This window comes from Heterodontus francisci, chromosome 15 (genome assembly GCF_036365525.1).
Source record: "Heterodontus francisci isolate sHetFra1 chromosome 15, sHetFra1.hap1, whole genome shotgun sequence".
Taxonomy (NCBI): domain Eukaryota; kingdom Metazoa; phylum Chordata; class Chondrichthyes; order Heterodontiformes; family Heterodontidae; genus Heterodontus; species Heterodontus francisci.
Genome location: NC_090385.1, coordinates 61,731,336 through 61,875,514, shown reverse-complemented (window position 1 = coordinate 61,875,514; position 144,179 = coordinate 61,731,336). Strand labels below are relative to the sequence as shown.

General features: G+C 44.0%; 2 protein-coding genes across 6 annotated transcripts; one reads left to right on the top strand and one right to left on the bottom strand.

The window, feature by feature from the left end:
* Positions 1–38,437: 38,437 nt before the first annotated feature.
* On the top strand, positions 38,438–43,325 carry LOC137377425 (short coiled-coil protein B). The gene is made up of 3 exons (XM_068047004.1): positions 38,438–38,528; positions 42,780–42,863; positions 43,183–43,325. The coding sequence occupies exons 1-3, from the start codon at positions 38,438–38,440 to the stop codon at positions 43,323–43,325; spliced, it is 318 nt and encodes a 105-aa protein (XP_067903105.1).
* A 9,879-nt stretch (positions 43,326–53,204) lies between these two features.
* Positions 53,205–98,962, bottom strand: si:ch211-274f20.2 (calnexin). 5 transcript variants are annotated; one of them, XM_068047624.1, is made up of 15 exons: positions 98,816–98,961; positions 95,644–95,762; positions 94,621–94,694; positions 84,888–84,940; positions 78,897–79,038; positions 76,498–76,579; positions 72,719–72,911; positions 71,981–72,170; positions 66,645–66,758; positions 65,897–66,050; positions 60,225–60,440; positions 58,098–58,217; positions 57,295–57,394; positions 55,629–55,717; positions 53,205–53,805 (listed from the first exon to the last, which is right to left on the bottom strand). In XM_068047624.1, exons 2-15 carry the CDS (start codon positions 95,755–95,757, stop codon positions 53,728–53,730), a joined length of 1,719 nt encoding a protein of 572 aa, XP_067903725.1. In that variant the 5' UTR covers positions 95,758–95,762; positions 98,816–98,961; the 3' UTR covers positions 53,205–53,727. The 5 variants fall into 5 exon arrangements, with proteins under 5 accessions (XP_067903725.1, XP_067903728.1, XP_067903727.1 ...); XM_068047627.1 differs by lacking the exon at positions 95,644–95,762 and adding an exon at positions 93,144–93,406; XM_068047626.1 differs by lacking the exon at positions 71,981–72,170 and having other exon boundaries at positions 72,730–72,911; positions 98,816–98,962.
* Positions 98,963–144,179: the final 45,217 nt, after the last annotated feature.

Sequence of the window (144,179 nt, the reverse complement as noted above, 5' to 3'; positions counted from 1 at the left end):
ATTAAATGTGATAAACAGGGAGAGAGGAAGTATTAATGGGATTAGCATCCTTGAAAGTTGATAAATCACCAGGGCCAGATGAAATGTATCCTAGGCTGTTGAAAGAAGCAAGAGGAAATAGCAGAGGGTTTGGCCATTATTTACCAGTCCTCACTGGATACAGGTATGGTGCCGGAGGATTGGAGAATTGCTAATGTACCTCTGTTTAAAAAGGGAGCGAAGGATAGACTGAATAATTACAGGCCAATCAGTCTAACCTCAGGAGTGGGCAAATTATTGGAATCTATTCTGAGACAGGATAAACTGTCTCTTAGAAAGGCACAGGTTAATCAAGGATAGCATGGATTTGTTAAGGGAAGATCTTGTTTGACCAACTTGATCGAATTTCTTGAAGTAACAAGGAAGATAGATGAGGGTAGTGCAGTTGATGTGGTCTACATGCATTTCAGCAAGGCTTTTGACAAGGTCCCACATGTCTTTTTACTGGTCTTATTATAAAAAAATAAATAATAAATCTCATGGGATCTGGGAAAATGCAGCAAGGTGGATACAAAAATGGCTCAGTGGCAGGAAACAAAGGGTAATTATTGATGGCTGTTTTAGTGACTGGAGGGCTGTTTCCAGTGGTGTTTGGCAGGGCTCAGTACTGGGACCCCTGCTTTTTGTGGTGTATATTAACGATTTGGATGTAGATGTGGGGGGCATGATCAAGAAGTTTGCGGACGACAAAGATTGGCCGTGTGGTTGATAGCGAGGAGGATAACTAGGCTGCAGGAAGATATTGACGGTCTGATCAGAAGGGCAGAAAAGTGGCAAATGGAATTCAACCCCGAGAAATGTGAGGTGATGCATTTGGGGAGGTCAAACAAGGCAAAGGAATACATGATTAATAGGAAAATACTGAAGTGTAGAGGAAGTAAGGGACCTTGGAGTGAATGCCCACAGATCCCTGAAGGTAGTAGGACAGGTTGATAAGGTGGTTATGAAGGCATATGGAATCCTTTCCTTTATTAGCCGAGGTATAGAATACAAGAGCAGGGAGGTTATGCTGGAACTGTATAACTCGTTGGTTAGGCCACGACTTAAGTACTGTATGCAGTTCTGGTCACCTCATTACAGAAAGGATGTAATTGCACGAGAGAGGGTACAGAGGAGATTTACAAGGATGTTGCCAGGATTGGAAAATTGCAGCTATGAGGAAAGATTGGATAGGCTGGGGTTGTTCTCCTTGGAACAGAGAAGTCTGAGAGGAGATCTGATTGAAATGTACAAAATTTTGAGGGGCCTGGATAGAGTGGAGTCTATTCACCTTAGCAGAGAGGTCAGTGATGAGGGGGCATCGATTTAAAGCGATTGGCAGAAAAATTAGAGGCATATGAGGCAAAACTTTTTCACCCAGAGGGTAGTGATGGTCTGGAACTCACTGCCTGAATGGGTAGTTGAGGCAGAGACCCTCAACTCATTCAAAAGGTGTCTGGATATGCACCTCAAGTGCCGTAAGCTGCAGGGCTTCGGACCAAATGCTGGAAGGTGGGATTAGAATAGGTGGATTGTTTTTCAGCCAACACGGACACAATGGGCCAAGTGGCCTCTTTCTGTGCTTTAAACTTTCTATGATTCTATGAGGGAACCTAGGCAGTTTGTCAAGTCATTGTGCGCTGTAAGCTTCACTCTTGTGGTTGGACCACAAACTTTCATACCTCGTGGTACATGCCCTTGAGAATGTGGAAAAGTAGAGTGTTGACATCTGCACCTGTGTTAATCTCTTATTTGGTGCCATCCTGCCTTATTAGGGCAGACGATCTGGAGTGTTGTGAAAGCTTCTATTTTGTTCACAGAATGGACCTGTTGCGCAAAGATGATCATGTGAAAAACCTGTAGTGTCTTCACCTTGATCCACCTCATCCATTTTGGTCAGGTATTCCCCCATTTCGTAGATGGGTCTATGCTTTTGGCAATGCCTGGAAGTGTTTCACCTCCCTTTGCCTCTGGGTAGCATACTTCTGCAGTTTGAACGCTGCCCACACTGGCTTCTGCCCGCATTCCTGCTGCTGCACCTTCTGCAAAATTTGTCCCAATGCCCTCTAAGCCTGCATGTCTTGTACGTCTCTGCATAGGCCAGGCATCTATGTGGTTGATGGGAGAGCTTGCGGGTACCGCACACCTTGTTCTGCCTGGGTGCCTTGGATATTGTACCAACAGGCATTTTGGACCCTAAGGTTTGCAAACGCTTTCCCTGTGATAATTGCCTCGTATCTGCGTCCGTCCTGTAGCATTTGCTTCATGCTGTGTTCCTTCAGCTTTTCCAGGAGGTCTTTCAGGAACGCCTCAAAAGGAGTAGAGGCAAAGACCAGCTCCATAATTCGTTTGAAGAATTCAGCACCAGAGAAGTCTCATTCTTTTGCTTTCTCCCTGCGTCGGTTAACAAAGTCGTCCAAGCTCTCGTTGGCTTTCTGTCTATATTGCCTGAGTTCCAGGCAGTGTGCTCAAATTAAATGTAGTCCTAAGCTGATTTTCTAATGTTGCCCATAGCTTTGATGGATCCTTCTGGGCAGCATTAGGTAAACCAGAGGTATAGATCCTGTGCAGATCTGCGTTTCCTATGACGATCCTAATTTTTATAGCCTGTTTTTCTGCATCCACAACTTCATGGTCTAGGAAACATAGTTCAATCCTCTGTTTAAACAGTTTGAACTTGCCTGGGACACCAGATGCTTTCCAGTTTTTCTGGAAATCTGGCTGTCATTGCATAAGCCTTCTACTCTTTCCCCCCCCCCCCCCCCCCCTGCCCTAAGGAGTAACCCTTGCTTTAAAAGTTGCAGCAAGCTGCAATGTCTGCAGAGCTGAGCAGGAGCCACGCCCTGAGCTGTGTTACTGTAGTGTGGGCAGGAGGGAGCCTGGCATCAGGGTTGGCTAATGGCATGCAAGTGTGGTCACAGCGGGAAGGGATTCGTGCCAAGACAGGATGCTGCACTGATATCTGGCTGAAACTAACAATAATTTTCTTGCTGGCTTGACACAAAACCAGGAGTGCACCCAGATGAACTTCAATCTCTACTCATACAGTTGCTGTCCCAACGTGAGAGCTGTGATATAGTCATTGCTTCAGGTAGGGCTTCTGATTTGAATTTTCATTTTCAGCTGCTGATCAATACTGTTGACTCACTATCGCTTCTACCATATTGTATTATCTCTTTCTAGATTCAAGACAAATGAAGCTGTAGGGCAGGCATAAAGGTTTGAATGCAACACTTTAATGTAGAATTCTTGTCGCTTCAGTTTACATGTGCTAACACTGCAGAAGTGAATTGTGATATTGCATCACTTCCTGTGATGACATACATATTAGCATAAACATATGTTTAAATGATTTATATTTAACATACTAACAAATACACTATCACAACAGCAGGCCTGATTTAAAGGGCACCTGGCAGCCATAATTGTGGATGCTGGGATCCTAGCCAATGGCAGAAGTCAAAACAGTGACTCAGAAGGATTAATACGGCTCATGGTATGCTGGCCTTTATCGCAAGATGATTTGAGTACAGGAGCAGCGAAGTCTTACTTCAACTGTATAGAACCTTGGTTAGACTGCACCTGGAGAACTGTGTGCAATTTTGGTCCCCTTACCTTAGGAAGGATGTTATTGCCAGAGAGGGAGTGCAACAAAGGTTCACCAGACTTTTTCCTGGGATGATGGGATGGTCCTATGAAGAGAGACTGGGGAAACTGGACCTACAAAATACTTAATGGTATAGACAGGGTAGATGCAGGTAAGATGTTCCCCCTGGTTGGGGAGTTTAGAACCAGGGGCCACTATTTCAAAATAAGGGGGAAGCCACTTAGGACAGAGATGAGAGATTTCTTTACTCAGAGGGTCGTGAATCTTTGGAATTCTGTACCCCAGAGGGCTGTGGAAGCTCAGTCATTGAGTCTGTTTAAAGCAGAGATTGACAGATTTCTAAATACCAATGTCATAAAGGGATGTGGGGAAAAGACATTGAAGTGGACGATCAGCCATGATCGTATTGAATGGCGGGGCAGGCTCAATAGTCTACTCCTGCTCCAATGTTTCTATCAGCAGTATGGCATGCACCTGTAGAAGGGTGGCTCCATGATTTTCCAACGCCTCCCTGGAGATGCTGTTAGAGCTGGCGCCAGCCCGGAGGATGGTCCTGTTTGTGGGAAGCAGTGGTTCTGGCACAATGGTATACAGTTGGGAGGGAGTTGCCTTGGGATTCCTCAACAATGACTCCGGACCCCATGATGTCCCATGGCAGCATGTCAAACATGGGTAAAGCAACTTCCTCCTAATTGCCACCTCCTGCCCTCCCTCAGCTGATGGGGCAGTACTCTTCCATGTTGAACATCACCTGCAAGAAGCACTCTGGGTGGGGAACATCAATGTCCATCACCATGACTGGTTTGGTAGCACTACTACTGACCAATGTGGTTGTATCCTGAAGGACTGAGCTGCCAGACTGGGCCCGCAGCAGGTGCTGAGGGGACCACGAGGGAAATCTCTACTTAACATCTCCCTCTCAAATCCGCCTGTTGCACATGCATCTGTCCATGACCGTATTAGTAGGAGTGACCACTGCACGGTCCTTGTAGAGACAAAGCCCCATTGTCACACTGAGGATACCCTCCATCATTTTGTGTGGCACTACCACCATGCTAAATGGGACAGTCAGAACAGATCTGGCATCTTAAAACTGGGCATCCATTTGGTGTTGTGGGCCATCAGCAGCAGAAGAATTGCATTCAACCACAATCTGTAACCTGCTGGCCCAGCATACCCCTCATTCCACCATGACTGTCAAGCCAGGGGATCAACCCTGGTTCAATGAGGAGTGCAAGAGAGCATGCCAGAAGCTGCACCAGGCATATGTATAAATGATGGGGGGGGGGGGGGCAACCTAGTGAAGCTACAACACAGGATTAAATGCATGCTAAACAGTAGAAGCAACATGCGATAGCGATCCCACAACCAACAAATCATATTAAAAATCTGCAATCCTGCTACATTCAGTTTTGAATGGTGGTGGACTATTAAACAGTTAATTGGAGGAGGAGGCTCCACAAACATCCCCATTCTCAATGATGGGGGAGCCCAACACATCAGTGCAAAAGACAAGGCTGAAGCATTGGCCAGAAATGCCGAGTGGATGATCCATCTCGACGTCCTCCTGAGTTCACCACCATCATAGATGCCAGTCTTCAGACAATTTGATTCATTCCGTGATATCAAGAAACGGCTGAAGGCACTGGATACATCAAAGGCTATGGGCCTTGACAGCATCCCGGCTGTAGGACCGAAGACGTGTGCTCCAGAACTAGCTGCTCCCTTAGCTAAGCTGTAATATACTGGTGTCTGCCTGAGAATGTGGAAAATTGCCTAAGTCTATTCTGTCCACATAAAGCAGAACAAATCCACTCAGGCCAATTATCATCCTATCAGTTTACTCCTCAATCTTCAGCAAACTGATGGAAGGTGTCATTGACAGTGCTATCAATCTGCATTTACTCAGCAATAACCTGCTCACTGCCATCCAGTTTGGGTTCTGTCAAGGGCACTGGGTCAAAGACCTCATTACAGCCTTGGTCCAAATGTGGACAAAGGAGCTGAATTCCAGGGGTGAGGTGAAAGTGTCTGCTCTTGTCATCACGGCAGCATTTGACTGAGTGTGAATCAAGCAGCCCTCCATTTAATGAGTGGCCAACCTCGTAAAACGCCATATGCAGCATCATGCTGAATGGATGCAGGGATATCATGCTGACATGGACAGAATGTATGCCACATTCTGTAGCATTGATCGGTCAGCTGCACTGATGGCGCAAAGATGACTAGACAGGCAACCAAGTGCACCCAGCTGCTGGTTCTGTCAGACGTGCATAAGTACCATGAAAGGGCTGGGGTAGGCAGGGATGGTGGGGGGGGGGGGGTCATCCCTCACATGGCACCATCATCATCAGTTGCCTCCTTGGTGCCTCTGACTGAGGCATTATCTATACAGCAAGCCTCCATGGCTGAGGCTGCCCCTGCATCAGCGCAGGTGGAGCAGCCTGTAACAGTGCCCTCATTGGCACCACGATGGAGAGTATGAATCCCATGGGCATCTCAGACACAAGTGAGCAGCCTGCTTCTACTTCTGCCTCAGCTCCAGGGGGAGCTCCCCATAGGAGCGGCCACATGTGGACAGTGCTGTATCTCAAGTTTCAATTTCAGCTTCACTTGGGTGACTTTTTTTTTTACTGCTTCTGTTCACAGATTGACCCTCAATGTACTGAAATTGTTCTTGTCAGCACCCTTATTTGTGTGATCCCATTGTTTTGAAGACATAAAGGCACCAGCATGATGAGGTGTATGTGCAACATAAAGGATTGTAGTTGGAGATGCTGTATGGCCGGTGGTTACATATCTTTCAGGCATTGTGGGGAAGCAACAGAAGTGTCTGCATCACAGGCATCTTAGATGCAGCCACTCCTTGTGGGACAGGTGTGGTAATAGGCCAAATGCAATCCAGGATAAGCCGTGCTCAGGAGAAATGTGCCTGGATCAGTGCGATCCAAACTTCTCTGCCATCCTGGTCAGTGGTTCGACACCTCAGCCGGACCTCTGGAAGGCCTTGCAATGGAGGATCACCATACTCCACCACATCATCCTCCTCCGAAAATGAGTACTGCTTCTCCACACCTTCCTGCTCAAGGTCCACACCTCTTGAGTGCCATGTTCTGCAGAGCACAGCATACCACCATCATGAGAAACTTTCTTGAAGCATACTGGAGGGCACCCCCAACTGGTCAAGGTGCTGGAACTGCAGGACTCCAATGGCTTGATCTATGGTAGCCCTTGTGCTGAAAGGGCAGTGACTGAAGCAACTCTGCCTCTGTTGTAGGGTTATGCACGGTGTTAGTATCTATTTCTTCAAGGGATAACACTCGTCCCCTAGCTGCCATCCATGTAGTCACACTGATGGCATGAACAGCTGCAGCAGATACAGTTGCCTCAGGTTGACGGCATCATGGCAACCATTAGGAAACCTTGCACACATCCACACCAGCTGTACGATAAGGGAGTGGAATCCCTTCCTATTGATGCCCTTCGCTGCTCGGTAGGGCCTTGATGGCCACATGGATGCAATCGATCACATCCTGCACCTGAGGGAATCCTGCCATGGAGGCAAAACCCCATGGCCGTCAGGGCCTGATGGTCCCATCCATCTGAAGTCAATGTACTCCAATGACCTCTCATACAGGGCATCCAATACCTGTCTGATGCAATGATGGGCAGCCGCTTGCAAAATGCCACATAGGTTTGCTGCCATCCCTTAAAATGACCCAGAGGCAAAGAGGTTCAAGGCCACTGTCACTTTCATGGCTACTGGCAGGGCATACCCAAGCAACTGGTGAGGCCTGAGGTCCTCCTCCACGAGGGCACACAAATCAGCAACCACCTGCCTCAATAGGCACAATCTCCAGTAGCACTGCTGCTCTAACATGTCCAGGAATCTGAATCTTTGGTGGTACACTCACCATAGGGTGTAGCACTTGCATACCCTCCCTGCTCCTCAAACATCCCCTCTGGATCCTTCTGCACCAAGGAGCTGCTCTTCATCACTTCTTGTTCCCACCTCAGAGTAGCTGAGTCCCATGTCCAGGGATGGCTTCACTGGCCACCAGCAGTACAGCTGCACGGGAGCAGCTGCCCAGACCCCTCTGATGTGGCCCATTGACTGCTACATGTGTACTCCCTCGCATGGGTTTCCTCTGGGTGCTCCGGTTTCCTCCCAAATGCCAAAGACTTGTGGGTTGATAGGTAAATTGGCCATTGTAAAAAAAATTACCCCTAGTGTAGGTAGGTGGTAGGAGAATTGAGGGAAGGTGGGGATGTGAGGGGAAAATGGGATCAATATAGGATTAGTATAAATGGATGGTTGATGGTCAGCACGGACTCTGGCCGAAGGGCCTGTTTCGGTGTTGTATCTCTCAATGACTCTAATTGCCCTTGTGCCTCCAGCTGAAACACTCTGCAAGCGCTGCTTGCACAATGGTCACTGTGTGCCAGTGCATGTGCTCCTCTCTACGCATTCCATCATTTATGCAGTTTTAGGAATGGCTCCTGCTTCTCTGGCTCCCTGTTGTGCAGCTGCCTCCTCTCCTTGGACACGCTGCTGAACCTGTGTTTCCCATGCATTGCCTCAAAAATTTTATTCAACCCTGCAACAAGCTCTCAAGTAGCTTGTTAACTGCCTCAATTGATGACCCACCATTTTTGGGTGTGTTGCCATGACCCCTGAGTAAACGCCTCCATCAAAATGCTGGGAGGCAGGAACACATAAGGGAGCAAGCATGCAGCTCAGCACTGCAATTTTCCCGGCACGCCTGCCTCCAAATCCATCTCTACCTTGCAATGAAAATTCAGCCCAAAGAGTCTGCGAAGAGATTTAGATAGGTTAAGTGAGTGGGGAAGAAGGTGACAGATGGAATATTCACTTTTTGGTAGGAAGAATAGATAAACAGATTTTTTTATGGTGAGAAACCATTAAGTGTTGGTGTACAAGAAACACAAAGTTAACTTGCAGGTACAGCAAGCAATTAGTAGGGCAAATGGTAATGTTGGCCTTTATTGCAGGGGGGTCGGAGCACAAGAGTAAGGAAGTCTTGCTGCAATTGTACAAGGCTTTGGTGAGACTGGAATTGGAGTACTGTATGCAGTTTTAGCCTCCTTGCTTTAAAGAGGTTACAACATCAACGTTACGAGATTGACTTCTGGTATGGGAAGGTTGGGCTATGAGGAGAGATTGAGTAGAATGGGCCTATACTCTCTGGAGTTTAGAAGAATAAAAGGTTATCTCATTGAAACAGATAAGATTCTGGGAGGGCTTGACAGGTGTCATGGACTTGTATTAAGAACAAAGAACAAAGAAAATTACAGCACAGGAACAGGCACTTCGGCCCTCCAAGCCTGCGCCGATCCAGATCCTCTATCTAAACATGACGCCTATTTTCTAAGGGTCTGTATCTCTTTCCTTCCTGCCCATTCATGTATCTGTCTAGATACATCTTAAAAGACGCTATCGTGCCCGCGTCTACCACCTCCGCTGGCAACGCGTTCCAGGCACCCACCACCCTCTGCGTAAAGAACTTTCCACGCATATCCCCCCTAAACTTTTCCCCTTTCACTTTGAACTCGTGACCCCTAGTAATTGAATCCCCCACTCTGGGGGGAAAAAGCTTCTTGCTATCCACCCTGTCTATACCTCTCATGATTTTGTACACCTCAATCAGGTCCCCCCTCAACCTCCGTCTTTCTAATGAAAATAATCCTAATCTACTCAACCTCTCTTCATAGCTAGCGCCATCCATACCAGGAAACATCCTGGTGAACCTCCTCTGCACCCTCTCCAAAGCATCCACATCCTTTTGGTAATGTGGCGACCAGAACTGCACGCAGTATTCCAAATGTGGCCGAACCAAAGTCTTATACAACTGTAACATGACCTGCCAACTCTTGTACTCAATACCCCGTCCGATGAAGGAAAGCATGCCGTATGCCTTCTTGACCACTCTATTGACCTGCGTTGCCACCTTCAGGGAACAATGGACCTGAACACCCAAATCTCTCTGTACATCAATTTTCCCCAGGACTTTTCCATTTACTGTATAGTTCACTCTTGAATTGGATCTTCCAAAATGCATCACCTCGCATTTGCCCTGATTGAACTCCATCTGCCATTTCTCTGCCCAACTCTCCACTCTATCTATATTCTGCTGTATTCTCTGACAGTCTCCTTCACTATCTGCTACTCCACCAATCTTAGTGTCGTCTGCAAACTTGCTAATCAGACCACCTATACTTTCCTCCAAATCATTTATGTATATCACAAACAACAGTGGTCCCAGCACGGATCCCTGTGGAACACCACTGGTCACATGTCTCCATTTTGAGAAACTCCCTTCCACTGCTACTCTGTCTCCTGTTGCCCAGCCAGTTCTTTATCCATCTAGCTAGTACACCTTGGACCCCATGCGCCTTCACTTTCTCCATCAGCCTACCATGGGGAACCTTATCAAATGCCTTACTGAAGTCCATGTATATGACATCTACAGCCCTTCCCTCATCAATCAACTTTGTCACTTCCTCAAAGAATTCTACTAAGTTGGTAAGACATGACCTTCCCTGCACAAAACCATGTTGCCTATCACTGATGAGCCCATTTTCTTCCAAATGAGAATAGATCCTATCCCTCAGTAACTTCTCCAGCAGCTTCCCTACCACAGACGTCAGGCTCACCGGTCTATAATTACCTGGATTATCCCTGCTACCCTTCTTAAACAAGGGGACAACATTAGCAATTCTCCAGTCCTCCGGGACCTCACCCGTGTTTAAGGATGCTGCAAAGATATCTGTTAAGGCCCCAACTATTTCCTCTCTCGCTTCCCTCAGTAACCTGGGATAGATCCCATCCGGACCTGGGGACTTGTCCACCTTAATGCCTTTTAGAATACCCAACACTTCCTCCCTCCTTATGCCGACTTGACCTAGAGTAATCAAACATCTGGTCCTAACCTCAACATCCTTCATGTCCCTCTCCTCGGTGAATACCGATGCAAAGTACTCGTTTAGAATCTCACCCAGTTTCTCTGACTCCACGCATAACTTTCCTCCTTTGTCCTTGAGTGGGCCAATCCTTTCTCTAGTTACCCTCTTGCTCCTTATATATGAATAAAAGGCTTTGGGATTTTCCTTAACCCTGTTTGCTAAAGATATTTCATGACCCCTTTTAGCCCTCTTAATTCCTCGTTTCAGATTGGTCCTACATTCCCGATATTCTTTCAAAGCTTCGTCTTTCTTCAGCCACCGAGACCTTATGTATGCTTCCTTTTTCCTCTTAGCTAGTCTCACAATTTCACCTGTCATCCATGGTTCCCTAATCTTGCCATTTCTATCCCTCATTTTCACAGGAACATGTCTCTCCTGCACGCTAATCAACCTCTCTTTAAAAGCCTCCCACATATCACATGTGGATTTACCTTCAAACAGCTGCTCCCAATCTACATTCCCCAGCTCCTGCCGAATTTTGGTATCGTTGGTCTTCCCCCAATTTAGCACTCTTCCTTTCGGACCACTCTCGTCTTTGTCCATGAGTATTTTAAAGCTTACGGAATTGTGATCACTATTCCCAAAGTAGTCTCCTACTGAAACTTCAACCACCTGGCCGGGCTCATTCCCCAACACCAGGTCCAGTATGGCCCCTTCCCGAGTTGGACTATTTACATACTGCTCTAGAAAATCCTCCTGGATGCTCCTGACAAATTCTGCTCCATCTAGACCTCTAACACTAAGTGAATCCCAGTCAATGTTGGGAAAATTAAAATCTCCTATCACCACCACCCTGTTGCTCCTACATCTTTCCATAATCTGTTTACATATTTGTACCTCTATCTCACGCTCGCTGTTGGGAGGCCTGTAGTACAGCCCCAACATTGTTACCGCACCCTTCCTATTTCTGAGTTCTGCCCATATTGCCTCACTGCTCGAGTCCTCCATAGTGTCCTCCTTCAGCACAGCTGTGATATCCTTGTCGGATTAAAAACTGTGTGCGCCTTTAAGACTGTTAAAAACAGTGCACCTTTCAGGGAGAGAATTTTTCTAGAAATCTGGAGACACGGTGTACCACAGCTGCATTTTTGGTTAACTTGAACAACAGCAGTAGAGAGAGAGGTCACCATGGTATGATGTGTCCTTTTGACTGAGTGGAGCTGGCAGGGACTGGTCCAAACCAGTTGGTTCTGAGAGACTTTTCCAGTGAGGCAATCTGAAAAAAGGAGCTGTTTTATTATCAAGAAAAATTCTACAAAGCTACAAGCCAAGTTAATTCCCTGAGTAGGGAAGAAAAGCTTTTCTTTTTCAACAAATTATTTGTATTGCTGTGCTCATCATTAAAAGAACTGTTTAATGCTACTACAGCCGAACTGTTTAAATGCCTATCAAGAAGAGTATTTTCATCAAATCCGGATGAAGTTTTTGAGTGAATTTGATTATCTTCACAACAGTAGATCTCATTCACCGGGAGCGTAAAACACAAAAAACTTACTATTTATTTTTATCTTAGACAGCTAATTTTTAAAAACTCTGCCTTTAAACCTGGACCACTGTTATTTTTGGATGTATGTGCGTGAATGGGAGTTAGATTAAATTAAGACGTTATAAGGTCTTTAGACATAGGTTTACCTGAATAGTGTTTAAGATTTCGTTTTTTTTAATGAATAGTTAATTTGTTGTCTAGAGATACCTGGTTTGGTCTGATGCATTCTGGGGATACTAGAATGTTTAATTTGGCTGTTTTTCCGATTTGGTGAAAGCTTAAAATGCTGCAACCTGTGGAGTGACAGGACTAAATTAACAGTGTGCTGCTCCCACCACGGTTCTAACACAGGATGGATGCTGGGAGGCTGGTTCGCTTGGCTGCAGAGTCTAGAAAACAGGGGCATAATTCAGGATAAGGCAGCAGCCATTTAGGACTGAAATGAAAAATTTCTTTGAGGGTTGTGAATTTTTGGAATTCTGTACCCCAGAGGGTTGTGGATGCTCAGTCGTTGAATGTATTCAAGCTTGAAATTGATAGATTTTTGGACTCTAAGGGAATCCAGAGATATGGGGATTGGGCAGGAAAGTGGAGTTGAGATCAAGAATCAGCCATGATCTAATTAATTGAAGGAGTGTACTTGAGGGGCCCTTTGGTTTACTCCTGTTCCTATTTCTTATATTCTTATGAAGCCATTGGCAGTGCCTTTTGTAAGAATATAGGTATGATTTTACATTTTTCATATGGAATGATGAAAGAACAGCTAATGCAGAAATTATAGTCAAACAACATGTGGAGATCATAATTGGTTTAACCTATGAGCTCGCAAGTCCTTTCTTTGACTTTACCTAAGAGTGAATATCATTCTGATCATAGTTCAGGAAGAGCAAGGGTGGGGAGCAAAGGTTGCTGAGATAACATAGGAAAAGAATGATAACTTTAGATAATAGAACAGGATAAGGTTCTGTGTGGTCAGCAATGTGATGACCTAAGGCACGAGATGCCCAAAAAAGTTAAACTCAGTGTCTTAAGGGTAATAAGCTAACACTGATGACTTACGTAAAGTCACAAATGTGACCGTATATAGGCAATGAAATAACTATTAAAAACAGGGCGGCACAGTGGCGCAGTGGTTAGCACCGCAGCCTCACAGCTCCAGCGACCCGGGTTCAATTCTGGGTACTGCCGGTGTGGAGTTTGCAAGTTCTCCCTGTGTCTGCGTGGGTTTTCTCCGGGTGCTCCGGTTTCCTCCCACAAGCCAAAAGACTTGCAGGTTGGTAGGTAAGTTGGCCATTATAAATTGCCACTAGTATAGGTAGGTGGTCGGGAAATATAGTGACAGGTGGGGATGTGGTAGGAATATGGGACTAGTGTAGGATTGGTATATATGGGTGGTTGATGGTCGGCACAGACTCGGTGGGCTGAAAGGCCTGTTTCAGTGCTGTATCTCTAAAAAAAAACTAAAAGGAGCAAATGTCTTGCTATTTGGGACTTTAGGAGAACAGAGACAGCATCCGAACCCAACTGAGTGTCCCAAGCATGAGTGTGCCGTTTGCAGCTTATATTAGAGAAAAGTGTATCAACTGTCTAATAATGTTGGCTCTAACTGGGTTTGCATGGACTTCTTGATGTAGTAGTCAAACTGACATCTCATGAGCTAATTAGAGCACATTGTATATAAGGAGTTGTGTTTCATTATATCACTGACTTTATTTAATAAAAAGTTTTAACCAGATGTTTTGAGTGTTTCTTAGTCCTCAAGATTATGACAATGTATAAATACCTCCACTTAACAGCAATGTGGATATAGGACAATATCCTATATAAATCCAACATGTATTGTGTCAACAGATATTAATGGTGAGACACGAACTCCATCAAGTGTATACTGCCCTCCCCCTCCCCTTGAATGGATCAGGATTTTGAGATATTTAATTTGTCTGAAAACATGCATTCTTTGACTCTTGCAATTGAAACTGGTTTCTGCCTGGGCATTTACTTCTCAACACCAAGACTATTCAAATGATCAGTAATTTGAATATCCCCTAAAATCAAGCTTCTGCATGACTAACTTGATATAACTCTGCTATAAATCATAAAACTTGCCTGTATCTTGCAGACAAATGTCTTCTGGCTTCTATTTTGAAGTTTGTTAATATGTGGCAGTTTCAATCTTTTGATTATTTCTAAATTACTTTTCCCTATTTGATGCAGGACAAAAACTTTGCTTTCATTGGAAAGCCCTTACAATAAAAGACAGAACGCTCCGTGAAAATTTAGTAGTGCCGATTGAACATGCCCCAACATAACTCAACACCTTTTGGAGAAGCTACTGTACTCTCATATTCGATTTTATTCTTTAACAATTTCTTGGTCATCCTTTGCTGAATTCTAAAATCCTCCCAATCCTCAGGCTTGGTACTTTTTTTGGCAACATTTTAATCTAACACAATGTTTAACTTCTCCTTAGCCACAGTTGGGCCACTTTTCCTATTGCAGTTTTTATTCCTGAAGGGAATGTATATTTTTAGCAAATTGAGTTAATTCTTTAAATATTTGCTGCTACTTATCTATTGCTATATCCTTTAATCTAGTTCTCCAACTTACTTTCGCAAACTCACTTCTTGTACCTACATAGTTTGCTTTATTCAGATTTAAGACCTCAGATTCAAACTTCACTCAAACTCAATGTAAAATTCCATCATATTATGATCACTCTTCCCTAGGGACTTTTTTTACTACAAGGTTATTAATTAACCCATTTTAATTGCAAAATACTAGATCTAATGTTACAGATTATTACACACTTGATGCATTATTACTGACTTCCAGGATGTGGTCATAAAATCTCAGGGGAATAGTTAGAGCTCAATAGCTTTAACGTTTTCTTCGCTGGACAGAGTGTAGCAAAATAATAGTTGTAACGAGAACAAGCAGGATAACTACAACCCATGCTGTAAGTCCATTGTAATGGCAGTGCAGTACAATTATGACATGATAATGTAATGGGTTATGATATTGCAATGCTTATGTAATAGTGCAGTCATGGAGCGTAGGCACATATAGCAATGTAGTTATATAGAAACAAAGTAAGTGCAATAATGTAATGGTGCACTGACATAGCAAACATCTGCTGTATTGTAGAAAAAGTGAGGAGGGTGTCCGTGCTGGCTCAGTTAGTGTTCCAGGCTGCAGTACGATGAAGGTGTAAGAGGGTGTAGTAATATAATGATTATATTGACTATATACTGAGGGTGTAGTGATGATGTAACGGTGCAATGACAGTAGCAGGTGGGGTGCATACGTAGTGTGAGTGCATATTAACTGAGCAGCAATAGTGTAAGGGTGCAATGGCAGAGGATGCAGCGTTAGTGTAAGGATGAAGTGATAGTGATAGAGTGCATCAGTTGAGTAAGGAGCACAGGAAGTGTGTGACTGCAACAGTAGTGTAAGGGTGTAAGAGCAGTAGTGTAAGGATGTAAGAACAGTAGTATGAGGGTGCAGTGATAGGGTGGGGCGGTTCTCTGCCCGGCACTGACTCTGCGCACTGCGGGCTGACGCATCTGTTCAGTGCTAATCACAGCAGACAGTAAGCAGTAGGTGTTTTTAGTGAAGGTAAGCAAACGGCTCGGCTTTGGCTTCCTATGGATAAAGCCCAACCATTTCCATCAGTTGCCAGGGCAAAAGAGCAAGGCTCAGGAACAAACATGCCCCGATGTAGCGGCAATGATTCACAACCAGTATCGTCCATCGGAGAAAGAAACACCTATTGGTGTCTACAGATAACACTGGGGAAGGAGACATACGATGGGATGTGGAATAGATTAGATCGGGATCTAACTGAGAGCGTGTGCTTACATTGATAACTAATGGTACAATTTGACGTTGTTAGATGGAGGTTGGATTGATGCGGTTATTTTGACTATTACCTAACCGATTGCGCTGTTCATGATGGAAATCAGCAGTTATTCCGCTCAATCGACATCAATATCAGAAAATATTGCATCGATATTTGGTCATTTGAGGCCGTGGGGTAAATAAACTTGAGTTTTCTGTCCTTTAGCTGCAATCAGCTGGTGTATTTGTTGGGCTTTGGTTGTACATTTGTCTCTGTGTCACTCGGGGCGAGATAATGCTGAATACAAAAGACGACTTTGTATGTGACCTGCTATTTATTTATTTATTTATTTTTGTTTATTTCAGATTATCGGTTCCAAGGAGTTCCTGGGCGACGCCATCGAATGAAAATTCCACAAGAGGCTGATGACAAAATGAATGCGGACGCAGAAGGTAGCTGACAACGTGAGCCTTTCGCAATTTTACAGATATTGTGTGGTTGTTTTCGGCTGAAACCAGTTGTAGGACAATAATGGGCGTAAATCTCACTGTGGTATGTGGGTGGGTGAGGGGAATAGAGAATTGTAATTCCCTTTTATAATAAATGTAGGATGATACTGTCAGTAAAAATCCAAGTTCTGGGGCAAAAGTGACGAATCCTCCATTTACCTAAAAGTCCTGTCCTAAGCAGCCCTGTGACAATAAATGATATTTTTTCAGCAATGTCTCAGCAACCAAAGCATTCCTAGGTGGGCGAGCGGATGATGGGTGATGTGGTTAGTGTGGGCACCCTCAGAGGCAAAGTGCCCTTGTGACAATAAAGGGTTGTCAGTTGTGACATTTGCGTATCATATGAACTATTTACCGTGATGTAAACTTCCATTTTATCTAAATGCTCCATATCACATTCCATCAGCCACTATGATGTCAAGTTCCACAGAATCTAGCTGCTGTGAGGTCAGGTTGCATATAATCTAGTGGTCCCATATAATCTAATTTTTCTCATAGCATCATAAATATTTGTGACAGAGAGGAGCCATTTGGCTATCAAGGCTGAGTCAGCTCTCTCAAACAGTGAATACCTGTTGAGCAATTTAATATTTTTTTGATAAAGTAAGTAAGAATGTAAATATAATAGCCTTGTATTCCCATGAGTTCAGCTTATATTTCTTTGCATATAGGAGCTTAGAGGGTGATCCAATTGAGGTGTTTAAGATGGTTAAAGGATTTGATAGGGTAGAGAGGGAGGAACACTTCCTCACATAAAAGATAGTGGAAATCTAAAACTCTGTTCACCAAAAAGCTGTTGAGGCTAGGTCAGTTGAAAATTCCAAGACTGAGATTTGTAGTTAGACAAGGTTATTAAAAGTTATGGAGCCAAGGTGGATGGATGGAGTTAAGATACAGGTCAGCCTGATCTAATTCAATAGTGGAACATGTTTGAGGGGCTGAATTGCCTACTCCAGTTCCTATGTTCCCATGAGGGACAAAGCAAATTTGATTTATTTGGAATTTAGTAACATTTTTGCTAGGAATTTCATGCGAAACTGAAAAAAAAAAATCAGCAGACGTGGTATTGGTGGCAGGATGTTGAGATAGATTGGGTGATATGAAACAAAGAATGCACATAAATGGCAAACATTCTGAGTGGAGGAGGGTGATGTATAGGGTTCCATAAACCATCTTGTGTAGGGTGCTGTAGCTTCATCTAGAAGTTTGCAGATGACACCAAAATAGCAGAAGTAGTTAACAATGTAGAAGTTGAGATAAGCGACAAGAGGATTAGTCCGTTTGGGGTGGTGGGCTAAGACTTGGCAAAAGCAGTTTAATGTAGGTAAGTGTAAAGTCATGCATTTAGGGATATTAAGTAAGCAGGGGGATTATAGGATTAATGGAACAATATTGACAAAGACCAGTTAGGAAAGGCATCCAGAAATCGTGATCGATAAATCCCTGAAGACATCAAGCCAATATCTGGCAACTGTCAAAAAAAAATGGAATGTTAAGTTGTTTGAAAAGAGGAATAGGGTGTAGATCAAAGGAGATTGTCCTGCTTCTGTATAGAGAATTGGTCAGGCTACAACTGGTTCATTGTGAGCCATTCTGGGACCATCACTACAAGAAGAGTGCAGTTGAGTTGGAAAAGTTGAAGAGAGGTTTGATTGGAATGATTGGAGATTTGAGAATAGAAAATATAGAAATAGACTGATAGAACTCATTGGAGAGGAAAAACTTGAGGGCAAGTATGATGAAGATATTGAAATATAGTGGATCAGTGAGGGATATTGATTTGGTATTAAATAACTGAACAAGGGAACAGGGGCAAGAGTGTAAATGAAAATAAACCATCAGCCCACTGAGAGGGTGGTTGGTTTTTGTAATAGTTCATCGTGGGAGGTTGTAGGGGCAAGTGGATCGCTTCGAGACCAAATTGGATAAGTACCTTGAAGGGAAATGCATTTTTGATTACAACTGCTAGCTGAAATAGCTCCCAAGTAGCTGACAACTCGAGAACCGCTTGAACTGGAAACCTATGATCTGAAGAAAAGTAGTGATGCTGGCTTTATAAATGAAGTTGAGGGTATGTCCAGCATTGCTTCACTTATATTGAAGAGAACAAAAAGTGTATGAATGGGGAAATACAGGAGGCAATTTTCATGTTGCGTATTAATTGGGTGGATAATGTGTGGGGTGCACATGGTGGCTGGAGAATTCAGTGGGACCCGATTGATTTTCATTCCTGGGGCTGATTATAATGTGGTGAGCTGCCAGCGTGAAGATGCTCTCCAATACCTTGTCAGTTGGGAGTTCATAAATTGTGTGTGACAGTCACTTGTGAAGGCCTGGAGCAGTAGCCTAAAAGTGAGGTGTGCCTATTCTCAGGAACATAAAAATGGCAGCAGGCAATTTAGGCAGAACCTACAGCAACAGATAAATAATTCAGATCATTTAAGGTGCAGAACCCACAAATGGCTGCCATTAAAAATGTCTCAAACTTCTTTTAGCTTTACCTGACAGCAGTTGAGGATCTCTTTCATTAATGTTGGAAATGGCCACTTTTTGACTTGTACCATGGCTGGTGAGCAGGAGGAGAAACTGGCAGTAGTCAGGCAGCCAGAGACAAAAATGTAAATGGGAGCTTACTTTTGTAATTTGATCCCAGTGTGCATATATATATGAGCCTACAACGTCATTTTAAGTACCCTGGAAAATTCTGCATTTTACATTAAAACTTTTGTATTATGGTTAGTTTTTGCACTTTTAGGTTTCACATTTGATGAATTTTAATATTTAAGAAAAAAAGAGTGATGTTTGCATTTTCTGAACCAATCTGCCATCAATTCCCAAAAATTACTTCAGTAGTCACTCTTCAAAAGTTCATCTCGACACTGCACCCATCCAGCTCCCTTCCTTTGACAGAGGCTCTCTACTGCTCCAACCCACCCAGTTAATAATAACATCTTTCTCTCGCTCCCCCTCAGTTGAATCTGGAACACTTTGCCATCCCAGTTTAAATTTGTAGTCTTTTTGCATCCCCATTCAAGATCCTCCACCATGACCATTATTCCCCTTTCATACCATCCATTACTTTCTTTCCCGCTCATTACCACCCATTCCTCCAATACTGTTCATTTTAAAACTATTCTTGTAGTTTTTATAAGAATACATCATTTGTGCTTATGGCTGTGATTCTCATTTTGTGGCAGTATATTGCTCTGTGTAATCTGCAATTTAGTTAGAGGTCAAGTAGTCTCCGTGATGTTAATAGGTCTCCTATGACATTGCTCATGATAAGTCACAGGATATCCTGTTTTTTAAAATGTGAGCTTGCTTAGCTCTAGTAGCAGCTGTTCTTTCTGCCATTAGCGAGCCAAAGATGACCCCCTCACCACCATAAGAATTTCTGCCCTACTCAACACACCACACTGACCTAAGTTTCTTTTTCCTTTCTTCAATAGGGTCTTTCCCTTCCCCCAACAGGTTTTCTCTCTGTATTTCCCATGTTATGATACTCCTTCCTCTTATCCTCAGTAGGATCTCCCCCTTCCTTTCTTTTTCCTCTTAATTAGTGTTGCTCTCTGTACCCTCTTGTGGTCCCAACAAGGTGGCTATCTCTTTCTGGTCACCACCAGTTTTCTCTTTCATCCTCACTAACATTTCCTTCTTCTTGACAGTGCCTAATCTTCAGGGCAGGATTGGCAGCTAAATGTTCGAGGATTTAGAAGCTTCAGGCGGGATAGAGGGGGAAGTAAAAGGGGTGGGGGAGTTGCATTACTGGTTAAGGAGAATATCACAGCTGTACTGCGGGAGGACACCTCAGAGGGGGTCATACAGCGAGGCAATATGGGTGGAGCTCAGGAATAGGAAGGGTGCAGTCACGATGTCGGGGATTTACTACAGGCCTCCCAACAGCCAGCGGGAGGTAGAGGAGCAGATATGTAGAGAGATCTTGGAAAGATGTAAAGGTAACAGGGTTGTGGTGGTGGGTGATTTTAACTTCCCCTATATTGACTGGGACTCACTTAGTGCTAGGGGCTTGAATGGGGCAGAATTTGTGAGGAGCATCCAGGAGGGCTTCTTGAAACAATACGTAGATAGTCCAACTGGTGATGGGGCCATTTTGGACCTGGTATTGGGGAATGAGCCCGGCAAGGTGGTCGAAGTTTCAGTGGGGAAGCATTTCGGGAGCAGTGACCATAATTCCATAAGTTTTAAGGTACTTGTGGATAAGGATAAGAGTAGTCCTCGGGTGAAGGTGCTAAATTGGGGGAAGGCTAATTATAACAATATTAGGCAGGAACTGAAGAATTTAGATTGGGGGCGGCTGTTTGAGGGGAAATCAACATCTGACATGTGGGAGTCTTTCAAACCTCAGCTGATTAGAATCCAGGACCAGCATGTTCCTGTGAGGAAGAAAGACAAGTTTGGCAAGTTTCGGGAAGCTTGGATAACACGGGATATTGTAAGCCTAGTCAAAAAGAAAAAGGAAGCATTTGTAAGGGCAGGAAGGCTAGGAACAGATGAAGCACTTGAGGAATATAAAGAGAGTAGGAAGGAACTTAAGCAAGGAGTTAGGAGGGCTAAAAGGGCTCATGAAAAGTCATTGGCAAACAGGATTAAGGAAAATCCCAAGGCTTTTTATACGTATATAAAGAGCAAGAGGGTAACCAGGGAAAGGGTTGGCCCACTCAAGGACAGAGATGGGAATCTATGTGTGGAGCCAGAGGAAATGGGCGAGGTGCTAAATGAGTACTTTGCATCAGTATTCACCAAAGAGAAGGACTTGGTGGATGATGAGCCTAGGGAAGGGAGTGCAGATAGTCTCAGTCATCTCATTATCAAAAAGGAAGAGGTGTTTGGTGTCTTGCAAAGCATTAAGGTAGATAAGTCCCCAGGGCCTGATGGGATCTACCCCAGAATACTGAGGGAGGCAAGGGAAGAAATTGCTGGGGCCTTGACAGAAATCTTTGCATCCTCATTGGCTACAGGTGAGGTCCCAGAGGACTGGAGAATAGCCAATGTTGTGCCTTTGTTTAAGAAGGATGGCAAGGATAATCCAGGAAATTATAGGCCGGTGAGCCTTACGTCAGTGGTAGGGAAATTATTAGAGAGGATTCTTCGGGACAGGATTTACTCCCATTTGGAAACAAACAAACTTATTAGCAAGAGACAGCATGGTCTTGTGAAGGGGAGGTCGTGTCTTACTAATTTGATTGAGTTTTTTGAGGACGTGATGAAGATGATTGATGAAGGAAGGGCAGTGGATGTTATCTATATGGCCTTTAGTAAAGCCTTTGACAAGGTCCCGAATGGCAGACTGGTACAAAAGGTGAAGTCACACGGGAACAAAGGTGAGCTGGCAAGATGGATACAGAACTGACTCAGTCATAGAAGACAGAGGGTATCAGCGGATGGGTGTTTTTCTGAATGGAGGGATGTGACTAGTGGTGTTCCACAGGGATCAGTGCTGGGACCTTTGCTGTTTGTAGTATATATAAATGATTTGGAGGAAAATGTAGCTGGTAGATTAGTAAGTTTGCGGACGACACAAAGGTTGGTGGAGTTGCGGATAATGATGAGGATTGTCAGAGGATACAGCAGGATATAGATCGGTTGGAGACTTGGGCGGAGAAATGGCAGATGGAGTTTAATCCGGATAAATGTGAGGTAATGCATTTTGGAAGGTCTAATGCAGGTGGGAGGTATACAGTAAATGGCAGAACCCTTGGGAGTATTGACAGGCAAAGAGATCTGGGCGTACAGGTCCACAGGTCACTGAAAGTGGCAACGCGGGTGGATAAGGTAGTCAAAAAGGCATACGGCATGCTTGCCTTCATCGGGCGGGGCATAGAGTATAAAAATTGGCAAGTCATGTTGCAGCTGTACTAAACTTTAGTTAGGCCACACTTAGAATATTGCATGCAATTCTGGTCGCTACACTACCAGAAGGACGTGGAGGCTTTGGAGAGGGTACAGAGGAGGTTTACCAGGATGTTGCCTGGTCTGGAGGGCATTAGCTATGAGGAGAGGTTGGAAAAACTCGGATTGTTTTCATTGGAACGACGGAGGTGGCGGGGCGACATGACAGAGGTTTACAAAGTTATGAGTGGCATGGACAGAGTGGATAGTCAGAAGCTTTTTCCCAGGGTGGAAGAGTCAGTTCTAATGGACATAGGTTTAAGGTGTGAGGGGCAAAGTTTAGAGGGGATGTGCGAGGCAAGTTTTTTACACAGAGGGTGTGAGTGCGTGGAACTTGCTGCCAGGGGAGGTGGTGGAAGCAGATACGATAGCGACGTTTAAGAGACATCTTGACAAATACATGAATAGGAAGGGAATAGAGGGATATGGGCCCCGGAAGTGCAGAAGGTTTTAGTTTAGACAGGCATCAAGATCGGCGCAGGCTTGGAGGGCCGAATGGCCTGTTCCTGTGCTGTACTGTTCTTTGTTCTTTGTTCATTTTCTCTCTAATCCCTGGGCCATAATCCTACTGAAATAAAGTTGAGAATTTGTTTATTGTAGCAGATGCACACCAGGCAGTTGTTCGTCATATTAGTGGTATTCAGAATTTTTCAGGTTAGACCATACTATTTCCAATTTTATTAGGCCAAGCTCTAACAAAAATATTTGTAACTTCTTATGCCTCCTAATTATGATTACTGACACTAGTGTATCTTCAAATGCATTTCTCTGTGTCTTTCTATTTCTACTTTTGTATATACTGAATCTTATAGCACAGAAGGAGGCCATTCAGCCCATCATGCCTGTGCTGGCTGTTTGAAAGAGTTATTCAATTTAGTCCCACACCACCAGTTTTCTCCCTCAAAACTATGTAAATTATTCTTCAATTACATGTCTGACTGCCATTTGGAGGCTCCTATGGAATCTCAGCTTTCTAGCTTCTCCAAACTTTCCACACAGCTGATATCCCTCACCCTTGGTGTCATCCTGGTAAACCTCCTCTGTGCTATCTCCAAGGCCTTGTCGTCTTTCATAACGTGTGGTGCTCAGAATTTTACACTGTACTCCAGCTGATGCCTAACCAGATATTTGTAAAGATTTAGCATGACATCCTTGTTTTTGTAATCAATGCCAATGCACCCCCTCAAAATGTTACTATTTAGATTATACTACATCTCCTAAAGTGCATCATATTGTACTTATCTGCATTAAATTGCCTCTGTCCTGTGTTTGCCCATTTTACCAGTCTGTCTATGTCTTCCTGAAGTCTATTATTCTGCTCATTATTTACTGTGCTGCTAAGCTTTGCATCTTCTGCAAACTATAAAATTGTTCCCCCTATATCCATGTTCAGCTAATTTATACATAACAAGAAAAGCAATGGTCCTAATACTGACCCTCGGGGATCCCATTGCATACTTCTCTCCAGTCAGAAAACATCCATTCTTCACTACTCTCTGCCTCCTATCCCTTAGCCAGTTACATACCCAAGTTACCACTGGGTTTTTAATACCATGTGCTTCTATTTTCCAAATAAGTCTGTTATTTGGTACTTTATCAAATATCTTTTGAAAGACCATATATACATCTACTGCATTACCTACATCAAATCTTCATCAAAGAACTCAATTAGGTTAGTCAGGCACAATTTACATTTAACAAATCCATGCTGACTGTCCCTTATTAGGCCATAATTCTCCAAGTGAGAATGAATTTTATCCTTGAAGATGCTCTCTGATAGTTTTCCTGCCACTGACTTGAAGCTGATTGGCCGGTAGTTTCCACTAATATGACTAACAACTGCCTGGTATGCATCTGCTACAATAAACAAATTCTCAACTTTATTTCAATAGGATTATGGCCCAGGAATGCGAGAGAAAATGAATATTAGGCACTGTCAATCTCTCTCTCTCACTTTTCTTGCTTCTCTGTTTAAGAATGTAATTTATCTATTTCTCTGTATTTTTATATCTCCCATTTATTTCTATTTTTCTTAGCTTTTTTTGTGTCTGTCACCTTTTTAATGCCTTTAATACTTCTCTTTTTTTCTTACTTTCTGACCTCGTTATTTATCTGTTGCCTTCATTGGTATTTAATTTTTTCACTTTATCAGTATCTCTCTCTCTCTCTCTGTTTTCCTCTCTTTGCCATTGTTGTTTTTATTTACCCTCTGAGGAGACAGGCGTCTCCTTCAACGACTGATGTCTTTCGCCTTAAGTGTCAGCTCGGACATGTTAACTGACTGAGACAGGAGTTGTAGTGAGAGGCTAGAATCATAGGACCATATAGCACAGGAGGAGGCCATTTGGCCCATCATGCCTAGGAACATAGGAACAGGAGTAGGCTATATTTAAGGTTGTTTACATTTTTGTAGTTTTGGAACTGAGGCCACGGCCTCAGTTGTGATGTATGCAGGTGATGGGAAAGGTGTACCCACAGCTCATGATGTTTAGAGACCTAGCACAAGTTTTGCTGTTAGCAGAGGAAAAGAAAAAGTTGTTGGAATCACATTTAAGAATGAGTTTATGATGTTTTTTTCTTCTGTGTTTGCCAGAATGGGGAAGGAACTGTAACGTGAAGATCTGTTCTTGATATTTGTTTTTTGATGTTTGTTTTCTGGTAAATTGTAATTGGGAAGAAAATTGAAATTGGGGGCTATGTTTGGTGTAATTTCTAATGACTAAAGAGAATGACTAAATGAATAAAAGACTAATGACATGAGAAAATATCATATTGGAAAAGAGCAAAATACAGAAACTTTAGTAACCAAAGGAAGAATGAAATCGGCACTGACCAACAGTAATGATGTAGAACTCCAAACTCTGTTCCCTAGCTACCAACTCCATCCCATTCCCTGGTACCAGTCTGAGATTAAGCCAGTCTGTTCGCGACCTTGGTGTCACATTTGGCTCTGAGCTGAGCTTGAGACCTCATATTCACGCCATCACTAAGACCACCTATTTCCATCTCCGTAACATCACCTGACTTTGCCTGTCTCAGCTCATCTGCTGCTGAAACCCACTTTCATGGGTTCGTTACCTCTAGCCATGACTCCTCCAATGCTCTCTTCGCTGGTCTTTCACATTATACCCTCCATAAACCTGAGGTCATTATATCTGTGCTCCTTTAATTCTGGCCTCTTGTGCTTCCCCGATTTTAATCTCTCCGCCATTGATGGCCGTGCCTATAGTTGCCTAGGCCCGACACTCCAGAATACCCTCCGCCTCTCTGCCTCGCTTTCCTCCTTTAAGACACTCCTTAAAACCTACCCCTTTGACCAAGTCTTTGGTCATCTTGCTTAATGACTGGAATTTTCATTGGACAGGAGGCCCTGTCCACCAAACGAAAAGTCGGTGGCGAGACCTCCTCCGCCGGGCCTGGGCAGCCAGACCGGGATTTTTCGCTCCCCAGGCCTTAAATTAGTCTTTGGGCGGGACTTCCACCTCCTTGTGGTAGGAAGTCCTGCCTAATGGAACTACCAGCCAGTCAGCGAGCCGGGAGCTCTTAGTCCCAGAAGCACCACCGGGAGTGGTAGGCACTGCTGGGACTACACCCAGCCATCGGAGGAAGAGGAAGGGTGACCCGGGAAAGGAGGTAAGTGTCCCCGGTGAGTCCCCAAAATGTTAGGGCCCCGGTGAGGCAAGAGGGGGGTCGGTTAAAAGAGCAGGGGGAGTGTTGTGCATTGGGGGCACTTGGAGCTTTGGGGGCGGCCCTCTGTGGAACATAGGGTGCCCGACCAGGAGTGCCCCCCACCAGGCAGGCTTATTGAGCCCTCAGCCACCCACCAGCCAAAGGTGAAGTACCCGCGGCGGCGGGCGGAGGCCCTTAAGTGCCAGTTAATTGGCCACTTAAGGGCCTTGATTGGCCTGGGGCGGGTGGGCTGTTTCTCACCTCCGCCCCCGCCCCCCACCTCCCACAGTTTTAAACCCCCCCACCACGACCACCAGCCCGCTCGTTTGAAGGTCGTAAAATTCCGGCCAATATCTCCTTATGTAGCTCAGTGTCGTATTTTGTTTTATAATGCTCCTGTCTTTGGGACGCTTTATTACATTAAAGTCACTATATAAATATAAGTTGCTGTTGTAGTAGACAGGTGAGACACACTCAGTATATATGAGGAAGACAGGAAATTTTATTCTAAAGGCTAGTTGATCTCCCTGCACACATGGAGTCAAGAGCAAGTGTAGTCTACAGGTGTTGTAGGGTTAGAGAGATAAATGGACAGTTGTATAATTCAGTCCTCATCTTAATGCTTTTCATTCTGTCCTTGCCTTCAGGTAATATTTTGATTTCTATAGTTCTTTTACAGTTAAATTAGCAAAACATAAATTTGGGAAGTAGAGAATTACAGTTTATTGCAGCATAGGAATTTCTATGCTGTATAGATTCATGAGCTGGGAAATACAAAACTGAGACACTACAAACCACTACTGGAGGGTGTAATTATAGTGTGACAAGTTGACATATGCATTATGAATGTAGACATAGGAATTTATAATAGAAAATGTTGCCCAAGGACGAAGGGATGAATTCAATGCATTGCCAGGCTGGCTGACAAATGAGTTGCAGAACTGTAGAAATGGCCAATGGTCCCTTTATAAATAATCCTGGTAATGCACTTTCCTGCGTTAGATAATATTTTTATTTGTGTTGATTTGATTGCAGTGCTTGACTGCTTTGGTAGAGTGATGGTCATGAGACTGAACTATCGAGTGATTTCTGTGATTATAGAGATCTGTATAAAGATCAAGATGCAGTTGCAGTCATAGTCCCATCCTGCAACCTGCACTCCTCTCATTCAGGAGACTAGAAATTGTTGAAATGAGAACAGAAAATGCCAGCAATACTCAGCAGGTCTGACAGCATCTGTGGAGAGAGAAACAAAGTTGTTGCTGATATTAGCAGAGAAACACTTAGTCTATTTGATATTCTTCTTGAAGCCTTTATTATAACAGCAGGCAGATGAATGGTATAAATGTGTTTTCAGTGTTCATAAACTTGAGTATTGCTGAAAACAGAGACATTTTGTCGAAGCTTTCCATCTTGCACTCATTGGGACAATTTGCAAGAATATCAATGTAAGGGATTATTTAGCAAATGTTGTCCAATTGCGGAATAAAATCTAAAATTGGACACTGTGTTTTGAGTTTTGCAAGCACGGGCTGGTTGGGTACAGTCTGTACCTTGCTCATTGCGAACAGCGGAAGGGACATGTTACAAAAACAAGAAACGCTGGAAATACTCAGCAGGTCTGGCAGCATCTGTGGAGAGAGATGCAGAGTTAATGTTTCAGGTCAGTGGCCCTTCATCAGAACTGGCAGAGGCTAGAAATGTAATAGATTTTAAGCAGGTAAAGAGGGGGGGGGGCAAGAGATAACAAAAGAGGAGGTGCTGATAGGACAAGGCCACAGAGAATAACAGACCGGAAGGTCATGGAGCAAAGGCTAACGATATGTTAATGGTGTGCTGAAAGACAAAGCGTTAGTACAGAAAGGGTATTAATTGACAGAAAGCAGAACAGCCAAGGCCCCAAGCACAAACATGAAAAAAACAGTGGGTAGGCACAGTAGAAACAAACTAAAATAAAATACATAAAAAAGGAAAAAGAAAATGTCTCTAAAAATAAAATGCTTTGAAAGTATTGAACTCTATGTTCAGTCCCGCACGCTGTAGTGTGCCTAATCGGTAAATGAGATGCTGTTCCTCGAGCTTGCTTTGACGTTCACTGGAACACTGCAGCAATCCCAGGACAGGGATGTGAGCATGAGCGCAGTGGGGGGTGTTGAAATGGCCAGCAACCGGAAGCTCAGGGTCATGCTTTCGGACTGAGCGGAGGTGTTCTGCAAAGCGGTCACCCAGTCTCTGTTTGGTCTCCCCATTGTAGAGGAGACCACATTGTGAGCAGCGAATACAGTATACTAAATTGAAATAAGTACAAGTAAATCGCTGCTTCACCTGAAAGGAGTGTTTGGGGCCTTGGATAGTGAGGAGAAGGTAAATGGGCAGGTATTACATCTCCTGCGATTGCAGAGGAAGGTGCCGTGGGAAGGGGACGAGGTGGTGGGGGTAATGGAGGAGTGGACCAGGGTGTTGTGGAGGGAATGATCCCTTCGGAATGCTGATAAGGGAGGGGAGGGGAAGATGTGTTTGGTAGTGGCATCACGCTGCAGGTGGCGGAAATGGGGGAGGATGATCCCTTGGATGTGGAGGCTGCTAGGGTGGAAAGTGAGGACAAGGGGAACCCTGTTGTGGTTCTGGGAGGGAGGGGCGAGGGTAGAGGTGCAGGAAATGGGCTGGACACAGTTGAGAGCCCTGTCAACCACAGTGGGGGGGGAATCCTTGGTTGAGGAAAAAGGAAGACATATCAGAAGCGCTGTCATGGGAGGTAGCATCATCAGAGGAGATGAGCGGAGACGGAGAAACTCGGAGAATAGACCTGTTGTTTGATACGATCCACCAGTCTTTGGGATGTATGGCTTATATACCTAGCCTGTCACTGGCATTGAAATTCATATATCACATTATTCATTTGTGTGAAAGGCAGGAAATCTTTTTGGCTTGACGACAGCATCCTGTTAGTGGCGAACACCACACATGTTGCGACTGCATAGTAGCAGCGTGAAACAGCTGGCGTCACCAATTATTCAAATTTTCGGGATACATTACCCTTCCAGGGTAATCTGAGGTAGACTGAGCACTTTTCAGGGTCAAAAATGACAGCCTCAGGCCCGTTCATACGTTTGCACGATGTACTGCAAGAAACCGCAATTAATGACACCAGTAAACACATAACAGATCTCTCTGCCATGTACTCTCAGAAAGTGAGGAGTTTGTTCTTGTGCATGGTGTCAATTTTGGTGTGCTGTAATTCCAAATCAAACAGAAAGAGGTATTTGCTGAGTTTGAACTCCTCTACTCCCAAATTTCCCACCACAAACCAGCGTTCACCGAAGACACTGAATTCTTGAAGGTGCGCCTCGCTGATCTAGCGCACGCTTATTGCTGGATTATGAATGATATGTCTGATTGCCACATGTAATGTGAATGCCTGATAGCCTTGCGAGGCCTTAAGACCAACCTGGACATACACATCAGTAAACCCGACAAAGGGACGGGAATAGTCATCCTTAACAAGCGTGACTATATCAACAAAATGCAAGCCATTCTTAATGACGGGTCCAAATTCGTAACCATTGGACCAGCCGCTCAACATGACCGGGCAGCCTTAAACGAAAGTAAGCTTAAAAAAAATGCTTTCTGGACTTGTGTAAAAACAATGAGCTGCCGGGTGATATGTACGACAGGGTTCGTCCTCACGGCTCGTTGCGTCCACATATGTATGGGCTGCCCAAGACACACAAAAGTGATGTTCATTTATGCCCTATCTTATCTCTGACCAGTTCTGCACGACATGAATTGGCCAAATGGTTGGGCGAATTGTTACAACATGTTTTGAGCAGGTTTTCCACATACACGGTGAAGGATTCCTTCACATTGGCGAAGACCATACAGGACTTGCATATCGATAGCAATGCCGTGTCCATGTGCTCAGTTGACATTGCTACCCTATTCACCAATGCACCACTTCAGGAAGCCATAGATATTTGCGCTGCAGCACTGTATCATGGCGATCTAGACCTACCACCACTGCGTTAATCAGTATTCATTGAACTTATGAACTCGGCAACTCGCGCAGTTGAGTTCAGTTTTCATGACACCATGTATGCCCAAATCGATGATGTTGCCATGGGATCCCCTCTAGTTCCAGTTCTCGCAAACATCTTTGTTGGGTTCCATGAGAAACGTGTCTTTGAGAGAATGACACCTAAACTCCTACCTCTTGCATGATTCCGATATGTAGATGATACATTTGCTATATATGAATCTGCAGTTGCATGTAATAATTTCCTTACACGTCTTAATGAGCTCCATCCTGTGCTCAAATTCACCTTTGAAATAGAGCAGTCAAATGAGCTCCCTTTCCTTGACATACTAGTTGAGAAATCTGCTAAGAGGTTCTCTACCACGGTCTACCACAAACCTACCTTCACTGGTCAATACATGCGTTAGGATTCTTAAAATTCCACACGCTATACGATTGGCCTTATTGGCAACTTCATAAATAGGGCCCGAGCCATTTGCTAACCATACAAGCATGATGCTGAATTAGGGCAAATCAAAGGCATCCTGTGTGACCATGACTACCCTGATCAGATCATTTCTCACTCTATATTGTGCAAAGTTATGAACAGACCTAAAGTTGTCATTTTTGGCCCGGAAAATTGCTCAGTCTACCTCAGATTACCCTAGAAGGGGTAATGTATCCCAAAAATTTGGGTAGCAGGTGAAGCTAGCTGTTTCATGCTACTACTATGCAGTAGCAACACATGTGGTGTTCACCACTAACATGATGCTGCCCTCAAGCCAAAAAGACGTTCTGCTTATCACACAAATGGGTAATGTGATGTATGAATTTCAGTGTGTGATGCTAGGTATATCGGCTGTAGGTCCTAAAGATTAGCGGATCGTATCAAACAACATGTCCATTCTGCTGTTCGTGACGGGCAAGATACAGGCTGTACCCAACCAGCCTGTGCTTGCAAAACTCTAAACAGTGTTGAACATTAGATGTGATTTCGCAATTGGACAACATTTGCTAAATAATCTTCAGTGTGCTAAAAATTACGCTGCCAGCCAATTTAAGATTGTCAGTCGGGCTCGCAGAGTGGCGCATTTGCACGTTCTGGAAGCTACATATGTTAATACACAGGGCCCTGTTCTCTGCAGATAGAAAGAACATGTACACACATTTCGCCTGTTTCAGCTAAGCAAAATAAGTGACGGCCATTCGCTGGTTCATTCCTCAAGGCAATGCCTTGACCAATCAGAGTCAAGCTGCCTGGTTTAAATTTCAAACAAAGCTTGGCAGTTAACTGTCAGTCAGCATAAACTGGTGCATTCTCCATGGCAATGTCTCTACCAATCAGAGTCCACTTACCAACCAATCAGCACTCTCTTCTCGTACAGTATAAATTTGTTGCTTTTCCTTACATTGGTATTCTTGCTAATTGTCCTGATGAGCCCAAGATGAAAAGCTTTGACAAAATATCTCTGTTTTCAGCAATACTCAAGTTCTGTACTACCAAACAACTATTTGTTCATAAACTAATATCAATAATAGCAACTTCTACTGTAGATTCTAATAGGAATTTTATGTTTTAGGACATCAGATAATTAATCACAAAACAATGATTTGGCCTAAATATTGAATAGAGCAGCCCAAGTTCTTCAGGTTCTAGATGAATGCTGAGGGGTTCAATATGGCTTGCAGCCTGCACATGCTCATTCTGTGCTGGATTTGAACCATGCACACAATATTGATCCGGGCATCCACTTGAAGCAAGTGTCTGGCCCCTTGCCTATGCAAATCAAAGCTTAATGCCTATATCAGAGCTGTCTCCAAAATTGGTTTCCGACTGACACAGCGTGCATGGCGGTTTTATCAGGCATATAGTAGCAAAACCAGCCCAGGATTACTGCTTGTTCCTCATTAGAGGCAGATCTATCAGCCAACTTGCCCCAACCTTCTGGAATTTTGATCCATTAAAGGGGGAGAAAGATAAATGGGTCTATATTCTCTGGAATTTATCAGAATTAGAGGTGATCTGATTAAAACGTATAAAATTCTTAGAGGGTTTGAAGGGGCAGATGTTGAGAGGCTATTTCTCCTGGTTGGAGAGTCTAGAACTAGGGGTCGTAGTCTCAGGATAAGAGATTTTGGACTGAGGTGAGGAGAAATTTCTTCACTCATAGGATTGAGAACCTTTGGAATCCAGACCCCAGAGGGTGACTAAAACAGTGGACAGTGGAATGCCTATGCTACTTATATTGTCGCAAGAGTTTTTTATCGAAAGCTAAGAATACTGTGTGTTTTTAAAAACTGAGAAAAAGGATTTTTCTCTGTGAACATTGAACGCGGAAACTTGGTGTTTGAACTGAGTGAGACAGGCTGCTAGACACCTGTTTCAAACAACAGCAAGGGAAATGACAGGTTACATGACTTGATTGTTAGAGTTTCAGCTTCTCTTTTGCATTGTGGAGACCAGTGAACTGGACACGCAGGAGGCAGAACAACCTGGCTGGGACCTGTTTTTTTTTGCAGACCAGATAACATACCTCCTCCTCAAACAGAAGGCTTGCATCTCTTGTAAAAAGAAATTCTACATTTGAGATGGTGGCTGTGGTCTGTCTAGAGAGAGAAAAAGACCCCTGGAGATGAGAAGACCCAGGTTAAGAGGAATTGCTGCTCTCTGTGGGGTAAGACTCCTTTGCTGAGAGGAAGCCCTGCATTTTTGATGGTGGCAGATTCATATTGCTTCCAGTCTCTGAGGATCCCTTCCTCAGGAGTGATTCCTGTTGCATCTTATGTTTTGGGAGATCCTGAAAGCTCAAGAAATCTTCTATTTTTAGACTGCTATTTTGAAACCCAAGAAGACCTGTTGCTACACCCTTTGCTGAAAGATATGTGTGATGCCTGCTGCAGATAGATGACTGCCCATCACAGACTGTTCATCAACCTCGCCTGGAGAGACTTCGAGTGGCATCCAACTATTCAACTCTGGGACATCTCACCATCCCGGAAATATCCTACCAGAATGTTACAACCCAGTTATTTTATTATTACTAAGAAACCGTTGTAAACCAAAGCATCCTTTTAAAACCAGTTAACTGTTTCTTTTTTTGAATGTATAAGTGTGTGCATGAGGGTTAGGAAGAATAAGCAGTTTGAAAAGAATCTTTTCACATATAGATTTATATCATTATTGTTTAAGACTTAATTTATTAATAAATAGTTAATTTTGTTGTTTAAAGAAATATGGTTTGGTGTGCTTTATTCTGGGGAACAAATAGTGTTTAATTTGGCTATTTTCTGGTAGGTGGGAAACTTTACTAATATGCTGTGGTCTGTGGAGTAGTGGGACTGAATTAACAGTGCATTACTCCTGCCTTGGTCATAACAATATGGACTTCCAGAAGGCATTTGATGAAGTCCCCCATAAGAGACTGTAAGCTAAAGTTTAAGCTAATGGAATTGCAAGCAAATTATTGACCTGGTTAGGAAATTGGCTGAGTGGAACATAAGAACTAGGAGCAGGAGTAGGCAGTTCAGCCCCTTGAGCCTGCTTTGCCATTCAATACGATTATGGCTGATCTCATCTCGGCCTCAACTCCACTTTCCTGCCCGTTCTCCATAACTCTTCAACCCATTACTAATTAAAAATCTGTCAATCTCCTCAAATTTACTCAATGTCCCGGCATCCACTGCACTCTGGGTTAGTGAATTCCACAGACTCACGACCCTTTGAGAGAAGTAATTTCTCTTCATCTCTGTTTTAAATCTGCTACCCCTTATCCTAAAACTATGACCTCTCGTTCTAGATTGCCCCACAAGAGGAAACATCCTCTCTATGTCTACTTTGTCAATCCCCTTAATCATCTTGTATACCTCAATTAGATCTCCTCTCATTCTTCTAAACTCTATAAAGGCCTAAACTGCTCAATCTCTCTTCATAAGACAAACCCCTCCTCTCTGGAATCAATCTAGTGAACCTCCTCTGAACTGCCTCCAATACAACTACATCCCTCCTCAAGTAAGGGGACCAAAACTGTACGCAATACTCCAGGTGCGGTCTCACTAATGCTTTGTACAGTTGCAGCAATGCTTCTCTATTTTTATACTCTATTCCTTTAGCAATAAATGCCAAAATTCCATTTGCCTTCCTAATTACCTGCTGCACCTGCATACTAGTTTTCTGCGATTCATCCATGAGGACACCCAAATCCCTCTGCACCAAAGCACTCTGAAGTTTCTCTCCATTTAGATAATTTACCTTTCCATTCTTCAGACCAAAATAGATAACCTCACACTTATCCATATTAAACTCCATCTGCCAAATTTTGGTCCATTTACCTAACCTATCCGTATCCATTTGTAAATTTCTTATTTCTTTATTGCGACTTACTATCTGACAAAACTGTGCCAAATGGATTTCAGTGTCAGCAAATGGGAGGTTATCTACTTTGCACCTAAAAACGATAGAACAGAGTACTTTATAAATGGTGAAAATCTTGAAACAGTAATGGTTGAAAGAGACTTGGGAGTCCATTTATGTAGATCACTAAAATGCCATGGACAGGTATGGAAAATAATTCAAATTGGGATGCTCAAGAGGCTAGAATTAGATGATCACAGGTCTCTCTCAGGGTTGTGGGGCTGGAAAAGATTACTGAGATAGGAAGGGGCAAGGCCATGGAGTGATTTGAAAGCATGGATGAGAATTTTTAAATCAAGGCGATGCTTGACCGAGAGTCAATGTCGGCCAGCAAGCACAGGGGAATGGGACTTGGTACAGGGAAGAACATGGGTAGCAGAGTTTTGGATGACCTCAAGAATTATGGAAGGAAGAATATGGAAGACCAGCCAGGAGTATGTTGGAATTGTCAAGCTTGGAGATGACAAAGGCATGGATGAGGGTTTCAGCTGAAGATGTGCTGAGGCAGGGGTGGAGTTAGGCAATGCCCGGAGTTGGAAATAGGCAATCATAGTGATGGCGATGGATATGTGGTCAGAAACTCAATTTAGGGTCAAACATGACCCCAAGGTTGCGAACAGCCTGGTTCAGCCTCAAACCGTTGTCAGGGAAAAGGATGGAGTCGGTAGCTGGGAAACAGAGTTTGTAGTGGGGACTGAAGACAATGGCTTCAGTTTTCCCAATATTTAATTGGAGGAAATTTCTGCTCATCATGCACTGGATGTCTGAGTAGCAGTCTGATAATTTAGCAACAGTGGAGGAGTCGAGAGAGATGATAAGGTAGAGCTGGATGAATTAGATGTTGAAATTTTAGAGTGGGTATAGGAACAGAGAGACTTGGGGAGGTTCACATTTGTAAATCTTTGAAGGCGGCAGGACAAGGCAATAAGGCTATTAATGAAGTATAGAGGAACCTTGGGTTTATTAATAGAGGCATAAAGTACAAAAGCATGGAAATTATGGCAAACCATTATAAATTACTGGTTAGACCTCAGCTAGAGTATTGTGTCCAATTTTAGGCACCACACTTTAGAAAGGGTGTCAAGACCTTAAAGAGGGTGCAGAAGAGATTTACTAGAATGGTACCAGGGATGAGAGACTGGAGAAGCTGGGGTTGTTTTCCGTAGAGCAGAGGAGATTAAGTGGGGATTTTATAGAGATGCTCAAAATCATGAATGGTTTTGATAGTTCTGGGTGGTGAAAGTAGATTCAATATTAGCATTCAAAAGAATATTGGATAAACACTTGGAAAGAAAAATATTACAGGGCTATTGGGAAAGAGGAGGGGGCTGTGACTAATTGAATAGCTCTACCAAAAAGCTGCCTCTGTCATGACCGATTGGGCTTATTTCTGTGATGCATCATCCGATAGAATAGATAGGAGGGGATTCCTGTGGCCCATTTGAAGATACCACACCCTGTAAGCAGCATGCTATAATGCACCATGCCCACTGCTCCGGTGGCATGGTTGGATTCACCTGAAGATCCTCGTTCTTCTGGCTATTTTTGCTACTATTGCAAGGTTTTTATTTTTGTATTAACTTAGAATGCTGTGTGTTTTAAAAAACTGAAACAGGTGGACATTGACACCTGCAAATAGCTGAAATGTTTGGATGTTTTGAAAGGAAGCTGAACTTGTACGAGGACAGGAAAGCAAGCAATTTCAAGGAAACAAGCAAGGGGTTTGACCTTCTCAGAGCAACTCTTTGAATGACAAGGGAGACTCTATGTCTGGACATGTGACCTGTTTAAGAAGGTTTTGCTTCACTTTGGATTTTGACCTGCCTGGAGATCATAGAGGAAGACCCAGAAAAAATGTTACCTTTCTCTGTAAAGGAATCCTGCATCTCTTGAGAAGAAACTCTGTATTTCAAAGGTGGCAGATTCCTATTGCCTCCTGTCTCAAGAATCCGTGCATCAAATGTGGTTCCTGTTGCCTTCTGTGTTTTACGAAATCCTGAAATCTGAAGAAATCTTCTACTGCTTGACTGCTGCTGTAAAACCTAAGAAGACCTGTTGCTACACCCCTGATGAAAGACGTATGTAAAGCCTGCTGCAGTTGAATTGCCTTGAACGCCTACTCATCATAGACTGTTCATCAACCTCGCCTGGAGAGACTTTGAGTGACATCTGACTATTCAACTCTGGGATACCTTACCAAACTGAAGAACTTCTTACCAAAACATGACAACCTAAGTTATTATTCCTCTCATTCCTATGAAACGGCTGTGAACGAAAAATGCTTTTGCCCCGGTTAACCATTTAAAAAAATATATATGTGTGTTCATGAGGACTAGGGAAATAAAGAGCTTTTTTTACATAGTTATCTCATTATTGGTTAAATCTTGTTTCTATAATAAATAGTTAATGTCAATTAAAGAAACCTGCTTTATTCTGGGGGTGGGGGGACAAATAGAGTATGTAATTGGCTGTTTTTCAGTAGGTGGCAAGATTTATTGATTTGCTGTGACCATGGAAAAGTGAGACCGAATTAACAGTGCACTCCTCCTGCCTCGGTCATAACACTACATTCAAATAACTTACTGTCTTTCATTCCTCCAGCTCTCCTTCAATATCTGCATCCTACACTCTTAAATCCTGAGGCACCTTCCTTACTGAAATCTACTCCCCACTATTTGATCTCAGCCTCTGCATTGGGACATGAATCGGTCTTGGTGACTTTAATTTTCATGTGAACTTTGTCACTCTCTTCACTGATTTCCTTGTCCAGCTTTCCTTTCACCTTACACTCTGTACCAATTCCGTCATCCACGCTCATAGCCATGGCCTCTATCTCTTGATTACAAGCATTCTTGCAAGCTTCAAGATTCTTATCATTGACGGGGCTTTCTCCAACAGGACTGTAGCGTGCCCTCATGTGCAATTCTCCAGTCTTGTGGTAAGCAGATTGTTAACATTTTAATGAGAACGCCAGATGCAAATAATTAAACTGCTTCATTTTACAATTGGCTGTGTTTGCTGACAATGCAACCTCTAGGTGGCGCAGTACTTGCACTTGCACAAATGCAGGCTCTTCAACTGGAACGTCAGTGTCTGCGACGTTCAGGCAGCTGCCAGGGTTAAAGATGGCACTGCTCAATTTATCACAGGAAATGCTTATGGCTAGATCGTTTTACCAAACTAACCTTACATTAAGTTGGATGGAAGCCCAGTAATATGCTATGTAATTATAGGATACTAACTGTAATCCTCTGATCCATTTAATATTCCAGTAATCCTTTTAAATACAAAAGGAATTTTATGATTGATTTTTCCATTGGAAGATAGTGAATTGGTGCACTGATCGATGGAAAAGAAAATTGGGCAAAGTATAAAAATGTGCTGCCAATTCGTTATTGTGATTCATTTATATGACTGATCAGGACTGATTTCACCCGGATGCAGCTACTAGCTCCCGCCCCACTGGCCGATCTTGCCCCACTGGCCGATCTTACCCCCTTGGCAATTCGCTCCCCCCCCCCCCCCCAACTTCCCTGGCCGATTGTTCCTCACTCTCCAATCGGCCGCTCGCTCCCTGCACCAGCCCCCCCAGCCACTAGTTACAGGCCGCGCCGCTGCCTTTCGCTCGGCCACTCGCTCCCACGTTTGATCAGTCACCATGCGCAGCCCGAAGAAGCAAGGCGGACTGCATTGGGCGATCTAGGAGCGAGTGGCCAAGAGGTGGGAAACGACGCGGCCTATAACTAGTGACCGGGGTGGGGAGGGGGGTGTGTTGACAGGGTGCAAGCAGCTGGAGAGTCAATGGTGCGAAGAGAGGAACAATCGGCCAGGGTAGTGGGCAGGAAGCAGCGAGGTGTGGAGCGAGTGGCTGAGGGGAGGAAGTGTGAGGCCTGGAGCGAGCTGCCGAAGTGGGAGAGCACTGCCTCAAAGTCTCCTATTCGGCCGCTTCCTCCAGCCGAGTGGGGGGGGGGGTGGAAATGGGCTAGATACCCGATGACGCTTTATTGCGCATGCGTGAAGATGGACCAGGCGCGGTTACACGATGACATAATCCCACGCATGCGCCACTTAGTCCTGGCAAGATGTAGCTTTTTAAAAAATTCTTTCATGGGATGTGGGCGTTGCAGGCCAGGCCAGCATTTATTGCCCATCCCTAATTGCCCTTGAACTGAGTGGCTTGCTAGGCCATTTCAAGGGCATGTAAGAGTCAAGGGCGATAGTCATAGGGGATTCGATTGTAAGGGGAGTAAATAGGCGGTTCTGTGGTCGAAAACGAGACTCCTGAATGGTATGTTGCCTCCCAGGTGCACGGGTCAGGGATGTCTCAGATCGGCTGCAGAACATTCTGAAGGGGGAGGGTGAACAGCCAGTTGTCGTTGTGCACATAGACACCAATGATATAGGTAAAAAACGGGATGAGGTCCTACAAGCAGAATTTAGGGAGTTAGGAGCCAAGTTAAAAAGTAGGACCTCAGAGGTAGTAATCTCAGGATTGCTACCAGTGCCACGTGATAGTCAGAGTAGAAATGAAAGAATAGTCAGGATGAATGCGTGGCTTGAGAGATGGTGCAGGAGGGAGGGGTTCAGATTTTTGGGACATTGGGACCGGTTCTGGGGGAGGTGGGATGATTACAAATTGGACGGTCTACACCTGGGCCGGACTGGAACCAATGTCCTTGGGGGTGCTTTTGCTAACGCTGTTGGGGAGGGATTAAACTAATCTGGCAGGGGGATGGGAACCAAATGAGGTCAGTGGAGAGTAAGGATGTAGTAACTAAAGCCTGTAAGGAACTAGATAATGAAGTCAGCGTGACTAAGGGAAAGAGTAGGCAGGGAGCAGATGATGAAAGCAAAGGGACTGGTGGTCTGAGGTGTATTTGTTTTAATGCAAGAAGTGTAGCAGGTAAGGCAGATGAACTTAGGGCTTGGATTAGTACCTGGGAGTATGATGTTATTGCTATTACTGAGACTTGGTTAAGGGAAGGGCATGATTGGCAACTAAATATCCCAGGATACCGATGCTTCAGGCGGGATAGAGAGGGAGGTAAAAGGGGTGGAGGAGTTGCATTACTGGTCAAAGAGGATATCACAGCTGTGCTGAAGGAAGGCACTATGGAGGACTCGAGCTGTGAGGCAATATGGGCAGAACTCAGAAATAGGAAGGGTGCGGTAACAATGTTGGGGCTGTACTACAGGCCTCCCAACAGCGAGCGTGAGATAGAGGTACAAATATGTAAACAGATTATGGAAAGCTGTAGGAGCAACAGGGTGGTGGTGATAGGAGATTTTAATTTTCCCAACATTGACTGGGATTCACTTAATGTTAGAGGTCTAGATGGAGCAGAATTTGTAAGGAGCATCCAGGAGGATTTTCTAGAGCAGTATGTAAATAGTCCAACTCGGGAAGGGGCCATACTGGACCTGGTGTTGGGAAATGAGCCGGGCCAGGTGGTTGACGTTTCAGTAGGGGACTACTTTGGGAATAGTGATCACAATTCCGTAAGTTTTAGAATACTCATGGACAAAGACGAGAGTGGTCCGAAAGGAAGAGTGCTAAATTGGGGGAAGGCCAACTATACCAAAATTCGGCAGGAGCTGGGGAATGTAGATTGGGAGCAGCTGTTTGAAGGTAAATCCACTTTTGATATGTGGGAGGCTTTTAAAGAGAGGTTGATTAGCGTGCAGGAGAGACATGTTCCTGTGAAAATGAGGGGTAGAAATGGCAAGATTAGGGAACCATGGATGACAGGTGAAATTGTGAGACTAGCTAAGAGGAAAAAGGAAGCACACATAAGTTCTAGGCGGCTGAAGAAAGACGAAGCTTTGAAAGAATATCGGGATTGTAGGCGCAATCTGAAACGAGGAATTAAGAGGGCTAAAAGGGGTCATGAAATATCTTTAGCAAACAGAGTTAAGGAAAATCCCAAAGCCTTTTATTCATATATAAGGAGCAAGAGGGTAACTAGAGAAAGGATTGGCCCACTCAAGGACAAAGGAGGAAAGTTATGCGTGGAGCCAGAGAAAATGGGTGAGATTCTAAACGAGTACTTTGCATCGGTATTCACCGAAGAGAGGGACATGAAGGATGTTGAGGTTAGGAACAGATGTTTGATTACTCTAGGTCAAGTCGGCATAAGGAGGGAGGAAGTGTTGGGTATTCTAAAAGGCATTAAGGTGGACAAGTCCCCAGGTCCGGATGGGATCTATCCCAGGTGACTGTGGGAAGTGAGAGAGGAAATAGTTGGGGCCTTAACAGATATCTTTGCAACATCCTTAAACACGGGTAAGGTCCCGGAGGACTGGAGAATTGCTAATGTTGTCCCCCTGCTTAAGAAGGGTAGCAGGGAAAATCCAGGTAATTATAGACCGGTGAGCCTGACGTCAGTAATAGGGAAGCTGCTGGAGAAGATACTGAGGGATAGGATCTATTCCCATCTGGAAGAAAATGGGCTTATCAGTGATAGGCAACATGGTTTTGTGCAGGGAAGGTCATGTCTTACCAACTTAATAGAATTCTTTGAGGAAGTGACAAAGTTGATTGATGAGGGAAGGGCTGTAGATGTCATATACATGGACTTCAATAAGGCGTTTGATAAGGTTCCCCATGGTAGGCTGATGGAGAAAGTGAAGGCGCATGGGGTCCAAGGTGTACTAGCTAGATGGATAAAGAACTGGCTGGGCAACAGGAGACAGAGAGTAGCAGTGGAAGGGAGTTTCTCAAAATGGAGACGTGTGACCAGTGGTGTTCCACAGGGATCCGTGCTGGGACCACTGTTGTTTGTGATATACATAAATGATTTGGAGGAAAGTATAGGTGGTCTGATTAGCAAGTTTGCAGATGACACTAAGATTGGTGGAGTAGCAGATACTGAAGGGGACTGTCAGAGAATACAGCAGAATATAGATAGACTGGAGAGTTGGGCAGAGAAATGGCAGATGGAGTTCAATCAGGGCAAATGCGAGGTGATGCATTTTGGAAGATCCAATTCAAGAGTGAACTATACAGTAAATGGAAAAGTCCTGGGGAAAATTGATGTACAGAGAGATTTGGGTGTTCAGGTCCATTGTTCCCTGAAGGTGGCAACGCAGGTCAATAGAGTGGTCAAGAAGGCATACGGCATGCTTTCCTTCATCGGACGGGGTATTGAGTACAAGAGTTGGCAGGTCATGTTACAGTTGTATAGGACTTTGGTTCGGCCACATTTGGAATACTGCGTGCAGTTCTGGTCGCCACATTACCAAAAGGACGTGGATGCTTTGGAGAGGGTGCAGAGGAGGTTCACCAGGATGTTGCCTGGTATGGAGGGCGCTAGCTATGAAGAGAGGTTGAGTAGATTAGGATTATTTTCATTAGAAAGACGGAGGTTGAGGGGGGACCTGATTGAGGTGTACAAAATCATGAGAGGTATAGATAGACAGGGTGGATAGCAAGAAGCTTTTTCCCAGAGTGGGGGATTCAATTACAAGGGGACACGAGTTCAAAGTGAAAGGGGAAAAGTTTAGGGGGGATATGCGTGGGAAGTTCTTTACGCAGAGGGTGGTGGGTGCATGGAATGCATTACCAGCGGAGGTGGTAGACGCAGGCACGATAGCGTCTTTTAAGATGTATCTAGACAGATACATGAATGGGCAGGAAGTAAAGAGATACAGACCATTAGAAAATAGGCGACAGGTTTAGATAGAGGATTTGGATCGGCGTAGGCTTGGAGGGCCGAAGGGCCTGTTCCTGTGCTGTAATTTTCTTTGTTCTTTGTTCTTTATTGCTGTGGATCTGGAGTCACATGTAGGCCAGACCAGGTAAGGACAGCAGATTTCCTTCCCTAAAGGACATTAGTGAACCAGATGGGTTTTTATTCATGGCCATCATTAGACTAGCTTTAAATTCTAGATTTATTAATTGAATTCAAATTCCACCTTCTGCTGTGGTGGGATTTGAACCCATGTCCCCAGAGCAATACCTGGGTCTCTGGGTTACTAGTCCAGTGACAATACCAGTACGCTACCGCATCCCCGATGACGTCAGCGGTCCGCTGCTTTGTCAGGAATCACTTTGTTAACAATTAGTGGAGTGGCAGATTTTTCTGCCGGACAGTCACATGGCAGAGCAGAGAATCCAGAGTTTCAGCCTTAATATCTTCGATATGGAAGAGTCTAGGTTTAATCCATGTTCTGTTGCGAGAGAATGTTAGCCTGCAAGGGACTCTTAGCATTTGCACTGTTTCGTGCCAGATTTATCTGATTGTTCTTTCTCTCCCAAAGGCACAGATTATGAAAATCAAGAGGAGCTGGAGGAGAAGACAAGGCTAATTATCTGATTGTTCTTTCTCTCCCAAAGGCACAGATTATGAAAATCAAGAGGAGCTGGAGGAGAAGACAAGGCTAATAAACCAGGTTCTGGAGCTGCAGCACACACTCGAAGGTGATTACTTGGCTGTTGTCTTGGCTTAAAAATAAATAATTTTTCCATCTTTTTTATGTTGCTCTCACTGTCTCTCTTTCTTTGCTGACCTCTCAGTTTCAATGTTGACTTCTTCCTCTTACTATGCTGACATGTCCCTCTCTGCTGGTATTTTACTCTCAGTGGCGTTCCTCTCTTGGATTACTAGTCCAGTAATAGAAACACTATGCCTCCATATCACACCCCATATCACTACTGCTTCATTTTTCCCTTTCTTTGCTCTCATTTAAATATTTACTTTCCTTGTCCCTCTGTCCTGATTGTTTCATTTGGTTTACAGATCTGTCAGCCAGAGTTGATGCTGTGAAAGAGGAGAACCTGAAACTCAAATCTGAGAACCAAGTACTTGGTCAGTACATTGAAAACCTCATGTCAGCCTCCAGCGTCTTTCAAACCACAGACTCGAAGAACAAGAGAAAGTAAGGAGCTCATGCCACTGATACCAGTCAGCTTTATATCTCGACAGGTGTAGTGGGTTAATCTGCATGTTGTGTTGATCTGTGTGTAACCTCAGTTTGACCCTTTCACCTCAAGATCCAGGGCTATGAGATGTTCTCAGGTCTCTCTGAAATTATTTGTAGATTGGGATGTAAAATTAGATTTGATTAATGGGATAGGGCCAATAACTGCTAATGATGGAATGATTTACAAAACTATTTCAAAAAGTCAGCAAACGGAAGTAAAATTTATAAACCCCACAAAATTCACAACATTTCAAAGAATATTCTAAATTGGAAATTATTTGCTTTCAGTTCAAGTATTGAACAAAAAATATTTGCATAGTCAACATAGGAACCATCTATTGAGACTGCACCCTATGATGAGCAAACCCACTTTACTGCATGGTATATTTTATGGTCCACATGCAGTATTTACCAGCCTCAGGGCACAACAGGAGGGAGGCAACTTACTCAATGGGCATCAGAGTTTGATGACACTGGCATAAAGGTGAGCAGGTAACTTACTCCACAGCGTCTATTGAACAAGCAATTATTATTCAGATACAAGAGCAGACAGGTCACCTCCTTCCTTTGCCATTCACTGCTCCCTGTGTTTGTTTTTTTTTAAATTATTGAGAAACCAAAGTGAAAGACAAAGGGTGAAAAGCAAAGGCCCATTGTGCAGAACAGCACCAATGTTGAATCTTCAAAGAGTGAAAGAGATAAATGAATGTGTGACCCTAAGCTTAGGTTTTAAAAGTCTGTCGACTGAAGGAGGAAAGAAAACATTCCAGGAAAGTGTGAGTTAGAGGAGAAGACTTAATAACCTTTTTTAATGTCAATATATTGAGGATGCAAGGAGAAGGAAGAGCATGTAGGACAGAATACTGGGAAGAATGAGGGAGGAATTTTCTGAGGAGCAATGATATAGAGATGAGAACGATGGCAACAGAGAGGCTGGAAAGTAGAGGTGAGAAAGGGATATACGTATCACAGCACACCCCATTCCCTGGGTGAGAAGGCAAGCAGGTGATGTATACTGTTCAGCATGCACTGCTCTCTGAGTGATACATGGGTGACCTCCCAGCTGCAGCAAAGAGCATTCCCTAGAGGCAGGTAGGTGACATACACAGCACAGCATGCACCATTTCCTAGGTAGCCAACTGATCTACAACACTCTCTTACCATTCACTGCATTTCCACCCTGGTATAAGTGATCAACCTAAATGGTTATTGCTTTTGTATCCAAAAAAAAGGTGAAAGGGTTAAATAACCAGATTATTACATTAATTCAGTTCATTTGCCACAAATGACAAATTAATTTCAATAAAAAATGTCCTTTTTATTTTCCAGACCAACCAAAAGCTCCAAGAAGACAGACAAATAATAATAACATTAATAATGGTAAAGGGGACGGGGAGTCGAGACTGTCCACTGTTAAGAGTGTAACCCTGTTAGAACCAGTAGCTTATTGTCTCAAGTCAGCTTGCATACCTTTTTTGTATTTAGTCTATTTAATTATGGAATAATAAACCCTAAGGCTCATATTGTTATGTTTACGTGTGCTCTTCTCGTTTTGCACACATGATTCTGTTTGGCTGATTTAATTTGTGAGTTATTAAGTTTCGAAATTAGCCCAATGCACTGAGACAATACTTTGCACCCAGGCTGTAGACCACAAGAAAATATATCAATCGAGAAAGATGAAGAAACATTAGTCATTGAGCCTCCTACTTGTTTCTAAACAACGATTAATGGCCTCCGATTTGCCCTGATTTATTTGATCTCATGATCACAAGATTGTTATATGAGAATGAGAATGACCTTTGGCCCATCCTAACTCATTCATACAGCAAGAACAAACACTGCTCCCCCACCCCCAACAGCCCCAAACCCCCATACACAGCATCTAACCATTTCTTGAATGATTCCAAGATTTTTGTTTTCATTTTCCTACTTGAAGTCCATTCTGTGTGTTACTAACTCTTTTTATGTGAAGAAGAACATTCCGACATTAGTCCTTTTAAACTCACATACCATTGTCCTACTACCCTGATTTTGTTTTAAGTAGTGTTCCAACTTTATCTTTTCTATGCCCTTTAGTACACCTATGTAAGATCACCTTATGGTTGCCTCCTTTCAAGAATGAAAAGCCCAAGTTTGTACAGTTTTTCCTCATAACTTAGTCCTCTGAAACTAAGGGTCAGTCTTGTGGTTCTTCTTTATAACTCCTCTCTTTTATCAGTGACCAAAACTAAACAAAGTAATCAAGGTGTGCAGTCTGACTAGAGCACTGTACAGTATAAGCATGGCATTCTCCAACTTGTACTATACAGATTTAACCATGTAGCTCTGCATTCGATTTGCTTTGTCAATTGCTGCTTTGCCATGGCTGTCTATTAAAATCTTGAAATCTCTGAGCATTTCCACATATGATAGCCCCAACACATTTAGAACGTTCCATAATGTGGATCAATGTCTTGGTGAATCGTGTAACTAGGGCTGTAAATAGGGCTTTAAACTAAAAGAGGAGGAGAGGATTCAAGTGAAGGAATATTTGGAAATCTAAAATGTCGAGACAATAGAATAGTGTAGCAATTTGGGTAAAGCAGACTGGGACAGGTAGGGACAGAGAGATGAACAGTAATAGCGCATCAGCAAATAAGGTCCATGCAAAGAATAGTAGTAAAAAAATAGAATTAAAGGCTCTTATTGTGAATGCTTCGGGCATTCAGATAAAGATAGATGAACTGGTAACACAAATAGAGATAAATGGTTTAGATCTAATCGCCATTACAGAGAAACGGTTACAAGATGACAAAGGTTGGGAAATAAATATTCCAGGGTACTTAAACATTTTGAAAAGACAGACAGACAATGGAAAAGGAGGAGGAGTAGCCCTGATGGGGAAGGATGACCTAAGGACAGTTGTGAGCAAGGATCTTGGCTCAGAAGATCAGGAAATAGAATCAGTCTGGGTGGAGATTAGGAATAATGATCAGAGAATGCTGGTGAGAGTAGTTCATAGGCCCCCTAATGGTAGTTATAGTGTTGGACAGAGCATTAAGCAAGAAATAATTGGAACTTGTAACAAAGGCAATGTAATAATTGTGGGGGGCTTTAATCTTCACATAGATTGGGCCAATCAAATTGGCAAAGGTGGTCTGGAAGATGAGTTTGTAGAATGCTTTTGTGACAGTTTCTTGGAACAATACGTTGTGGAACCAACTAGGGATAAAGCTATTTTAGAACTAGTATTGTGCAATGAGGCAGGGTTAATTAGTAATCTCATAGTAAAAGATCTGCTGGGGAAAAAGTGATATTCCACATTAAGTTTGAAAATGACATTCTCCAGTCCCAAATAAGAAACTTAAATGTAAACAAAGCCAATTACACAGGTATGAGGGGATAGCTGGCTGAGTTTGATTGGATAAATGGACTAAACAGTATGTTGATAAATAAACTGTGGGGAAACATTTAAAGAAAAAATTCAAAATGTTCAATTAAAATACATTCCATTAAAAAAACAATAACTCAGCAAGAAAGATCCATCCATGGCTTACTAGGGAAGTTAAGAGTAGTTATAGATTAAAAGAAGAGGCTTATAATGTTGCCTGAGGATTGGAAGTGTTTAGAAACCAGCAAAGGGTGATCAAAAAGTTGATAAAAAGGGAAAGAATAGAATGAGATTAAACTAGCCAGGAATATAAAAATAGATTTTAAGAGCTTTTACAGTATATAAAAAGGAGAGTAGCTAAGTTAAATGTTGGTCCATTAGAGGCAGGGACAGGAGAAATTATTATGGAGAATGAGGAAATGGCAGAGACATTGAAAAAATATTTTGTTTGTTTTCATAGTAGAAGACACAAATTACATACCAGAAATAAAGGGTAACCAAGGGGCTAATAAGAGTGAGGAACTTAAGGTAATTAACATCAGAAAAGAAAAAGTATTGGAGAAACTTAAAGGACTAAAATCTGACAAATCCCCAGGACCTGATGGCCAGCATTCCAGGATTCTAAAAGAAATAGCTGCAGAGATAGTGGATGCACTTGTTATGATTTTCCAAAATTCCCTAGATCTGTAATGTTCCCAGTAGATTGAAAGTTAGCAAATGTAACACCACTTTTCAAGAAAGGAGGGAGAGAAAAAAGGGAACTACAGACTAGTTGGCCTGACATCAGTCATTGGGAAAATGCTAGAATCTACAATTAAGGAGTTTTAACAGTGCACTTAGAAAATCATAGTATGATCAGTGTTATGACCGACCGCTCAAGTCAAAGCCCCCAATCAAAATATACGATTCTGATTGTGGTGGGAGAAACACACTGTTAATTCAATCCCGTCCCTCCACAGATCGCCTAACATATCATTTTTAAATTTTCCAAATTAAAGAAAGACCCAGCCAAATTGTACCATCTATTAACCCCTGAATGAGGCTAACCAAACCAGGTGTCTTTAGCTCAACAACTTAACTGTTTAATTAGAAAAACTAAATTCTTAAACACTACCAAGATATAAACAACATTTAAAATAGAAAAATGAGTGTCCTTGCACATTTAACGCTCCTGCCGAAGTGAAATCTTCCAATGTGGAACAGTCCAAGGTTGCTTGAAGTCCTCACAGCCGTCCAGTGGTGGAAAAAAAGGTTCTTCAACAGTAGAACAGTCCGTAGTCTAATTCAGCAGTTGGATTGATGCTCTTTTTTTCCAGTGATGAATTTCAGCAATTACAGTTCAGTACTTAAAGGAATTTGGTTATTTTCGTTTAAGAAATTAATCTGGCTTGACATCAGAATTCTGAGAGTATAATAAATAGGGTTTAAATAAACTGAGAGAGAGCTCTAAATTCCTTCAGTATATGCTGGTCCAGCGTCTGTCTCTGTATCTGTTAACTTGTGTCTCAAAAGCCAGTTTTTTAGCTAGTTTCAAATGTCAATCGACAACATTGTATCTTTGTCCTTGTTCTCCGAATGGCTGTATCCTACGGCAACAAGAATGCACATTTGAAGCTAGCTGTATCCTATGGCAATGAGAATGCATCCTTTGACTAGTCCCTGGAGCTTGCTGTCTTAAAGCAGTACTGATCCTGTTATAGCCTTAAAGGCACACTGCATACTTCCCTGAAAAAAAACTACAGAATCATAACAAAGTCAACATGGTTTTACAAAAGGGAAATTGATGTAACAAGTAGGGTAAAGGGGAACCAGTAGATGTTGTATACTTGGATCCCCAAAAGGCATTCAATATAGTGCCACACAAAAAGTTAATACGCAGGATAAGAGCTCATGGAGTTGGGGGTAATATATTAGCATGGATCTCTCTTGGCATTTCTTTGCCGACGAAGATTTTGGGAAAGTTGTACTCACTGGTTGCAGGCCCGCTGGTGGCTAGTCAGGCCTATCTGTGACCGGCAGATTCTCCCACAGCAGGCACGTGAAGACGTAGTCGATGCTGGGGGTGATTGGATTTATTCTCCTTTTCTCTTTCATGCTGGTTTGTCGCTCATTCTCAAAGGTGACTGTAGCCCTCCTGATGTAGCATCTCCAGGCATCACGATCTATGGCCTGCGCGTCCCACTTAACGATGGTTGATGTGGCACACAGGGACTTGTTCAGGGAGTCCTTGAAACGTTTGCATGGGGCCCCTCTGTGCCTTTTACCCATGGTCAGCTCTCAATACAACACGATCTTGGGCAGGTGACTTGTCGTTCATCCGGGCAATGTGACCCGCCTCATGCAGTTGGCTTTGCAGGAGGATGGCTTTGATGCTTGTGATGTTGGCTGTTTCCAGGACTTCAATGTTTGCGATATGGTCCTGCCAACAGATCTTGAGCGCAGGCAGGGCTGATGGAAGCGCTCTAGAAGGCGTACATGGCGGTATAGGATCCATGACTTGGTGCCATACAGAAGGGTGGTGAGGACTACAGCTTTGTACACTTTGAGTTTGGTCTGTACTCTGAGGCTGTGGTTGTTCCACACTCGTTTGTAGAGTCTGTCGAACGTACTGTTTGATTTTGAGAGCCTATTGTCCACTTTCCTGTCTATGGTGGCATCAAACGAGATGATGCTCCCCAAGTATGTAAATTGCTTGACTGCATTCAGCTTGGTTCCTTCGACGACCATGCTTGGTGGTCTATAATTCTTCTTGGGGTGCAGGCTGATGCAGGACTTCAGTTTTCTTTAAACTGATTTTTAGTCCGAAGAATTGTGCCTCTTCGGGCACAACTGTAGCATGGATAGAGGATTGGTTAACGGACAGGAAGCAAAGAGTAGGGATAAATGGGGCATTTCCAAGCTGTCAGGCTGTGATTAGTGGAGTGCTGTAAGGATCAGCTATTTATAAACTATATTACTGACTGAGATGAAGAGACCGAGAGTAATGTATCTAAATTTGCTGACTATAAACAGCTAGATGGGAATGTAAACTGTGAGAAGGAAACAAAGAGGCTGCAAAGAGATATAGACAGGTTAAGTGGGTTGGCACAAAGGTGCTAGATGAAGTATAATGTGGGGAAGTATGATGTTATTCACTTTCGTAGTAAGAATACAAAAGCAGAATTTTTTAAAAAATGCATGGAACTTGTAAAAGTTGTTCAGAGGGACTTGGGGGTGTACACAGAAAGTTAGCTTGCGGGTACAGCAAGAAATTAGGAAGGCAAATGGCTTGTTAGTCTTTATTGCAAGGGAATTGAAGTACAAGAATAAAGAAGTCTTGCTACGGTTGTACAGGGCTTCGGTGAGACCACACCTGGAGTACTGAGCATAGTTTTCGTCTCCATATCCAAGGCAGGATATATGCCTCGGAGGCAGTACAACGAAGGTTCAATAGATTGGTTCCTGGGATGAGAGGGTTGTCCTATGATGAGAGGCTGAGTAGTTTGGGCCTATGCTCTCTGGAGTTGAAAAGAAAGAGATGATCTCATTGAAACATACAAGATTCTGAAAGGGCTTGACAGGGTTATTTCTGCTGGCTGGGGAATCTGGAACACTGGCATAGTCTCAGGATATGGGGCTGATCATTTAGGACTGAGATGAGGAGAAATTTCTTCACCCAAAGGTTTGTGAATCTTTGGAATTCTCTACCCCATAGGGTTTTAGATGCTTCATCATTGAATATATTTAAGGCTGAGAAAGACAGATTTTTGGTCACTCCGTGAAATCAAAGAATAATGGGAGCAGGTGGGAAAATGGATTTGAGGCAGTAGATCAGCCATGATTGTATTGCATGGCGGGTCAGACTCGAGTGGCTGTATGGTCTACTCCTCCTATTATGTTCTTATAATGCATTTAGTCATCGTTGCAGTTACTTATGTGTATGATTAAAAAATGAAAAAGTGCCAAAAATGAACAATCTCATCAAAATTATCAACCAGTCCAGAAAGTGCAAGATAGATGACTTGGAATATTAATGAGTTTAAAAAAAAAATGCCTATTTGAACAAATTGTCATCCATTTGTTAAATCTGTAAGTTAAATGTTAAGGAATAGGTAGATTTCTGGAAAGAATAGGTAAAATATAACTGCAGATATTTGTCCAGGACCTGTTTAGAAGAGTTATTTATAAAAGCACAGACCATCTTCAGCTTGCTTGTTGTGCTTCAGCTTTTCTGCTGTGTGGTGTAAAAATAAATTGGCAGAATCATCTGGTAAGCATTGTGAGGCTGCAATCTAGTGCATGGCGGCTAATTTAAATATGCAGGGCTGCTGCCCCACCCCCCAATCATGTGACTGGGGTGGACTGAATGACGTGTGAACAGTGTCAGCTGCCCCTGCGCAGGTGCTGGCGCCATTTTAAAGGGCTGCCAGAGCTGCACAATTGAACCCCATAAGCCCCCCCGCCCCCCCCCCCAAACGACACGGTAAATGAGTTTCTGACCCTAACTGCTCCGCCCCCCCCGCAATACGCTGAAAATAAATGGTTGCCCTGTTTCTCCCCCACCCCCCCACACACAAAACACTTACATTGAACATTTGACTTCTCCCCCCCCACCAATGTACAAAGTACAGAGGTCACCCCTTCCCCACACTAGAAATGCAAGTTGACCCCAATTTTCCCCTCCCCACTAAAAATCCTAAATTCCCCCTTTCCCCACGTTGGTGGCACCAGCTTTCCCTGGATGGGAAAGTGAAGGTGCGTGAGTGCTGCCCATAATAAGGTAGATCCCAGACAGCCGGTAAGATCGCAGGGAATTGTGGGTAAATGAATTCATGAGGTTTATTTAGATATTTAAAGTTGGGTCCTGTCGCCAAGTGGCAGGGAGGGCCACCACAGAGCCTCCCCGCTGCCGGGAAGATCGGGCCCAGCAATCCCGTGGTCAGGCTCTGTGGTGGGCCGCTGCTGCTGTGGTCTTCTGGCCCCTCCCGGCTACGAAGCCTGATGTCGGGAACTCAACAAAATTCAGCCCCAAGTGTGTGATAATTGCCTGGATTTCCTTCTTGAGCACAATTTATGACTTTTTATATTTTAATTTTCCCCTTTTAAGTCAACCACTAAAATATTACAGCCTGGAAAATACTGTTGCTGATATTAGTAGACAATTAATTTGTAAAATATACCTCTGTCTGATATTGTAAAGGAGGCTTTAGCCGTTTTAAAATCAGACGTTGTCATCCTTGCTTGTGCTTGCAAAACCTGAAGGGATGCATATGTCATAGGAATAAAAATAAATGCACCCTAAACTGTGTCTCCCCCACAATTGAGATGGAAGAATTCTACCCCAGAGTGACAAATCTACCAGCCTTATCAATAAGTAATAGTCAATCATCAACAGTGCCCTCTCTGGCTGAGATATTGGATTACCAAGTTTCTAAGCTTTCATCACCAGAATTGTCATCTTGAAGTCATCCCAACACCAGAGACACCCTACTTACTTCCCCTTCTATCAGGATGTAATCAGATGTGACAAATGCAGGTCTGAGCCCTCGCTAGATGGTTTGGAGGTGCTAGGAGCTTCATACATGTAGGCCTAGTGAGCACAACTCAAGATGCGTTGGCACCATTCTCCTAACCACACCACAGATACACACCTCAGTGAACATGGTCCCACCAGTTGGAGCTATGGAATGTCATTTGATAGATGTTTGCCTTTACTGCATAATAATAGTGGTACCAAACCCAGAAGATATGAGCACATATTCTGTTATCTGTCCTCTAGGCAATGCTTTCCAGCAGCTGCTGTCCCAAGCCTGTGAATTTCCTTGTGGCCTTTCATTGTGATAGAAGAAGCTACATAAGGTAGTCTGTGACATGCCAGAACCTTGATGTTTCAACCTTCCAATTCCGGTCCTGCATACCATGCTTCATAAGAACCCCCGCCTGCTTAAATTAAGTCATTGTAAAGGCATTTGCCAGAAATATATGCCCACTGTGAATCTATCTCCCTCTCCAAAGGCTGAGCAATGTGTCAGTTATAAGCCAAGAGCCTTTCCTACCTGCAGTAAGTCTATGATTGTGACAAAGAATGGCATTAGAAGGTGGCTTATAAAACATTCAGTTGTCTTCTCAAGGAAGATTGCATACTTGTGGGGGACAATTTGAGTTAATGCAAATATGAGATGGTCATGGTACTGAACGAGTACGGAGTTAGAATCCTATCCGTGAACTCCATAAATCTAGTAATTTGTGGGTTAGTACCAGAAACGATGACTATGAAAGCTGGAAAGCCAAATGATTCACTAATGCTCTTCAGGGAAGGGAACCTGCTATCCCTGCATTTGACTCCGCACTATGTGGTTGACCATTAATGCCATCAGGGCAGCTAAGAATGGGCAATAAAATGCTGCCTTACCCACATCCTGACAAGTAATAAAATACAAAGGTAAGAAAATAAGACTTTTGAAAATGAAAATAAACAAGACGACATTTTACAAGGAGCTTTCTCAATTTAATTCAGATGGATCCACTGGCAGATGTAATTTGGGTTATTGCACAAGAGAAGAAACATCACTGAGGAATAACCATCTGCCAAGGACTGAGAACATTTAGTAACACTATGTGAGGGAGCAGCACATAACTTGTGCCATAACCTGACCTAAGAATTGCTGTTACTGGTTCTCATTACATCAAAAACAAAAAAAAAACACTGGATCTCTCATTTCAGTGAACACAAGAAAAATGTATTTTATTTTATCACAAACTGTAATAATGTGAAAGAAAAGATTCTCTGTCCACTATTTGTAGCAAACTTATAAATATGAATATAAAAAACACATTTATAATATTGTTACAAATAAAAAAAGAGCAACTTCCAATGTCTGCTGCACAGCCTGTATTACCAATAAACAGTTATATGTCCAAAGGTTTTCTGTAAAACTCAAGTCAGGCTGACAATGAAATGGTTTGTGTAAAAGTTCATCTTTTTGACGAGCACGAATCCTGGTGGTCATTACTCTGGCCTTGTCTTGCGGTATCGCAGAGCCTCTGCCGTAATCTGACCTAGATCTGGCTCACCTCCCCCTTGTGCCTGCAACCAGAATTAATTCCGTAAGCATCTTATGTTTCATTTCCTACTAGAACATAATTGCCCACCCGCTTCTGGCTTAGTGAATGATGGAGATTTCCCTCCCATTTGAAGAACGATTCAATGTAGAAACACACTGCATTGTCTGCACGCCACTTCTCAGAAGTAAGAAGATATTGTGAAAATCACAAACTGTGCAGCTGATTTTCAGGGATTTGATGGGGGTCACTGTCCATTGGCAAGTAGCAGTGCCCACAATCCATCTTGGTACTTGGGGCTTAATGCTTTTGGGAGAAGGAATGACTATAATTGCTACTTGCTCATGATTCTGTACATTTTTAAAAAGTTTGAACATAATTCCCGATTCTATTTTTAAAAACCTTGCAATTAGGTATTACATGTAGCTCAGTGGTAGCACTCTCACTTCTGCATCACTTCAGAGACTTCAGCATAAAATCTGGGCTGACACTCCAGTGTAGTACTGAGCAACATTCTCTCTATTATTTCCCCCCTGTGTCCTGACCAATATTTATCCCTTAACTAATATCACTAAAACATTAAAATAAAAGCAAAATACTGCAGATGCTGGAAATCTGAAACAAAAACAAGAAATGCTGGATTCACTCAGCAGGTCTGGCAGCATCTGTGGAAAGAGAAGCAGAGTTAACGTTTCGGGTCAGTGACCCTTCTTCGGAACTTCACTAAAACATTATCTGGTCATTACTGCATGTCTGTTTGTGGGACCTTGCTGTTCATATATTGGCTGCCACATTTCCTACGTTATAAAAAGTTTTTTTTCCATTCTTGGGATGTGGATGTCGCTGGCAATTATTGCCCACACTTAATTACCGTTGAGAAGGTGGTGGTGGGTTGCCTTCTTGAACTGATGAAGTCCGTCTGGTGCAGAAAATTCCCACAATGCTGTCAGGGAGGGAGTCCAGGATTTTGACCCAGCAACCATGAAGGAACGGTGATATATTTCCAAGTCTGGATGGTGTGGGACTTGGAAGGGAACCTGCAAGTGGTGGTGTTCCCATGCGCATGCTTCCCTTGTTCCCCTAGGCAGTAGAGTTTGCAGGTGTGGGAGGTGCAGTTGAAGTATAGATCGTGGGTTTGGGAGGTGCCGTCCCAGTAGAGGTCATGGGTTTGGGAGGTACTGTCAAGTGATTTGTAAAGTGCTTGGGATGTCCTGAGGTTGTGAGAGGTGCTATATAAATGTAAGTTGTTTCTTTCAGTTGCTAGAATCTAGTCCCCAAGAGGGCAAGATTCTAGAAGGCCAGCTGCACTCTGGACTATTCCAGTTCCCTGGCATCACCATGACAGATTAGGGCAGAAAATTGGGCAGGGAGCTGAGGAACTAATGTTGGGGATTCAATTTGCCTGTACAAATATGGACAGGCAGATTATAATGATGTGTATGTGATGTAAGTGGGTTATGTTATGTGGCAAAAATTCCTATCACTTGCACCATTTGATGCTAGGAATGCTGTGTGCACAGCATTGCTATGGTTTGTGGAGGGAGGAGATTAACATTACATTCCCTGAAGGAAATGTAATTGATTGTGGAGCAATTGATTACTCTCCCTCTAACCCAATATTTTTAAAGTTATATTAAAAAAAAACACATTGCCTTTGGCTGCCCTGGTGGTGGCTGGCCAGACTATGCTGGTGTCACTTCGGATTTAGAAAATTTCTTTAAGAACTAATTTGGCGCTGGAAAATATTATGGGTGAACACTCCAGTGATTCCATTAATTTAAAAAGTTTGGACAAAATAAAAACATCCAGCCCCTTTAAGATGCTAAACAAATGTCACAAATGTCCAACCTGTACAGGTGTTTCCAAATCTACTTTCATTTTTCTCAGGGCACTTCCTTCCTTCATCTCTTTGCTTTTATCTTCATTATCTTGTTGATCTGAAAGTATGGATCGTAATTATTAATTAACATATAGAGTCCAAACTAGAGTTGTCACTTTTCAGTTTTGGACTGAACAATCTGTTTGTTGAATGAACTGTCTGTAAACTGGGCACCAGCAATAGATTTAAAAAAAAAGCAATCCATTTTTTAGTGAACTTGCATGTCTTTTAATATGGAGGCATTAAAGTTTTCAATGAATATTCATTATCAGCAAACACCAGTCAGGATAAGAATTTTTTTTTGTGAGATATGACCTGCATACCCAGTGAGGCTGTGAACCAGAAAAGCCCCAGTCTGAATTGTTCAATCAAACTCATTGCTGACAGTTGCATATTGTGTACAACAGGGGTCGCCAAGCTTTTCTTTGGTGAGAGCTATTTCTGATAAAGGAAAAATGTCACGAGCCACACCGCCCACTCGCTCCCCCTCCCCTGCTTCCTCGTCCCCTCCTCGCCACTCGCTTGTCTCGTTGCGACACCAGTGCACGCGGTGGCATCAGGATGTGCATGCGTGGATTAATGCTGGCAGGATCACGTGATGATTAGACTGCGTTGTCAGGAGCTTTATGTGAGTTACTCAAAGGGCAACGATCGACGTGTTGGCAACCCATGGTGTAGAATGTACATTGAACAGTCTGTTTAAAAACAAAACCATTTGTTTGGCCAGACTGTCCCACAATGTGTTCTAGTATCAACTGCGTTGGCTGGCTGAGAGTGCAAGCAGACATCAGGTGCTTCCTCACAGTGGAAAGGAACTAGGGAACCATTGTCAATGTTCTGCTTTTGGGCACATTCCAGTGGTGGGGTTTAGAGCAGAATGGTTCTTGGAGCAGATTGTCTGTCAGCATCTTTTTTAAATACGAAGCTCACAGCGCGAGGAATGGTTCAACATTTCACTAGATAATCTCGTTAATGCTCTCCCCTTCAGATTGTTTAGGTGGAATCAACAATAATTTTATAGTTTCCCCAATTTTCTATACTTCCTTTTTGCTTCCTCTGTCCTGGACACTGTGACTCCCACTTGACTACAGTTCCAAGGGTCCTGGGAGCATTCCAAAACCTTGTCTAAGCAGCCACTGCACAGTCTGGTAACTGGATGGTAGAAATTCGGTACCTGTCTAATTTTTCCTTCCCTAGGCCAAGGGTGTGACGTGGAGGGAGGGAGTCCCAGGCTAGTAGTGGCTCAGATTGTTTTTGTGGGACCCAGAAGAGCACCCCTGCCCTTCGAGGCTCACAGAAATGATGTGTCATTTACCTTTGGTGGGCCTCTTTGGTTCCATTGCCCTTAAAACTTGACGCCTATTTTCAAGCTAAAATGACAATCGGGTTCATATGTACATCTTAGGCCTCAAATTTCCATATTAAAAGGGCCCTATCGTCTGACTCAAGGTGGTGTTTTGGACACTCAGCAAAAGACCCCTTTCAAAGTGGAACCACTGCATTACCAGTGTTCATGTGGTGGTAAGGTTACCGTCCTCATTTTGAGGCTGGTAGCCAAAATCGATCTGTGACTCGGAAACTCTTGAAAGTTGAGCGAGGTGAACTGTATTTCATTAGTTTTGTTATTTCGGTTACCTGACTGCTGAGGCTCTGCTTCTGTTATTAGTTTTTCTTCATCATTGAGCTGCACATCATCTGTCTTCTTGTAATAATAATCATCAGGGGGTCCAAACCGCTGGGAAAACAAATCACAGCACAGGAGAGTACATTACAGGGCAGAATAAAATGCAGCACAATATGGTATAGCATGGGGCAAGAAATACATCACAACACAGAGCAGGAAAGTACAGCACGGGGCAGGAGAGTTACAACACAGCAATGTAGGGGACAGAGTGTGCATCACAATACTAAAAAAATAAATAAAAATGAATAAAATAAAAAAATATAATAAATAAAATAAAATAAACAACAGCGTACAGCAGAGTTACAGAAAACAATGCCACACAGAACAGAAACAAATTGGGTGGCGCAGTGGTTAGCACCGCAGCCTCACAGCTCCAGGGACCCGGGTTCAATTCTGGGTACTGCTTGTGCGGAGTTTGCAAGTTCTCCCTGTGACCGCGTGGGTTTTCGCCGGGTGCTCCGTTTTCCTCCCACTGCCAAAAACTTGCAGGTGATAGGTAAATTGGCCATTGTAAATTGCCCCTAATGTAAGTAGGTGGTAGGGAATATGGGATTACTGCAGGGTTAGTATAAATGGGTGGTTCTTGGTTGGCACAGACTCGGTGTGCCGAAGGGCCTGTTTCAGTGCTGTATCTCTAAATATAAAATATAATATAAAAAATATATAATATAAAAAACAGTCCAATTTCGACAGTGGGATTATTTTTACTTCAATCCTTTACTAAGAAATACAAAGGACTGTTAAAGAGACATACCTTGTTTGGCCAATAGAAGCTAATGAATAAGATAACTGGCAAACCAATGGTGAACACGTAGACTCCCCAGAGCCATGGGCGCTTGTCTGCTGCCAAAAACAGCTGCAGGATCAAACCAGGCTGTGGACAACAGTGAACAGCAGCAATTACCTCAGTCACTGATGAAAGACACACTCACCATCTCAGTCTCACACATTCAGACTGCCGAAGTGACACCAGGCATTATCAGGCACACCAACGGACACTGTGAATGCTGAAGTGACACCAGGAATTATCAGACACACCAATGCAATCACTGAATGCTGAAGTGACACCAGGAATTATCAGACACACCAATGCAAACAATGAATGCTGAAGTGACACCAGGAATTATCAGGCACACCAATGCAAACACTGAATGTTGACGTGACGCCAGGAATTATCAGGCACACCAATGCAAACAATGAATGCTGAAGTGACACCAGGAATTATCAGGCACACCAATGCAAACAATGAATGCTGAAGTGACACCAGGAATTATCAGGCACACCAATGCAAACAATGAATGCTGAAGTGACACCAGGAATTATCAGGCACACCAATGCAAACAATGAATGCTGAAGTGACACCAGGAATTATCAGGCACACCAATGCAAACAATGAATGCTGAAGTGACACCAGGAATTATCAGGCACACCAATGCAAACAATGAATGCTGAAGTGACACCAGGAATTATCAGGCACACCAATGCAAACACTGAATGTTGACGTGACGCCAGGAATTATCAGGCACACCAATGCAAACAATGAATGCTGAAGTGACATCAGTAATTATCAGGCACACCAATGCAAACACTGAATGCTGAAGTGACACCAGGAATTATCAGGCACACCAATGCAAACACTGAATGTTGACGTGACGCCAGGAATTATCAGGCACACCAATGCAAACACTGAATGTTGACGTGACGCCAGGAATTATCAGGCACACCAATGCAAACAATGAATGCTGAAGTGACATCAGTAATTATCAGGCACACCAATGCAAACACTGAATGTTGACGTGACGCCAGGAATTATCAGGCACACCAATGCAAACACTGAATGTTGACGTGACGCCAGGAATTATCAGGCACACCAATGCAAACACTGAATGCTGAAGTGACACCAGGAATTATCAGGCACACCAATGCAAACACTGAATGCTGAAGTGACACCAGGAATTATCAGGCACACCAATGCAAACACTGAATGCTGAAGTGACACCAGGAATTATCAGGCACACCAATGCAAACACTGAATGCTGAAGTGACGCCAGGAATTATCAGGCACACCAATGCAAACACTGAATGCTGAAGTGACACCAGGAATTATCAGGCACACCAATGCAAACACTGAATGTTGACGTGACGCCAGGAATTATCAGGCACACCAATGCAAACACTGAATGTTGACGTGACGCCAGGAATTATCAGGCACACCAATGCAAACAATGAATGCTGAAGTGACACCAGGAATTATCAGGTTCACCGATGCAGACATACTGGGGTAAACTCTCCTCGTTGGAACAGAATTTTGGTGGGGGAGGACTCGCACCCACCCCGCCGAATCCATTTTCCTGGGGTTGGGGGATGGAAAGCGGGATGGAAAATCCAGGATGGAAAGCGGCTTCCTGGAGGAATTCCCGCCAATGCAACTGAGGAAACCCGAGGCATTGAAGCATCTCCGTGCGGCCCGGACGCTCAGGATTGCCGCTCCCACTGAAGGTAGCAGGTAAATTCCGGCTCTGCCGGGGGTGGGGGCGGTGATGGAAGGTCTGTCCGAATACCCGTCCCTTTTGTGGCACTCGGAGCCTTTACCTCTGCTTCCTGAAGCCTGTTATCACCTTCCGTGTGGCAGCCCCGGTAAAAGAGCGGAGGGGGCCGGGAGCCGCCCACTGCCGCTTGTTACAGGAGGCAGCTGGGGAGGAGCCGCCTGGTCAAGTTTACCTGGGGCACTGCGGCAACGGTAGGCTTCACTGCCTGGATGGCCTGTCATTCTCCGCTGCAATCTGACTGCATTTCGGGCAGGACTATGAAGAAAGATTGCTCCCTCTCAGACACAGACACACTTCGACACAGTGAAACACAAGCCATCAAATGTACTTACTCCGTCTGCATCGTAGAATGCTTTTGTTTGTGTCCATGTGTCTTTCACCCACTGCTTCACAACTCTCTCATCAGCAGATATAATAAAACTGTCAAACATTATGTCCGGAGTCAGCGACCACAGCTCAAGCCCGACCGCAGCGATTGGAGTCATAAGGAATGGTTTTGTATCCTCAAAGTAGTTTGGGTTCCGAATCTTCCGAGGTTTCCAAACTCCCTATTGGAACCAAGTTTGAAAAATTGTTCATTAGTTTTGCTAACTTAGATTTCTGGATTATGTTATGCAGAGAGAAGCAGTGTTCAAGAAAGTTAACAAGGAATTAATTATTTGCAGGGATCCTTGCAATAAAGAGGTGTGAGGAGCAGAATGTGATAGAGATGGGTTGTTATAGAGAGAAGTGGGGTGAGAATGACTGCCCTTGACATCAAGGCAGCATTTGACCGAGTATGGCATCAAGGAGCCCTGGCAACACTGAGGTCAATGGGAATCGGGGGGAAACTCTCCACTGGTTGGAGTCATACCTAGTGCAAAGGAAGATGGTTGTGGTTGTTGGAGATCAATCATCTCAGCTCTAGGACATCACTGCAAGAGTTCCTTAGAGTAGTATCCTACGCATCTTCAGCTGCTTCATCAATGACCTTCAATCATAAGGTCAGAAGTGGGGTGTTCACTGATAATTGCACAATGTTCAGCACCATTCGTGACTTCTCAGATACTGAAGCAGTCTGTATAGAAATGCAGCACCACCTGGACAATATCCAGCTTGGGCTGATAAATCTACAACAAGACCATCTACAACAAGAGAGAATCTAACCATCTCCCCTTGACATTCAATGGCATTATGATTGCTGAATCCCCCACTATCAACATTCTGAGGGTTACCATTGACCAGAAACTGAACTGGAGTAGCCATATAAATACCGTGGCTACAAGAGTAGGTCAGAGGCTAGGAATCCTGCGGCAAGTAACTTACCTCCTGACTCCCCAAAGCCTGTCTACCATCTACAAGGCACAAGTCAGGAGTGTGATGGAATACTTTCCAATTGCCTGGATGGGTGCAGCTCCAACAACACTCAAGAAGCTCGACACTATCCAGGACAAAGCAGCTCGCTTGATTGGCACACCATCCACAAACATTCACACTCTCCATCACCGACGCACGGTGGCAGCAGTGTGTACCATCTACAAGATGCACTGCAGCAATGCACCAACGCTGCTTAGACAGCACCTTCCAAACCTGCGACCTCTACCACCTAGAAGGGTAAGGGCACCATCTGCAAGTTCCCCTCCAAGTCACACACCATCCTGACTTGGAACTATATCGTCATTCCTTCACTGTCGCTGTGTCAAAATCCTGGAACTCCCTTCCTAACAGCACTGCAGGTATACCTACTCCACTTGGACTGCAGCAGTTCAAGAAGGCAGCTCACCACCACTTTCTCAAGGGCAATTAGGGATGGGCAATTAATGCTGGCCTAGCCAGCGATGCCCACATCCCATGAAAGAATAATAAAAGAAGTTTGTTAGAGAGAGGTACATGTTACATAGAGGAGTTAGTTACTCAGAATGGCATCTTTACAGAGATGGTAAACTTTTCTATCACTTGTAATCACAATCACCAAGTTACAGGCATACAGTAAACAGGCAGAGTTTCGGTGTTTGTCATAGGCAGATCAGTCAATTTAGACAGATGTAGGTGGTCTTGTGAATCAGGGTGGGTGTAAGAAATGTAGAAAGGTCTGGTCTGAGTTAATGTAAATAAACTGCTTATTGCAACCCATCTTTAACTGGGCATTATTTAAGATTTAACAAGGTTGACGTCTGCTATTTTACAGTATTTTGGGTCCAACTACACTCAAGATTCTTTTATGTTTAAAAACTGAAACCCCAATCCTCTTGCAATGGCTACAGTTAGAAAGGGAAACTGTCTGATTTATCTTACAACACTTATTTTTGGATCTTATGCACAACTGCCATATTTGCTGCTTAGGTCGTGCATGGCTCTGATAGAGAACAGTGCCAGGAGGTCAATTAACAGCGGAGAGCAACATAGTGCTGCTCTACCCAAACCTATGCAACAATTTAAAAACACCATGAGCTACAGTTTGCTGTCAAAATAACGGTGAGGCTAATGACTCGGGCTGTACCAAATTCATGGCTGTGAAAAATGCATCACGGACCGTGAAATCGTGGGTCCTCCATGAAATTAGCCCTTTTGTGAACTTCACGCATTTTGTTCATTGACACAGGGCTCACCTTGCTGATTACTGGGCATGTTACGAACATCGCTCATTTAGTGATTGACACAAGGGTCAGCTTGCTAATTGTAAGATGAGGGAGGGCTTCCGGTGCAGTTTTAAGAGAAGCAGTCTCAAGTATTAGCAGACAAGTGAGAATGCCAGAATCAGCAATTCAAAAACGGCCACAACCATTCCTGCAGCACATCGAGTGACAGAATTTGGAAGCTAAATTCTGCATGCCGATGGTGGAATAATGTTTTGAACACGCTGCAATGTTGCATTGAATCACACATGGCGAGCAACGGTTCCGCGCCACTTAGTGTCTGAAAGCCATCACAGCAGAAAGAGAGTATCTGACACTGCATGCTGGAAAATGATCATGTAAAAACACAAGCAACGATTTCATCTCTTTTTAAGAAGTCAAAAAGGAGCTCAGAAAATCATCAATTAGTTACAATGGAACTTGTGGATGCTTTTGCAAGTGCTAATGTACTATTGGAAAAACTAGATCACCCAAAGCTGCGGGTATTATTCAACGCAATGTCAAAATGGTGGTTGCTTGCCAAGTGCAAATAAACTACGGCAGGACTACCTACCGAAGGCTTTTGCTACACATTATGAGGAGATGAAGTCTCAGATTAACACGTGAGTCTTTTGCAATTATTTGTGATGAGTCCACCGATGAGCATGTGCTGCATGTTTTGTTTGATTTTATGTCTGGTAAGGCCACAGATGTACAGTTAGGAAAGTCAACAACAGTGCTTGCAGACTGCGTCCACTTAGAAGATGTTAATTACACCACAGTTTCCAAAGCGATAAAACCGTTTCAAAATACGGTGCAGATTTCAACAAAGTGCCTGCTTTCATTCGTGACAATGTAACTTACATGACAAAATCTTTCGGATCTGAGCTCCAAGGTGTAATGCCTAATGCTGCCCATATTACATGTAATGTACATATAATTTCTCTTGTCAGTGCGCTATGGAAAAGCAAGTTTGGTAAAGTCAACAAACTGGTCAGCTGCATTAAAAAATCTTCAAACACTGCCCTAGCCACAAGCTTCAATACAGGCAACACATTGCAAACGCAGCTGGAATGGCTGAAATTGGGGGACAAAACATCACCCTTCCTCCAGAGCCAGTAATTACACTTTGGAATTCTTAGTTTTGGGTAGTACAGTATCACTTGAAATACTATTCAGACTTCGTCTCAGAAGAGCTGACGCTGACACCGAAAACACAAGTTTTAACAGACATTGTAACCCTTCTAAACAATACTCAGCTTAATGAGGAGGTTCAGTTTGCTGCCAAGAATTCTACATGACTGACGGATTTAACCTCCTGGTTTGAATCTCAACAAAGCTTACAATAAACTAATAGATGTACTGTTCTGGGCTGAACCACAGTCAAACGAACAACACTGATCCTGAATTAAATGCCTGTGCTCAACAGCTGTTTTCTTGCCTGGCAAAGAAGCTCAAACAATATTACTGCTATGGGGAAGAGTCAAGCGGTGAAGAAAAAGCAGCTCAGAGATTTCAAAAACTTCTGAAAGCTGTATGTATTTTTGACCCTGCACAAATGCACCTGTTGATGGTGGATTTAAACTCTTTTGATGCAAATCCTGGCTTTAACAAGAACTGTAGGCTGGAGATTCCTGCTTATCAAAGCATTGCAAAAGAAGCAGATTGTACTTTGCCTGCGCTATGGTTGTGGAACTCTGTGGAATGCATAATCCTCCACCTTGCAATACTATCAAGGCACTGTCTGACAATTCCAACAAGCTCTGTGGATGCAGAGAGAGCTGGGTCTAAACACAGACAGATGTTTACAGCACAGAGATGGACTGAAGAAAGAGACAGTTGCAGGTTTCTCCATGCTCACACGCAGCCACTGACTTCAGTGAGTAAAGAATGTGACTGGCTTATAGTTAGATTTTTACAATAATGTTTGAGTATATAATAATTGCTATTTGCAACCAGGAACCTCCCTTGTCTTTTTTTGGTTTTAATTAGATAATTTTCATGGTTGTTGCGACACCATGAAATTTACTATTTAAATACATGAAATCGTCAAATTCACAATTTTAAAATGGTGTGGCCATGAAATTTGACAGTGAATTTGGTAGGGCCCTACTCATGACGCTTGTTGTTATATCTGACAACTTCAGCTGAGGAGCAGATGCACAGTCAAATGTGAATATCCAAAAGCTGCTGTCTGAGTTGCGCCACTCTGCTGATAGCTTCGCAAAATTGCATTTCGCTGTCTGCCTCCCCATTAAGTTGCTGTATTTGCCTGGCAGATGTGAACTGAAGTCACTGCAGACATTTAAAGCTCGTAATTAGTGGTGTAAGTACCCTTTTAACAACAAGTTAATTGTTAATCACTGCCAATTAACTTCTCTGACACTGAAAATTAAACGTTAAAAGTGTTGAGTCTCATTCCTTGAGGTTTTGAATTTTTGGGGAGATTTTAAAAATGTCAAATTTTAAATTTAACATTATCTTTCTTAATTTTTCTTTCCGTCTCTCTTTTTCGCTTTCTCTCTTAATCTAATATTTTTAGATTACTGTTTCAGTACTGTATCTCTCAATAAATAAATTGACAGGCAGAGAGATCTGGGCGTACAGGTCCACAGGTCACTGAAAGTGGCAACGCAGGTGGATAAGGTAGTCAAGAAGGCATACGGCATGCTTGCCTTGATCAGTTGGGGCATAGAGTAGAAAAATTGGCAAGTCATGCTGCAGCTGTACAGAACTTTAGTTAGGCCACACTTAGAATATTGCGTGCAATTCTGGTCGCCACACTTCCAGAAGGACGTGGAGGCTTTGGAGAGGGTACAGAAGAGGTTTACCAGGATGTTGCCTGGTCTGGAGGGCATTAGCTATGAGGAGAGGTTGGATAAACTCAGATTGTTTTCACTGGAACGACGGAGGTGGAGGGGCGACATGATGGAGGTTTACAAAGTTATGAGTGGCATGGACAGAGTGGATAGTCAGAAACTTTTTCCCAGGGTGAAAGAGTCAGTTTCTCGGGGACATAGGTTTAAGGTGAGCGGGGCAAAGTTTAGAGGGGATGTGCGAGGCAAGTTCTTTACACAGAGGGTGGTGAGTGCCTGGAACCTGCTGCTGGGGGAGGTGGTGGAAGCAGGTACGATAGCGACGTTTAAGAGGCATCTTGACAAATGCATGAATAGGATGGGAATAGAGGGATATGGTCCCTGGAAGTGCAGAAGGTTTTAGTTTAGACAGGCATCAAGATCGGCGCAGGCTTGGAGGGCCGAATGGCCTGTTCCTGTGCTGTACTGTTCTTTGTTCTCTTTGTTCTTTGAGTGTCCAAATCTTTTCGCTAATCTCAGTAATGTAAGAAAGATTGCAACATTTGTGAGATTTGTTTCACACAAAGACCTGGAGTGCAACATCAATGAATTTACCTTGTATTTTGGATTGTCAATCATTGGCACTTTCCATTTGCCCTTGTAGGCGGGGTTAGGTATCATGGGGGGTTTCCAGGTTCCACAGCCTGCAGTCTTACACAGAGGGTTTGGGATTTTAGGTTCTTCCCATTCACCATCCATATCTATATCCCTGTAAAAGACATTAAAGTCATACTGATATTAAAACAATTCCAGAATGTTTGAAGACAAATAGGGAAATAGCTATGTTCATGAATTTTGTGCACATCATGTTTATTTGAAGTAAATCTAATTTTAAACTTATACCTCTGGCAAATATTTTCTGTTCATCAAAGTGAGGGAAGTCTTTGCTGGGACTGTGTTATCATCAAGGACTCCCAGATCAGGCATGTATGAGTTAGCTCCAGACTAAAGCACTCTCGTATTATTGTATGAGACATTTGTAGGTCCAGTATAGGATTAGTAGTGTTATGTTGTGGGATGAAGACTATATCAGAGAATGCTACATGAGTTTTGTGGGGTAGATGAAAGAGGTAGATCAGAGAATGCTACAGTGTGGGGTGTGAAAGAATATGAAAGAATTTTACAGTGAGTAGTGAGGGCTGGAGTATAGGAAAGAATATTGCAGTGAGGTTGAGGCAAATATCAGGAGTACGGTGAATGCCAGGGATGTACACTGGTCTGCCTGCATGATGTTATATTCATTTATACTGATTTGTGAAGCTGTCTGGAATCTGCAGTCAGTATATAGTCATTCAGTACTCACCAGTCTGAAGGTTTCTTTGATTCAGGATCTGGAATATACTCTGGCTCCTCATCCAGCCAGTTATCCGGTTTCATAACTGTGGAATCTGGTATATTGCGGGGAGCATCCTCATCCCTGTCATACAAAACATGCTGACATCCCTTAGCAGCTGCACACATGAATATCTGACATATCTTCAGATTATAAATTATTCAACAAGCAAAGAAGTTTGTAAAGAAAATACCATAACAGATAATAACTGCTCCAGACTTTACACATACCTAAGGGATTTGATATTGGTTGGAAAGATATGACCTGAAACAGTGACGACAAACAACTGCTGGCTGTGCATTTTTCCCTCCCAGTCCAGCTTTCTTTCCACAATTGACACCCACCTTCAATATTGCCGAAGTTTATGATTGAAGGAGGATCAATGCTGAGCCCCACTTTGCCTCGACCCAATGTCGAGACATGAATCAAGGCATTCTGGATTCTGACCAGGAAGCTGTCTGAATTTACCAGTTTAGACCATCATGACCAATTAGAGTGCCTCCACTATCATTCTGGCTGAGATTAGAGAGCTCTTTGGCTGTGAGCCTCCACTAATCCCAGGAGAAACAGCCAACAGTTATTTATTTAGATTTGTATCAATGGAAGGATTATCCTGTATTCACCGGAGATCTAGTGTTGGTGGGGGGTGTTTCTGTATTCACCGGAGATCCAGTGTTGGTGGGGGGTGTTTCTGTATTCACCGGTGATCTAGTGTTGGTGGAGGATGTTTCTGTATTCACCGGTGATCTAGTGTTGGTGGAGGATGTTTCTGTATTCACCGGTGATCTAGTGTTGGTGGAGGATGTTTCTGTATTCACCGGTGATCTAGTGTTGGTGGAGGATGTTTCTGTATTCACCGGTGATCTAGTGTTGGTGGAGGATGTTTCTGTATTCACCGGTGATCTAGTGTTGGTGGAGGATGTTTCTGTATTCACCGGTGATCTAGTCTTGGTGGAGGATGTTTCTGTATTCATGGGAGATCTAGTGTTGGTGGAGGATGTTTCTGTATTCACCGGTGATCTAGTGTTGGTGGAGGATGTTTCTGTATTCACGGGAGATCTAGTGTTGGTGGAGGGTGTTTCTGTATTCACCGGTGATCTAGTGTTGGTGGAGGATGTTTCTGTATTCATGGGAGATCTAGTGTTGGTGGAGGATGTTTCTGTATTCACTGGTGATCTAGTGTTGGTGGAGGATGTTTCTGTATTCATGGGAGATCTAGTGTTGGTGGAGGATGTTTCTGTATTCACCGGTGATCTAGTGTTGGTGGAGGATGTTTCTGTATTCACTGGTGATCTAGTGTTGGTGGAGGGTGTTTCTCTATTCACTGGTGATCTTGTGTTGGTGGGGGTTGTTTCTGTATTCACTGGTGATCTAGTGTTGGTGGAGGATGTTTCTGTATTCACTGGTGATCTAGTGTTGGTGGAGGATGTTTCTCTATTCACTGGTGATCTTGTGTTGGTGGGGGATGTTTCTGTATTCACTGGTGATCTAGTGTTGGTGGAGGGTGTTTCTCTATTCACTGGTGATCGTGTGTTGGTGGGGGTTGTTTCTGTATTCACTGGTGATCTAGTGTTGGTGGAGGATGTTTCTGTATTCACTGGTGATCTAGTGTTGGTGGAGGGTGTTTCTCTATTCACTGGTGATCTTGTGTTGGTGGGGGTTGTTTCTGTATTCACTGGTGATCTAGTGTTGGTGGAGGATGTTTCTGTATTCACTGGTGATCTAGTGTTGGTGGAGGGTGTTTCTCTATTCACTGGTGATCTTGTGTTGGTGGGGGTTGTTTCTGTATTCACTGGTGATCTAGTGTTGATGGAGGATGTTTCTGTATTCACTGGTGGTCTAGTGTTGGTGGAGGTTGTTTCTGTATTCACTGGTGATCTCGTGTTGGTGGGGATGTTTCTGTATTCACTGGTGATCTAGTGTTGGTGGAGGTTGTTTCTGTATTCACTGGTGATCTAGTGTTGGTGGGGATGTTTCTGTATTCACTGGTGATCTAGTGTTGGTGGAGGATGTTTCTGTATTCACTGGTGATCTAGTGTTGGTGGGGATGTTTCTGTATTCACTGGTGATCTAGTGTTGATGGAGGATGTTTCTGTATTCACTGGTGATCTCGTGTTGGGGATGTTTCTGTATTCACTGGTGATCTAGTGTTGGTGGAGGATGTTTCTGTATTCACTGGTGATCTAGTGTTGGTGGAGGTTGTTTCTGTATTCACTGGTGATCTAGTGTTGGTGGGGATGTTTCTGTATTCACTGGTGATCTAGTGTTGGTGGAGGATGTTTCTCTATTCACTGGTGATCTAGTGTTGGTGGAGGATGTTTCTGTATTCACTGGTGATCTAGTGTTGGTGGAGGATGTTTCTCTATTCACTGGTGATCTCGTGTTGGTGGGGATGTTTCTGTATTCACTGGTGATCTAGTGTTGGTGGAGGTTGTTTCTGTATTCACTGGTGATCTAGTGTTGGTGGGGATGCTTGTGTATTCACTGGTGATCTAGTGTTGGTGGAGGATGTTTCTCTATTCACTGGTGATCTAGTGTTGGTGGAGGATGTTTCTGTATTCACTGGTGATCTAGTGTTGGTGGAGGATGTTTCTCTATTCACTGGTGATCTTGTGTTGGTGGGGGATGTTTCTGTATTCACTGGTGATCTAGTGTTGGTGGAGGGTGTTTCTCTATTCACTGGTGATCGTGTGTTGGTGGGGGATGTTTCTGTATTCACTGGTGATCTAGTGTTGGTGGAGGGTGTTTCTCTATTCACTGGTGATCGTGTGTTGGTGGGGGTTGTTTCTGTATTCACTGGTGATCTAGTGTTGGTGGAGGATGTTTCTGTATTCACTGGTGATCTAGTGTTGGTGGAGGGTGTTTCTCTATTCACTGGTGATCTTGTGTTGGTGGGGGTTGTTTCTGTATTCACTGGTGGTCTAGTGTTGGTGGAGGTTGTTTCTGTATTCACTGGTGATCTCGTGTTGGTGGGGATGTTTCTGTATTCACTGGTGATCTAGTGTTGGTGGAGGTTGTTTCTGTATTCACTGGTGATCTAGTGTTGGTGGAGGTTGTTTCTGTATTCACTGGTGATCTCGTGTTGGTGGGGATGTTTCTGTATTCACTGGTGATCTCGTGTTGGTGGAGGTTGTTTCTGTATTCACTGGTGGTCTAGTGTTGATGGAGGATGTTTCTGTATTCACTGCTGGTCTAGTGTTGATGGAGGATGTTTCTGTATTCACTGGTGGTCTAGTGTTGATGGAGGATGTTTCTGTATTCACTGCTGGTCTAGTGTTGATGGAGGATGTTTCTGTATTCACTGGTGGTCTAGTGTTGATGGAGGATGTTTCTGTATTCACTGCTGGTCTAGTGTTGATGGAGGATGTTTCTGTATTCACTGGTGGTCTAGTGTTGATGGAGGATGTTTCTGTATTCACTGGTGGTCTAGTGTTGATGGAGGATGTTTCTGTATTCACTGGTGGTCTAGTGTTGATGGAGGATGTTTCTGTATTCACTGGTGGTCCAGTGTTGATGGAGGATGTTTCTGTATTCACTGGTGGTCCAGTGTTGATGGAGGATGTTTCTGTATTCACTGGTGGTCTAGTGTTGATGGAGGATGTTTCTGTATTCACTGCTGGTCTAGTGTTGATGGAGGATGTTTCTGTATTCACTGGTGGTCTAGTGTTGATGGAGGATGTTTCTGTATTCACTGGTGGTCCAGTGTTGATGGAGGATGTTTCTGTATTCACTGGTGGTCCAGTGTTGATGGAGGATGTTTCTGTATTCACTGGTGGTCTAGTGTTGATGGAGGATGTTTCTGTATTCACTGGTGGTCTAGTGTTGATGGAGGATGTTTCTGTATTCACTGGTGGTCTAGTGTTGATGGAGGATGTTTCTGTATTCACTGGTGGTCTAGTGTTGATGGAGGATGTTTCTGTATTCACTGGTGGTCTAGTGTTGATGGAGGATGTTTCTGTATTCACTGGTGGTCTAGTGTTGATGGAAGATGTTTCTGTATTCACTGGTGGTCTAGTGTTGATGGAGGATGTTTCTGTATTCACTGGTGGTCTAGTGATGATGGAGGATGTTTCTGTATTCACTGGTGGTCTAGTGATGATGGGGATGTTTCTGTATTCACTGGTGGTCTAGTGCTGATGGAGGATGTTTCTGTATTCACTGGTGGTCTAGTGATGATGGGGATGTTTCTGTATTCACTGGTGGTCTAGTGTTGATGGAGGATGTTTCTGTATTCACTGGTGGTCTAGTGATGATGGGGATGTTTCTGTATTCACTGGTGGTCTGGTGTTGATGGAGGATGTTTCTGTATTCACTGGTGGTCTAGTGATGATGGAGGATGTTTCTGTATTCACTGGTGGTCTAGTGTTGATGGAGGATGTTTCTGTATTCACTGGTGGTCTAGTGATGATGGGGATGTTTCTGTATTCACTGGTGGTCTAGTGTTGATGGAGGACGTTTCTGTATTCACTGGTGGTTTAGTGTTGATGGAGGATGTTTCTGTATTCACTGGTGGTCTAGTGTTGATGGAGGATGTTTCTGTATTCACTGGTGGTCTAGTGTTGATGGAGGATGTTTCTGTATTCACTGCTGGTCTAGTGTTGATGGAGGATGTTTCTGTATTCACTGGTGGTCTGGTGTTGATGGAGGATGTTTCTGTATTCACTGGTGGTCTAGTGTTGATGGAGGACGTTTCTGTATTCACTGGTGGTTTAGTGTTGATGGAGGATGTTTCTGTATTCACTGGTGGTCTAGTGTTGATGGAGGATGTTTCTGTATTCACTGGTGGTCTAGTGTTGATGGAGGATGTTTCTGTATTCACTGCTGGTCTAGTGTTGATGGAGGATGTTTCTGTATTCACTGCTGGTCTAGTGTTGATGGAGGATGTTTCTGTATTCACTGGTGGTCTAGTGTTGATGGAGGATGTTTCTGTATTCACTGGTGGTCTAGTGTTGATGGAGGATGTTTCTGTATTCACTGGTGGTCTAGTGTTACAGGAGAATGTGACTCTATTCACAGTGGTCTGGAGTGTCAGGAATAGGGCTGTCAATTTACTCGTGTTCTCTAGTGTTGAACAAAGGGAGTCTTATTTCCTGATGATCTCTGTTGTCTGTGAGTGCGATGTTTCTATTCAAATGATCTTGTTGGGGAGATAGATGTTCATTTGTGTTTTCTAGTTTTGGGGGTGGTATATTGACTTTGGATTCATGGACATTTCTAGTGTTGATGATAGAAAGGGGTTTGGTGTACACGTAGATGACTATATATGCACAAACACTTTCAGTAACCTGGGATTGCTTAATCCTCACCAGTCTTGGGGCTTTACTGACTCTGGGTCAGGTATTTGACGCCTGTCATCCCAGTCTTCTGGGATTTGATGGTTGGGATCATCAATCTCTTTGGGAGGATTGACAGAAGGAGTCATGTCCTGAAGGAGGCTTCCTTTACTCACAGAGATTTCATCTATCAGTATCTCAAAACTGTTGTCAGGTCTCACAACTGAACCAGTCATTTTTGAATTGTTATTGGATGTAGGGAGAAACATAAAAGAGAACAAGTCAAAGTGAGAAGTAATTTTAAGTACAATTATACATTATAAGATGCTAATATAACATGCTAATAGATTACAATTTTCTGATGATACTAATGTGCAATAATGAACCTACTCTGCAAAAATCAAAGGAACTAGGCGTTGACACTTGTACTTTGATCTGAATTTGCTATAAGAAGGTTGGCTCTGCAGATTGCCTTTTGTATTGCTCTACTGTTTAATTATTATTTTCAACAATAGTTATCCAACAAAGAGTTGGTAGATGGTTTAGTTACAATTTTCAAACGTGTTTGGGTCAGTAGATTTGTCTGTTCTGTGTTGTTTGATAATGAACTACTTCATCATTAATAAGGACTCTGAATGATTGCCATCTCATATGGGAAGCCTGCAAGTTCCACTCTAATCTCAAACCATTGAGGGTACTTCCTTAATGACTGCCATTCCTCTCTTGCAACTGTTTCTTAATGTGTTAGAATGATCAAGAGAATTGTGTTACTCAATGTATACAGGTGAGGTCTTTTGTCACTGAAGTAACTCTGGAGGTCCACATCTGGATTCCTGGCGTGCTTCTCCTCTATTGCACCCGTTACTGGATCTCTATGTCTGAAGATGAAGTGCAATTTGTAGTCCTGGCCGCACTTGTCTGGTCCAAACATGATAGTGTAAGGGGTTTTGTCAAAGAAATTTCTCTGTAAAAACAGTGTTAGAACTCATAAAGAATACAAGAATGCAGTCATGAGAAAAGGTCATTCAAATTATCCAGATTGTGTGCGATTTGCCAGCATGCTCAGAACCCATTAGGACTGTTTTAACTATATGTCTGTCTCAATGTCAAGCTGGTACCCATCTGCTCGCTGAAAGTATTGACAGTGTGATAGCAATGATCGACACAGTCTAGTATCAACAGTTATCACCAAACAACTTAGTCAGAGGCCAATGGCAATAATTGATGTAGTCTGGGATCAATGGTAACCATCCATTGACATCGTCTGGGATTGACGATAATCATCTTTTTTTTTCATTTGTTCATGGGATGCTCATTTCTAATTGCCTTTGAGAAAGGTGGTGGTGAGCCACCTTCTTGAACCACTGTTGTCAGTGTGGTGTAGGTACACCCACAGTGCTGTTAGGTAGAGAGTTGCAGGATTTTGACTCAGCAATGGTGAAGGAATGGCAATATATTTCTAAGTCAGGATGGTGTGTGACTTGGAGGGGAACCTGCAGGTGGTGGTGTTCCCATGTGTTTGCTGCTCTTGTTCTTCTAGTTGGTAGAGGTCTTGGGTATGGCATGTGTTGTTGAAGGAATTTTGGTGAATTGCTGCAGTGTATCTTGTAGATGGTACAAAATGCAGCCACGGTGCACTGATGGTGGAGGGAGTAAATGTTTAAGGTGGTGAATAGGGTGCCAGTCAAGCAAGTTTCTTTGTCCTGGATGGTGTCAAACTTCTTGAGTGTTGTTGGACCTGGACCCATCCAGGCAAGTGGAGAGTATTCCATCACACTCCTGACTTGTACCTTGTAGATGGTGAAAAGGCTTTGAAGAGTCAGGAGGTGAGTTACTCGCTACAAAATTCCCAACCTCTGACCTGCTCTTGTAGCCACAGTATTTATGAGGCTAGTTCAATTAAGTTTCTGGTCAATGGTGATCTCCAGGATGTTGATGGTGGAGATTCAATGATAATAATGCCACTGAATGTCGAGAAAGGTGGTTAGATTCTCTCTTGTTAGAGATGGTCAATGCCTGGCATTTGTGTGGCACGAATGTTACTTGCCACTTATTAGCCCAAGCCTGAATGTTGTCCAGATGTTGCCACATGCAGGCATTGACTGCTTGTAGTGGGTTGGCTGCACACCCACCTTCCTGTCTCAGTTAAAGCCGGAAATGTGATGGAAGCAGGTTTGGTCTGGAAACAGATATTTGAGAATTTAACCCCCTGCAACTGACACATACATGGCTTTTATTTAGGTTCAAATTCATCCCTTCACACTTATCTGAGGAGTCGCAAATGGAACTGAATAACATCCCAACTTCTGACCTTATGTTGGAGGGACAGTCATTGATGAAGTAGCTGAAGATGGTTGGGCCTAGGACACTACCGTGAGGAACTCCTGCAGCAGTGTCCTGGGGCTGAGATGATTGGCCTCTAATAACCACAACCATCTTCCTTTGTGCTAGGTACGACTCCAACCAGTGAAGAGTTTATCCCAATTCCCATTGACTTCAATTTTCCTTTGGCTCCTTGATGCCACACTTGGTTAAATGCTGCTTTGATGTCAAGGGCAGGCACTCTCACCTCACCTCTGGAATTCTGCTCTTTTGCCCATGTTTGGACCAAAGCTAGAATGAGTTCTGGAGCTGAGTGTTTCTGGCAGGATCCAAACTGATCACCAGCGGGCAGGCTATTGGTGAGTAAGTACTGCTTGATAGCACTGTCAATGACACCTTCCATCACTTTGCTGATGATTGAGAGTAGACTAATGAGAGGGTAATTGGCTGGATTGGATTTATCCTGGTTTTTTGGACAGGACAGACCAGAGCAATTTTCTACTTTGTTGGGTAGATCCCAGTGTTATAGCTATACTTTAACAGCTGGCTAGAGGTGTGGCTAGTTCTGCACAAGTCTTCAACATTACAGCGGGGATGTTGTTATTGGAGTTTCGAAGAATTTGAGGTGATGTCATTACAAAATTCTTACAAGGTGTGACAGGGTGGACGTGGATAGGATGTTACCCCTGGCTGGTGAGTCTAGAACCAGGGGACATAGTCTTAGAATAAGGGGCAGGCCATTTAGACTGAGATGAGGAGGAATTTATTCACTCGAAGGGTGGTGAATCTGTGGAATTCTCTACCGCAGAGGGCTGTGGAAGCTCAATCATTGAACATGTTCAAGACAGAAATCGATAGATTTCTGGATACTAATGACATCAAGGAATTTGGGGATAGCACGGGAAAATGGTGTTGAGATAGATGTTCAGCCATGATCTAACTGAATGACGGAGCAGGCTCGACAGGCTGAATGGACTACTCCTGTTCCTATATTCCAATGGTCCCTTAGCCTTTGCTGTATCTAGTGTCCTCAGCCGTTTCTTGATATAACACGGAGTTAATCAAATTGGCTGAATACTGGCATCTGTGATGCTGGGTACCTCAGGAGGAGGCTGAGATGGATTATCCACTCAGCATTTCGGCTGAAGATTTCTGGCAACCGCTTCAGCCTTGTCCTTTGCAGTCATGTGCTGGGAATTCATTGAGGATGGAGATGTTTGTGGAGCCTCCTCCTCTCATTAGTTGTTTAATTGTCCACCATCTTTCATGACTTGAAGTGGCAGGACTGCAGAGCTCTGATCTGATCTGTTTGTTGTGGGATCACTTAGCTGTCTCTATGGCATGCTGCTTCTGCTGTTTAGCATGCATGTAGTCCTATGTTGTAGCTTCCACAGGTTGGCACCTCAGTTTTAGGCATGCCTGGTGCTGCCCCTGGCATGTTCTCCTACACTCCTCATTGAACCAGGGTTCATCCCCTGGCTTGATGGTAATGGTAGAGTATGGGATGTGCCGGGCTATGTGGTTACAGATTGTGGTGGAATACAATTCTGCTGCTGCTGATGGCCCACAAAGCCTCATGGATGCCCAGTTGTGAGCTGCTAGATCTGCTCTGAATCTATCCCATTTAGCACAGTGGTAGTGCCACACAACACGATAGACATAGTCTGGGTTTCACAGTACTTATCCATTGATATAGTCCTGGAATTATGGTATTTACTGACCAACACAATTTGGAATCGATGGTAATCATCAACTAACAGTCTGAGAATGACTGTAATTACCAACTGACAGGGTCCAGGATTGATAATAATCACTGACTGATAGAATCTGGAAAATAGTAATCGCTGAGTTTGGTAACCTCCTTTTATTTTGCCAGGTGAGTGGTCAGTGCACTGTGGGATTACATCAATACATGAAGCAGCAATAACATTCAGTCTTGGTGGCACTAATTCCTCAGTGTTTTTCACCATTGCTGGTTATGCTGAGGGTCTCTAGGAAATTAAGCTACTTCCACTTGTCCTAGTACTACTACTGGTACAACAACTTGCATTTATTTAGAAATGTATATTTATGTAGAAAACAAATCCTTCCAAACATTACAACGAGAGAGATACAGCAAACAAATAATAAAATGTGTTGTCCTGGATGCTGTATTCAGCAATGACACGTCTCACACTACAGCGCACACAAAAGGATCTTAATCTCTGCTTCTCAACACGGCAACTTACCAGGTCGAGCTGATCATCTTCAGAGAGAAGCTTCAGGTATGCACCCCCACACTGGATTCCATTCTGGAAGTATACCTCGTACCTGTAGGAGAGAGTGAGGATGGATACCCAGTACGTCTAACTGCAGTGACACCTCTGTCTGTTGTTTGTTTTGTATTTAATATTCTTCTTCCTTTTCTTGCTCTCCGGTCACCACTCATTAAACACCATTCACTGCCCAGGAGGGTAGGTAGGGTGCTTGCTCTGAAGGCTCTGCCAGTGCATCTCTGTAACTCCTTGCTAGAAGCTACAAGAGGGAGGCCACCAATGATTCTCACACTGGTTTTCTCTGTCTCCCTGTGGAGAAGTGTCAGTGACTCCCCTGATACTGCAGCCAACATTGGAAACTCGGTGTGAGGATTCATGGCCACAAAGCTGAACAGTACCAATAAATGCAATGGCATAGAATCACAGAATGATACAGTACAGAAGGTTATTTGGCCCACCATGCCTGGCTCTTTGAAAGAACTATCCAATAAGTCTCACCACACCCTCTGACCCCAACCTCCCCACCCACACTCTTTCCTCATAATCCGGCAAATTTTTCCATTTCAAATATTTATCCAATTCTCTTTTGGAAGTTATTATTAAATCTGCTTTGATCACCCTTTCAGGCAGTGAATTCCAGAGCATAACAACTTGTTGCATAAATGTTTTTCCTCATGCCACCTCTGGTTCTTTTACCAATGACCTTAAATCTGTGTCCTCTGGTTCCCGACCCTTCTTCAACTGGAAACAGTTTCTCCTTATGTACTCTGTCAAAGATTTTGAACACACGATCAAATCTCCTCTTAACCTTCCCTGCTCGAAGGAAAACCCCAATTTCTCTAGTCTTATCCCTAGTACCATTCTAGTAAATCAGCACCCTCTCTAAGGCCTTGACATCCTTCCTAAAGTGTGGTGTCTAGAATTTGACACAATACTCCAGCTGGGGCTTAACAAGTGTTGTATAAAAGTTTAGCATAACCTCCTTGCTTTTTACTCTATGCCTCTATTTCTAAAACCAAGGATCCCATGTGCCTTTTTAACAGCCATCTCAACTTATCCTGCCACCTTCAAAGACTTGTGCACGTACACCCTCAGGTTTCTCTGATTCTGCACCCCTTTAAAATTGTACCATTTACTTAATATTGCCTGTCCTCCTTCTCTGTATTAAACTTCATCTGCCATGTGTCAGTTCATTTCACCACTCTGTCTATGTCTGTTACCATCCTCCTCACTATTTACTCCATTTGTAAGTTTTGGGTCAGCTGCAAACTTTGAAATTTTGCTCTGTCTACCCAATATATGGGAGCACCAACAAATGCACCATCATATCACCCGACGCCTTGACAAAACTGTATGTCAGCTGATCTTGGTAGTGGCACTACAATTATCCTCAGTACCTGTAGGCTAGGGAGGGGGATATGCAGCATAGCTCCAACCTCTGATAACTATCATCATCCCTGCTGGAAAGTAGTTATGCATGGACGATTCTGAGGACAGGAACAGGCTCACTATGAGGTCTCCAGCCATGGTTGAACAGCCCGCTGGTGCACCATGTTTCACCTCACAAGTAAAGAATGACCCCGTTTTCGGTAGGTTCAACCATTTTATAAATGGCTTCTGAAACTAGAAGAAGGATCTGAAAATATCTGCTGAAATTGGTGGCATTTAAGGTTCTGGAATAACTACCCACTTCTGTTGAGTGCTGTTGCACCTTTGCAAAGTTCCACAAATGGACTGTGCTTACAGGACCAAGAAGGGATAATAATGTAGTCCTTGGTGTTGCTTCAGATGTGGGGGCCATTTGTAACCATGTCTAATCTGAGGCCTGCTCCATGTCTGATGCAAGGAGCATGCTAGGAGCTCATGCACTAACTGGGTGAAAAGCTGATTAAATCTGCAGACACTATGTAAATTAAGGTAAAGCTTTATCATGCAGCTGATGCACTGAAGCAGCACTTCAATCATTCAGTTGTCCATTTGCAATGCGTCCTTCACGGGATGCCTAACACGAGCATTTAAATCTTCCTCCTCGATGGCTTTCTTATTCTAATAGGACTGCACTTTGTTTATGCAGGTTCCTATGATGAACCTTCAAATGCCAACCTTTCCAAAGGCTGCTTACACCAAAAACCAAGTTTTAGGAAAGAGAAACTTTTGTGTTTCATGAAAATTCCAAGTGTAAGGTTTTACTATATCTAAACTTGTGTATTAAGAATGGACACTTGGGTAAGGGACTGGAGGAAAGTTGCTGTCCATGCAGTTATACTTCACAATTAGTTCTAAATACCCAAGAATAGTGGTCCTGCGCATTCATCAGATGCATTATGTGTCACAATGATGAACAGAAGCTTTGAATGAAACATGATACTCACTGCACAATGAGAGGTAGGTCTTTGAAATGGAAGGGTCTCTGCATGTAAGTAGCAATGGCATGATGTTTGGCACGGGATTTCAACACCAGTCCTTTGTTTCCTGGCATTTTCTGATTATAAGATTCTTCTACAGCCCATATTCCTGGAATTCAGAAACCAATTAGCCACAACCTGGAGTATTCAACAAACACTGAACCATACGGTATATCATGCTACTATGCATTACAATATTTCTGGTTACAGGGTTTTCAGATGAGATAGAGAGGGGATAAAAAAAGAGGGGAGGGGTGCAATATTGATTAAAGAAACAATTATAGCTGTGAGGAGAGATAATATAGTAGAAGGATAATTAAATGAGGCTATATAGGTTGAACTGAAGAACAAAAAAGGGACAATCACACTTCTGGGACTGTGCTGTAGACCCCCAAACAGTCAGAGGGAGATAGAAGAGCAAATATGTGGGCAACCTTCTGAGAAGTGCAAAAACACTACGACAGTAATAGTGGGGTATTTCAACCACCCTAATATTAATATTCTAGATGCAGAAATCAACAAGCGCATGGGAAAGGCTTCCACTGCTATGTCCAGACTGGCCAAGAGAGTGTGGGAAAATGGTGCACTGACACGGAACACAAAAGTCCGAGTGTATCAAGCCTGTGTCCTCAGTACCTTGCTCGATGGCAGCGAGGCCTGGACAACGTATGTCAGCCAAGAGCGACGTCTCAATTCATTCCATATTCGCTGCCTCCGGAGAATACTTGGCATCAGGTGGCAGGACCGTACCTCCAACACAGAAGTCCTCGAGGCGGCCAACATCCCCAGCTTATACACACTACAGAGTCAGCGACGCTTGAGATGGCTTGGCCATGTGAGCCGCATGGAAGATGGCAGGATCCCCAAAGACACATTGTACAGCGAGCTCGCCACTGGTATCAGACCTACCGGCCGTCCATATCTCCGCTTTAAAGACGTCTGCAAACGCGACATGAAATCCTGTGACATTGATCACAAGTCGTGGGAGTCAGTTTCCAGCGTTCGCCAGAGCTGGCGGACTGCCATAAAGGCGGGGCTAAAGTGTGGCGAGTCGAAGAGACTTAGCAGCTGGCAGGAAAAAAGACAGAGGCGCAAGGGAAGAGCCAACTGTGTAACAGCCCTGACAATCAAATTTTTCTGCAGCACCTGTGGAAGAGCCTGTCACTCTAGAATTGGCCTTTATAGCCACTCCAGGCGCTGCTCCACACACCACTGACCACCTCCAGGCGCTTACCCATTGTCTCTCGAGATAAGGAGGCCAAAGAAGAATATTAACTGGGATAGAATTAGTGTGAAAGACACAGAAGGAGAAAAATTCTTAAAATGTAATTAGGAAATCTTTTTTAGCTAGTACGAAGCAAGCCCAACAAAAGAGGGGCGGTTCAGGACTTAGTTTTAGGGACTGAAGCTGGGCAGGTGGAAGCGGTATCAGCTGAGGAGCACTTTGGTGGAAGTGATCATAATTCAGTTGGATCTAGGGTATTTATTTAGAGATACAGCACTGAAACAGGCCCAGTGAGTCTGTGCCGACCATCAACCACCCATTTATACTAATCCTACATTAATCCCATATTCCTACCACATCCCCACCTTCCCTCAATTCCCCTACCACCTATCTATACTAGGGGTAATTTATGATGGCCAATTTACCTATCAACCTGCAAGTCTTTGGCTGTGGTAGTTATGGAAAAGGATAAAAAGATAGACCAGGAATAGAAGTTTTCAGTTGTGGAAAAGCTAATTTTACAAAGTTGAAATGTGATTTAGCTGAAGTGGTCTGGAAACAGCTACTTGAAGGTAAATCAGTGTCAGGTCAGTGGGAGGCATTCAAGGAAGAGAAAGTGTAAGTTCACAGCATATTCCCTTAAAGAGAAAGGGTGGGACTAACAAATCCAGAGCCCCCCTGGATGTCAAGGGGCTTAAAGGAGAGGATAAAGAAAAAAGGGAAGCTATGACAGATATGAGCTCTCAATACTACAGAAAACCTAGAGCAGTATAAAAAGTGTAGGGGTGAAATTAAAAAGGAAATTAGAAAAGTAAAATGAGTGCATAAAAAAAAATTGACAAGTAAAATCAAGAAAAACCCAAAGATTTTTTATGAATACATAAAGAGCAAGAGGCAAACTAAAGAAAGAGTAGGGCCTATTAGGGACAATAAGGGTAACCTGTGTGTGGAGGCGGAGGACATTGGTATGGTTATTAATAAATACTTTGTGTCTGTTTTCACAAAAGAGAGGGGATGATACAGACATTGCAATCAGGGAGGAGGAGTGTGAAATATTAGATGAAATTAACATAGAGGAAGTATTAAGGAGTTTAACATTTTTGAAAGATAAATTCCCCAGGCCCGGATGATATATATCCTAGGCTGTTAAGGGAAGCAAGAGAAGAAATAACTGAGGTTAAGACCATCATTTTCCAAACCAATTTCGCTACAGGCGTGGTGCCAGTGGACTGGAGGACAGCTAACGTTGTACCATTGTTTAACAAAGGGAAAAAGAGTAAGACTGAGTAATTACAGGCCAGTCAGCCTAATGTCAGTGGTTGGAAAATTATTGGAAAAAATTCTGAGAGACAGGATAAATCTTCATTTAGAAAGACATGGATTAATCAAAGACAGTCAGCACAGATTTGTTAAGGAGAGGTTGTGTCTGAGTAACATAGTTGAATTTTTGAGAAGGTAACAAGGAGGGTCGTTGAGGATAGTGCATTTGATGTACTCTGTATGAATTTTAGCAAGGCTTTTGATAAGGTCCTACATGGCAGACTGGTCACGGATGTAAAAGTCCATGGTATGCAAGTTGGATCCAAAATTGACTCATGGAGGAACCAAAGGGTAAAGGTTGATAAGTGTTTTTGTGACTGGAAGGCTGTTTCCAGTGGGGCTCTGCAGGGCTCAGTACTGAGTCTTTTTCTTTTTGTGGTATATACCAACGATTTGGACTTGAAGGTATGATTAAGAAATTTGCAGACAATATAAAAAATGGCTGTGTGGTTAATAATGATGAAGAAAGCTGTAGACTGCAGGAAGATATCAATGGACTGGTCTGGCAAGTGGAACAGCAGCAAATGGAGTTCAATCTGGAGAATTGTGAGGTAATGTATTTGGGGAAGGCTAACAAGGCAAGGGAATACACAATAAATAGTAGGATGCTGAGAAGTGTAGAGAAACAGAGGGGCCTTGGAGTGCCTGTCCACAGATCCTTGAAGGTGGCTGAACAGGGAGATAAGGTGTTCAAGAAGGCATACAGGATACTTGTCTTTATTAACCGAGGCAATAGAATATAAGAACAAGAACAAAGAACAGTACAGCACAGGAACAGGCCATTCGGCCCTCCAAGCCTGCGCCGATCTTGATGCCTGCCTAAACTAAAACCTTCTGCACTTCCGCGGTCTGTATCCCTCTATTCCCATCCTATTCATGTATTTGTCAAGATGCCTCTTAAACGTCTCTATGGTACCTGCTTTCACCACCTCCCCCGGCAACAGGTTCCAGGCACTCACCACCCTCTGTGTAAAGAACTTGCCTCGCACATGCCCTCTAAACTTTGTCCCTCTCACCTTAAACCTATGTCCCCTAGTAACTGACTCTTCCACCCTGGGGAAAAGCTTCTGACCATCCACTCTGTCCATGCCGCTTATAACTTTGTAAACCTCTATCATGTTGCCCCTCCACCTCCGTCATTCCAGTGAAAACAATCCGAGAAGGGAAGTTATGTTGGAACTGTATAAAACACAAGTTAGGCCACGGCTAGAGTACTGGGTGCAGTTCTGATCACTGCATTATAGGAAAGATATGCACTAGAGAGGGTACAGATGAGATTTACAGGGATGTTGCTGGACTGGAAAATTTTAGTTATGAGGAAAGATTGGATAGGCTAGGGTTGTTTTCTTTTTGGAACAAAGGAGGCTGTGGGGTGTCCTAATTGAAGTGTACAATAGGTTGGGGTTGTTTTCTTTGGAACAGAGAAGGCTGAGGGGAGACCTTATTGAAGTGTACAAAATTATTGGGAAGACTGAAGCCATTGTTTTTGATCCCTACTCCAAACTCCATTCTCTGCTCCAAACTCAGTTCCCTGGTAACAGTCTGAGATTAAGCCAGTCTGTTCGCAACCTTGGGCCTGAATTTTATGTTGGGCTGAAAGCCCCACCCACTGACCAAAAAGTCAGGGGCAAGCCTGCTTCTGCTGGGCCTGGAAGCCACACCATGTTTTTATGTGGCTCAGGCTCTTAATTGGCTTCAGACGGGACCTCTGCCCCTCTGAGGCAGGGAGTCCTGCCTCCGAGAGCTGCTGATCAATCAGCGGGCCGGCAGCTCTCAGTCCCAGCAGCACCACTGGGAGTGGTGGCCACTGCTGGGACTGCACACAGCCAGAAGAGCAAGAGGAACGCCGGCCCCCGAATTAAGGTAAGTGTGTAGGGTCTCACCGGGGACAAACAGCTGTACCCTGGCGAGGCAAGGGGGGTTGGTTGTGGGGGGTGCTTATGTAGTGCAGTGAGGGCAGCTTGTGCCTTGGGGGGACCCTCTATGGGGCACAGGGTGCCCGATCATGAGGGCGCCCCCCCAGCCCACAAGGAGGCTGCCAGGTTTTACTGGCTGCCCTCCTGGGGGTCCTGAGCCGCCCACCCACCACTGGTAATATACCAGCAGTGGTAGGAGGAGGCCCTTAAGTGGCAGTTAATTGGCCATTGGTGGCCGCACCTTCAGTTGCCTAGGTCCCAAGCTGTGGAATACCCTCGCTTTCCTCCTTTAAGACACTCCTTAAAACCAACCTCTCTGACCAAGCTTTTGGTCATCTGATCTAATATCTCGTTTTGTGGCTTAGTGTCAGACTTTGTTTTATAATACTCCTATAAAGCACGTTGGGGCATTTTATTATGTTGAAGGCGTAATGTAAATATAAGTTGTTGTTGTCTGGATAGAGTGGATAGGAAGGCCCTATTCCCCTTGGTTGAGGGGTGCATAACCAGGAGGCATAGATTTAGGGTAAGAGGGGATTCAAGGGGAAATTTTTTCACCAGAGAGTAGTGGGGATCTGGAACTCACCACGTGAAGGGGTGGTAGAGGCAGAAACCCTCATAACATTTAAAAAGTACTTGGATATGCACTTGAAGTGCCGTAACCTAGAAGGCTACAGACAAACAGCTGGAAAGTGGGATTAGGTTGGATGGCTTGTCGGCCGGCTGGAAATTTCTGTGATTCTATGATTACACACAGTACTATACAGTATTGCATACTATACCATACAGTATAATCTCCCAGATTTATGTTGGGGTACAATATTATAATATCACACACTGTACCATACAATACAGTATATACAAACTGCACCATTCAGTAATGTCATACACACACTGCGCCATACAATACAGTATCACATACACATTACAAATTACCCATGGTTTCCATTGCCTATAATTACTGTTTAGGCTCATACATGAAAAATGGCAAATTACCATGAAGTAACAAAGGCTGTTGGTGCCTCTGGAATTGAACTCCAGTGTAAGTTAAAATGCTCAGGAGCGGAGGAAAAAAATTGGAGAAAATTCTCAAGAAGGTTTGGACCGTGCTTTGTTGTTTGACTCTCACCAGTGGAAAGTGGATTTCATGGTCAAATTGTGGAAAAACAACATCAAATGGTTTCAATCACAGATGAGGACAGAATATTTTCAGTCTAGAAAGATGAATTGATTTGCTAAACAAACTATCTTAGATATTGACTCCAAGCACACAGCTAGTGTACAGGTCGAACAATTGCCTGTAGATATGTATGTACATAGCATTAACTACTTTGAGAGCTTGAGTGCAGTGATGGATCATCAAATGAGGATGTTATAAAGTTTTCTTGTTTAAAATGTAACCATGCTTCCACATGATCTAAAGAACCAGAGGTAAAGCACAAATTAGTTTTCATTAAGACTCCTCTTGTATTTCACAGAGAAAAGATAATATCTTACCGTCATATCTGGTGTCATTAGTGCCATCCGTTTTTGCTTCAGACTTTACCCACCTGAAGAAAGGAATGTCAAATCTTTTATCTGTTGTGTGGAAACCACAGTGTATGTTCCCCGGAATACTGAGACCTCCCCTAGCTCTGCCTGTTGCTCTTTAGCCAGCCTCCTTGAAGTGTGCAGCACTGGTCTTTGGTTGGCTTACCGACCAATATTCCCCCCCATCCCCAACAGTTTTTTTATCAGACATAATCTCCACTCAGAACCTACTCCCCAATTCAAGGAGCAGACTGGAAACTTGCCATTTGGAGAATTGCATTGTGTAAATCACTGTCCCGCCATTATATGCTTGTTGATAAACCACCCTGCCATGACACTTCAGTTTTGTAATCAGTCATCTACAGAACATCCCACCTTTCACATTATTTACCAGTTAATGGGGCAGAACAGCCCAAAACCTCTTCATAAAAGACTAACAAGATCCTCAGAGCCACTTTGATTGGGAGAAGAAATTGTGAAAGAAAGACCCTCTCATAGGACTATAAGTGTTGAAAAATAAGCATTAATGGACCAAAGTACGGAAAGTCCTCATCAGGGAACTCCCCTTTGCTGACGATGCTGCTTTAACATCTCACACTGAAGAGTGTCTGCAGAGTCTCATCGACAGGTTTGCGTCTGCCTGCAACGAATTTGGCCTAACAATCAGCCTCAAGAAAACGAACATCATGTGACAGGACGTCAGAAATGCTCCATCCATCAATATCGGCGACCACGCTCTGGAAGTGGTTCAAGAGTTCACCTACCTAGGCTCAACTATCACCAGTAACCTGTCTCTAGATGCGGAAATGAACAAGCGCATGGGAAAGGCTTCCACTGCCATGTCCAGACTGGCCAAGAGAGTGTGGGAAAATGGCGCACTGACACGGAACACAAAAGTCCGAGTGTATCAAGCCTGTGTCCTCAGTACCTTGCTCTATGGCAGCGAGGCCTGGACAATGTATGTCAGCCAAGAGCGACATCTCAATTCATTCCATCTTCACTGCCTCCGGAGAATACTTGGCATTAGGTGGCAGGACCGTATCTCCAACACAGAAGTCCTCGAGGCGGCCAACATCCCCAGCTTATACACACTACTGAGTCAGCGGCGCTTGAGATGGCTTGGCCATGTAAGCCGCATGGAAGATGGCAGGATTCCCAAGGACACATTGTACAGCAAGCTCGCCACTGGTATCAGACCCACTGGCCGTCCATGTCTCCGCTTTAAAGACGTCTACAAACGCGACATGAAGTCCTGTGACATTGATCACAAGTCGTGGGAGTCAGTTGCCAGCGATCGCCAGAGCTGGCGGGCAGCCATAAAGGCGGGGCTAAAGTGTGGCGAGTCGAAGAGACTTAGCAGTTGGCAGGAAAAAAGACAGACACGCAAGGGGAGAGCCAACTGTGTAACAGCCCCGACAATCAATTTTTTCTGCAGCACCTGTGGAAGAGTCTGTCACTCTAGAATTGGCCTTTATAGCCACTCCAGGCGCTGCTCCACAAACCACTGACCACCTCCAGGCGCTTATCCATTGTCTCTCGAGACAAGGAGGCCAAAGAAGAGAAGAAGAATGGATGAATAAAATGCTTTGTTTTCCAGATCTGGGAAGAAATGTGTTTCCAGACTGTTGAAATGTTCAGTGAATTGTATGATTCCCTCGATAGCTTTGTTGCCTATATTACACTATGTCCCCGCAGACCAGAAAGTCCAAGGTTTGGTGCTTGGTTGCACTGAGTTAGCTGATCTCAGCCAGAATAGCAGCCCACCATATCCCTCTACCATTACCATCAAGCCAGGGGACCAACCCTAGTTCAATGATTAGTGTAGAAGAGTACGCCAGGAGCAGCACCAGGCCAAAAATAAGGTGCCAAGCTGGTGTGGCTACAACCACAGGACGACATGCATGCTAAACAGCGGAAGCAGCATGTTTGGGATGGAAGTAATCAATCCAATTAATTAAATCAATTAAACAACTTGAGGCTGCATAAACATTGCCATCCTCAATGATGGCGGAGCCCAGCACATCAGTGCAAAAGAAAGACTGAAGATTTGCAACCATTTTCAGCCAGAAGTGCCGAGATGATGGTCCATCTCATGATACTACATCCAAATGTAGTATTTCCAAGTTCGTGGAAGACACAAAACTAGGTGGGAATGTGTATTGTGAGGAAGATGCAAAGCGGCTTCAAGGGGATTTGGACAGACTTAGTGAGTGGGCAAAAACATGGCAGATGGAATATCATGTGGAAGAATGTGAGGTTATCCACTTTGGTAGGAGGAATAGATGTGCAGAGTATTTCTTAAATGGTAAGAGATTAGAAAGTGTAAATGTACAAAGGGACCTGGGTGTCTTGTCAATAAGTCACTGAAAGCTAACATGCAGGTGCAGCAAGCAATTAGGAAGGCTAATGGTATGTTAGCCTTTATCGCAAGAGGATTTGAGTACAGGAGTAGCAAAGTCTTGCTTCAATTGTATAGAACCTTGGTTTGACTGCACTTGGAGTACTGTGTGCAGTTTGTTTTTAGAAGGGATACAGCACTGAAACAGGCCCTTCGGCCCACCCAGTCTGTGCCAACCAACAACCACCCATTTATACTAATCCTGCATTAATCCCTACCACTCTCCTACCATCTACCTAAACTAGGGGCAATTTATAATGGCCAATTTACCTATCAACCTGCAAGTCTTTTGCTGTGGGAGGAAACCAGAGCACCTGGCGGAAACCCACGCAGTCACAGGGAGAACATGCAAACTCCGCACAGGCAGTACCCAGAACTGAACCCGGGTCGCTGGAGCTGTGAGGCTGCAGTGCTAACCACTGCACCACTGTGCCGCCCAACCTTACCTTAGGAAGGATATTATTGCCATAGAGGGAGTGCAACGAAGGTTCACCAGACTTGTTCCCAGGATGGTAGGACTGTCCTATGAAGAGAGATTGGGGAAACTGGGCCTGTATTCTTTAGAGTTTCGAAGAATGAGAGGTGATCTCATTGAAACCTACAAAATACATAAAGGCAAAGACAGGGTAGATGCAGATAAGATGTTTCCCCTGGTTGGGGAGTCTAGAACCAGGGGACACAATTTCAAAATAAGGGGGAAGTCACATAGGACAGAGATGAGGAGAAATTTCTTTACTCAGAGGCTTTGAATCTTTGGAATTCTGTACCCCAGAGGGCTGTGGAAGCTCAGTCATTGAGTATGTTTAAAGCAGAGATTGACAGATTTCTAAATACAAATGACATAAGGGGATATGAGGATAGTGTGGGAAAAAGACATTGAAGTGGATGATCAGCCATGATCATTTTGAATGGCGGGGCAGGCTCGATGGGCTGACTGGCCTACGCCTGCTGCTATGTTGCTATCTTGGCCTCCTCCTGAGGTCCCCAGCATCAGTCTTCAGCCAGTTCAACTCACTCCACGTGATATAAAGAAAGGGCTGAAGGCACTGGATACAGTCAAGGCTATGGACCTTGATAACATCCGATAGTACTGAAGACTTGTGCTCCAGAACTAGCCATGGCCCTAGCCAAGCTGTTCCAGTACAGCTACAATAGTGGCACCTACCTGACAACGTGCAAAGTTGCCTGAGAATTGTAGTATAATGTACATAAGCTGTTGCTGGGTAGGTTATGTATATAGACCTTAAGCATCATCACAGGATGTGATGTCACGAGTCTGAATCTCATGTTGCTCAGTGTTAATGTAGATGCCTTAGAGTTAACAACCCTGTAAATAATTGCCTTTACTTTGACCCAAACTCTACTATTCTCACCTAATATTAACAGCACACTGACCAGTATAGTATATGGTGGCAGCAATAAAAATGACTTTTGTAGGGTAAAGATAGAAGATATCGAAAACATCTGAGAGAAGCATAGAAAAGTTGATATCCTTACCAGAGAGCTTCAAGCGAGCGGTGGGGCCCAACCAAGCCAATGCATAGCCGAGTTGGATTCGAAGATTCGACAGGTACTGTTCTGTGTTGGGTCTAGCAGCACGACCAGACAGGGAATAGGCCAGTGTTTTACTTTACGCCATGGGAGAGAGTGAGGATGACATTTTAATTACCTTGCGGATCGATGAGAAAGAAACCCTGTATGGTGAAGGAATAAAAGCCTTGGAGGGATATTTTAAGATCAGAAAGAATGTTATCATTGAAAGGACAAAATTCAACAAACGCACCCAAAAACATTGATTCATTCATGAATGATCCATATAAAATAGCAGAGAATTGCAACTACAGGAGCTTGTGAGAAGAATTGATTCAGGACAGAATAGCATCGGGGTCATAGACAAAGCGCTGTCAGAAAGAGGATTTGACTTTGCAAAATGCCATTCTCTTGAGCCGGCAGGCAGAGGTCCGAAAATATAATTGACGACTAATTTGGGGGATTGGGGCAGTCCAACCTCGAAAATTCTAGGATCAATTGAGTTTGTGGTGAAGAAAGTGAATAATGACGGCAGAAAACCCAAGAGGCAGGAAAGACATCTACAGGCAGCAGCACTAAATTGCAGTAGGTGTGGCCGGAAGGGGCACTGGGCGGGAAAATCATTTCTGATGCAAGAACAGGGGGCACTTTCAGCAGTTCTGTCACAGCAGGAAACAAATGCTGCAGACTAGCAAAAAAATAGATGAAATAAAAGAAAAACAGATGATCAGTACTCCCTTCCTTGGGGAAGTGCAAGAGACAAATGAAAATTGCTGGGAAGCAGAAATCTTCGAGGGGAAAAATAAAACCAACTTCAGGTTAGATACAGAAGCAACAGTTTCTGTCCTATCCAACAAACACCATGGCTGAGGAAAGAAAAGCTTAGGAAAACCAGCAATTATACAGGCTGGGAGGAGTTCAATTAAGGTTTTCGGAGAAATACAAGCAACTTTAACACACAGAAATAACGCAATTCCAGAAACCCTATATGTCATAAAGAGCCATAAGTCTGTTCACTAGCCTTACAGCTGTGATGCAGGGTGAAAGAGATCAAGGGACAAGAGAAACAGCTCAGCGATTTTAGAGCTGAATTCCCCAAATTATATGAAGGATTGGGAAAATTAAAAACAGACTATCACATTACTCTCAACAAAGAGGCAGAGCAAGAGTGAGAAATTCAGTATGGTGGCCTTCCAAGGAAATCGAAGAGATCATTTCCAGGTGTATCACATGCGCGACTACCAGACAAGAATACAAGAAAGCCACTGATGTTGTCTTCACTTCTGTCCAGGCCATAGGAGCGCCTGGGAATGGACCTGTTTGAACATAAATGGAAGATTTTCCTTACTGTCATTTTGTTTATGTTTAGTGATACAGCACTGAAACAGGCCCTTCGGCCCACCGAGTCTGTGCTGACCATCAACCACCCATTTATACTAATCCTACATTAATCCCATATTCCTACCACATCCCCACCTGTCCCTATATTTCCCTGCCACCTACCTATACTGGGGGAAATTTATAATGGCCAATTTACCTACCAACCTGTAAGTCTTTTGGCTTGTGGGAGGAAACTGGAGCACCCAGAGGAAACCCATGCAGACACGGGGAGAACTTGCAAACTCCACACAGGCAGTACCCAGAATTGAACCCGGTTCGCTGGAGCTGTGAGGCTGCGGTGCTAACCACTGCGCCACTGTGCCGCCCCTGCGCCACTGATTTTCTATTACTCCAGATGGGTTGAAGTCAAACCATTAATTGACCAGAGTTCTGAAGCCATAATCAAATCATTAAAAGATATTTTCACCACACATGGCATTCCAGCACTCATGATCTCCAAAAATGGTCCACAATTCACTAATGAAGCCTTCAAAGATTTCATAGAAATGTATGGGTTTGCCCATGTTACAAGTTCACCAAGATACCCCCAGGGCAATAGAGAAGCAGAGAGAGGTGTTCAAACCATGAAAATGTTACTGAAATGCTACTCAACTGGCACTATTAAACTGTCAATAAATGCCACTTCATAATGGGTTGGCTCCATGTGAGTTGCAAATGGGTAGGAGGTTAAGGACACAACTACCCACACTCCCAAGAACCCTTCAGCCATGAATCGGTGCAGAAGACTGGGAAAGGGTGAAGGTGAGAGAAGAGAAAGAGAGGTCATGATAAACGCTACAGAGGTATTTGTTCACACCAAGACAGGTCCCACACCCATTCCTGGAAAACATAAAGAAGGAAATTGATGCCATGCTAAAGCAAGGAGTTATTTCTGCAGTAACTAAACCCACTAGGTGGTGTTGTGGGATGGTTCCAGTAAAGGAATCAAACGGGTCAATTAGAATTTGTGTGGACCTTACCCAACTCCAATTCTTTTGTTCTTTCTTTTGGGCCTCCTTATCTCGAGAGACAATGGATACGCGCCTGGAGGTGGTCAGTGGTTTGTGAAGCAGCGCCTGGAGTGGCTATAAAGGCCAATTCTGGAGTGACAGGCTCTTCCACAGGTGCTGCAGAGAAATTTGTTTGTTGGGGCTGTTGCACAGTTGGCTCTCCCCTTGCGCCTCTGTCTTTTTTCCTGCCAACTACTAAGTCTCTTCGACTTCAAAGATTTCATAGAAATGTATGGGTTTGCCCATGTTACAAGTTCACCAAGATACCCCCAGGGCAATAGAGAAGCAGAGAGAAGCTGTAGAAAGAGAAATTCACCCTTTGGCGCAGCCGACGACAGCCTTGCCAAATTGGGAAAAAGCTCCATATTCACTAAATTAGAAGCAGATAGAAGATTTTGGCAGTTGCTTTTAGAGGAAGAGTATAAATTGTTAACTACTTTTATTGCACCCTTCGGAAGATGGTGTTTCAACAGCTTGCCATTTGATATTGCGCCAGCACCACAGATATTCCAGCGGACGATGTCAAGAATCCTGGAAGGCTTGGAGGGGATCATCTGCCACATGGACGATGTTCTGATTCATGGAACAAACTGAGAAGAACACGACACAAGGGTAAGAGCTATATTGCACAGATTACAAGAGGCTGGTCTCACATTAAATGAGAAGTGTTTATTCCCATAGTCGACAGTGAGGTTCCTTGGCCACATAATTGATAGATCTGCCATCAAGATAGATCCACAGAAGACGAAGACAATGGAGGATTTCCCAGAGCTAAAGAACATAACAGATTTACAGTGATTCATGGGTATGGTTATCCAGGTAGGGAAATTCCTACCAAATCTAGCCACTGTTAATGAGCCTTTATGACAACTGCTAAAGAGCAGCAATGCCTGGTGCTGGGGAGATTGTCAGAAAAATTCTTTCGAGAAGATCAAGGAAATGTTAGCTTCATCAGTAGTATTAGCACACTACGATCCAGAGCTAATGACCATTATTGCAGCAGACGCATTGGCAACAGGATTAGGTGCAGTCTTCTTTCAGATTCAAGAAGATGGATTTTCTTTAGAGATACAGTACTGAAACAGGCCCTTCGACCCACCGAGTCTGTGCCGACCATCAACCACCCATTTATACTAATCCTACACTTATCCCATATTCCTACCACATCCCCACCTGTCCCTATATTTCCCTACCACCTACCTATACTAGGGGCAATTTATAATGGCCAATTTACCTACCAACCTGCAAGTCTTTTGGCTTGTGGGAGGAAACCCACGCAGACACAGGGAGAACTTGCAAACTCCACACAGGCAGTACCCAGAATTGAACCCTGGTTGCTGGAGCTGTAAGGCTGCGGTGCTAACCACTGCGCCACTGTGCAAGCCTTTGTACTTTGCTTCTTGTTCGTTGACATAAACAGAACAAAGGTATGCAGTAAATGAGAAGGAAACATTAGCAGCATCATGGGCATGTGAGAAATTTTCTGACAACGTACTGGGCCTGAAGGTCAAGATCGAAACTGACCACAAGCCACTGGTGACATTATTTAATTCAAAGCAGTTAGCAAAATTACCCCCAATTGTACAGAGATTTCAACTATGACTAATGAGATACAACAACTGAATATGTCCCAAGGAAACAGCAGGTTAACAGCTGATGCATTATCAAGGGTATCAATTGCTATACCTGAAGTGGGAGATGTCTCAATCCTGGAGGAAGTGGAAGTCTTTGCTTTAATTATAACTGAAGATTTTCCAGCAACTGCTCAAAGATTACGCTAAATTAGAAACCTACAGAAAGAGGACGAAGTCTGAAAAAGTGAAAGGTTTGCCAAGAAGGTTGGCCAGAATATATGCCTAATAACCCAATTTTAAGAAAATATCATGAGCAAAGAAGCCATCTTACTATTGTCGATGATTTACTAGTCTACGACGAAAGACTAGCTATTGCAAGGGCTTTAAGGTTGGACATCCTGGAGAAACTACACCAAGGGCACTTCGGAATCACCAAGTGTAGAGCAAGAGCGAGAAACTCAAAATGGTGGCCTTCCAAGGAAATTGAAAGATGATTTCCAGGTGTATTGCATGCGTTACTACTAGACAAGACCTAGAAAGTCACTGATGTCGTCTTCATTTCTGTCCAGGCCATGGGAACGCCTGGGAATGGACCTGTTTGAACATAAATGGAAGATTTTCCTTATTGTCATTGACTATTGCTCCAGATGGGTTGAAGTCAAACCAATAATTGGCCAGAGTTCTGAAGCCATAATCAAATCATTAAAAGACATTTTCGCCACACATGGCATTCCAGCTCTAGTGATCTCCGATAATGGTTCACAATTTGTGAATGAAGCCTTCAGAGATTTCGTAGAAACATATGGGTTTGCCCATGTTACAAGTTCACTGCGGTATCCCCAGGGCAATGGAGAAGCAGAGAGAGGTGTTCGAACCATGAAAATGCTACTGAAAAACACTTCTCAAAACTAGCACAATTTCGAGCGGAATTTGTGCCTAGATTACTGAATGCACCCAAAACAGAAACTCTTGGCCATAATGTCAATGGGAGGAGCCCAGAATGTTAACTATTTTCCTAAGTCTTTAAAGATTAACAATCACAACCATGTTTTACTGACACCCACCTTGTTGCCAGAAATTATAGATTCCTTCAAGCTAGAATGACCACATTATTTTGAGGAGAAACATTGTTTTTCAGCCTGGTGTTCATTATTTCAAATCTTCTCTCACTTATTTCTTCATCTCCTGAAAACCCTGTCTCCTTATTGGTACAGTTCCATGACTGCTGCATGCCTGTCACCACCTCACCCAAGTAGCTATCCTTCATGTGTCAGCTTAAACAGTGTCAGCAGGGGATTCAATCCTGGAAGGAACTTCAACCATAACTGATTTTGGTCTCACATGAGCACTTTAAAAAAAAATTAAATTATTCATTCATGGGATGTGTGTGTTGCTGACTAGGCCAGCATTTATTGCCCATCCCTGATTCCCCTTGATAAGGTGGTGGTGAGCCACCTTCTGGAACTGCTGCAGCCCATGTGATGTCGGCACATCCGCAGTGAGGTTAGGGAGGGAGTTTCACATTTGGACCAAGGCTGTAGTGAGGTCTGGGTACTAACTAGCTTTTACACTGAACCCTGCTTAGCATCAGACAGAGCAACTCTGAATTGCATCTAACCCATTCATCTGAGTGATCAAATGTTTGGTACTTTAATAGTCAAATAATATAGTGTCATTACACTTCTTTTAACTCAATTGATTCAATCAGCCAGAGCAATCCCACACGGGTAAACTAATCACAGAGTCATACTGACCCACATAGACAGTTCCTACACAGGTGGTGAGATCAAACATGGAGGAAAACTTACCCTTCAAGACCATCTGTGTCGAAGGTGGCCACAAAGTAGACATCACCAACAGGCTTTGGCGGCTTATAAACTATCTGAAAAAAGTACAATAAAAGCAGAGTACATCTGATGGAGGAGTGATGGGCATAGCACTGAAGTGCAGCTATGTGCTTTAAAAAGTTCTTGTCTATGGGTAATTCAATGGCTCGGGCTAGGATCACTGTAATATTGCAGAGCCACCATTTGGCATTCCCTCATGGTGAACTCAGATACTCAGCAACAAAAACAAGAAATGCTGGAATCACTCAGCAGGTCTGGCAGCATCTGTGGAAAGAGAAGCAGAGTTAACGTTTCGGGTCAGTGACCCTTCTTCAGAAGAGTTCTGAAGAAGGGTCACTGATCTGAAACGTTAACTCTGCTTCTCTTTCCACAGATGCTGCCAGACCTGCTGAGTGATTCCAGCATTTCTTGTTTTTGTTTCAGATTTCCAGCATCCGCAGTATTTTGCTTTTATTTCAGATACTCAGCATGTTGCCGAGAACTTTCTTACACTGAGAAGATACGACCAAAGATACAAGCCTCTTGATTAATCTTATACACCTCCTGGCAACTAATAGTCGTGTACCAAGCACAAAGGAATAGATCTCATACTGTACCAATACAACAGTAAAAGGACATTTGAATGGTTTTCCTGATGACTCAGTGGGTGATCCACTCCCTGGTTTGTAATTAAGTGATTAAGACCAGGGTGGTTGCAGGTTCAATCCATGATCTATGTTGCGTTAGCTGATAAGATTTTATGACTGGGTGAAATGTCAGGCAGAGTTCATGCTCCTGATTTTGAATTCTATTAGTGATTGATAGTAATTACCATTTCAACAGGCATGAAGGTTTCACTACCAGCTGCTGTAGTGTCAGTGTATTACTTTTCAAATATTCACAGGAGGTGCTCTACAAAATTCAAGAGCCTGATGAGGGGTTACCCATGGAATATTGGAACACTTAAGCTACTAATATATTTAACTGTACAAGAAAAGCTCTCACCCTATTTGGATGAGTAGGCTCTGCATCTTCTTGAAACTCTGAATGATCAACATCTTGAGCAAACACCAGAACCAGTCCACAGACCCCAAGGTACGAAATTAACTGCAGCTGCATAGTATCTTGTAAAAGTGAAGCAATCAATTCATCAGTCATTATCCCCTCACATAACTCTTCCTATAGCCTATCACATTACTGTTCCCCTGACAAACCTTCCCCTGAGCCTATCACACAACCCTTTCCCAGTCTCACACATACCCTCTCCTATCCTCACATAACCCTTTGATGGCCTCACACAGCCTTTGCTGTCTGAAACACCAGTGAAAATCCTCCATTAGTGCTACATGATAATTTCTTAATTCCATCGTGGCACAAAGCCACGGCACAGTGAGGCGGTACAGTGGCGCAGTGGTTAGCACCGCAGCCTCACAGCTCCAGCAACCTGTGTTCAGTTCTGGGTACTGCCTGTGCGGAGTTTGCAAGTTCTCCCTGTGACCTTGTAGGTTTCTGCTGGGTGCTCCAGTTTCCTCCCACAGCCAAAGACTTACAGGTTGATAGGTAAATTGGCCATTGTAAATTGCCCCTAGTGTAGGTAGGTGGTAGGAGAATGGTTGGGATGTGGTAGGGAATATGGGATTAACGTAGGATTAGTATAAATGGGTGTTGTTGGTCGGCACAGACTCGGTGGGCCGAAGGGCCTGTTTAAGTGCTGTATCTCTAAATAAATAAAAGTGTTGCTCAACAAGAATGAGTTTGGAAAATTGGGAGCACTGCGAATGAGGCTTGTTGACCTCTGTGGTGCATTATCTGATCTGTGCTCCTTTGGGACAAGATTAGGGGAACAGAGCAGGAAAGGGATGATAATTGAGTGGATTCTCCAATGAGTGGGCAATCTGCTTTGCCAGGTTACCATGCGGTTGAAAATTACCACCAGAGTTTCCGTAAATGTACCCCTTTAAGCTGTTAGTTTAAACAGAGGAGCTTTATTTGTGCTTTTGGTAACTCTGCTTCCTCTGTATGTTTGTTATCTGTTGCTGGAGAATGAATAAAACCAAAAGAAACACTAAGAATTTTCAGCCCAGTTCATGAAGTTGAGTGGGAGTTCATACTCTGCATATGAGACTCTTACTGAATATGAGTGTTTTCTGACATGTATAGTTTAGAGATACAGCACTGAAACAGGCCCTTTGGCCCACCGAGTCTGTGCCAACCATCAACCACCCATTTATACTAATCCTACACTAATTCCATATTCCTACCACATCCCCACCTGTCCCTATATTTCTGTTTTTACTTCTGTGTTTGTATTATAACATACATTTTAATCAGGGTTCACTGTTGCACTGGGCGGCACAGTGATGCAGTGGTTAGCACTGCAGCCTCACAGCTCCAATGACCCAGGTTCAATTCTGGGTACTGACTGTGTGGAGTTTGCAAGTTCTCCCTGTGTCTGCGTGGGTTTCCTCTGGGTGCTCCGGTTTCCTCCCACAGCCAAAAGACTTGCAGGTTGGTAGGTAAATTGGCCATTATAAATTGCCCCTAGTATAGGTAGGTGGTAGGGAAATATAGGGACAGGTGGGGATGTGGTAGGAATATGGGATTAGTGTAGGATTAGTATAAATGGGTGGTTGATGGTCGGCACAGGCTCGATGGGCCGAAGGGCCTGTTTCAGTGCTGTATCTCTGAACTGAACTGAATTTCCCAATAATTGTGACTAAATAACTATGGATTGTGATTTGTACAGCTATTAGAAATCAGTAACAGCCATTCTGATGCAAATTGAGATAAATTGAAAGCAAAGAATGATTTTTTGAACCACCTGCTGAAATAATGGGGTATAATTTGTTGTAGCAGGACATCTAATGGCACCTGTTGTTAGACTTCTCCTTGCACCTTTAGGTTTTTAAATTTCTTGTGTGGCAATTTGCTGAAGGTGTGAGCTGATAAGGGAAACTGGACAGCTGGGACCTGAGTGAACAGGTCGAGCAACTCTCTATCTTCTTAACCATCAGATTGAAGGATTGTGAAATTAACAGTGCAAGGTCTGAGAAGGAAGTGTAAATTAGAGTGGGTGAATTCAATGTCAGATCAGATACAGAAAGAGAGATAAAGCAATTGAAAGAACGATTGGATTAAGAGAGAGAGAGAAAAGAGACAGAAAGGAAAAGTAATTTTTTACATTTTAAATTTGACATTTAAAATCAGCAAGTAAAATCTGAAGAAATGAGACTCCATACTTGTAATTTTCCGTGCATGAGAACTTGTTTGGCAGTAATTAACACATATCACATTGTTAAAAGGATATTTACACTACAGTGGACAAGACTTAACTTTCTGTAGTGAGTGTAGTTAATACCTTCTGCGCAAGTACAGCAACTTCACGCCCTTCAATGCATTTCAATGGTGAGCCAGCCAGCAAGATGTGGGGCAGAAGGTGGAGTTGTGCAACTCGGACAGCAACGTTTGGATAACCATATTTAACCTCAAATTCTGGCCCTATGTCTCATTATTGAGTTGCCTCCATTAGATTTTGCTTTAATCATCGCTTGTTCCCATCCAATATTAATGTTTATTCCCAATCCCTTCATGGTCTTGGTACTAGTTCTCACCTTCCTGGTTAGTAACATAACCCATTTAAATTGGCCTGAATATATGAAAGGTGGATGTGTCCTGTAGGGGTATTGTTTTGGGTGCCTGCTGCATTTCCACGGTCTTGTCCATGTAGGTGACTCTGAACAAGGAGCACCTGGTGTTTGTTGCCATGCTTGACAGCTTTGGTGACCGGTGGGCACTGCAGGGACTGGAGTGTGTAGTCAACACCGGTAACAACATTATTATTTAAGTTTCTAAGTTTCTTTATGAGATGTGCCTCTCTAAAAAGATGTTTCCTTATTGGTTATCTTAGAAAAGGCACCATCATTTAAAAAAAATACGCAAAAAGGTTGCTGAGGTAACCAAGTACTTGTGACTGATCACAGACGGTAAAGGAGCAGGTGTCACTCTTGGGAGAGAGAACCTCACTGTATCTGTTTCTAACATGTTTGTAAAAAAGACATTGATAGTTCAGTATTATAGCTGTTACATTATCACATCCAACAGTAACATTAAATATTATTTCCCCTTTATTTCAAAATAAGGAATTCAGTAAGGGAAAAGAACAGTAATCTACACCTACTTTTAGTGTTGATTCTTGACACGATGTGTTCTGGGCATCTGCTGTTTCCAGCTCCTCCTTGTAATCTTGAAGCACTCCTCACAAACACAGCTGCACAAAACAGGCCGGAGCTGCTTCCAACTTCTCAACCTTTGCCCCCGGCAACCAGAGGGAACTTTCACCTGGCGGAGCCATGGCAACCAGAAGGAACTTTCACCTGGTGGAGCCATGACAACCAGAGGGAACTTCCACCTGGTGGAGACGTGGCAACCAGCCAAGAATGGAGTGTGCAGCTAGCCTATTCGCCTGCATTCACTTGAAATGAGACTCACTCAGTTTAGAAGTGTCACATATTTTAAAGTACAGTTGTTTCACTGAGAAGTGAAACTCAGTTCCATTCATTTTTGCAATCAAGATCATTTTGTTAACCATGTAAATTTCACTCCTCATCTTCTACACACAGCATCCTCCACACACATCTGGGGAGATCAGCACCTGGTCAGTCTCTGTACTGGAAATATCATGTTGGCGCTGACCTCCCTTTGAGATGTTTTTGTGATACCATAACATCAGAGGCATTCCTCATGTGATTCCACTGCTCCTGTGTGGTATAAAAGCCTTGACTCACTTGCAGACATTAATTTGTTTTTCCCAGGCTGGGACTCAGTCTACCACAACACATTAAATTTTAAGTATTTCTTCTCATCTTCAAGTCTTTCCATGGCCTCATCCCATCTTGTCTCTCCAATCTCCTCCAGTTTTCTATCCTGTTCCACGGCCCTCGGTCCTCCGACTCTGCCTTTTATTCATTCGCCATTAGTGGCAGGGCTTTCAGTGACTCAGCCCCCCTATTCTCTGGATACCTCTGTCTAAACTCTCCAACTCTACCTTTCTCTGCACCTTTAAAAATCTTCACAAAGTGCACATTATTTTGATTAGTCACCCCTCCTAACTCTTGCCCAGTGGCTCAGTGCTTGTCCTTTACTTGATTTATTTACATCTTTATATTCTCTCTTCTACATAAGGTGCCGTGGGATATTTTCTATTGTAAAGGCACTGTATAAATGCAAATTTTCTTCTGGAGTATGTTATTTTTCTCGGGGTCGGCAGCAAGGGCAGGAGGGTGACTCTCAACGGCAGCCCCCCTCCCTTCCCGATGCTGGGTCCCTCGTTCAGGCACTAAGTGCCTTTTAACGAGGAACCACTTCCCCCACCCCGGAGCCAGCAAGCAATCCGCATGGGTTTATTTGGCACGCTCCCCGTGCAGCAACAGGCTCGTTAGCCACTGGGCTAATTCTGGTAGCAGCAAGACGAGGTCCTTAATTGGCCATTAACTGCTCACTTAAGGGCCTCAATTGGTGTTGGGGCAAGAAGGCTGTTCACAGACCTTCCTGTCCTGGACTTAATTTGGGTGGAGGCAGGAATGCGGTGGTCTTCCCCCCACCCCTGCTACCATCTGGCCCGATAATATGCTGTCCTCACCTCCAAACCTGACGTGGGGAAGAGGATAACATTTCCCCTAGGTTGATGAGAGGGCTGTCCTAGTAGGAAAGCTTGAATAGAATGGGCCGCTATCCTTTGGAGCTTAGTTGAATGAGAGATAATCTCATTGAAAAGTATAAAATTCTTAGCGAGCTTGATAGGGTAGATGATGAGAGGCTGTTTTCCCTTTGGTTGGAGAGTCTAGAACTGAAGGGATGGGAGGGTCACAGTCTCAGGATAAGGGGCCGGCCATTTAGGATTGTGAAGAGGAGATACGTCTCCACTCAGAGGGTTGTGAATCTTTGCAATTCTCTACCCTAGAGAGCTGTGGAAGTCCTGTCACTGAGTGTACTCAAGACTGAGATTGATAGATTTTTGGACACTAAGGGAATCGAGGGATAGGGCGGGAAAGTGGACTTGAGGTAGAAGATCAGCCGTGATCTTATTGAATGATGGAGCAGGCTGGAGGGGCCAAATGGCCTACTCCTGCTCCTGTTTCTTATGTGAATTGGGCACGTTCTCAATGGCAAGGAAAAGGATGTTCCCTGCCCCGAAATTGTCCTATTTAAGATTGCGCTCAGGTTCCCATCCCCCTGCCAAGCTAGTTTAAACCATCCCCAACAGCACTAACAAACCTTCCCGCAAGGATATTTGTACCAGTTCTGTTCATGTGCAGACCGTCCGGCTTGTACAGGTCCCAGAACTTCCCCAGAACTGGTCCCAATGCCGCAGAAATCTGAAGCCCTCCTTCCTGCACCATCTCTCCAGCCATGCATTCATCTGGTGTATTTTCCTATTTCTATACTCATTAGCACATGGCCTTGGAAGTAATCCGGAGATTACTACCTTTGAGGTCCTACTTGCTATCAACTGCATTACCCTCATCAATCCTCCTTGTTATCTCCTCAAAAAATTCAATCAAGTTGGTCAGACATGATCTTTCTTTAACAAATCCATGCTGACTACCCTTCATTACTCCGTGCCTTTCTAAGTGACAGTTTATCCTGTCTCTCAGAATTGATTCCAATAGTTTGCCCACTACTGAGGTTAGACTGACTGGCCTGTAATTATTCGTTCCATCCCTTGCTCCCTTTTTAAACACAGGTACATTGTTAGCAATCCTCCAGTCCTTTGGTAGACATGGTTAGAGTAGAAAACAAACAAATGTTTTAGCAAATTTGGAAAAAGAGTAGAGAGAAGAGAGAGGAGGGACTACAGTCACAGACAGGGAGTAAACAGGTTAAATGACCCAAGACTCATATTGTGAGTTATTGTGATCTGGAATCTTTGAAGATGGCAGGACATATTGTGAGAATAGTTGGCAAAGCATATGGGTTCTTGGGCTACATAAATAGAGATATTGGGCTGAATTTTGTTCTGATGACGGCGGTCCCAGTGGCGGGCAGGAAGGCGGGGGGGAGGAGCTCCCGCCCAGGCCTTTCGTTGGACCCCATTGAAATTCCACGGTGGGCAGGCAATTAACTGCCCACTGTTAGGGATGGCCATCCCTTTAAGGGACAAACTCCCGCCTCCAAGAGCTGCTGGCCAATCGGAAGGCTGGCATCTCTGCAGTACTGGCAGTGCCACTGGGAATGGTGGCTGCTGCTGTTACTGCAGGAGGCAGTACCGAGAAGAGAGAAGACCCTGGGAGAGGTAAGTGGGTTTGGAGTTGCCAGGGCCATTCAGACGGGGCCCGGGGTGGGGTAGAGGGGTTGGTGAGGGTAGGTGGGGAGCTTCCTGGGGCGGAGGGTGTGGCAGACGCCACTGAGGGAACCCTCCCGGGGCCCTGGATTGCCCAAAAAGGAGGGGACCCCCCCCCCCCCCCCACTCAAAGCCCTCAATTGGCCTGGGGCAGGAAGGGCGTTCTTGGCCTCCCCTGCCTCAGACTAAATTGGAAGGCATCAGGAAGGCGATGGACACTGTGCCCCCCAACCGTCCGATACAATTTTATGGGCCCCCCCACCTCTGTTCCTGTCCCAAAGGGGCTCATAAAATTCAGTCCATTGAGTACAAAAGAAGGGAAGTTATGCTGAACCTTTATAAAGCTCTGGTTAGGCCATCATTTGAGTATTACGCCAGTTCTGATCACCACACTTTAGGAAGGATGTGAGGGTTCTTGAGAAGGTGCAGAGGAGATTTACCAGATTAGTTCCAGGGCTGAGGGATTTTAGCTGCAAGGTTAGGTTGGAGAAGCTGGGGTTGTTCTCCTTGGAGCAAAGGAGATTGATGGGAGATTTGAAAGAGGTGTACAAGATTATGACAAGTTTAGGTAGGGTAGACAAAGAAAAGCTGTTCCCATTAGCTGAAGGTACAAGGATTAGGTGACCCAGATTTAAGGTATTCAGGCAAAAGATGCAGGGGGGCTGTGAGGAAGAACTTTATTGCACAGCGAGTGGTAATGATCTGGAACACATTGCTAATGAGGGTGGTTGAAGCAGAGGCAATGAATGATTTCAAAAGGAAATTAGATAGGCACTTAAGAGAAATAAACTTACACGGCTAGAAGATGGAGTAGGGGAATGGGACTGATTGGGATTGCTCTACAGAGAGCCTGCATGGACTCGATGGGCTGAAGGGCCTCCTGTGCAATAATAATTTTATGATTCCTTTTACAACCCCAGTGAGATCATTAACGTGAAAATATGTGATTATGTACCCCCAGACCAATTTAAAGAATTGCACAGCAAGCTTTCACATTTTAAGATTTATTATAACAATTAAACTAAAAGAAATCCCAAATTAACTAAATAGTACTTTGCAAGTAGCAGATACCCCAAATTACAAAGAAAGGTATTTTCTTTACTTATTAAAAATACTTGAACATTTCACACCACACTTATACATTACACAGAATTTTTTAATGATGAAATCCTTTGCAGTTAAAAGTCCTAAACTCCTTCTAGCTGCAGTGGGCTGGATCTCCTAGACCTTTTAAAAAAATGAATGTTCTCTTTGCTCACTTCTCTGAGCACTTCCAACCTGGATGTCCATGAATACGGTGTTTCCTGGTGATCCCACTGGTCTTCTACTTCTCCACAAACTTCGACTCTCAAGACAGGTTCAAGTCTTCACAGCCTTTTGCTGTAATAGGCTTCCGAGAGCAGGTGTCTCCTCTAAGCTGCCATTGTTGGTTCCTTCTCTGTGAGGCTGCAACTGTTGAGTTTCTTCCTTCCAACCTGCTTTGAGGCCACAACCTTTGATTTCTTCTGTTACAGTCACTTTGTCATCAGAAAGTCTGTTAAATTTATCTTGATTCAGAAGACGATAACTTGTTGTTTTGCTCCAAAATGCAAAGTCCAGAAGTCTAGTTTTACAAAGCCCCTCGGGCCTGTCCATTGTTCCCAGGTATTAACACCTGCCTGGTACATTTTCTGAATTAACGACTCCCGAAAGTCTGGGAGGGCGGAACCCAATTTCTTCAGGTGTTAGTGGCTGTAGTCTCTGTTTTTCAGAAGGCAGTCTTTGAACTATATTCTCTGTTGTCCTGGTAATCTTTTGCAGAGTGGAGGTGAGATTACCTGACCTTCCGGATTCCATCTTGAACTTCTAAAAATTACAATTTTTAAGACATAATCATGTTACAAGGTCCAGCATTCATAACACTCTATATAATCCCTGCGTATACGATTCTACATCCACTCAGTCAGCAGCAAGTAAGTTAGTCCCAGCCAGCTGCTAATGTCACTCATGCTTACCTCCAGGAGGTCTCAGACAGTAGCACAAGTGCTCTTCCTCTTTCTGCTGGATGCAGGTCTGTCACTGTACAATACTTGAGCATATGTCTGTCTATATAACACTGCAGTACAGATCTGCTGAGTACAGATCTGTCTGTTCTTATGAGAGTGCTTTTTTTTTTGTAAAATATGTGTCATGCAGGCCCCCACCTGCCAAGAAAGAGGCATATTAATTTTGTCATATGAACATTGATTTAAAACTTGCTGGGACGAAGAGAAGGCCTGTTACAAGGCCTGCCAGACACTTAGCTGAAATACATTTGCATACTAACAGACAGTGCTTGTGGAGACAAAAGGACCATTCCCTGACACATTCAACCCACAATGGATTTTGATCACCAGACATTGAAGGTGTAAGGAAGAGCATTCCAGAGACTACTAAGGTGATAAAATGCACAAAAGCCAGGACTGGTTAAACCAGCTGGTCACATGACTAATTGGTTGGTCCAGGGTTTTTTGAACTAGCCACAGAGTTTTTGAACTCAGAAAGACTGTTTTCTCCTGGAGTGAAAGACCTCTCCTGTCTGCTCCCATCTCTTTCTCACAAGTCTCTGGACCCACTGAGGACACATGAACTTCAGAAGAGAAAGGTCTCCTACATCGAACAAGGTTTAAGAAGAATACTGGACCCCAACGTAAAGCAAGACCTGTCTACAATCAAGGACTTTACAGTGAGCTCGAAGAACAGTAACAAAAACCGTCTTCAGATATTGCCTCAAACTTGTCCACTTTATTTCTTCTGCTCTTTTCTGTCTCTATCTGCAAGTGTGTATCGCGTATGCATGCTAGCGTGGGTGCGCCCGTATCCGTAGGTGTTAACCGAATTAGAGTTTAAGTTGAATAAAGTTCAACCTTTTTTTCTTTAAACCTAAGAAAACTTGTTTGGCTAGCTTTGCCTTATAATTCAAGTTAGTGAACAAGGATTCACTAAGGGGGAGCTAAAAATAAATGGTGCATTTAAAATTAAACCCTGTTATGGTAAGACCAGGTGAACGCTGAGAGGGAACTCTAGACTCCTTTCTCACCTGGTCGTAACAAATGTTTTTAAGGACTTATAGTTGAATTATGGACATTGATTCATCTGGAAGCTTGAAGAGATGCTGAACTTTGTTTTTTAAAAAGAGGTCACCAGAGGTTTCCTGGACTTGGCTCGTAAACAAGCCCTGACTGGAAAGCACCTGTTTTCAGATAAAATACCAGTAGGGAGATTGTTGTTTTGACTTGGAGAAGATGTTTACCGGAGAAGTGACAGGTCCAGATTTATAGAGGTCAGGAGGCTTAATTCTTGTGACATTGTTTTGGTTTCACTTTGGACAGTGAGTTAGAAGGTAAACTGCTTGGAAGACTGTTGGTTTTTGCCTGCCAAGGAAACCTAGTTCATCTCTTTCTCTCTCTTGGAAAGAAACCATGCATATCCAGCGTGTCAGCTTCCTCTTTCCTCCTGTATTTGAAGAAACCCTGCATATCGAATGCATGGGAATTGAAACCCTGTTGCCACATTTCTGCTGTAAGGCCTATCTGAAACCTCTGTTGCTGCATTTCTTGGAAAGCCTACCCAAACTGATCTTCAACATCGCCTGAAAAGAACTAGGAAGATCCCAGCAGCAGCAGTTGATATGCATTTGGGACGCCAAACTAAAACAAAGGACATCTTCCCATATCTTCTCTCTTCTTCAAGATTTAGCAAGTATTTAACCCAGGTTTTTTTTTGTCTGATTTTTTGCAATAGAGCTCTAAAACGCAAATCCCTTTATTTTTCTGGTTAACCGGTGTATGTGTGTGTGTGTGTGTATGTGTGTGTGAGTGCTAAGGTAAAAAAGGAACTTTAATATTTCAATCTGTGTGTTTATGCTTTACTTCATTTCTGGTTAAGGCTTGCTTTATAATAAACTGATAACTTTGTTGTTTATTAAAGAAACCTGCTTGGTGTGTTTTATTCTGGGATAAAAATAGAGTCTATGATTGACCATATCAGTAAGTGGAAAAACATTTAAATATATGTTGTGACCCATGGAGAAGTGGAACTAGAATAAACAGTCCACTCGGTCGTAACCCTGTATAACATTGGATCACAGTACTGGTGTGTACAGGGCTGTCTGTATAACACTGGGTTACAGTACTGGTGGGTAATGGCCTGTCTGTATAACACTGGGTTACAGTACTGCTTTTTTTATTTATTCATTTCATGGGATGTGGGCATCATTGGAAATGCCAGCATTTGTTATTCATCCCTAATTTCTCTTGAGAAGGTGGGGGTGAGCTGCCTTCTTGAACTGCTGCAGTCCATCTGGTGTGGGTACACCCACAGTTCTGTTAGGCAGGGAGTTCCAGGATTTTGATCCAGCAACAGTGAAGGAACGGTGATATAGTTCCAAGTCAGGATGGTATGTGGCTTGGAGGAGAACTTGCAGATGGTGGTGTTCCCACGCATCTGCTGCCCTTGTCCGTCTAGTTGGAAAAGGTTGCGCGTTTGGAAGATGCTGTCAAAGGAGGCGTAGTGAATTGCTGCAGTGCAGCTTGTATATGGTACACACTGCTGCTACTGTACGTCGGTGGTGGAGTGAATGGATGTTTAACGTGGTGGATGGGGTGCCAATCAAGCGGCTGCTTTGTCCTGGATGATGTTGAGCATCCTGAGTGTTAACGTGGAGCCGCACGCGTCCAGGCAAGTGGAGGGTATTTCATCACACTCCTGACTTGTGCCTTGTATATGGTGGACAGGCACTGGGGAGTCAGGAGGTGAGTTACTCGCTCCAGAATTACCAGGCTCTGACATGCTGTTGTAGCTTCTCCAGTTCAGTTTCTGGTCAATGGTAACCTCCAGGATGTTGATAGTGGGAGATTCAGCAATGATAATGGCATTGAATGTTAAGGGGAGATGGTTAGATTCTCTCATTGGAGATGGTCATTGCCTGGCACTTGTGTGGCGCGAATATTATTTGCTACTTATCAGCCCAAGCCTGAATGTTATCCAGGTCGTGCTGCATATGGACATGGACTGCTTCATTATCTGGAGTCATGAATGATACTGAACATTGTACAATCATCAGCGAACATCCCCACTTCTGACCTTATGATGGAGGGAAGGTCATTGATGAAGCAGCTAAAGATGGTTGGGCCTAGGACACTACTCTGAGGAACTCCTGCAGCAATGTCCTGGGGCTAAGATGATTGGCCTCCAACAACCACAACCATTTTTCTTTGTGCTAGGTATGACTTCAACCAGTGGAGAGTCTTCCCCTTGATTTCCATTGACTCCAGTTTTGCCACGGTTTCTTGATGCTATACTCGGTCAAATGCCGCCTTGATGTCAAGGGCAGTCACTCTCACCTCGCCTCTGGAGTTCAGCTCTTTTGTCCGTGTTTGAATCAAGGCTGTAATGAGGTCAGGAGCCGACTGACCCTGGCGGAACCCAAACTGAGCATAAGTGAGCAGGTTGTGCTGTTTAAGTGGTGCTTGACAACACTGTCAACGACACCTTTCGTCACTTTGCTGATGATGAGAGTAGATTGATGGGGCGTTAATCGGCAAGATTGGATTTGTCCTGCTTTTTGGGGACAGGACATACCTAGGCAATTTTCCACATTGTCGGGTAGAAGCTAGAGTTGTAGCTGTACTGGAACAGCTTGGCTAGGAGAACAGCTAGGTCTGCAGCACAGGTCTTCAGTACAATAGCTGGGATGTTGTCAGGACCCATAGCCTTTGCAGTATCCAGTGCCTTCAGCTGTTTCTTGATATCACATGGAGTGAATCGAATTGGTTGAAGACCCGCATCTGTGATGTAGGAGACCTCAGGAAGAGGCCAACATGGATCATCCACTCAACATTTCTGGCTGAAGATGGTTGCAAATGCTTCAGCCTTGTCTTTTGCACTGATATGCTTCTCCATCACTGAGGATGGGGATATTTGTGGACCCTCCTCCTCCAGTGAGTTGTTTAATTGTCCACCTCTATTCATGACTGGATGTGGCAGGACAGCAGAGCTTTGATCTGATCCATTGGTTGTGGGATCGTTTAGCTCTGTTTATTAACATGTAGTCCTGTTTTGTAGCTTCACCAGGTTGACACCTCATTTTTAGTATGCCTGGTACTGCTCCTGGCATGTTGTCCTGCACTCTTTATTGAACCAGGGTTGATCCTTTGCCATGATGGTAATGGTAGAGTGAGGATATGGGTACAGGTCTGTCTGTATAACACTGGATTACAGACCTGGCGGGTACAGCATTGTCTGCATAACACTGAGTTACAGAACAGAGTGCACAGTTCTGTCTGTATAACGCAGGGTTACTGTGCTGGTGCATACAGTTCCGTCTGTTGAACACTGGGTTACAGTACTGGTGAGTACTAGTCTGTCTATATCGCACAGGTTTACAGTACTGGTGGGTACAAGTCTGTTGATATAACACAGCAGTATAGTCCACATGGGTACAGGTCTGTCCACAGGTCTGGTTACATTACTGGTGGGTACAGGTCTGTGTATACAACACTGGGTTACAGTACTGGTGGGTACAGATCTATGTATATCACACGGTTTCAGTACTGGTGGGTACAAGTCTGTCTGTATAACCCTGCATTAAAGTCAGCATGGGTACAGGTCTGTCAATGGTGGTGTTAGCATTGCAGTCGATCTGAGGAGGTGAATCGGGAGTATCACGGGGAAGAATATCACACAATATGAATATGGATCTGCCTGTATGAGTTACAAATGACTCTAATCAAATCAAGTGCCCTGGCATTAGGGATGAATAATGAATGTTGACGTGACTCCCATCCTGACAACAGATACTAAAATCAAAAACAGACCTCATTGACAGAGGTTTAGGTTGGATCCATCTGGATTGATAAATACAGTTTGATTTCTATTCCTAACTTGCTGCACAGGCAAGCAGCATCCAGTTTCAAGTTGTCTGTCACCAGTTGGACAGGTAACCAGTGTTCAGCCTCTGGTTTTGTCTCACCTGTCCACTGGTGACTAGTATTCAGTATCTCACTGCCTTTCACCCATTGTTCAGTTTATCACTTTTTCTCATCTGAATGAGTTCAGGTTAAAGCTGCAGAGAAGGACCATGCAGAGAGAATGCTCTCCTGTTTAAATTAGTATGTAAACTCTGAAGGTCTCCCTGGTAAACCAAAAGACCACACAAAAAGAAAGAAATGATAGCACCTCTGTAGCTGTTGTACTGTGAAGCAACATTAACAGTAACCTCAGTAATTGAAAGACCTGCAATCAGAACACAGTGCAGTTAACACAACCCTTTGAGAATCAGCATTCCTTCACCAAATTATTTGTTTGGAAAAAAGAATTCTCATCCTTAGCATTGGTAGAGATTAATTGCTATGATTATTCAACACCTCTATTATCATTACATCCCAGTCAGCCTCCTTTAACAACCACTAACAAGGCTCTTAATGAGCCGAATTGGCTGCCTGACTCAAGGGGGCAGACAGCCTCACCAGGCCCTGAAACTGCCTCCCTAAAATGGCCAGCACCGGGGACGGTGTCAGCAATCCGGCATGCCGGCTGGTCCCGGTCTTTTCGGGCCTGGTCCACTTCCGTTCTCAACCTTGACGCAGCCCAAAAATCCTTCCCTAAATCTCTCCACCTCTCTACGTCTCTTTCCTTCTTTAAAATGCTCACTAAAACCTATCTCTGACCAAGCTGTTGGTCTTCTGGCCTAATAAAGCCTTATATGGTCCAGTGTCAAATTTTGTTTGATAATGCTTGTAAATTAACTCAGGACATTTTATTACATTAAAGCACTATATAAGTACAAGATATTGGGCTGAAATTTATACTCACGCCACCAAAATCGGCGGCAGGCGAAAACAATGGCGGCCCGCTTATGCAAGCCACACGTCGCGGACCCATCGCGATATTAAGCACGGCAGCTCATTTAAATAGCTGGGGCGGACCGCCCGCCCTCCCCCACCCCCCCGCACTAATGACACGGGGGGGTGGCGGGCTGTCCGTCCCTGGCAATGGCGTCAGCTGCCTGTGCGCAGGTGCTGATGCCATTTTTAAAGGGCTTCAAGCCCTGCTGTTCAATTTAAATATTTAAAGGAACAGGTACTAAAAATGATTAAACCATTTAAATTGCCCCTCTCCCACTCCCCCAATAACCATAAAATTAATTACTTGCCCTCCCCCCACCAAACACTTCCCTTGTCCACCTGACCTTACCCCCCCCAAAGTACATAAACTTTACACTATAACCTTTTCCGCCATCCCCTACACCAATGATATTACTTTGACCCCGCTCCCCCCGCCCATCCCCATACTGAGAAACATACCTCCTCCCCCCTCCCCACCAGTGTTCCACCTCGGTTCCCCAGACGGGGTCCAAAGGCATGGGAGTGCCGGCCAGCGGCATGAATATCGCATTGGCACAGACGGCAGAAATGTAAAGGTAACTAATTCAGTGGTTTGAATTTTATACATATGTTAACGGCGGTCTTGTCGCTGAGCAGTGGGGTTGGTGGGGGAGGGGGGTTGCCACGAGGCCTCGCCGCCGCCGGCAATCTCGGGCCGGACCCTCACGGTGTCAGGGTGTGTGGCGGCCGTCTCCTGGAGGCATCTTTAGCCCCACCCCCACCACAACGTCGGTGGGGAGGGGGTCTGTAAAATTCAGCCCATTATTGCTGTTTGAGGTTGAAACTGATATAAAAGGCTTTGAACAGATGCCAAGAAGCACTTGACACAAAAAAGTGATCAACACCTGGTATGGCCCCTTTGGTGAGGTCATGGATCAACTGTGCACTCACTCAATAGGCAATCAGATCACATGGAGGATTTTTGTCTGTATTTGTGGAAGTATAAGCCATATATGTCCAAATAAATACAGATGAGGAGTTAAATTCAGTACACTTACCATAGTTGATAACTCCTGCATGTTGAATTTATGTCAATCCTAATTTAGATTACAAACATCATTTAATGGAAGTTAATTTGTCTTCAAGTATGACTCAGTTACTCTCCCGAGACGCCCACAAGGCAGTGGGGTTGTTAGGGCCCCTGCTCTGGGATAGGTGGATGCCGATGGGAGGAGGGGGTGCGAGGGGGAGGGGTGCAGGGGAAGGGGGTGCAGGGGGAAGAAGGTCCGAAGGGGAGCTGGGAAGGGGTTGCGGGGGGGGGGGGGGGAACGGGGTGGGGGAAGAGGGTTTGGGGGGTTGAGCTGGGAGGGGGGTGCTGGGAAGGGGAAGCGGGGTGGGGGGAAAGGGGGTGCAGGTAATAAAACATTTCATCAGTTCCCACCATCGACGCCAGGAAAGCTCATCCGCGTCCTCCGGGAGGTGGGCGAGAGCCTCGGGCGCCAGTACCAGCAGGAATTCGCCGACATTGCGCTGCAGATGTGCTACGAGCCTCACATCTCCCGCGGGCGTTTTGAAGTTGTGGCCGAGGAGCCGTTCCGCGATGGAGTCAACTGGGGCCGGGTTATGGCTTTTTACGTGTTCGGGGTTTTTCTCGATGCTTCCCCTCTGTACTAGGTCTTAGTACCCTAGGGTTCCGCTGCTCCTTCCTCTCTGCACTGGACTTACATCACGCCGTGGCCGCAGACGCTAACAGAAAATCCGGAGCGGAACCCCGTAGGCGGTCATGTGTCACCTTTGGCATGTTTCCGGCAGTTCCTGCAGCCATACCGGTGCCAAACATCGTGCTCTGCACTCCTTTGGACCCCACCAGAAAGGCCGAGAGGGGGGGTTTTGACGCTTGGACAACTCACAACCTCCATACATTCACCCAGGCATGCGCCATGAAGAGGTCACTCCATTGTCGCCTCACAGCGACTGAAACAACACGGAAGGCAGCAGTTACGGTTAATAAGTCCAGCTCAATTGGCGTAGAGATTGGGCGCCACGGGTTGCCTTTGTCGGTGGGAGAGGTCATCGCATCTCACTGGACAGCTACCGCCCGCATCAAACCGGGCAGCCCCCGGTCAATAAGGTTCTGTCCCGCCACAGTCCACCTGCTTCAATGGGTGCTTGGAGATCAGGGTCATTGCCCGAAAAGTGGACTTGAACACCGCACCAAACAGCACGAAAAAAGGAAAGAAGGTACCAGCCCTTCGTTTTGCAAGCTGGAACGTCAGAACTATGTGTCCTGGCCTGTCGGAAGACCTTACACAAATCAACGATTCTCGGAAGACCGCCATCATTAACAACGTGCTCAGTAGACTCAATGTGGACATTGCAGCACTTCAGGAGACACGCCTCCCTGCGAGCGGATCTCTAACAGAGCAAGACTACACCTTCTTCTGGCAGGGTAGGGATCCTGAAGAACCAAGACAGCATGGAGTGGGCTTCGCCATCAGAAACTCTTTGCTCAGCATGATAGAGCCACCTTCAAATGGCTCAGAATGCATACTGTCCATCCGACTGCTCACCACCTCTGGTCCAGTACACCTACTCAGCATCTATCCTCCAACACTCTGCTCCCCACCTGAAGATAAAGACCAGTTCCACGAGGAACCCCATAATATCATTAGTAGCATCCCCAATACCGAACATCTGTTCCTGGGGGACTTTAATGCCAGGGTTGGGGCCGACCATGACTCATGGCCCTCCTGTCATGGGCGCTATGGCATTGGAAGGATGAATGAGAATGGACAGAGACTGCTTGAGTTGTGTACCTATCACAACCTCTGCATCACCAGCTCGTTCTTTCACACTAAACACTGTCACCAGGTTTCTTGGAGGCACCCAAGATCACGTCGTTGGCACCAGCTGGACCTCATCGTCACAAGGCGAGCCTCTTTAAACAGCGGTCAAATCACACGCAGCTTCCACAGTGCGGACTGCGACACCGACCACTCCCTGGTGTGCAGCAAGGTTAGACTCAAACCAAAGAAGCTGCATCACTCCAAGCAGAAGGGCCGCCCGCGCATCAACACGAGCAGAATTTCTTATCCACAGCTGTTACAAAAATTTCTAAATTCACTTGAAAAAGCCCTTCAAAACACTCCCACGGGGATGCAGAGACCAAGTGGGCCCACATCAGAGACGCCATCTATCAGTCAGCCATGACCAGCTTTGGCAAACGTGTGAAGCGGAATGCAGACTGGTTTCAATCTCATTTTGAAGAGCTGCAACCTGTCATAGCCGCTATGCGCATTGCACTGCTGAACTACAAAAAAGTCCCCAGCGAGTTAACATCCGTAGCACTTAAAACAGCCAGAGGCGCTGCACAAAGAACAGCCAGGCGCTGCGCAAATGACTACTGGCAACACATATGCAGTCATATTCAGCTGGCCTCAGACACCGGAAACATCAGAGGAATGTATGATGGCATTAAGAGAGCTTTTGGGCCAACCATCAAGAAGATCGCCCCCCTCAAATCTAAATCAGGGGACACAATCACTGACTAACGCAAGCAAATGGACCGCTGGGTTGAGCACTACCTACAACTGTACTCCAGGGAGAATGTTGTCACTGAGACCGCCCTCAATGCAGCCCGGCCTCTGCCAGTCATGGATGAGCTGGATGTACAGCCAACAAAATCGGAACTCAGTGATGCCATTGATTCTCTAGCCAGTGGAAAAGCCCCTGGGAAGCATGGCATTACCCCTGAAATCATCAAGAGTGCAAAGCCTGCTATACTCTCAGCACTCTTCGAACTGCTTTGCCCGTGCTGGGACGAGGGTGCAGTACCACAGGACATGCGCGACGCCAATATCATCACCCTCTATAAGAACAAGGGCGACCGCAGTGACTGCAACAACTACCGTGGAATCTCCCTGCTCAGCATAGTGGGGAAAGTCTTCGCTCGAGTCGCTATAAACAGGCTCCAGAAGCTGGCCGAGCGTGTATACCCTGAGGCACAGTGTGGCTTTCGAGCAGAAAGATCCACCATTGACATGGTGTTCTCACTTCGTCAGCTACAGGAGAAATGCCGCAAACAACAGATGCCCCTCTACGTTGCTTTCATTGATCTCACCAAAGCCTTTGACCTCGTCAGCAGACATGGTCTCTTCAGACTACTAGAAAAGATCGGATGTCCACCAAAGCTACTAAGTATCATCACCTCATTCCATGACAATATGAAAGGCACAATTCAGCATAGCGGCGCCTCATCAGACCCCTTTCCTATTCTGAGTGGCGTGAAACAGGGCTGTGTTCTCGCACCTACACTGTTTGGGATTTTCTTCTCCCTGCTGCTCTCACACGCGTTCAAGTCTTCAGAAGAAGGAATTTTCCTCCACGCAAGATCAGGTGGCAGGTTGTTCAACCTTGCCCGCCTGAGAGCGGAGACCAATGTACGGAAAGTCCTTATCAGGGAATTCCTCTTTGCTGACGATGCTGCATTAACATCTCACACTGAAGAGTGTCTGCAGTGTCTCATCGACAGGTTTGCGGCTGCCTGCAATGAATTTGGCCTAACCATCAGTCTCAAGAAAACGAACATCATGGGGCAGGATGTCAGAAATGCTCCATCCATCAATATCGGCGACCACTCTCTGGAAGTGGTTCAAGAGTTCACCTACCTAGGCTCAACTATCACCAGTAACCTGTCTCTCGATGCAGAAATCAGCAAGCGCATGGGAAAGGCTTCCACTGCTATGTCCAGACTGGCCAAGAGAGTGTGGGAAAATGGCACAGTGACACGGAACACAAATGTCCGAGTGTATCAAGCCTGTGTCCTCAGTACCTTGCTCTATGGCAGCGAGGCCTGGACAACGTATGTCAGCCAAGAGCGACATCTCAATTCATTCCATCTTCTCTGCCTCCGGAGAATCCTTGACATCAGGTGGCAGGACCGTATCTCCAACACAGAAGTCCTCGAGGCGGCCAACATCCCCAGCATATATACACTACTGAGTCAGCGGTGCTTGAGATGGCTTGGCCATGTGAGCATCATGGAAGATGGCAGGATCCCCAAAGACACATTGTACAGCGAGCTCGCCACTGGTATCAGATCCACCGGCCGTCCATGGCTCCGCTTTAAAGACGTCTGCAAACGCGACATGAGGTCCTGTGACTTTGATCACAAGTCGTGGGAGTCAGTTGCCAGCGATCGCCAGAGCTGGCGGGCAGCCATAAAGGCGGGGCTAAAGTGTGGCGAGTCGAAGAGACTTAGCAGTTGGCAGGAAAAAAGACAGAAGCGCAAGGGGAGAGCCAACTGTGTAACAGCCCCGACAACCAATTTTTTCTGCAGCATCTGTGGAAGAGTCTATCACTCTAGTATTGGCCATTATAGCCACTTCAGGCGCTGCTCCACAAACCACTGACCACCTCCAGGCACTTACCCATTGTCTCCCGAGACAAGGAGGCCAAAGAAGAAGAAGATGACTCTGTTATCTGGAAGCTGCTGCCATGGTCTATGCTCACTATTGCCCTCATGTGGGAAGTGAGTGTTTAGCAGTTTGATTTGCACAAATCCATTAATTATATCTACAGATGTGATGATTAACATTTCCAACAAGCTAATAACGTTAACTTTCCTAACTAAATTCCCTGGAGAATCTGACCTCACAACACAAGCAACCTGACTTTCCTATTTATTTGGCATCTTTATTTCAGGAAAGTGGTCAGTGACACTGCCAGTCCTACGTCCCACAGCCCCACGAGGCACGTCCTTTTGAAAATGGACATATTCTGCCAAGTTAATACAATCAGGAGCCACAGCACTAGCAGTTCTGGGGTTTCACTCCATAAGGATTGGCTCAGCACTAGAGCAAACACATTTCTTCTAGGATCATTGAAAGGAAACATACAAATTAGGAGCAGGAGTAGGCCACTCAGCCCCTCGAGCCTGTTCCGCCATTCAATCCCTCTGCCTTAGAAATATTTAAAGACTCTGCTTCCACTGCCTTTTGAGGAAGAGAGTTCCAAAGCCTCACAACTATCTGAGAGAAACAATTTCTCCTTATCTCTGTCTTAAATGGGCGACCCCTTATTTTTGAACAGTGACCCCCTAGTTCTAGAAAGACAGACTTGACATGGTTCGCAGTATATTTTCTGTTTCTTTTCGCTCATCAGCATTTGTGGAGAGAGTAAATGAATTAATATCTCAGGTCTAGATCCTTCATCAGAACTGGATGAATTTACAGATTAACAATATCATAAAACCAGAGCAAGGAGGAGGCAGAGGGACAGAGATAGAATAATCAGTAAAGCAGTTACGTGAGAAAGAGGAGATGGCTAAATCCCAGAAGTGATTTTTATCATGATAAGAGGAGGCATGAAAATTTAAAAAACCTAAAATACATTTACAAAAGACAATATGTGAGTAGCTGATCTAAGATGGATGAGGCAGGTAGAAATGAAAGGACAAAAACAGATACTGGTGATGTGAAACAGGATCCAATAACCTAGCAGCCTGGAGAAGAAAAAGAGTGGGGCAATACCCCTCTAACCCTGAGGTTTTAACTGAGGGTTCCCACCACTTTGTGCTTTCCGATCTCTTCCACACTACATCGCACCCCACACACACATGCATAGAAAGACCAACCCTCCGCCTGCACTGCCGGCACTTCCTGTTGAAGAGAAGAGCTTAGGAGAGGAGTTTAGGCTGCAAAATGCCCAATTGAAATATAGGATGCAATTCTTTGAGCTTCATTGGAGAAGTGTGGAAGACGAAAAACAGAGGCCAGGAGTCAGTGACGGGGAAGAAATTCAAGTGACAGGGAACTCAGCTTCACACTAGTAGGCAGAACAAAGATGTTTTGGATCCCAACTACAGCCCAACTGCAAATCAGCTCACTCAGTACACACAGAACCTGGGACATTCCTGGTCAATACATCTCAGGTCCTTACTCAAGAAACTTACTGGGAGATCCATTTTGAATCCAGTGCCATTAAAAGGGAAATTCAAGAGTATTGCCCCATCAGCAGTTTCAACATTGGGTATTTATTTTCTACCAAGTCAATATTTCTGGAATTAGCACTTAGAGGACCATTTTGATAACTTTGAATGTCCAGACCTAATTCCAAGGAGAACATGAGGGTACAAAGTAAATGATCAAACTACACCTTAAATTGGGCACCTTTATTTCATGGAAGAGACCATAGCGATTGTTATGGGGAAAAGAAGAGTCACGTTCATGCTTTTGCAAAGGTGTTGTTTTGAATTTAGGGTTAAGGTTCATCATGTGACAAGTTTATAGGGGACTCAGAATTCCGTTTGCCCTCATCGACAACCTCCTTGCCGAGTGGTTGTTGTGTCCTTACACTCGTCTAGTACCATGGTCCCCTTTGAAAAGTCAAGTGAAGCTAAAAGTAAAATCCCTCCCTTCAACAGTCAATCTTTCTGCAGCAGATTTAACCCTTCATTCTTTAAAGCCTCACGCTGTGGGTTTCAGGGAGGGTGGGGTGGGTGACCCAGATGTCAAGGAAGGATCACATATTCAAGTTTACAGTACAAGGATAAAATTCCCAAGATGGAGCTTGGTCACTTTCACCTTCATGCCTCCTGTCCAAGCAACCAATTTCAGTTCATTGATCATTGGCTCATGATTCTGTCCACATCCCCACCCCCTGTTCATTTTAAAATTCATTCTCCCCATTTACACCTCACTGAGTTTATTCCAAACCCTTGAATTGGCTCATTTTTCAATTTCTTTCTCTCTTTGAAAAGTAAATCCCCGGGTTGCGAGCCAACAGATTCTGCAGCAACAAGTACAATAGGCAGGCTACTGCCCACCAACTGCTGACCATCTGCAAATGACCAAACCTCCGGCATGGGACGTGCCAAACTGTCATAAGGAGAGGAGGAGAGAGGCACAAGATGTGCCTGAGATGGCCCTCCCAGTCTCAGCACTCACTACAGCGCACAGTGCATTCTACCTTCCTAGCTGTAGCCTCTGAGTCCAACTACTGTCAGAGCTGAGCTGAATTCCTCTCTTTCTCTGCATAGCAGTGAATGCTTGACAACAAATTTCTGAACAATCAGCAGGATATTATTAAGTGAGTAGCAATGCCGAGATGTCAGAAATGGATTTGAGTTGTCAACCTGATATCATTTTAACTATATCATCAACCTTATACCGAAGGATGCTGCTCAAACAAATGCAGGCTTGATAGGCTCATCAATCAATATGTCCAACAGTTGCGACCAGGTGAGAAAGAGTTCTAGGGTTCCCTTTCAGCCTTCACCTGGTCTTGCTGTAACAGGGTTAAATTTTTAAACACACTGTGTATTCAGCTCCCCCTTGGCTAATCCTTTTTCACTGCTTTCCAATTATAAGGCAAAGAAACCAGCACAACAGGTTTTCTCAGGTTTAAAGAAAAAAAGTGAAATTTTATTCAACTTAAACTCTAATTCGGTTAATGCCTACGGATACACGACACACCCACGCTAGCATGCACACGCGATATACACATGCAGATAGAGACAGAAAGAATACAGAAGAAATAAAGTAGGAAAGTTTGAGGCAATCTGAAGAGTTTTTGTTACGGGTCTTCGAGCTCACTCTAGAGTCCATGATTGTAGGTATATCTTTCTTTTTGTTAGGGCCTAGTATTCTTCTTAAACCTTGTTCGCTGTAGGATACTTTTCTCTTCTTGGGATTCAAGTGTCTTTAGTGGATTCAGAAGCTTGTGAGAAAGAGATGGGAGCAGACAGGAGAGATCTTCTCAGTCCAGGAGCAAACAGACACTCTGCCCAAACCGTTTGTACAAATTCAAAAAACTCAGGTTGCCCAACAGGTTAATCATGTGACTAGCTGTTTGACCATGTCCGTTTGTGTATTCGGCCATCTTAACAGTCAACCTGGAATGCGAGCTCCCCCACCTTCAACGTCTGGTGATCAAAAGTCCATTGTGAGTTGAATGTCCTTCCAAACACCGTGTTAATATGCAAATAGCTTTTCTAGCTCCGGCTGACAAGTCCTCCCCTCACCCCAGTAACAGTTTAAAATCAGTGTTCATGACAAAATTAATGTGCCTCATTCTTGGCAGGTCAGGGCCTAGCATGACACCAACCAATCCAAGGCAGGCAGCAGCATAGCCAATAGCATGCTGAGCTATGTATTATTTAGTCAGTGAATACAGTGATGCTCTCAAATTGGAGAGCTGATCACCGACATGCAAAGTAGCCAATGGGATTGGAGAAGGCAGTCCAGAAATTACAGAATGAGTCAGACAAAATATATAAAGTGGACAGACCAATGGCTGATGGAATTTAATGCAGACAATTGCAAAGACACCTTCTTTCATAATATCCTGCACTGTCAGCTTATAATATTTAAAGAGTAAGGAGCTTTCGCTGTGCCCATGGATACGTTTTCTCCTTCAATCGATACCATCAGGAAACAGAATAACTGGCCATTTTTCATCCTTACTGTTTATAGAAACCTCCTGTGCACAAACTGGTTGCCGTGATATCCTGCACAGCGAAGTCAATACACTGTTACAATTCTGTTAGGGACCGTTAACTTTTAAAAAGAGAAAGTCGAATTCCCAGTTATTCCTGGAAGAATTATGCCATAAGATTTCATGTTTTAAACAAAGACTTTACTGTACAAGAGTTAAACAAATCAAAACACTATTGTCTTAACATTACAACTTGGAAATAGATATTTTAAACTTAAAATCTTAACAGAACATGAAGACGACTACTTTAAATTCTAAATCTCAACGGAATACCCTCATTTGACAGTTATTTCCACTCCAGGAATTTTCCTGATATCTTACTAGAATTTGACGGTTTGTTCACTTCCCCTGGGATCAATCCAAAGTGTACCAAAGCTCTTAGGAATTCACTCCGATTTCCTTAATTTCTCAGCTGTCTTCCAAGGTTTGAGATTTTCTGAGAATTCTCCCAGTGTGCTGAGTGGCTGCCAGATATCACTAGGCGGCCTTTCAAGTCTACCGGACAACAGCTTGCCATGGGTAAAATACCCATGGAGGCGGGCAAAGGCCCCCTTAAGGGCCTTGATTGGCCTGGGACGGGCAGCCCATTTCTCGCTCCCCCACCCCACCATCCCCCACCCCCCCCCCCCCCCCCCCCACAGCCCACGTAAAGTGGGGCGGAGGCCGGAGTGGGCCGGGAAGGCCTCCCAGAGTCTCACGCTCAATTTTACGCCACTACCACGCCTCCCCCCCCCCTGCCACCATCTGGCTCGCTGGGGTGGCGTAAAATTCCGGCCAACATTTCTTTTTGTGGTGTTTTCTGAAAGTTGCCTTCTTCTGTATATAAAAATCCAACTTTTTACCATGTCCTTGGGTAAATGATGATTTTGATAGTCCCTCTGGCTTTTGCATACCAGCAGCTATGAATTCTGTAAGTGGAGATTCCTCATTGCTAACCACATGCAAATTTTCAGACTCAGTATTTGAATTAGTCTGTTCAGATGTCATCTCCTGAACTTTATTCTCTTCCATTTCTCCAGGTTCTTCATTGTTTAAGCTCATAAAAAATGTCCCAATTAATTCCACAGTTAAACCGTTTTCCATCTGCTTAACTGCAGGTACATCTTTATTTTTAAGTCCATTCCGCAAACTCAAAACATTCAGGGCTCTCTTTTTTGGATAACAAGTTTAAAATGGCTTCTTTCTGTACAGACAACTCATTCTTTTGTTGGTCAAAATTTTCTTCAGCCACATTAGGAAGGTTGTTCAAATTCTCCTGGTGTTTAAATAAAAATGCTTGATATTCCTGTTTGGTTTGGTCCTTAAACATCTTGTAATCCTTCAGTTTTTCTTGATCCCACTCAAAACGAGTCTTATCCAATTCCAAGGTGATGACGTCCTCATTCTGGGATCTCATCTTCCACACCAAAACTTTGATACTTCCTCGCAACTCCTGAATAATATCATCCCATTCACTTTGGGATTTGATATGGTCTTTTGTAACCTGTCCATTTGCTTGGATTCCTGCTGCTCTACCCTGTGTTGTATCAGCATTGGCAGGCACCTTTGATTCAGTGTCAGGTCTCATTAACCCTTCAGGGTTAGTCTGAAGTTTCAGTCCTTCTTTGGGAGAACTTTTAATTTGAAATTCTTCAGGTACTTTTGCCGCCTCTGCAAAGCCCATTAATGGTGTAGATACATTTGTATCTTTGTTTAATTTACTTTCTGGCCCCAGAGGATTACAAATAGGTGAAGGATCTTTACACATAGGAACAGTTCTCGTACTCTTGTCAACCGTTCCAGAAAACGGAAAAACCATATCCCCCGTGAGATCATTTCCTAAGATAAAATTAACCTGATTAATGGGTCGTTCAGACACAACACCAGCAATAACAGGTCCATTTACTAAAGCACAGTTTAAATTCACTCTATATAATGGGATGGGCACACAACCTCCATCCGTAGCTTGTATTATTTATTTTTTATTGAGCGCACTCTTTGAAGAAAAGTCTAACTCTTTTCCTAACATTAAGCTCTGAGCTTAACCTGTCTTTCTTTGGCCTCCTTGTCTCGAGAGACAATGGGTAAGCGCCTGGAGGCAGTCAGTGGTTTGTGAAGCAGTGCCTGGAGTGGCGATAAAGGCCAATTCTAGAGTGACAGACTCTTCCACAGGTGCTGCAGATAAAATTGGTTGCCGGGGCTGTTACACAGTTGGCTCTTCCCTTGCGCTTCTGTCCTTTTTCCTGCCAACTGCTAAGTCTCTTCGACTCGCCACACTTTAGCCCCGCCTTTATGGCTGCCCGCCAGCTCCAGCGATCGCTGGCAACTGACTCCCACGACTTGTGATCAATGTCACAGGACCTCATGTCGCGTTTGCAGACGTCTTTAAAGTGGAGACATGGACGGCCGGTGGGTCTGATACCAGTGACGAGCTCACTGTACAATGTGCCCTTGGGGATCCTGCCATCTTCCATGCGGCTCACATGGCCAAGCCATCTCAGGCGCCACTGGCTCAGTGGGGTGTATATGCTGGGGATGTTGGCCGCCTCGAGGACTGCTGTGTTGGAGATACGGTCCTGCCACCTGATGTCAAGGATTCTCCGGAGGCAGCGAAGATGGAATGAATTGAGACGTCGCTCTTGGCTGATGTACGTTGTCCAGGCCTCGCTGCCATAGAGCAAGGTACTGAGGACACAGGCTTGATACACTTGGACCTTTGTGTTCTGTGCAGTGCGCCATTTTCCCACACTCTCTTGGCCAATCTGGACAGAGCAGAGGAAGCCTTTCCCATGCGCTTGTTTAATTCTGCATCGAGAGACAGGTTACTGGTGATAGTTGAGCCTAGGTAGGTGAACTCTTGAACCACTTCCAGAGTGTGGTCGCCGATATTGATGGATGGAGCATTTCTGAGGGCCTGTCGTCCTGTCCCATGTTGTTCGTTTTCTTGAGGCTGATGGTTAGGCCAAATTCATTGCAGGCAGCCGCAAAGCTGTCTATGAGTCTCTGCAGACACTCTTCAGTGTGAGATGTTAATGCAGCATCATCAGCAAAGAGGAGTTCCCTGATGAGGGCTTTCTGTACTTTGGTCTTCGCTCTTAGACGGGCAAGGTTGAACAACCTGCCACCTGATCTTGTGTGGAGGAAAATTCCTTCTTCTGAAGACTTGAACGCATGTGAGAGCAGCAGGGAGAAGAAGATCCCAAACAGTGTGGGTGCGAGAACACAGCCCTGTTTCATGCCACTCAGGATTGGAAAGGGATCTGAAGAGGCGCCGCTATGCTGAACTGTGCCTTTCATATTGTCATGGAATGAGGTGATGATACTTAGTAGCTTTGGCGGGCACCCAATCTTTTCTAGTACTCTGAAGAGACCATGTCTGCTGACGAGGTCAAAGGCTTTGGTGAGATCAATGAAAGCAACGTAGAGGGGCATCTGTTGTTCACGGCATTTCTCCTGTAGCTGGCGAAGGGAGAACAGCATGTCAATGGTGGATCTCTTTGCTCGAATGCCACACTGTGCCTCAGGGTAGTCACGCTCAGCCAGCTTCTGGAGCCTGTTTAAGGCGACACGAGTGAATACTTTCCCCACTATGCTGAGCAGGGAGATTCCACGGTAGTTGTTACAGTCACCGCGGTCACCCTTGTTCTTATAGAGGGTGATGATATTGGCATCGCGCATTTCGTGTGGTACTGCACCCTCGTCCCAGCACAGGCAAAGCAGTTCGTGCAGTGCTGAAAGTATAGCAGGCTTGGCACTCAGGGGTAATGCCGTCCTTCCCAGGGGCTTTTCCGCTGGCTAGAGAATCAATGGCATCACTGGGTTCCGATTTTGTTGGCTGTATGGCCAGCTCATCCATGACTGGCAGAGACAGGGCTGCATTGAGGGCGGTCTCAGTGACAACATTTTCCCTGGAGTACAGTTCTAGGTAGTGCTCCACCATGCGGTCCATTTGCTTGCGTTGGTCAGTGGTTGTGTCCCCTGATTTAGATTTGAGGGGGGCAATCTTCTTGATGGTTGGCCCAAAAGCTCTCTTAATGCCATCATACATTCCTCTGATGTTTCCGGTGTCTGAGGCCAGCTGAATATGACTGCATATGTGTTGCCAGTAGTCATTTGCGCAGCGCCTGGCTGTTATTTGTGCAGCGCTTCTGGCTGTTTTAAGTGCTACAGATGTTAACTCACTGGGGGCTTTTTTGTAGTTCAACAGTGCAATGCGCATAGCGGCTATGACAGGTTCCAGCTCTTCAATGTGAGATTGAAACCAGTCTGCATTCCGCTTCACACGATTGCCATAGGTGGTCATTGCTGAGTCATCGATGGCATCTCTGATGTGGGCCCAGTTGGTCCCTGCATCCCCTGTGGGAGTGTTTTGGAGGGCTTTTTCAAGTGAACTTAGAAACTTACGTAACAGCTGTGGATGAGAAATTCTGCTCGTGTTGATGCGCGGGCGGCCCTTCTGCTTGGAGTGATGCAGCTTCTTTGGTTTGAGGCTAACCTTGCTGCACACCAGGGAGTGGTCGGTGTCGCAGTCCGCACTGTGGAAGCTGCGTGTGATTTGAACACTGTTTAAAGAGGCTCGCCTTGTGACGATGAGGTCCAGCTGGTGCCAACAACGTGATCTTGGGTGCCTCCAAGAAACCTGGTGACAGGGTTTAGTGTGAAAGAATGAGTTGGTGATGCAGAGGTTATGATAGGTACACAACTCGAGCAGTCTCTGCCCATTCTCATTCATCCTTCCAATGCCAAAGCGCCCAAGGCAGGAGGGCCATGAGTCATGGTCGGCCCCAACCCTGGCATTAAAGTCCCCCAGCAGGAATAGGTGTTCGGTGTTGGGGATGCTACTAATGATATTATGGAGTTCCTCGTAGAACTGGTCTTTAGCTTCAGGTGGGGAGCAGATTGTTGGAGCATAGATGCTGAGTAGGTGTACTAGACCAGAGGCGGTGAACAGTTGGATGGCCAGTATGCGTTCCGAGCAATTTGAGGGTGGCTCTATCATGCTGAGCAAAGAGTTTCTGATGGCGAAGCCCACTCCGTGCTGTTTTGGTTCTTCAGGATCCCTACCCTGCCAGAAGAAGGTGTAGTCTTGCTCTGTTAGAGGGAGGCGTGTCTCCTGAAGTGCTGCAATGTCCACATTGAGTCTACTGAGCTCGTTGTTGATGACGTTGGTCTTCCGAGAATCGTTGATTTGTGTAAGGTCTTCTGACAGGTCAGGACACATAATTCTGACGTTCCAGCTTGCAAAACGAAGGGCTGGTACCTTCTTTCCTTTTTTGGTCGTGCTGTTTGGTGCGGTGTTACAGTCCACTTGTCGGGCAATGACCCTGAGCTCCAAGCACCCATTGAAGCAGGTGGACTGTGGCGGGACAGAACCTTACTGACCGGGGGCTGCCCGGTTTGAGGCGGGCAGTAGCTGTCCAGTGAGATGCGATGACCTCTCCCACCGGCAAAGGCAACCCGTGGCGCCCAATCTCTACGCCAATTCTGCTGATCTTATAACCCGTAACTGCTGCCTTCCGTGTTGATTTGGTCGCTGTGAGGCGACTATGGAGTGACCTCTCCATGGCGCATGCCTGGGCGTATGTATGGAGGTTGTGAGTTGCCCAAGCGTCAAAACCCCCCTCTCGGCCTTCCTGGTGGGGTCCAAAGGAATGCAGAGCATGACATTTGGCACCAGTATGGCTGCAGGAACTGCTGGAAACATGCTAAAGGTGACACATGACCGCCTTTGGGGTTCCGCTCCGGATTTTCTGTTAGGCTTTACTCCCTTAGCCTTGGTCTCTCCCGAGATGCCCACAAGGCAGTGGGGTTGTTGGGGCCCCTACACAGGGGTAGGTGGATGCCGGTGGGAGGAGGTGGGGGAAAGGGGTTGCGGCGGGGGGAGGGGGTGCGAGGAGGAGGAGTGTGGTGGGAAGGGGTGGAGGGAAGGGGATGCGGGGTGAACTGGGAGGGGGGCTGCAGGGGGTAGGGGAGAGGGGTGCAGGGGAAGGGGGTGCGAGGGGAAGATGGTGCAAGGGGGGAGCTGGGAAGGGGGTGCAAGGGGGTTGGGGGTGCGAGGGGATGGGGGAAGGGGGTGCGAGGGGGTTGGGGGGAAGGGGGTGCAAGGGCTGTGGGGGAAAGGGGGTGCGAAGGGGGTGAGCTGAGAGCGGGGGGCTGGTGGTGGGAGGGGGTGCAGGTAATAAAACATTGCATCAGCTCCCACCATTGTCCCTTTTACAATGGTGTACTACTACTGGGGTCGGGATCTGGGAGCCGAGCCGGAGTTGTGGGGAAGGTTTGTGTGGAAACAGCGCGGAGTCGCCGAGTGAGTGGGAGCCGCTGCCGGGACCATGTGGCCGCTCTTCCTCCTGATTGCCGCCGTGGACGGGCTCCCCGAACACAGCCAAGTGGCCTTCCTGTCCAGTTGGCCAAGCTTGGCTACCACTGGCAGGGTCTTCATCAGCATTATTCCCCGGATTGCCAGCTGTTCACCCTCTCTCTGCGGTGAATTCCTCTCCCAGCCTTACGCGACCACCGCCCTGGACGCCGCCATTAGGCTAAAACTATAGAAAGGCACTTCAGAACAAAGCAAGGGTATCTCCAATATGTCCACTGAATTCTCAGAAAATAATTTTGCAAGATAGCCAATAACCAAGAACCTTTGAAGATTGAGCAAAAGGAGATAATTAAAATGCTCATGGTCAAATAAATAGAGCTAGATTTTGCAGTCAGCATCGAACCAATGCTGACGTCGAAGAAAGCTGCTCACAATGATCTATCGATCTCTGTGCTTAACCTGTATCTCTCAGGATAACAATCTTTCTGGGTCTTCCCTTAGACAAAAATGGAGTGACTTCCCCTTTAAATATAAAATCTTCATAATCTTTGATGTCTCTATTTGCACCCACTGTAAATACATGAGACAGTACTGATTTTTCATCAGCCTCACTTTTTGGTGCAATATTACTACCCACATTCACTAAAGCTTTGGCTTTCGGTTTTACCTTCCAACACTCTGCTTTGACATGTCCAACCCTATGACAATGAAAATATGTTGGTCTTTTTGACTCGATCCTAACCTCCACACTATCTTACTTGCCACTTTGGGAAGCAGTTGTCTTCTCATTTCTGCTGTCTCCTTCTCTGAACTCAGAGATTAGGTCACCATTTGGTCTATCTCTCCAACATCTGTGTGGATTTACAAACGAAGATCTACTGCCTCCTAGCTGTTTATGGGCCAAATCATAACTATCAGCTAAAACAGCAGCTTCTCTTATATTAAAAACTTTACAATCTTCTAGGTGTGTCCTAATACCTGCTGGAACACTATTTTTAAATGTCTCCATTAACAACATCTCTCTCACATTTTCAAAATTCTGTTCATGTTTTATTGAATAATACCAATAGTCAAAAATTGTTTCGTTTTTTCTAGAAAATTCTACAAAGGTTTGATTCTGTCTCTTGCTCAAATTTCAAAATTTTAATTGATCAGCTTCTGGAACCAACTCATATGCATTAAGTACCACATTTTTAACTATATCATAATCTGCAGACTGCTGCTGCAAAGGTCTTGAATAAACATTCAATGTTTTTCCTATTAAAACACTTGGCTAAAGAATGGTCCATGTTTCTTGTGGCCAAAGTAAACTTGTAGCAATTGTTTTCAAATGAGACAAAACACCTTTCAACCCCTTCATCAGTGAATTTATGCACTAAGTGAATCTTCTTTGTCACATCAAAACCTGGAGTTGAACTTGAATCATCATCCAAACTACCAGTTATTCTCTATCCACGTAAAGGAAGGCTTTCTCTTTCCAATTCAAATTGTCTCGCTTCCCTTACTGTCTGAACCTCTAATTCACGTTTCCACATTGCTCTTACTTTTTCCTCTCCTTCGAGCTCAAGTTTTTTCATTTCCATTTCTTTTGCTCTTTTGAGTTCAAATGTTTGCTTTTCTTTTTCCAAATCAATATTTGCAACTAAATTCTAACAAACTCAATCTGTTTTTTATCCAGTTCAACCTTATCCTCTTCAAATTCAAAATGTTGTGCTAAGTCTCCAATATTTCTGCTTTTTTAGCCCTTACTTTTAACTCGATGTTCAACTCTTCTGCTAACACTGGTTTGGATATAAAGACCTTGATTGGAGTTAAGTCATGCAGTTCTCGTTGGGGCCCAGTGCACACTTTCAATCTTGTTTTGCTGGTACGAAAAGGCTGAAGAAGTCCTCTAAGCTGCTACTGTGGGTTCCTGGAACTTTTTGGAGAGAGAGACAGAGAGAGAGAGAGAGAGAGAGGAGTGCTTTCTTCTTGAAGTTCAGTTGTGGTTTCAGGTGTGGTCTCTGTCACACTAATAATGACAGAACAAATTCTGTTAGACTTAGTTGGTTCCAACTGCCCAACTAAGTGAGGTCACCTGTGATTTTATGACTCTGACCTCTCTAACTCTGTCTCTGTAAGCATTCATGGAGAGATTTTTGAACTTTAACTCTTGGATGGTTTGCAACCTTTTGAAATTCTTGTGACTACACATTTAATTTCCCAAACTAAAAGTGATTTCTAAAATATAAACACAAGCCATGAAACAAGTGATCATAACAACACATGGTCATGCTAACTGTTAAGTACTTTGGGACATTTAGAGGATATGACAAGCTGCGTATAAATGAGATGCTTTTTAAAAAAATTCCTTCTGCTTCTCTTGTCCAAAAAAGACCACGTTGTCCCCAGTAAATCACTTCTGACCTTATCAGGTTACCCAGGGTCAGGTGCAGGAGGCTTGTCACAATCTTACTGGTTACTGAAAGTCACATACTGGAGGCTGGAATGACCCTGGCAGGCTACTGGAGGTCAAGTATAGGAGGTTGCTCTGACTCTGGCAGGCTACTGAGTATAGGAGGCTGGTCTGACCCTTGTAAATTACTGAGGATTGGGTACATGAGGCTGTTCTCGCCCTGGCAAATTACTGAAGGTCGAGGACAGGAGGTTGGTCTGACCCTGGCAGGTTACTGAAGGTCGGGTAAAGGAGGTTGGTCTGACCCTGGCAGGTTATTGAAGGTCGGGTAAAGGAGGTTGGTCTGACCCTGGCAGGTTATTGAGGGTCGGGTACTGGAGGTTGGTCTGACCCTGGCAGATTATTGAGGGTCGGGTACTGGAGGTTGGTCTGACCCTGGCAGGTTATTGAGGGTCAGGTACAGAAGGTTGGTCTGACCCTGGCAGGTAACAGAGGGCCAGGTACAGAAGGTTGGTCTGACCCTGGCAGATTATTGAGGGTCGTGTACAGGAGGTTGGTCTGACCCTGGCAGATTATTGAGGGTCGGGTACAGGAGGTTGGTCTGACCCTGGCAGGTTATTGAGGGTCAGGTACAGAAGGTTGGTCTGACCCTGGCAGGTAACAGAGGGCCAGGTACAGAAGGTTGGTCTGACCCTGGCAGATTATTGAGGGTCGTGTACAGGAGGTTGGTCTGACCCTGGCAGGTTATTGAGGGTCGGGTACAGGAGGTTGGTCTGACCCTGGCAGGTTACTGAAGGTTGGGTACAGAATTGGTCCTGGTCTGTTATTATTTTATCTATTTTTTAAAGATCAAGCTGTGTGCAGAAAAACTTTAATAATCATGGCTATGCTTCAAAATGAACCTGTTGAAAAGCATTATGGGACATTGTGAGGATGTGTTTGTTATGGTACACCTTTAAGAAGGTGTGGTTATGTTTTCTATGTACAACAGTATAAGGGAAATGATGTTGTTACAGGCACGTAATGTGATGTGGGTGGTTCCCTACTGTTTAACTCCCCACCTGACCGCAGCAAGTGTATTTATATTAAGAGTTTAGCCCCTTGGGGTTTTGATTTTTCAAATAAATGGACAGTGACAGGTTTTCTTGTAGGTTTTAAAAACAGAAAGTTAATTGTTTATTGATCAATATGCCTTATCCTGAAATTGTCGCAACCTCATTCACTCACGCATTCACTCACACACACACACACACACACACACACACACACACACACACACACACAAGAAACAGATGGAGAAGGGAAAAAGGTAGGTGGGTTTTAGTGGAGGAGAAAGGTTATGATAAACCTGTTGAATTCTCTTGAGATTCAAGTTCTAGATAACTGCAGGCCGGAGATGATTGTAGATTTCTCTCTTGATTGAAGGTTCTGTTGAAGATGGTGGGTTACTTCCAGCTCTCTCTGCTGTATGATGTGGATGTCAGAGATTTTCAGCAGGGAATGTGCTTTCTGGCTTGCTGGAATGCCAGCTGTTACAAGTTGATTCACCTTCTGGGTCAGTCTCTCTCTCTCTCTCTCTCTGGCTGTCTTTTTTAAGGTAAAACTGTGTCACTTCTCACCTCCTGTTAGGAGACATTCTGGTTTTATCCCATGGTGATCACACAATGGCCCAGGACATGGCTACTTCCTTCACACCTCCTTTGTTTTAGAAGAAGACATTCAATTCTGGAACGTTTTTAGGATAGGTGTAAGGCAGATTTCATTAACACTTTTTGGCTATGAGGATTCATCCTTTGTCTTTGTCAAAATGTTTGTAGACACAAAAACCAAATCCCTTTTCCTTCATTTTGAACAATTGTTCACTTTTTAAAACAAAGGTTCATTTTTTTTAAGACAAAGTTTGTTGTTTCATAACTCTTCAGAGTTAGTCCGTGAATGTTGTATTATCACACTTCTGATGTGCGTCACTATGTAATGTACCATGTGACTTCTACTCTGTGAGTGTGTCTGTAGAGAGTAGTCAGCCAGACCAGACCAATGTAAGATTACTCCTAGTTGTACACGTGCAGCATAGTCATGAATAAAGAACTCACGTTATATGTTAACCGAGCCCTTATGCATGGTTGGTACTTGTCAACATTAACACAAGGAGAAGAAAACATAATATGGTGGCAGTGGTGGAGATTTTTCAATTTTAAACTCCACCAGCTCCAATGTGGTGCCAGTTTACAGACATTGGAAGATCCTCGAAGACTCAGAGGAACCTGACTTTTGACTGCAGCATTTGCATCACCACGGCAGCCTATGTAGGAAGCTCTGTATTTGTGTAGTGTAAGGTTGTCTGCCCTTCAACTGTGTAATTGGAACATTGCAGACTCGAGTAGAGGACTCAGTTCCAGCAGGGAGTCGAGTTCTCAGAAAACAACTGCATATAGGAGTACATCAGGGTCATTCTGGACCTACAGAGGGAATCTGTAAGTTAGGGCAGATCCTCTACACATCGCATCGCAGGGTGTAGAACCAAAACAGTTCTTGAGCAGAGACACCGGATAGCAGTATTGGGCCAACAGATCGGCAGCAGGACAGAGCAAGCCACAGCGTTGATTGTTCCGAGGTCAGGTAATCGAACGAATGAATCAGGTGAGCTCCAAGGGCTATAAGAAAATATAGCACCATTACTGTATCTTTGGCTATCGAACTGTTGCATGCCAAAAGCAACCTTTGTGGACGGGGCCACCAGAAAGCGTGCAGACCTTGAGACAGCATCACACACTCCAAACCTTACAATACCATTCTACTGGGCTGTGGTAACCTTAGGAACTACTGGCAGTTGCTGCTGCAGTTATTTCTTTCCTGAACATAAGGAAGTTTCTTATAACTGCGGTGGAAGCTGATATTATCAGAAACATTGTGAGGATGACTACCAAGTTTCCATCCATCAATTGGAAAGTGGCTGATCTTGTCTCCAAGTTCAAAATGTTTAAACAGCAAGTCGAGTTGTGGTCCATCAACTTGGCAGGATCTGAGCCAGAGTAGCAAGCTGTGAAAATTTACATCTGGCTCACAGAAGAGGAACTAAAAGATCCGCTAAGATTTGGTCGATGCTGGAAGATCAACTGAGGATCAAGCTTAATTTCCGTATTCACCAACTTTTTGTCAGCACTGACACAAATCTATTGATCATTTTGTGAGCAGGTGTCAAGATAAGGGACATGAAAGTGACTTCTCAGAAGCAGAACTCGCAGAGTGAATCACTGAATTAGTCATTGCATCAACGCCACTCATGGCATACCAGAAGGATCTCTTGGAGAAACCTAAAGGTTACACCATTGATTCACTAGTCAAGGACGAACGTAAGTATGATGCGATTGCTACAGGACAACGAAGTTTGCAATCTTTGTGTTCTACCCCAATGATTGGTACATTGGCCAAAGATTCTAAGTCTGGAAAAACATGTATGAGATGTGGACTCCTACATGTGCCAAAGAACTGTCCAGCATTTTATGATGCAACCAAAGCATGTGGCACAAAGGAACACTGAAAGTGTTACGACCACACAGGACAAAGCCCCCCAATTAAAATATATGATTCTGATCGCGTGGGAGCAATGGACTGTCAATTCAGTCCCATTGCTCCACACGTCGCAGCACATTTCTTTAAGCTTTCCAGATCATAAAAAAGCAGCCCAAATTGAACACTCTAGTATCCCCCGAACACAGCAGACCAAACCAGGTATCTTTAGACAATGTTATGACCGACCGCTCAAGTCAAAACCCCCAATCAAAATATACAATTCTGATTGTGGTGGGAGAAATGCACCGTTGATTCAGTCCTGTCCCTCCACAGATCGCCTAACATATCATTTTAAACTTTCCAAATTAAAGAGAGACCCAGCTAAATTGTACCATCTATTAACCCCCGAATGAGGCTAACCAAACCAGGTGACTTTCGATCAACAAATTAACCGTTAAATCAGAAAAAATACATTCTTAAACACTACTAAGATATAAACAACATTTAAAGTAGAAAAGATCAGTGTCCTTGCATATTTATGTTCCTGCCAAAGTGAAATCTTCCAATGTGGAACAGTCTCAGGTTGCTTGAAGTCCTCACAGCCATCCGATTGGGGAAAAAAGGATCTTCAACAGCCGTAGTTTAATTCAGCAGTTGGATTGATGCCCTTCTTTTCCAGTGATGCATTTCAACACTTACGGTTCAGTAAAGGAATTTGGTTATTTTCTTTTAAGAAATTAATCAGGCTTGACATCAGAAGAGTCGGAGAGAGAGCTCTCATTTCCTTCAGTATATGCTGGTCCAGCTGTCTGTGTCTGTGTCCAAAAGCCAGTTTTTCAACTAGTTTCAAATGTCAATTGGCAACGATGTATCTTGTGTCTTTGGTCCTGAGTGGCTGTATCCTATGACAACGAGAATGCACTCTTTGAATCACAGTCTCTGAGTGGTTGTATCCCAGAGCAACAAGAATGCATTCTTTGACTCAGTCTCTGGAGCTTGTTGCCTTAAAGCAGTACTGCTCCTTTTCCAGCCTTAAAGGCACACTGCATTCTTTCCGAAAAAAAACTACAGATCATAACAATAACAACAAATTAACTATTTATTAAAAAACTAGAATCTTAAACACTACTAAGATAAACCAATGTCTAAAGACCTTATAACTTCTTATTTAAAAATCTAACTCCCAGATTCGCATCAATATACTAAAATTAACAGTAATTGGTTTTTAATTAGCTGACTGAAAAAATAAAAATAAAGTCTTTGCAAATTACATTCCTGATGAATAGAGTCTTCCAATGTAGAAACAGTCCAAGGTCACTTGAAGTCTTCACAGTGGTCTGATGGAAAAAAAAGGTCCTTCAAAGATAGGAATTTAGCAGTACGGCTGTTGTAGCATTAATTGTCCCTTCAGTGAGGAACACAGCAATACCGATGCTATAAGAAAGAAAAGCTTTTCTTGTTGTCTTAGGGAATTAATTTGGCTTGTTGCTTGGTAGAATCTTGAGTGAGAAAACACAGCTTTGCTTTGTAGAATTTTGAGAGAGAAATAACACAGCTCCTTCAATTCAATTTGCATCAGACCTCTCTCTGCTCAAACCAGTTTGTGCCAGCTAGTTTCCAAAAGTCAAATTGCAACATTGAATCACGTGACCTCTCTCTTGCTGCTGTTGCTTGGCAACCAGAATGCACTCTGGGAGACTCAGTCTCCGGAACTTTCTGTCTTAAAGGTGCACTGAACTTTTTACAGCCTTAAAGGCACACACAATATTTCCGAGGAGAAAAAAAAGACCATGACCATGCATGAGAGGCAAACAGAATGGGGCAAACAAGAATCGTGACAAGAGTCAAGCAGACAACAAAAAGGTACCACATCCCAATAAGCACAGGGACCATGCTGGATACCAAAGAAGACAAATCCATGAATAGAAAATGGAAATGACCATAGAGGTGATCACGATGATGATCAGGTTTCCATGGGACGTGAGGAACAAACCTTTCAGACAGTGAATGCCGCTGAATTTATGGATTCCATCACATCATTGGAAATGTGACGGAAATCATACCTGCCAAAATGAAACATATTAATTTTGTCATATGGAACATTATTTTTGAACTGTTACTGGACATTGAACATAACTTGTTTTAAAAAGACCACAGAAATGTGGCTGAAAACATGGCTGCACATTTGCATTCTAAAAGACAGTGGCATGGAGAGACAATGGGAGTACACCCAGTTACAATTAGCCAGATGGGTTTTGTCAATAGTGATGATCAAAAGACATTGATAGTCATTGAATGTGTGAGAGCCAGCATTCCACCACCACCCCCCAACCCACTGAGAATGTCTGGTAAGCTGTGAGGTATCCACAAACCTCGCAGGCGAGGCTCTCTCAAGGAAACACGACTAACCTGCTGGCCAACCTGGAGTTAATTGAATTGTGCTCACAGAACATTTTTTGGAAGAGACTGCAATTGAACTTCAAGGAGGAAGATCTCCCACTCTCTGTCTCTCTCTGTCTCTCACACAGAGTTCCAGGGCAGTAACTCAAGCCTCAAGTCAGAAGACTCCTCAAGTTTTCTGGTACCAGCTAAACAAGTTTGAAAGTGTGCACTGGGCCCCAATGAGAACTGTAAGACTTAACTTCAATCAAAAACTTTACATCCAACTCAGAACCAGTAACTGAATTCCATCTATTACGTAATACCTTTCCCCCTTAATTCTTTCTCTTCCTGTATCTCTATTTGTGTGTGTCTTTATCGTGTATGCATGCTAGTTTGGCTGCATCGCGTATTCTTAGCAGTTTTGACTGAGTTAGCGTTTTAAGGTTAATAAACATACACCTTTCTTGTTTAAATCTGAGAAAACCTGTCTGGTTGATTTCTTTGCAATTATGATTAGAGAGCAGTGAGCAAGGACTCACTGAGAGGAAGCTAAAAATAATGTTTTAAAAATTAAACACTGTTACGGCCAAACCAGGAAATGGCTGAGAGGGGAGCCCTAGACCCCTGCCTCATCTGCTCATAACAGAAGTATTTGCATCTGTACAGTCCTAGAAAAGAAGCCAAATGTGCTATGGGCATAAGTTGTTACAGGGGCGAGTGCAAACATACTCCCTTCGCATATTCTCAAGAATATGTACCCGAAGACATGGTAAGCCATGGTGACACCTACAAGCATCCAGTTTACAGCTTATAATGGGTCAGCAATTCCATGTTTAGCTTCCATCATGCTAGACTGTCGATAGAATCAGTTGACGTGGACATCCCAAGTATTCTATATCGCTGAGACTACCGAACCAGCAATTGCAGGCCTACAGGCATGTTGGGACTTAACCCTAGTTACAAACATGGGATTAGGGGAGCAGACCAAGCGTAGAAGACAGACCGATCAATTCCATTGGTGATCTTACTTCACAGTATCCTGACTGCTTCAGAAGAGTTGGCAGTTTCAAAGGGGACACCACATTGCATCTACGTTAAGGTGGAACACCGTTAATTGCTCAACCCCGCAAGTGCTTTGTGCACATACAGAGCAAACTCAAGATTAAGCTTGACAGAATGGAAACACACGGAATCATTAAGAAGGTACAGGGGTACACTGATTGGTGTAGTTCCATGATCTGTGTCGTCAAAAGGGATAGAGCTACCTGTGTTTGTTTGGATCCTCATTGATTGAACAGGACACTCAAATATTGCCCACACAAGATCCCCACTCTGGAAAAACTAAACCCGAGGTTTGTGGGAGTGCAGTTCTTTTCCAAGCTTGATGCGATAAACACTCCCAGGAGCTGACCACATTCTGCACTCCGTTTGGTCATTTCTGTTTTCAGCAACTTTCCTTTGATCTTTCCACAAGCCAAGATCTTTTTCAACAGCGTATGGATCGCATTACCAGCCAAATACCAGGATGTCTTTGCATTGTGGACAACATAACTGCTGTGGGGAAGACCAAACAAGTGCATGACAACAATTTACACTCTCTCATGCAGGCGGCAAGGAGAGAAGGGCTTTTGTTCAATAGTCACAAGTGCAAGATTAACATACACCAGATCAAATTTTTTGGGTCGATTTATTCGACTCAAGGTATTCGACCTGATTCCAGCAAAGTTGTAGATATTTGTGCTATGCCAGTACATCAGGACAAGAAAGATCTCTAAAGATGTTCGGGTCTTTTCTACTTTTTATCTCCATATATCCCAGATTTCACGCACAGATCTTCATCGCTTAGAGATTTACTTAAGAAAGATATTCTTTTTCTTTGGCAGGAAGATCATCAGTCGTGTTTGACCAACAAAGAACTCATTGTCTGAAGATGTGTCAGTTCTTCAATTTTTGGCCCAGCAGAGGTGACCAATCTGGAAGTAGATGCTTCTCAGAAGGGCTTCAGGACATGCATATTGCAGAAGGGGCAACTGATAGCTTTCAGTCCTAAAATGTTATGTAAGAGGTTCTGTTCCCGTACCCCATTATTACAGATCTTGGACTTCAGGAATTACAAGAACAAAATTGCACACAACACAGGGTTTGGCTTAACCATGAATTGTTGTTTTATTGAATCCAATAATATCCCTAATAGAGACACCTCTATGGTTAGTTAAAACAGAAATAAAACAAAACTGTACTCAGTACAAAACCTCCTGCAGCAACTTAAAATTGACACCCCAATTCCCAGCTGAACCCTTCAGCGATTTGACCACTGGTCCAGTTACCCAAACAAAGTCACTATGACTTGGCTGAAACTTTCAAATTTCAGGCAAAAACACAATGCTTTTGTCCCAAAACCCTCAGACCAAGATCACTACGATTTGGCTTAACCACAAATACGGGCCAAGCACTACACTTTGTCCCAAACCGTCAGACCAATATCACTACGAATTGGCTGAACACAAATACGGGCAAAAACACTACGCTTTTGTCCCAACCCCTCAGACTAAGATCACTACGATTTGGCTGAAAACACTTACAATCACCCACACGGCCGGTAGGTCCCGAGTCAAGATGACTAATCTTGACCCTTCTTACGACTGCAGCTCCCACAGTACAAACCCCTTCAAGATTTGACTGAAAAACTTGGAATCGCCCACACGGCTGGTCATTACTGATGTTGATTGTAGGCCTGGATCTAGAGATGACCAGTCCCTGTCCTTCTTCACATGACTGTAGCACAGTAACTCTGATGTGTCTTCTTTTTATAATAAAATGACTCAGGACTTCTGAGACATATGACCTATTGTTCATGCTGTGCAGTGTTCAGCAGATAAACACCCTTTAGTTTATTCCATGCATAGCCCAGACGAATATGATTAATTCATATCGGGTGCAACAATATACAGTCCTTCCGTGGCAGAAATAACCCAGACAAATCTTCAAACTCTCATATAAAAGCAAAATACTGCAGATGCTGGAAATCTGAAATAAAAACAAGAAATGCTGGAAATACTCAGCAGGTCTGGTACTATCTGTGGAGAGAGAAGCAGGGTTAACGTTTCAGGTCAGTGACCCTTCTTCAGAACTAGCAAATATTAGAAATGTAAAAGGTTATAAGCAAGTAAAGCAGGGGTGGGGCAAGAGATAACAAAGAAGAAGGTGTAAATAGGACAAGGTCACAGAATAGCTCATGTTGTTGAAACAAATCCTCCTGCTGTTCTGAGGCAATATAGTAGCAGCCCTGGCTCCAAAGTTGATGGAAGGTGTGAATGTCTTATCCCTCTCCTCGAGATGAATTAATGGCCAGATTCCAGTACCATTGTCTATGATGGTAGCCTTAATATCATATTGAAGGCATATCCCTTGTACCATTGTGCAGGGTAATCAGTGTCTTTATTGCATTATTTGATGGCAGGTGATAGTTTTTCTTCTGGTATCAGTGTTTGAATCCTTTTTGATGAGCCACTGTCTTTTCACTAAATGTCCAAATTAACCCAGCCTGTGCTGCTGGCTGCAGCTTGACTTTTTGTATTGTAATCCAAACATGAGGTCAAAGCATGTCTGTGGGTGTGAATTATCTAGTCCATAAATTTTCCCAGTTGGAGGGGATTCCGATCCTACAGTTATCCCTGGCTCTACCCAATTATTCTAATATTGAAAGAGAAATCTTAACTTTAGTCTTTGGTGTTATGCGCTTCCACACCTACCTATTTGGGAAGAGATTGTGGTAGAGACACTTGAAATGATCTGAAAGAAGCCATTAATGAGCGCACCATCAAGCCTGCAATGCTTACTTGTCAAGATACAAGGTTATGACTGCGAGGTAAAGTATTCAGCAGGCAAACTCATGGGTACATCTGATACGCTCAGCAGATTACCCAACCCAGCAAAGACCGAGGATGTATCGATTGATTTACAAGTTGACTTGGTCGATGTTGAGCTCGAACATGTTCTACAGTCGATTTGGTACATTTTGGACAATAGAAATGTGATCAGTTGCAGCTGAAACGGCAACACATTCTACTTTTCAAGAGCTGTGGAGGACCATTATAGAAGGATGGCCAGACTTTATCTATGATGTGAACGAGAATGTCTGACCATTCTGGGCTTATAGGGATGAGCTTGGAATTTCCCAAGGAGTCATTTTCAAAGACAAACAAGTTCTTATTCCGGAATCGCTGCGAGCTGACATATTACAGCAATTGTACCAGTCACATATGGGAATTGATGGGAGCAGAAGACTAGCTAGGGAGACAGTCTATTGGCCTAGAATGAATGATGACATCGAATCCATTGTCAAGGAATGTGAGGCTTGCCAATCCAACATGCCTAGTCAGTATTGGGAACCACTTCTACCACATGAAGTTCCTACGTATCCGTGGGCCAAAATAGCCACTGACCTCTTCCACTTTCATTGTGGTGATTTTTCTGGTTGTAACCTATTATTTTTCCAAATATCCCATTATTTGTCAATTGCATGTCATGTCTAGTTCTACTGTGGCACACACATTAATTGTAATCTTCAGTCTGTTTGGAGCAAACAGGTAATCTTTGGCAATGGGCCTCAACATACCGGAAAGCTATTCCATGATATGTGTCAGAAATGGGGCATAGACCACATTACTTCTTCCCCTCATTACCCAGGAACTAATGGCTTAGCAGAACATATGATCAGCACAGTAAAGTCTCTCATTCTTAAGTGTAGGCAGACTAATCGAGATCTGCATATAGCTATGCTGCAACTTAGAGCAATTCCTTTAAGTTCCACCATTCTATCTCCGGCAGAATTGATATTCGGAAGACAGGAATGCACAGATCTACCTAGCTACCATCATTCGACCAATCCAGAAGTCTACGAAGCTCTTTTGGACAAACGTGAGGATTAAGGACATACATGACAGCTGTGTAGGTGGAGGGTTACCCAGTCTGTTAGTAGGACAGCAAGTCAGAATACAACATCCTACAAATGGTAAGAGGAGTCCAGCAGACGTTTCCAAGATACGTCCAGAACCATGCTTCATATGAAGTTATTACACCCAATGTGTAATATGAGTCTATGAGTTTTGTGTTTACAGCCTTGTATGATGTATATTTGTAATTTACCATTGTTTGCTGATTTGTATAAAGTTATGATTTATTTAGTTAAGGGGGATAATTTTTATTTAGAGAAAAGGGGGATGTTGTGGTACACTTTTAAGAAGGTTTGGTTATGTTTTTGATGTACAACAGTGTAAGGGAAATGATGTAATGTATTGTGTGACTTCTACTCTGTGTGTGAGTCTGTCTAGAGTAGTCGGCCAAACCAGACCTATATAAGATTACTCCTAGTGGTACATGTGCAGCATAGTCATCAGTAAAGAACCCATGTTATGTGTTAACTGATCCCTTATGCGTGGTTCATACTTATGTATAGTCAACACTAACACAATGAGAAGAAAACACAACAGTGTTAAAGCACTAAATAAATGCAGGCTCTTTCCGCTTCCTTCTGTCTAAGGAACCCTTTTCCATCTTTGATGTTTATTTCTTTGCATTATAGTGCAGTAGATTTCATGGGCCCATTGTTCACTTCTCCCTCCTCCTGATCTCCCTGGAGTACATCAGCTGCCTTTACTGATTTAAGCCCAGGGCCTGTAAACAGGTTCACTCTATTACTCACCAAATCCTCCTATTATACCAAGTCATGAGGAGTAGGAACATCCTAAACCTAATCCTAAAGAGAAGGAGCAGTACTGGACCTAATCCTAGGGATTGAAGCTGGACAAGTGGTAAAAGTGTCAGTGGGGGTGCATTTCGGGGATAGTGACCATAACTCTGTAAGATTTAAGGTAGTTATGGAAAAGGACAAAGATGGACCAGAAATAAAGGTACTGAATTGGGGGAAGGCAGATTTCAATATCATAAAACAGGATCTGGCCAAAGTGGACTGGGAGCAGATACTTGTAGGAAAGTCTACATCAGACCAGTGGGAGTCATTCAAAGAGGAAATAGTCAGAGCCAACATGTACCCGTTAAGGTGAAGGGTAGGACCAACAAGTCCAGAGAACCCTGGGTATCAAGGGAAACAGAGGATTGGATCAGGGAAAAAAAGGAGGCTTATGGCAGATTCAGAGCGCTGAAAACAGCAGAGGCACTAGAGGAGTATAGAAAGTGTAGGGAGGTACTTAAAAAAGTAATTGGGAGAGCAAAGAGGGGACATGAAAAAACAGTGGCGAGCAAGATAAAGGAAAATCCTAAGGCATTTTATAAGTATATTAAGGGCAAGAGGATAACCAGGGAAAGAGTAGGGCCCATTAGTGACCAAAGTGGCAATCTGTGTGTGGAGCTGGAGGACATAGGTGAGGTTTTAAATGATTACTTTTCATCTATGGAGAAGGACGATGTAGGTGTAGAGATCGGGGTGGTGTGGATTGTGATATACTTGAACATATTAATATTGAAAGGGAAGATGTATTAGCTGTTTTAGCGGGCTTAAAAGTGGCTAAATCCCCAGGGCCAGATGAGATGTATTCCAGGCTGTTTTAGCGGGCTTAAAAGTGGCTAAATCCCTAGGGCCAGATGAGATGTATCCCAGGCTGTTATATGAGGCAAGGGAGGAGATAGCAGGGGCTCTGACACAAATTTTCAAATCCTCTCTGGCCACAGGAGAGGTACCAGAGGATTGGAGGACAGCGAATGTGGTACCTTTATTCAAGAAGGGTAGCAGGGATAAACCAGGTAATTACAGGCCGGTAAGTCTAACATCAGTGGTAGGGAATCTATTGGAAAAAGTTCTGAGGGACAGGATTAATCTCCACTTGGAGAGGCAGGAATTAATCAGGGATAGTCAGCACGGCTTTGTCAGGGGGAGATTGTGTCTAACTAACTTGATTGAATTTTTTGAGGCGGTGACTAAATGTGTAGATGAGGGTAAAGCAGCTGATGTAGTTTACATGGACTTCAGTAAGGCTTTTGATAAGGTCCCGCATGGGAGAATTGTTAAGAAGGTAAGAGCCCATGGGAACCAGGGCAATTTGGCAAATTGGATTCAAAATTGGTTTAGTGGCAGGAGGCAGAGGGTAATGGTTGACGGTTGTTTATGCGAGTGGAAGCCTGTGACCAGTGGTGTACCACAGGGATCGGTGCTGGGACCCTTGCTGTTTGTAGTGTACATTAATGATTTAGACGTGAATATAGGAGGTATAATCAGTAAGTTCGCAGATGACACGAAAATTAGTGGTGTAAATAGTGAGGAGGAAAGCGTTAGATTACAGGACGATATAGATGGGCTGGTAAGATGGGCACAGCAGTGGCAAATGGAATTTAATCCTGAGAAGTGTGAGGTGATGCATTTTGGGAGGACCAACAAGGCAAGGGAATATACAATAGATGGTAGGACCCTAGTAAGTACAGAGGGTTAGAGGGACCTTGGTGCACTTGTCCATAGATCACTGAAGGCAGCAGCACAGGTAGATAAGGTGGTTAGGAAAGCATATGGGATACTTGCCTTTATTAGCCAAGGCATAGAATATAAGAACAGGCAGGTTATGATGGAGCTGTATAAAACGCTAGTTAGGCCACAGCTGGAATACTGTGTACAGTTCTGGGCACCACACTATAGGAAGGATGTGATTGCCCTGGAGAGGATGCAGAGGAGATTCACCCGGATGTTGCCTGGGCTGGAACATTTCAGCTATGAAGAGAGACTGAAAAGGCTAGGTTAGAGCAGAGAAGGCTGAGGGGGGGACATGATTGAGGTATACAAAATTATAAGGGGCATTGATAGATTAGATAGGAAGCAACTTTTTCCCTTAGCGGAGAGGTCAATAACCAGGGGGCATAGATATAAGGTAAGGGGCAGGAGGTTTAGAGGGGATTTGAGGAAAAAGAATTTCACTCAGAGGGTGGTTGGAATCTGGAACACACTGCCTGAAGGTATGGTAGAGGCAGGAACCCTCACAACATTTAAGAAGTATTTAGAGGAGCACTTGAAATGCCATAGCATACAAGGCTACGGGCCAAATGCTGGAAAATGGGATTAGAATAGTTAGGTGCTTGATGGCTGGCACAGACACGATGGGCTGAAGGGCCTGCTTCTGCGCTGTATAACTCTATGACTCAATGAGCACCTGTTCCTGAATTCTCCATTCTGTTCTGGTGAGATGAGGCAGTAACTAACACACAGAGTAGGTAATTTCCACAATGAGTTTTCACAGACAGGACTGGTAATGCAGGTGTTTTGGATCATCTCCTGTTGGTCCCTTCTCTCACACTGAACGTGGAAAGTAAACAAAAACACTTAAGTTGTACTGAGCATAGTACCCACTTTAAATGGTCTGAATACTTGCATTTTCTAGGTAATAGAAATTTGAAGGCCCTCTCTTACCAAAATGGTGTTTTGTGGTGCAGTCAGGTCAGAATAAATACTAAGATCAATCTCTTTTCTTGACACTAAAGAGAGAAAAACACAAAGAAACACTGCTTCAGGCACTGAGCACAGAGTGCAATGCTCAGTTTGGGTTCCGCCAATGTCACTCGGCTGCTGACCTGATTACAGCCTTGGTCCAAACATGGACAAAAGAGCTGAACTCAAGAAGTGAGGTGACAGTGACAGCCCTTGATATCAAGGCAGCATTTGACCGAGTGTGGCATCAAGGAGACCGAGCCAAACTAACATCAATAGGAATCAAGGGGAAAACTCTCCTAGCCCAAAGGAAGATGGTTGTGGTTGTTGGAGGTCAATCATCTCAGCCCCAGGATATTGCTGCAGGAGTTCCTCAGGCTAGTGTCCTAGGCCCAACCGTCTTCAGCTGCTTCATCCCTCCATCATACAGTCAGAAGTGAGGATGTTCGCTGATAATTGTACCATTTAGTACCATTTCAACTATCTTTTTGTAAATAAGTGCTTCCCGATTTCACTTCTGAATGGCCTAGCTCTAATTTTAAGATTACGCCCCTTTCTATTGGAGGAAATATTTCTCTGTATGTACCTTATTGAATTCATTTATCATTTTAAAGAGTTTCAATTGGATCACCTCTCAACCTTCTAATTTTAATGAACTAGGATCCAAGTTTATGCAATCTGTCCTCATAATTTTACCCTTCAAGCCCTGGTATTATTCTGGAGAATCTGCATTGCGCCCCGTCAAATCCTATACATATTTCCTGAGATAAAAATGGAACATACTGTAAAGCACTGAACTCTGACCTTTCATAGCATCATATACAATGATGCAGCACAGAAGGAGTCCATTTGGCCCATCACGCTTGTGCCAGCTCTTTGACAGAGCCATCCGATTATTTCCCCTCTCTCTGCTCTTTCCCCATAGTCCAGCAATTTTTTTTCATTTCAAGCATTTATCAAATTCCATTTTGAAAATTATTATTGAATCTGCTTCTACCACCCGTTCAGGTAGTGCAGTCCAGATCATAACAAATCTGCATAACAAAATGCTTCTGCATGTCACTTCTAGTTCTTTTGCCAATCATCTTAAATCTGTATCCTCCAGTTACCAAACCGTTTTCCTCTGGAAACAGTTACTCCTTACTTGCTATTTCAAAAACCTTCAAGATTTTGACCATCTCTATCAAATATTCACTTAATCTTCTCTCCTCTAAGGAGTCCAACCACAGTTTCTCTTGTCTGTTCACGTCTTTTATCCCTGGTACCATTCTAGTAAATCTCCTTTGCACCCCCTCTAACGCTTTGATATCCTTCCTAAAGGGTGGTGTCCAGAACTGACAACAATACTCCAGCTGAGGCCTAATCAGTTTATTTTGTTAAGCTTTCGCAGAACTTCCTTGCTTTTGTACTCTTGCCACTATTTATAAAGCCAAGGGTCCCATATGCCATTTTTCACAGCATTTTCAACTTGTCCTGCCACCAACAACACCCCAGGTCTCTCTGTTTCTGCATCTCTTTTAAAATTGTACCATTTAGTTCATATTGCCTCTCCCCATTCTATCTATCAAAAATAATCATTTCATACTTCTCTGTGTTAAATTTTATCTGCCATGAGTCTGCCCATTGCACTCGTCTGTCTATGCCCCGCTGATGATCTTCCTCATTGTTGACTACATTTTTGAGTTTTGCATCATCTGCAAACTTTGAAATTATGCTATGTATACACAATTCCAGGGCATAAGTATATATTAAAAAGAGCAGTGGTCCCAACACTGACCCCTGGGAGAACACTACTGGGTACTTCCCTCCAGTCTGAAAAACAGCAGTTTTCTACTACTGTCTGCTTTCTG

What these genes read in the sequence shown, in the direction of transcription:
- si:ch211-274f20.2 (XM_068047624.1), bottom strand. Translation starts at nt 95,757, where the DNA reads ATGCAGCTGCAGTTAATTTCGTACCTTGGGGTCTGTGGACTGGTTCTG. An exon ending in GCTTCTATTGGCCAAACAAG is followed by an intron (nt 57,395 to 58,097) that starts GTATGTCTCTTT and finishes TTGTTTTCCCAG; the next exon opens with CGGTTTGGACCCCCTGATGA. An exon ending in ATTTGGAAACACCTGTACAG is followed by an intron (nt 53,806 to 55,628) that starts GTTGGACATTTG and finishes TTCTGGTTGCAG; the next exon opens with GCACAAGGGGGAGGTGAGCC.
- LOC137377425 (XM_068047004.1), top strand. Translation starts at nt 38,438, where the DNA reads ATGACGCTTTATTGCGCATGCGTGAAGATGGACCAGGCGCGGTTACAC. An exon ending in CCACTTAGTCCTGGCAAGAT is followed by an intron (nt 38,529 to 42,779) that starts GTAGCTTTTTAA and finishes TCTCTCCCAAAG; the next exon opens with GCACAGATTATGAAAATCAA. An exon ending in GCTGCAGCACACACTCGAAG is followed by an intron (nt 42,864 to 43,182) that starts GTGATTACTTGG and finishes TTTGGTTTACAG; the next exon opens with ATCTGTCAGCCAGAGTTGAT.